We start from the raw sequence: 144179 nt of genomic DNA on the forward strand, positions 1-144179 counted from the left end.
CCTTCTATGTCTAACCCCATGCCTTGCTGGAGACTCTTGCCTTCTTGGCACAGGATTCTAAAGGGGAGAGCTTAATTCTCAGAGATAGGACAGATGTCCTATCCCTGACTTTGTGCTCTGCTTGCTCCAGATCTTTCCCCACCTCCCTCTTCTTTTCAGTGTGGGCCTGTAGCACATGGTTATTCCCACTCTCTAGGCTTTGGGTTACAGATTCTCTTTATTCTCTAGATCTAATGTGCAAGTATGCTTAATGGCTGAATTGCTGCCCCCATACCAGCAAGTTCGCAGTCTGAAGCAGCCTCCATTTACGCCTTCTCCAATTCATGTAATAAACCAATGCTTCATTTCTTGCGTGTGAACTTCTGTATCAGGCATAAGGTGAAGGGCAAACCTCTGTACATAAAAGACACATGTACAGACACCACACAAGACGTTCTGGCTCTTTCTGAGCTGTAGGCTGAATACTCGGGCAGTGTACATGCATGTAGGTTCAAATAAAAAAAGGTCACAGGTTCAATTCCTAGCATCTTTTAGAGGTGGTGGGGACCTGTGGCTCTCCAGCTGTCAAGACCCCAATTCCCATCATCCCCAGTCAGCATAGCCAATTGTCAGGGATGGCAGGAGTTGTAGTCCATCAACCTCAGGATCTCCTACCCCCCCCCCCCCGTTAAAAAGGTGAAGGACAGGTGATAAGAGAGCTGCTTCAGACCAAACAGCAGTCTTTCCTGTCTGGGTACCCTCCAGCTGTTTTGGACTACAACATCCATCAGCCCCAACCAGCACAGCCATGTTGGTTGGGGCTGCTGGGAGTTGTAGTTCAAAGCACTTGGGAAGGTACCAGAGTTGGGGAAGCCATAAAGAACCGTTGCAGGTCAAGTACTAAATATGGCGTTAGGTAGGTAAATGGTCTGAGCTCACCATAAATCAGGTTTCTATGACTGAGGCTGGTACATCTATGGAATCATAGAACAGAATCACAGATTAGAGTTGGAAGGGACCACAAGGGTCATCCACTCCAGCTGCCTGCAAATGCAGGCATCTTTTTGCCCAATGTGGTGCTAGAACTCATGTCTTAGCAATGCTGTGTTGCCCATCTGTTAGGATCATTGTTGGTTGTTTGCCTGGCAAAACCTTCCTCTGCAAGGCTGACACTCATTAAGGATTGCTTGGAAAGCATTTTAGAGCATGTTGTGGTCTTGAAAGGCAGGGTGCTGGTGATGTCATGATGATGTACAAGAGCATGCACACTGCAAAAACATGGTAGTCGGGGCAAAATTCAGGCTGAGAATATTTCATTTTTTAAAAATAAGAGAGACTGGCTTTCTGGTCCTTACGGTTGCCAAGTTATGCTTGAAAGTGTCTTGAGAAGTCTCAGAAGCCAGAGACTCTTGTAAGCAGTTTTGGAGATGATTTCACTGCTTCTCCACAATGCCTTGTTTTGCCCCTCCTGTCTAATGAAAATCATGCAAAATAAGAAAGTTAAAATGAGAAAGAACTTTGCTTGGTGTTGACTTGACACACCTTTATGCAGAATTCTGAGCAGGCTTCTTTCAAAAGTAAGAACCCTACTGCTGGACCAAGGCCAAACATCCAACTCGCATCCAGAATCCTGTTCTCACAGGGACCACCAGATGATGCCTACGGGAAGCAGCTGTGCAGGACCTGAGACGGACAGCAGCCCTCTTCCTCCTAGTGCTCCTCATCAGCTGACAGCCAGAGGCATACGACCTCCAATGGTGGAGGCAGTACTGAGTTTTAACCTCCACATACATGCAGCCGGTTAGCAACTGAGAGCTGTGGGATCGTTAAGAGGGGGCCATTTAGAACACACACAAGCACCTTGGGGGAGAGACAGAACCAAGTTAGCATAAATTTCGTTTGCTCTTTCTACTCCTTTTCTTTCAGAGGGAAATCTCACTCCCCCATCTTCTCAAAATATCCCATTTTCCCTACATCCTTTAAGCTTAAAAGCTGTAATCAGGTAATCGTCTTCTAGACTCCACTCCTTGAACAAAGTCCACATTGAATTGGCTCATCAACTGCTCTTTAGGAACATGGATTCTAATAAATTTTGAGATCAAACCTGTAAATGAGTTGTTTTAGCTCTCTCTCACACACATTCCTTCTCACATGAATTTAGCCTAGTAAAGTACGAACTTAAATCCAGGAATCCTGCCATACTGCACTTGCCTTTTAGGGTTGAAAGTAGAAGAAAGCAATAGGTTTGGGAAGAGCAGAAATGTCAGGGGACTCTCTAATCAGCAACATCCCATGATGTCACCTTGATTGGTAGAAGTCAGTTTCCATGTGTTTCAACTTAAGCTTCCAACTTTTAATCCCTGAAGCTTTTTAGCTTAGACAGTTGACATCCTACAAATATTGTAAAGGGCACAGAGTGGGCAACAGCCAGTTTGAAATGGAAACTGCATTTTACAAAATTTAGAATAAAGTGCAGCTCAAAAAATCTGGTGCTAGAAGAATCCAATTTTCACCCACAACCGGGCTGCAGGTGGACTCTGCATTGTGTAGGTCCAGCTCACCTCCTGCTTTACCTTCTTGCCCTTAACCTGAGACCACTTTCCAGTTCAGCCACCCCCAACCTGGTACCCTCTAGGTCTTTTGGACTACAATCCTCAGCAGTCCCAGTAAGCATAGCCATAATACAGCTGTGCTGGCTAGGAGATGTAGCCCAAACATCTGGAAGGCTCTTCTTGTTGCTTAGCTTTCATTTCAGGAGGCTTTGAAAGTGTCTTGAGAAGTCTCAGAAGCCAGAGACTCTTGTAAGCAGTTTTGGAGATGATTTCACTGCTTCTCCACAATGCCTTGTTTTACCCCTCCTGTCTAATGTTCTTGAACAAGCAACCTCACAATGACAGAGCTCAAGTCCCGTCCCCCGTCCCGCCTCCTAACACAGAGGATAGTTGGAAAATTTCTGATTAGACTTTGTAGATACCAGTCCAGGGGCTTAACCCATCCATGGAAGACTTCTATTTTGATGCCCAATCTAAAGTACTCCCCGCCCCCAATATTAGCTAACCAAGACATGAACACATAGGCTCAGTCAAGCCTCATCCCCACATGCCTCAGCGGCTCACTGCAATTTATTGCATGAACTTTAGTATAAGTGGAGGACTCTACCAAGTTGGTGCTTTGAGGGGAACAGTTAGGCCACATTCACACAGTACATTTAAATTACTAGGATCCCAACTTTAGAAAGTCATGGCTTCCCCCAAAGAATTCTGGGAGCTGCAGTTTGTTGTATGTGCTAAGAGTGGATAGGAGATCCCTATTCCCCTCCCCACTCATGGAACTACAATTCCCAGAGTGGCTCACCAACCATTCTCTCTTCACAGGTCAGAAAGGAGAAACATTAAGCTTTGGCGCTGTTCGTTGCCGGCTGAGCATTTGGGGTGTGTGTGACAGCATGTCTAGAGTTTTTTGCACTGATAAACTTCACACACACACACAGCGTCCATCCTGCATGCAAAGTATCCCAAGAGACCCCTTGGCCCCCTTGCTGGCTTTGGCTCTCCAACGTTTCAGAGGAAGAAAAATTTGATATGCAAAACCAGACATCCAAAATGGCTCAACATAATTTATTTTTTTATGTTAAAATGTACAGAGTTCTTTTGAAAGTACTTGCTAGAAAGGGGGGAGGGAAAAAGTGATATTACATACAAGGAGAGGAAGGGAGGCCGGCCGGCCAGGAGCGCATGACATGGAGAATTACAAAGGGTTTATCATCCAGGCACCCCTTCCCCTTTTTAAGCTTACAAGTCACCAAGAACGAAGTACAAAGAAGTTACAAAACAGGAAAAGCAAATATAAACAGACAGGAATAGACGCGGCTTCATTTTGTACATGCGGCTTTAGAGGCATCTGGAACTCTAGTTACACACTCTAGAGATCTCTTTAAAGAGAATTTTCATCTTTCTTAAAATAGTCTTTAATATTCTACAACAAAGATAAAAAATTTTAAAGATGGAATGAAATGAAAAAGCTCTTTTTTTTAAAAGGCATCAAAGTCACTAACAGTGAGTTTTTTTTAAATTTCTTTTAGAAGATTACCAAGTTTATTTTGCTAAAAATACATTATTATTATTATTATCATTATCATTATTATCATTATTATTTCTTAAACAGAAGTGGGGGGGATGACAGGTACCAATATTACTGTGTCGGATTTTTTTTTTATAATATAGAAAAGAACATTGGGTTCTCTACAATAGTTCTACAGTCACAAAGGTTTGTGGAAAAGAGGGAGCTGCCCAATTGATTTTTAAAAACCATACAAAAAACCCAAAACCGAAAAAGGTTAACAGCAGACAAAAAATAATAATAATAATAAAATTACATGGCCCTTGTGCCAACAGCTTTGCTTTTGACACCCCAATAACGCCCCGCCCCCCTGCAACCAGGAAGCAATGCCAGCTCAGATGACCAGGGAAGGGAGGAGAGGGGAGCCCGAGACGTCTTTCGACACAGATGAGGTGAGCCTGGATTCATAGATATATACAGGGACAAGGATCCTACACAGCCTTGTACACATGCTGAAGAACTAAGAGAAAATGAGGGCTGGAAGCCCCTGGGATTCTGCTTTTATACTCAACAGTATAGAGGAAGTCCGTTTTAGTGCAGTTGAACCCCCCTCCCCCCCTCCACAACTGCCTTTCAGGTTTCTTTGAAAAAAAAAATTCTTTACACATCTAAGTCAATCTAAGTGCGTCTGTAGCTCTACAGGAATATACAGAGAACTTTACATTAGAAGGATAAGCTACATGTCCCCCTCCTTATCGTTAGTTGATGATGTGCCCACAGGCCTGGCATCTCTTCACAGGATGACAGGATGATTGCACTGCACGGACTCGCCCTGCCCTCCTGTCTCCCTCGCCTTCCCTCCTCTGGCCCCCCAGGCGCACACAGCTGAAGGAACACCCAAGAGTGACCCTCTGCAAGCTGCTAGAGCCCTACGATGTGCCTTGGGGCAGGGGGAGCAAAGAGGCAGCAGTGCCAGCAACAGGCCCGCCAGGGAAGAAGGTGACAGGCTCTTGACAGCCATTGAAATGTGCGCCCCAACTTTCAAGGGGGTGCAAGAACCTTTGGTAACTCAGTCCGTAAGCAGAGTTGTGTCCAAGTTTCACATTCCAGATTTCCAGCTGCAGGGCTTACTGAGCATCCCATCTCCCTCACTCCACCCCCAAGCGCCCCGCTTTCCGGCTGCACTTAGCTTGTTCTCAAATGCTGCTGCTAGGCAAAGAAGTCTTGGATGAAGGCAACGGGCACACTTTTGAAGTTACATTTAAACTGTATTTTAGTTCAGAGAGAGAAAGGTGGGGACAGAGGAGAATAAACCATTCAGAGTTCCTATTTCTGGAGGGATGGCAGAAGAAGACCAGAAAGTTTGCCTTGGGCTCTATTATCCCATCCTTAAGTCACCACCTCAAAGCCTGCTGTTGGGCCTGAAGTAGGAAAGAGAAGCTAGGGGAGGGTGGGAAGGATCTGACCTTTAGAGATGGTGCCATCTTAGGAGCTGTGCACAAGGGACAAATGGAGGAGAAAGAATATGGCGGCTGAAAATGAGATAATATGACAGTTTTAAACACTCTGCCCAGATGGTCAGCAAAGTAAGACTCTTTGTTAAATTACGGAACGGTTTTGTGCACATTTTCAATTCCCTCCCTGAAAAAAATAAAAGTAAACCCAAACCCCATTTTAAAAATGGATTTGAACTGTGAAGTGTTTCAGGATCATGAAGGGAAAACAAAGACCCAAACCAAAAGAACCCCACAAAACGTGAAAAGAATAAAGACCAGGCCCCCTAAAAATAAAATAAAACAAACCCAAAGGGAACAAAACCCCATCTAAGATCTACAGCAATATTTAACTGGAAAAAGGTCCATTGTCTCTGGTTTGTCAGTATAAAAGGTTCCTTTATTTATAGAGAGATTTCAGTTAGTTCTTTAAAGACAGCAAGTTTATCTTGCTCATCTTCTCATGTAGGGTCCGTTGAGAGACTGCTTGGGGACCCCAGCAGCATTCATGTAGCTGTGATGAGAGGGCCCAGTGTACATCATGTTCCCGTGAGGGTTTGGCTGCATAGGCTGCTGGGGATAGGCCTGGCTCCCCATCATTCCCATTTGCATCTGCATAGGATACTGGGCTGTCTGGTTCATGTAGGCAGGGTTGCTATGGTAGCTGCTGTTCATCATGGGCTGGGTCATCCGGTAGCTGTTCATAGCATTCAGGGTATTCATATTCATGGAGTTGACGTTGTAAGGGGCGGTTGGCATCAGGTTCACCCCCATGTTCATGCCGCGCTGCACAGCCAGCGCTCGGGGGCCGGCCTGCATGGCAACCGCCGGGGGGCTGCGCCCGTAGAGCTGCTGCTGGTGAGCAGCTGCTGAGGGCAGGGGTGCCGACTTGGAGCGGATGGAAATGTGCCCCTTGACGGGCATCTGCCCCTGCAGCCTTTGGGTGTGGGGGATGCCGATGTTGGTGGTGGACATGTTGCACTGGAGGAGGGGCGAGGCGAGGTTCATGGTGGTGGACGCCAAGTTGGGAGGGGGTGTCATGGTGGCTTGTGCTTGGGGCGTCCCGGCCAACGGATGAGACGGAGCCAGCTGCGCCAGGCCGGTGTTGGACAAAGACACGCTGGTTGCATAGGAAGTCACAGCGGGGGAATGGCTGTAAGGCATGGCATGAGGGTCCATTATGGTGTTGGTCAGCTGCTGCAGCTTGGCTAGGCTGAAGGTGGCTGATGGCTGGGAGTAGCCACCGGCACCAAAATCCCCAGGAATCCTCTCATAGATGCTTATGTTGCCCGTGCTGCCAGATTCCGGGATTTCCATTATCATGGGTGCTGGAGTGAAGCTATTGTTCATGCTACACTGGGACAGGGAAGGCTGCTGTTGCTGCGCTGGAGGAGGGGGCTGGGGCTGCTGGGGCTGCTGGGGCTGCTGGGGCTGGGGGGGCTGTGCCGCCGGCTGCTGGTTACTCGGAGGCCTTTCAACCACGCAGCTCTGGGGGGACTTGATATTGCAGTTTGTGGCGGGCTGGACGCTGCCCTGGGGCATCATGCTGCAGCTGTTGCCCATGCTGGCTATTTGCTGGGTGACGACGCAACTGTTCTGGGTGAGGCTGCTGGAGGACGACAGGCCACCATAGGAACAGCTGCTCTGAGACGAGTTGTTACCGCAGATGCTGCCACCCATGGTCGAGTCGTAGCTGCTGGGGTTCTCGTAGTTCTCTGTTGTGCTCTCGATGCTGCCGAGGTCGCTGAAGCCACTGTCCACCACCTGCTGAGAATGGTCCGATACAGAAGGCACATCCATCATGGGGCTGGTCTCCATGTTCTGCATAGAAGGTGCGGAGAGAGAGCCTTGCTCAGGGCTTATCTGGGTGTAGCCGCTCTCCAGGGCACTGGGCACGCTGGGGCTGCTGACGGAGCGCACCGACTGGCTAGGGTGAGACTGGACAGAGGAGATGGGGCTGTTATGTTCCGAGGCCTGGCAGTCCTCAACCATAGACATCTGAGGATCCTCTTCAGCTTGGGTGTAGCTCTGCAGGTTCTGACAAGCCGCTAGGGTCTCCTCGCAATCCTGGTAGGCTACGTCGTGCTCATTGTTCTCCTCCTCCTGCGTCAAGGATTGCACTGCTTGGACGGTTTCAAGATCCAGTTCACTGTGAGGGATTGGCTCCTCTTCCTTCAGCTCAATTAATCCTTCCTTAGCATGCTGCTCTTCCTCTTGGTCATCTTCGGAACCAGGAACGGGATCTGATCCCACCGATGTCTCATGGGAGGCTTGCTCCTCCTCAGAATCTGCCTCTCCCTCACTCTTGTTCTTGACATCCTCTTCTCTGCTGTCCTGTGTGCTTGTTTCTAAAAAAGGCTCCTGAGCGTCAGGCTCTTCCTTCAGCCCCTCTGTTGCTGCCTGCTCTTCCAGTTCATTCTTCTTGGCAGGCTCCACTTGCCCATCGTCTTCTTCGTCATCCGCATCGTGGTCTTCATTCTGGTTTGCCACAGCTACCACTTCCTCCTCCTCCTCCTCCTCCTCTTCGCGCTCAGGTTCTTCCATCTCCGGCTGCTCTTCTTCCGACTGCCTCTGCTCTCCGAGGCTCTGGGGCTTCTCCACCTCTTCCTCCATGTCAGGTTCCTTGACTTCTGCTACTGGGCTGCTGCTGCTACTGCCTAAAGGAGAAGCCCCTCTTGCTTCACTGGCAGCTGCACCTTCCTCTTCCTCTCCCAGGTCCCCAACTTCTGGAGGCCCTTCTTCTTCTTCTTCTTCTTCTTCTTCTTCTTCTTCTTTCCTTTCCTCTACAACATGCAGAAGCTCTTCCTTCTGCTCAACAGGCTCTTCCTTCTCCTGCACTTTTGGTTTGCGACCTGGTTTCAAAGCGGCTTCCGTGGGGTCACTTGCCTCTTCGGTGGCAGCTGCCAAGACCTTCCCTCTCTTCAGCTTGAAGCCTGGCTTGCGGCCAGGCCTCTTCTTCCAGTGGATGGGCTTGCGGCTTTTGCCTTTGGGCCAGCCCTTCTTCTTCTTCATGGGGGTGGAAGTGTCTGGCTGGAGTGGGGAATCTTTCGCTTCACATTTTCTCAGCACCGAGACTGGTTTCAAGGTAGGAGAGCCTAAAGAGGAGGGGAAAGGAGGAGGGAAAGGTTAAGCAGCTGGACCTCTCGTCCCAATTCCTCACTAGGCTTGCAGCTGAAATATCTGCAGTTGATTAACCACCTGCCTGTTAATATTACATACTGCCAAAAGCTCCATAGAGCAGCTTCTCTAAGATGTTACAGCAAGCTCAAGTTAATGTGCAATTTAGCAAGTTACCACTCCTTATCCGAAATAAATACTGTATTTAAAGCTGCCCTTTTCACTCAATTGTTGCCCCCACAGTTGACTGACTGAAGATTTAGTCTGCTATAGTCTACTAATTAAACCTTGTAGCCCTACCTAAAGAACAAACTGCCCATCTACTATTAGAGGGTGGGGCTGGTGTGTTAGAGGAAGGAGATTCAGCTGGGTCTCCTGTCCTGAAACTGCTTTCTCTCTCTCCCACCTTCCCAGGTATTGCATTTACACCTCAAGCCTCGAAAGGGCACAAGCCCAAAGAGCTCTCAACCAAGGTAAGCAGACAGAGCAAGAGATGCTGGCCAGTGAGGTGTCAATCAAGTGGGAGATGAAGCAAGCCAACGGACTGGTGGAGAAGGAGCACATGGTCACTGGTTGGCTGCAACTATTATCTCCTAAAATAATATTACATGCTGGAATCTAAGAACTATTTCTGCTGCTCAGCTTTCCATGGGAAGAGCCTGCTACTACAAGGACAGGCAGAAAATCACTCCTTGAGTTTGTAGATATAAAATCAATGCCTTTTAATGATGTCAAGAAATGAACAAATGAAACTGCATTGACAGAAGGAATTTTCTCCATTCAGGCCACTACTGTCACTGACTCTTCAGAGCTGTGGGTCACTATGTCTTTTCTTTGCAGCACTTGTAGCAGCCTATAGGCACCATTTCAGTATTTCTGCTTTAATGTTTTGCTTAATGTTCTACTGGATTGTTATGGTGTTTAAATATCATGTACAGACATTTGGTTTGTGATTTTATTATTACAATTTGTGTGATCCACTTGGAGACTTTGTTGTATTAAGCCATGTATATATAATTTAATGAAATTAACATATTCACAGCCACCAACTGCAGCTTCTGCCATGGCATTTGCAAAGACTGAGCAACCTTTCCCAGCTTTGAGATGTACGACTTCCCAGCTCTGTGGCACAGGGGTGTAATAACAACTGTAATAGAAGCAGCCGGAGCCTGTGGCACTCTTAGACAGCAGTAGGGGTGTCTGGGAGCCAGGTTGAGGCTGCACTCCTGGGGGCCTCTTGCACAGCTGTGCTGTGACTGGGACTAGAAGTGAGCTGCAAAACTACACAAAGGCACAGGGCACTGCAGGAACACACAGTGTGTGCAAGGCAGAAAGGCCTATTCATACTTTAGAGCTCAAATTGTCTAACCCTCACTGATACAGCCCATTTCCAATGTTCACAGTGCATTAACTAGTACTATTTATAGCAGCCCAGGGAGGCAAGTATGGCTATCCAATTTGGGGGGTGGAGAAGAACTGAAAGAATAATTCATAGCTTTGCACAAGAGGATCGTTTCCTTGTGGATTGTGGAAGCCTCTGCAAGGTAGGAACTTCCACACATCTCAATCCTCCTAATTCAATCCACAGCATCTAGCTTGCCAACAGCTGCTCCCATCTGGCATACTAGCCTCTCTCAACCTTGGGTGCCCAGATACTGTTGGACTACAACTCCCATCATCCATAGCAAGCAGAAGCAACAGCCAGGAATGAGGGAAGCGGTAGCCCAACAACACCTAGGAACCCAAGGCTGAAAAAGGCTGCTCTACTGGAAGGAGGAGGAATCAGTGGAAGCAGATTAAAATGTTTGGAAAAAGGGCAGTGGAGCATTATAGCCAAGTATCTCACAGTAACTGACTCGTTCACATGCAGAGAGCATAAGCATCTGCCTAACAGGTTACTACAAAACTACACTTAACAGGGCCATCTGGGCTTAGTGACTGTCGTTTAACCTCTTAAAGGTTAAATGCAGCTTAATAGTCTAAATTCAAGACTAGATGCAAAAGCACTTTGGAGAGGGTTAAGAAGCTACAGCCTAGCATGAACTTTGACAAAGGGAGAGTGGCAGGGGGGTGAAGAATGAACCAATTCCAGTTTTTATGGAACTGAACAAATGCAATTTGAAGGTAACAGCCTATTAGATGAAGAAATGTGGACTGCTACTGTCTTATAATGGCTTGGTAACAGATGAGTGGAGGGTTGCAGAGCTAAAACAGATAAACGATCGACACACAGGTAGACACAGAACATCCTCAATGATATTGCTTTCTATTAAGTAATTTAGTTTTATGATCTTATATTCTGTTCTCTGAGGAATGCTTTTACAGCTGATTCCAGAACAGGTATTCCGCTAATCTAGAAAGAAGGTACTTAAAGAGATTCCTGTAAATCTACTCTTGTGGAATCTAAAGCCAATGCAGAGGACATTGCACTTTATGCACTGTGCAGTCCATTCTGTGTACCCCTTAGGAGTAAGCTTTTGACTGAAATACAGGAAAGGATTGCTATAAAGAATGATTCTGATAAAATGCCTTGGATATAAACAAAACATAAAAACAGCTTTTATACGCAGCACCTGCACAAAAACTAGGCCAGTCAGAGATGGTATCCGGTTGCTGAGAGCCTCTGGTTCATGCAGCATATACTTGCTGACTACAGGACTCAAAATGCCTGTGCTTCTACTTTGCAGTGACAGACTGATGTAACTAAATGAACCACACTGAAACTAATGGGCTATTTGATGGAAGTGGGTGCTTCACCTTCCACTTTCTTACCACCAGGTGAAAGGAGGGATAACAGATGCCTGCACTGGTAAGATTGCTTCTTGTTGTTGTTGAATTCCCCCACCCCACCCCTACCAGTAAGCCATGGAGTTCATCCCAGTTCCTTAAGCGGGTTGTATGTCACCAGCTGACCCCCTGGAGCTTGGCCTTGGCCCTCATCTCTTTCAATAGAAGTTTCATTGCCATCCATGGCAGGAACAGGGAACTTGTGGCCATCTGGATGTTTTAGCCTGCCATAACGGGAGGCGGAAACCCAAGAACCCGAGCGGGGGGGGGGGGGGTAGTGTCACAGGTTGCCCTTGGTCCAAGGGCTCTGGCAGCCCTTGTTGTCCTTTGTCTTTTCCCACATCCATGCTCTCCCCACCTTTTCTTCCCTAGTTGTCGCAGCTCATGTATTCCTGGGACTGGGCATCGAGTGCAGGGAGGGAGCAGTTAGCGACCTTTCTTATGGCAAGTTACACTGCACTGAAGCACCCACTGACAACTGTTCTTGAGAAACCTACCAGTGGCTTCGTCGGACTCCTCTCCACCCTGAGATCCTCTCTTGGAGGAGGGCCTGTGCCTGAGGGAGCCTTGGGGAGAGAGGCGACGAAGATATCCTCTTGGGAACAGTTCACTTTCTTCCTCATCCTCCTCGTCCTCCATCTCAAAGGTGGGCTCCAGTTGAGGCATGGGCCTTTCAGAATCAGAGTCCTCAAAAGGCTCATCCAGGACCTCAGTCGTTTCAGAGATGGTTTCTGTCACAACACTGCTGTTGTGATATTTGCGCTTGCGGACCCGCCTCTTCCGGGGAATGGGCTTCTGCACAAACAACCACAACCAAGTGACAGGTGGTTACATACAGCACAACTCAGTGAGGCAAGAGAGAGAAGCCCTATAGCATGCAGAGAGGAGACATCCGGGGAGGGCCACTGTCATTTCCTATGGCCACCAGCTGGGCTCACATTGGCCAGGACAGGAGGAGGGGAGGCGACTGGAGAACATGTCAGTACTCCAGTTTCAGGACTGGCATATTCCACCCCCTCCAGTGTCAAGGGTATGCCAGACCCCCCTCTGCACCTACCATCAAAATATGGATAGTAGAGAACTAACTGTAGCTGCAACGAAGAGGCCTTTGGAGACATTCTCTGCCCATAGAGAGAGGTCCTCAATATCCTAGGTTCCCCTAGGGCCCCCTTTCAAAGTCTAAACCTACTGCCTTTCCCTGGCACAAAGATAAACCTTTAAAAATGGATGGGGAATCTGGGGCCCACCTGATGTTGTGGGCCTACAACTCCCGTCATCCCTGATAACTGACTGGGCTGGCTGGGGCTGACAGGAATTGGAGTCCACCAACATCTGGAGGGCCACAGGCTTCCCACCCTTTCTCTAGAATATGCATCTCACAAATATGTAAGCAGCAATATGTGCATGCTGCAACAGCTGAGCAGAATAAACAAATGGAGTGCAGCAATGGGCTGAGATTTTGCTTCCTGAAAGCCTCTGCATTTGTTTAGAAAAAAGAAAAAGCAGCAAAGTTTCTGGCACTGTCTGATTTAACATGTGTTTGGAAGTATAGGCAATGGCTGCTAAAATCTCAGAAGCCAGAAGACCTGCTGGATAAGAGTCCCAATGGTTGTGAGTGGGATGTCAGTGCCCTGCATGTCTCTCCCTTAACTAGCAAAATGGGGGGGGGGGGTTTGAAAGTTCCCCCCCAGAACTGCTACTTGTAAAACAGTAAATTTGCAAAAAGCTAAATTACAAAATTAAGTTTTTCTGGGCTTATTATTATTAAAAGCATACACAGTCCTGAATATGATCACCTTCTTACACATGCACATAAAGCCTACAGACGCAATAGCTTTTCAGGAACCTATCCAGGGAATGAGAGAGGCTCAACAGGCAAGCAGAAGCTAACACAAGGAGAAAGCTCAAGGTTGTGTGCAGCTGCGGAGCAGACAGAAAGGGAGAAAGACATACCTTTCGCTTCAAGGTGGGTTTGGTGAGAACTGGTGGGGAAGTGGAGCAGGGGCTGACAGGCTCCTCCCCCTCCTCTTCGCTGCTCTCACTGAAATGCCTTGGCAGTGTCCTCTCACCCTCGCGGTGTGGCCGGGGTATTCGGTCGCACTCCTTGGAGAGTCTGCCTTTCAGGGGCTCGTGGGTCTTCAGCTGCCCTCTCCACACTTCGCTGTATCTCTGAGCCACTGAGGGCTTCTCCCCTTTGCCATACTGCCCATGGGAGATGGGGGACTTTTCCTCATCTTTGCCAAAGTGCCCCCGGGGAGCCGGGGACTTTTCCTCACATTTGCCACACTGTCCCTGGGAGGAAGTGGTTCTCTCTTCAGTCTCCCCAAATCTCTCTCGGGAAGCGGCCGCAGCTGCAGCCGCCGCAGCAGCCGCCGCCGCCTTTTCCTGACACTCCCCACAGCGACCTCCCCTGGCCATGGCTGACTTCTCCTCTAAAAGCAGTTTCAAATCCTTCTCTGCAAAGGACTCCCGCGGCTGTTTGTTCTTCCGACGGCCCCTCCGTGGCATCTGGTTGTTTGCAGGAAGACCAGCAAGGGGAAGACTTTGTTTGTTTGGCCGCACAGAATTGGCTGGAGAAACAATGTCTGGCTTTTTTTCACTCTCCAGAGGAAAGTAAGACTCTCTCTCTTTTTTCTCCCAGGATACAGATTTGATCACCTGGTATAAAGAAAAAAAGCAAGCTATTTTATTTAAGACTTTCTTGCAACTGTTACTTCCTACAGACATAAGGTTGCTGGGAAAGTTGGTTCTGCATTTAAAGTACCAGCTTGCAGCCAAAGATTGGAACAATCTTGATCTTTCCTTGATTCCACAACTCCTGGTCATAAAATCCATTTGAGTCTGATTTCATGCCCATTTTTAGCATCAAAACAGCCTCAGTTGCCCTGACTGATTGCCTTTATCAGAAGAGAGAGACCAAGAGGTGGGAACAACCCTTGATCTTTCAATGGCTTTTGCCATCACTGACCATAGTCTCATTTTGAAACAAATCAGGGGGTTGGGAGCTAGAGGCACTGTATTGCAGCAAATCTGCTTCTGCCTGCAGGGTCATTACCAGAAGGTAACACTAGAGGAATGTTGCTCAGCCCCATGAGTTCTGAGCTGTGGGGTCCCACAGGGTCCATTGTGTCTCATATGCTAATTCAACATTTATATGTTAATATCACACTGCTCTCTTCCTCTCCCTCCTTCCATCTAAATCAGCAAAAGCTGTGGGGTTGGACTGGTGCCTGGCTGAAGTGATAAGCTAGATATACTGAGACTAAACAGTGGGTGATTCTCGAGTCCAGAAATAAGGTAGACAGCTTGCACTGTCCCTTGAAGGAACAGGTTTGCAGTCCGAGAGCATTCCTGGATTCCAGCCAGGTGGCTTCTGCAGCTAGGAGTGATTGCACCCAAATTAGGCTGGTTTGTCAGCTATTAGCCTGACCTCAGTTGCCCATGCTCTAGTGACTGAATACAATCCAGAAGCTGCAGCTACAGCAGAAAAAGGTTGCTAGGTTGGTGAGTGGGGCAATTTGATAGGACCATGTGTCACTGGTCCAGAAAGTGCTTCACTGGCTGCCAGTCTGAATTTGTACCAGTAAACAAACCCTAAAGGGCTTGGGACCCAAGACAGCCTCCCTCAAAACCAACCACCTCAGGCCAGAAAACCATCAAAGCAGGCCCTTTCGGCAGTGCCACCCCTTCTGGGGACTTCCTGATTGATGTTGACCCACGGCAGGGCCTTCTCAGTACTGAAGTGATGGCCAAACTTGGCCCTCCAGCTGTTTTGGGACTACAACTCCCATTCATCCCTAGGTAACAGGACCAGTGGTCAAAGATGATGGGAATTGTAGTTCCAAAACAGCTGGAGGGCCAAATTTGGACATCACTGCAGTATTGGTTCCTCACTTATGGAACACCTTCCAAAGTATTCAGAAGGTTTTTAAAAAACCTATTTGACCAGGTATTTAATGGCTACAACATACTAATTTAATTTTCTAGCCTAATGTGTTTATATCCCACCCTTTGTCCAAGGAGCTCAAGGTGGTGTCCATGGTTCTCCCCCTAATATAATCTCCACAACAACCCTGTGAGGTAGATTACGCTGAGAGGCAAGGACTGGTCCAAGGTCATCCAGTGAGCTACATGGTGGGGGGTGGGGGGTGGGGTCTTGAACCTTGGTCTCCTGGGTCCTAGTCCAACACTCTAATCATTGCACCACTCTCTTCCTATTTCTAGCAACCTGGAAATTATTAGGTGTGAGGATACATGGCTGTTTTTAAACGTTCTCAGATGTTTTTAACATCTAAATATTTTGTTAGTTTTTGTGTTTTCTTGTTTGCCTCCCTGCACTCCTTTGGGAGGACGTACATTATCTATTTAAACAATAGATAATGGTTTGGGCTTAGGATAACAAAGTTTCATGTTTATTTGTTCCTACCCCACCTTTTCAAATAAAATTCCTCCCAATGTGGCATATGTAGAGGTAGGGCAAATTAATACAGGCTTGATGGAAAGATGAAGGGGATCCAATTTTCCCATTACATTCCTTAGCAACTCCAGCTGGCTTTTAGCCATCCGCACTTTTAAGCTACCATTCCATCCCTCTGCCATACGGGGCACACATGTGGCTGCTTTGCTAATTACTCCACAATTGCATGCATATATAAATATCTATTCCACACTGACCTCTACCTCTCTTTCCCTTTGCTGCTGCTGCTGCTCTTCATTTTCCCCATCTTCAGCTTCTTCTTCTTCATCCTCTGAAACCACTGAGTTTGAGACAATGACAGGAGTCCAGCGTAGGCATTCTGGATCTACAACTACAGGCCGGAGATTCAGTTTCAGCTTTGCCATGTGGTCTTGGATAAGCTTCTCCCGCCGGACAATCACAAATCTGAGAATGAGGAAAAAATGATTCAGCCAAATTTTGACGTTTAAGTACAGGTAACAAACGTACGGATACAGGGAGGAACAGTGACCAGCAGGAGGATGCGCAAAAGACTGTCACATTACTAAGCAGCTGCCATAGTCTGTTGCATCAAGAAGCAAACAGATCAAAACAGCATTTGAGGTGCACAAATAGGTTAAAGTCAGCTCCAAAATTCCTATAGTGACTCGTGTTACAGGTAGGTAGCCACGTTTGTCTGCTGTAGTCGAAACAAAATAAAAGAATTTCTTCCAGCAGCACCTTAGAGACCAATTAAGCTCATACCAATAGCAAACTTAGTTGGTCTCCAAAGTGCTGCTGGAAGAAATTCTTTTATTTTGTTTCGACTACGGTGACTCGTGAAGTTTTGAAAAAAAGTTGTGTAGGACATTTCTTTCTCACTTCCGTTTTAAACTTGCAGCCCAGAATCAAACTGAGATGACACTAGAACTGATGCAGAGTGCAAGGTAGTGAAGAATCATTAAAGGCAGCTAAGCATCTGTTGCAGGAAAAGAAAATATATCTACCAGTTTTTCTGGCTTCTTGTGCCTCAGGCTGAAGGCATTGGAAGGCTCTTAGTGCCTTGGCTGAAACTGCAACAATCTCAAAACCCAAAATCCTGCAATGCAATGATTGTGTTTTAGCAATAAAAATAAGCTCCAAAGCCAAAAAGCTTGAGCTGAGCTTCCGAATCTCAGGTTTGATTTAATAAAATGCACATTTCTATCCCTATTGTTTGAAAATGCGCTGATGTCTCAGAAATCAAAGTAAATCAGCATATTAATCACATGGTAGTGTTTATATCCCCTTGCAATGCTAAAATTATAGTAAATAAAAGAAACATGCAAATTTGATTGATCTGCAGGATTTAGAACAATTACAGAATTCAGCTGCTTTTGGTGGAGAATTCTGATTGCCTGAGTACAGAATTACTTTTTAGTTAGCCTTAATTATGAGAATAAGCAATTGCGTTTTCAGCAGAAGTGACAGATTTAGTTTGCTTCAGTGGGGCTTGTACTCTTCTGTTCAATGTACTCAACACAAGGTCTGTACATGTTATGAAAATGCTCCCTGTTGTCATTAGCTATGCTGGAGGGTGGAGGGAGCAGTTGGACAAGGCACTGAATGCCTGCACTGTGACTACTAGAAATTTTGGGACAGACAGATGAAGAAAATACTAGAGAATGTTTCAGCTATATGGGATCACTGGTCTTACCTGAAAGGAATTTCTCTATGCATGTAAATATAGTCTCAGTTGAGATGTGAGCTGCCCCTAGTGTTTTATGGCATAAACACAAATTGTTTCAAAAGCAGTTAAATTCTCTCTTTCCCTCTGTAGCACTAGTTTTTGTTCATGACAAAGCTTAAGAGCAGAAATGTTACACAAAAGAAACAAAAACACAGACAAGCATTCAACTGCACAAACGACATTGATCCCATGACAAACTCACACCCCAGTAGGCACTGTAAAATATAGAGTGCAGCCCAGAGAGACCATCATTACATGCACAGATATTTTTTTCAGTTAAGACCAGCAGTCCCTTCTCTTGTGCATGTAAGATGGTCTCAGATGGAGTGTCCAAAACTGTACCCATGTAGGGAAGGCTTTAGCTGCCTATTGGTCTAGGAGTCCGTGCTGCAGCACTTTTCTCCCCAAAGCTGCCTCAGCCAAGGCATATAAATCCATTTTGTAGTGCTTTGTAAATGTGTAGCAACCTCCTGAAGAGGTCTGCTCATTTGGCCCCTGCCCAGTAGCTGAGTGTGCAGTAATTTTAGATGGTGGCATCAAGTGCAACACATTATATGGCATATTTATTCAGACCCTAACTCACTAAGACCAAGTGGAATTTGAAACTCTCTTTCCTAATCTATTTGCATGAGAAGATGCAAATAATGACTGTCTAAATGGCTTTGTACATGCAATGTGAATCTTCAAAGATCTTCTCACATCCAGAGAGTGTCATGCCTTCTCTGTAGGATGTTCAGGTGAAGGACAAAAAGTTGAAAGAATGAGCTCTTACAGTCCATGAAAATGTGTATTGATTTTCAGACTAAAAGAAGAATCAGTCTGTAATACTACTTGGTCTTGATACAGTACATAAAGGTGTTTGGCTACCGATAGTGTATTCAGTTGAGAAACTTGCCTTGCTGAAGTAACAGTGTTAAGAAATACAACCTTAATTGGTAACAAACGTAGAGACTGATTTTAAATGTTTAAATGCTGGTCATTGCAGAGTCTTTAGCTCTGTATGCAATTCCACCTGGGGTACAGGTGGATTTATTATTGTAGCCTCTTTAAGAAACTAAGGAAAGGAAGAGCACCTAAAGAAACCTCCTGAATGTCAGACAAGACAGACCACGATGCTGATGACAATCTTCACAATGTGTTGGGGTGTAAGTCCTTTTGGGGGGGGGGGAGAGACAGAAAATCTCTAATGCTAGCCCTATCCTGCTGCACTCGATTCTGCTTGCACCTGTGCAGAAATGCTGACGATGCTGAACGATAAACACAAAGGCTAGAATGGTATTCACCAAATCTGAAAGCAGGCACTTGTGTTCACTTCATAGAATCACAGAATCATAGAGTTGGAAGAGACCACAAGGGCCATCAAGTCCAACCCCCTGCCAAGCAGGAAACACCATCAGAGCACTCCTGACATATGGTTGTCAAGCCTCTGCTTAAAGACCTCCAAAGAAGGAGACTCCACCACACTCCTTGGCAGCAAATTCCACTGTCAAACAGCTCTTACTGTCAGGAAGTTCTTCCTAATGTTTAGGTGGAATCTTCTTTCTTGTAGTTTGGAACCATTACTCCGTGTCCGCTTCTCTGGAGCAGCAGAAAACAACCTTTCTCCCTCCTCTATGTGACATCCTTTTATATATTTGAACATGGCTATCATATCACCCCTTAACCTCCTCTTCTCCAGGCTAAACATGCCCAGCTCCCTTAGCCGTTCCTTATAAGGCATCGTTTCCAGGCCTTTGACCATTTTGGTTGCCCTCGTCTGGACACGTTCCAGTTTATCAGTGTCCTTCTTGAACTGTGGTGCCCAGAACTGGACACAGTACTCCAGGTGAGGTCTGACCAGAGCAGAATACAGTGGCACTATTACTTCCCTTGATCTAGATGCTATACTCCTATTGATGCAGCCCAGAATTGCATTGGCTTTTTTAGCTGCCGCGTCACACTGTTGGCTCATGTCAAGTTTGTGGTCAACCAAGACTCCTAGATCCTTTTCACATGTACTGCTCTCAAGCCAGGTGTCACCCATCTTGTATTTGTGCCTCTCATTTTTTTTGCCCAAGTGCAATACTTTACATTTCTCCCTGTTAAAATTCATCTTTGTTTTGGCCCAGTTCTCTAATCTGTCAAGGTCGTTCTGAAGTGTGATCCTGTCCTCTGGGGTGTTAGCCACCCCTCCCAGTTTGGTGTCATCTGCAGATTTGATCAGGATGCCCTTGAAACCATCATCCAAGTCGTTGATAAAGATGCTGAATAAGACCGGGCCCAAGACAGAACCCTGTGGCACCCCACTAGTCACTCTTCTCCAGGATGAAGAGGAACCATTGATGAGCACCCTTTGGGTTCGGTCAGTCAGCCAGTTACAAATCCACTGAGTGGTAGCATAGTCAAGACCGCATTTTACCAGCTTCTTTACAAGAATATCATGGGGCACCTTGTCAAATGCCTTGCTGAAATCAAGGTAGGCTACATCCACTGCGTTCCCTTCATCTACCAGGCTTGTAATTCTGTCAAAAAACGAGATCAGGTTAGTCTGACATGACTTATTTTTCAGAAATCCATGCTGACTATTGGTGATCACAGCATTCCTTTCTAGGTGCTCACAGACTGTTTGCTTAATGATCTGCGCCAGAATCTTCCCTGGTATTGATGTCAGACTGACTGGGCGGTAATTATTTGGGTCCTCTCTTTTCCCCTTTTGGAAATATTTTGAAATATTTTGAAAACAACATTTGCCCTCCTCCAGTCTGCCGGGACTTCGCCTGTTCTCCAGGAATTCTCAAAGATGACTGCCAGTGGTTCTGAGATCACATCTGCCAGTTCTTTTAATACTCTTGGATGCAGTTCATCTGGCCCTGGAGACTTGAATACATCTAAACTAGCCAAGTATTCTTGTACTATCTCCTTAGTTATTCTGGGCTGTGTTTCCTCTGCTGAATCATTTGCTCCAAATTCTTCAGGTCGGGCATTGTTTTCTTTATCGGAGAAAACTGAGGCAAAGAAGGCATTGAGGAGTTCAGCCCTTTCTGTGTCCCCTGTTTGCATTTCACCATCTTCTCCTCTGAGTGACCCCACTGTTTCTTTGTTCTTCCTTTTGCTACGAACATACCCATAAAAGCCTTTTTTGTTGCTTTTAACCTCTCTAGCAAGCCTGAGTTCATTCTGTGCTTTAGCTTTTCTGACTTTGTGTCTACACGTGCTGGCTATTTGTTTGAATTCCTCTTTGGTGGTTTCCCCCCTTTTCCATTTTTTGTACACATCCTTTTTTAATCTTAACTCAGTTAAAAGTTCTTTAGATAGCCACCCTGGCTTCTTTAGGCACCTTCCATGTTTCCATCTCATTGGTATTGCCTGAAGTTGTGCTTTTACTATCTCCCTCTTAACAAACTCCCAGCCATCATGAACTCCCTTTCCTTTTAGTAATTACTGTCCATGGGATCTCACCCACCACTTCCCTAAGTTTTATGAAGTCGGCTTTCTTAAAGTCAAGAAATTGAGTCCTAGTATGCTTGGCTGTTCCTTTCCACTGTATAGTAAACTTCAGAAGAGCATGATCACTCGCGCCTAATGATCCTTCCACTTCTACCCCACTAACCAGGTCATCAACATTGGTTAGGACCAGATCTAAAATGGCTGTTCCTCTTGTTGCTTCTCCCACTTTCTGGACAACGAAGTTGTCTGCAAGGCCAGTGAGGAATCTGTTTGACCTTATGCTCTTGGCTGAGTTTGACATCCAAAAAATATCCGGGTAATTGAAGTCCCCATTACTACTATCTCCCTTCCTTTTGCATGCTTGGCCATCTGTTCTAGGAAGGCATCATCTATGTCCTCCGTTTGGCTTGGGGATCTATAGTAAACTCCCACAATGAGGTCTCTGTTATGCTCCTCTCCCTTAATTTTGACCCAAATGCTCTCACTTTGGCTTTGAGGTTCTAAATCTTGGATCTCTTCACAGGTATACACATCCCTGACATATAACACCACTCCTCCTCCTTTCTTGTCTGGTCTGTTTCTCTGAAATAGATTGTATCCATCCATTATTACATTCCAATCGTGGGACTTATCCCACCAGGTTTCAGTGATGCCTATTATGTCATATTTAGTTTGCTGTACCAAGAGCTCAAGCTCATCTTGTTTATTTCCCATGCTTTGCGCATTAGTGTACAGATATTGAAGTCCATTAATCATTCCCCTGTGTCTCTTATTTAAGGATTTTTCCTCCCACCACTAGGTCTGCGTGCTGTTTGCTCCATTTGGTCTATGACATTTGGATGATCATCTTCATCAATTGATAGACTCCTACCTTCAGGAGCACTGTCTCCCTCCCCCACATTAGTCAGTTTAAAGCCCTCCTGATGAGCTTTCTGAGATATTTGGCAAAAACATTCCTCCCAACCGTTGTGAGGTACAGCCCATCGCTTGCCAGAAGTCCATCTTCAAGAAACTGCAGTCCGTGATCTAAGAATCCAAACCATTCCTGTTTACACCATTTGCGAAGCCAGCTGTTCACTTCCACTATTTTTCCCTCTCTCCCTGGGCCACGTCGTTCAACTGGGAGGACAGATGAGATGACAATTTGTGCATTTAATTGCTTCAATTTGCTGCCCAGAGCCTCGTAGTCTCTTTTGATCTTCTGGAGGCTATTGCTTGCAGTGTCATTGGTTCCCACATGAACCAAGAGGAAGGGGTATTTGTCAGTGGGTTTTATGATTCCTTGCAGTCGTTCAGTTACATCTTGGATCTTAGCCCCGGGGAGACAGCACACTTCCCGAGACATCTTGTCAGGCCCACAGATCACTGCTTCTGTTCCCCTCAGTAGGGAATCCCCTATCACCACTACACGCCTCCTCTTAGGTTTGGTCGGGGTTCTTCCGTGAGCTGTCCGTTCCAAGGTCGCCTGCACATTCCCTGAGGACTGACTTTGCTGCTCGTCTTCGTATACCTGATCAACTGCAATGAGGGAGAGATCCTCAAATGGAGTCTGCTCTTCGTCTTCCATGGTAGGGGAGAGGACCTCAAAGCGATTGTGTATTTCTAAACAATCAGAGTGAACTTCTTTGAGTCACGTTTCTCCATATATCTGGCTCCTGTGTTGGTGAACTAGCCACCTTCTCAGGGGAGTCCCCTGTCTCCTCCTTGGTGGAGACGGTGTGCTCTGTTGCTTCCAAGAAGAGCTCCAGCTCTCTAATTCTTTGGAGCGTAGCTACACATTCCTCCAGTTGCTGGACTTTGTCTTTTAAGAGGGCAATCAACATGCAATTGCTGCAGGTAAAGCTGCCTGCAACCTTTGGCAAGATGGCAAACATTGCGCAGGAATGGGTTCACTTCGTCAGGTTCAACCACAAAAGGTGTTGAGGAAGCAATGACCCTTGTGACAGAACGTTGCATCTTCCTGGAAGATGCCAGGTGGTCACAGCCAGTGGGACAACCTCTGAGAAACAAGGTCTCCTTCGCCAATTCCCTTTGAAGAACTGTCTGACATTGCCTTCTCAGCGGCTCATCCTCTGACAAAGCCTCATCAAGGATTGTGAAAACTGCTGTGCCCTCTCAATGCCACCACTGGACAAGGATTGAGACTGGGGCTTCTGCAGGGGCTTCCCTGCCATTACTTCTCTGCCTTTACACACCGACTGCTCCCACAAAAGGCAGTGGCAGCTGACCTGGGGTGAGCTAGCTAAGCCCTGATAAGTTCACAAACAGTGGCTACTGCCTACCTAGGAAGCACCAGAACTGCAGTTGCTGCCGACATGAAGCCTTTCATGCTCGGTCCCCTCAGGGATCCACATAATGGCAGCAGTTAAATTAGATGTTATGCTTGCTGCCACAGATGCTTCCAGGTCTCTTGTGTGCTGGTGCTTCCTTATTAACTTCCATGCTGCTACTGCAGGCAGTGACAGTCTCTAATTATCCCCCCCCCCCAAGCCAGAAAAGATATGGGGCAAAAATAACCGCAACATGGGAGACAGGATTGTAGGGAGACAGACTGTTAAAAAACCAGGAAGAACTGAACAGACACAAAATAGTGGGGTGGGTTTTTGTTTTTTTGTATTTAAGCAGCACATGGGGAGGAAAATGGGATGGGCCTAAACTTAAACAGAACATGTGCAGAAGGCGGCAACCAAGATGATCAAGGGTCTGGAAACCAAGCCTTCTGAGGAGTGGTTGAAGGAGCTGGGTATGTTTAGCATGGAAAAGAAGAGACTGAGAAGAGATATGAGAGCCCTCTTCAAATATCTCAAGGGCTGCCACGTGGAAGATGGAGCAAGCTTGTTTTCTCCTGCTCAAGAGGAGCAATGGCTTCAAGTTACAAGAAAGGAGATTCCATCAAGAAGAACTTTCTAACAGTAAGAGCTGTTTGACAGTGGAACATACTCCCTCAGGAGGTTGCAGACCCTCTTTCCTTGGAGGTTTTTAAGCAGAGGTTGGATGGCCATCTGACATGGATTCTTTAGCAGATATTCCTGCATTGCAGGAGGTTGGACTTGATGACACTCGGGTCCCTGCCAACACAATTCTATGATTCTATGGAAAAGGTAAAAAACAGACTGTTATAGAAGAGTGGCAGATGAAAATGATGGACTTTGCGGAACTGGTGAAGCTGACGGGGGAAATCCAAAACTAGCATGACCAAGTATTTTATTTTTAAATGGAAAATAAAAATTATTTTTTTAAAAAATGGACTGTTAAATCACACACACAAACAGTTCACACTGAGTGAGCCCAACACACACCAGGGGAAAACTATTTCCTTAATAGGCAAGTCACACATACTCCAAGGGGCCCAGCCCACCATAAACTCCTCAACACCACAATCACAGCAGGCAATGCCAACAAGTAAGAGAAAAGAGGAGCTTCAGAGTCAGCAAAAAAGACACGAGGGACTGGCTTCAGCAGTGGCTTGAGTCAGGGAAGAATTAAAACTGGCGCTTCAGAGGAAGAGAAACTGTTTAACTGCCTTTAAGCAAGTCAGTGTTTGCACCATCAAGCACTAGGCACTAGGCTGAGTTCATGCCCCACCTGAGACCATCTTGCTTGCATGGGAGAATGTCCCCATCCCTCTACAGAGGGCTGTGATTTTCATTAGCCTGCTTTGATATTACTTTTGATCCACCTTGAAAAGATCCATATCCTGAAATGCAGAATATGACTATACAGTGGTGCCCCGCAAGACGAACGCCTCGCAAGACGGAAAACCCGCTAGACGAAAGGGTTTTCCGTTTTGGAGGCGCTTCGCAAAACGAATTTCCCTATGGGCTTGCTTCGCAAGACGAAAATGTATTGCGAGTTCCTGCGGGGTTTTTTCCCTCCCCCCCCCTTTTTCTAAGCAGCTAAGCCGCTTATCAGCTGATCCGCTAAGCTGATAAGCTGCTAAAAGCCGCTAAAGCGCTAATAGTGCTAATCCGCTAAGCTGTCAATGGGCTTGCTTCACAAGACGAAAAAAACGCTATACGAAGAGACTCACGGAACGGATTAATTTCGTCTTGCGAGGCACCACTGTAGTAAATAAATTATGCAATCCCTCTGCTTCCCACATTCTAAAATTGCCCTCACTTTAAAAGCAGTGTACCAGAACAATAAGGGTTAGAAATTTGGATGATTTGGGTTTCTGTCCCCCTTAAGAGGAAGCAGAGTTTTACACCCAAAACTACTGCACTTTTGCAGTGCTTCCACAGAAATCTACCATTGGGCACAGCCATGTCTTTAATTATGACCCTGCCATTTCTGGCCCTCCAATTCTACGATGCTCACTGATCATTTCGGAAATCAAGCATTCGCAGGTGATGCAGGGTGGAAGTGATGTCTTGAGGGCAGATGCCAGTCAGCTTGCTTAGCTTCTTGATGCTGAGCTGCTTGTCATTTTGGTGATAAAGGCACTCCAAGATTACGCTTTTCCAATAAGCCATGTAAGAGAGACGACCCAAATCTGACAGCGGCTTCTCTGGGGATCCTGCTTGGCCTTCACGCTTTGATAGGAGATAACCTGAGAGAAAGCAGAAAACACTTAGGACTGGGCTCTGTAGGGAAGCCAGCCTGCCCTGTGTGAGTGTCTGCTCCTAATTCAGCTATAGGGTCAGGCACTCTGACCGGAATTTAAGTCAACAAAAACAGCCGTGGCTCTCAGACAGGACCCAGAAGCTCTTCTCTCCAGAGGTCACCAGCATTTCCCGCCCCCTTCCACACAGAGGTAGCCACCTGTACAAGGAGATACATGATTCTAATCTGTGCTGAAGGCATTTTGAATTTTTCAGAAACATGGACAGAAATGTAGAACACCCTCCAATTAAGACCTTTGATTTCGGAAAAGGTCAACCAATCCCCCCCAGCCACCAAGAAGTGTTTCAGCACCAATTCCCATGGGATCATGGAAGCAAACGCTGGTAAATCAGTGGGAAAGGTCTTGCAGGCTTCACTACTTCTGACTGTAATTGGTTATAAACAGTGCCACTAGGTGGCAGATTTTTTCTATTACAGTGAAAAAAGTGAAACTTGCAAAAAAATCTTGCAGAGCAGAGCTCCTGCTGTTCAGGGTTGTGGTCAAGAAATCATGGCCTTTCCCCCTGCTCCCCCCCCCCAATGGCCACAGTTGCCACTAAGCCTTCTCATTCTTCACCCAGTTGTTTGGGGAATTTCCCTCCTCCTTTTTGTTCCCCACCCTCTATTGATTGTTTGCCTTTCTGCAAACCTTAAGGTTTCCTCCCTCTTCCTAAAGCATACCTCTCTCTTGTTTTTTAGCAGCTCCATTTTGGCCATCATCCCGTTGGCACTTGCCAGCTGAGCTTGCTATGAGAGGCAAGGACAGATAGGTGGGGCCTCCAAACGGCCACAACCAATGACATGACCAAACCACTTTAGACCATCCTAATGAAGCAGTTGCTAATAGAGGATGTGCGTGAACTCTATCATTGTTAATTAGGGAAATTAGATGTTCCAAGAATTATTTCAAACATAAATGGCACCTTGTATTATTAGGTGCCCAAATAATGGGCACTGTAACTCTGAACAGGGGAACACATTATGTATTACTGGAAATTAAGAGCAATTTTACAGGACAAGAAATGTATATTCTGTATAGGTATGCTCAAAACAACAACGCATACCTCTGTGGACAGGGAATCCAAACATATTTTGATCCCATTTTCTGGCAAACTCCCTCTAGGTCAACACAAGATGGTTTTGGAACTGGAAATCCAGGCACGTCTTTATCTCAATGCTTAATTTATCCAGAGTATTTTGGTCAAATTACGTTTTCTTGGCCCTCTTACTATTTTTAGTACTTCCCACAGTACTTCTCTCTTTCACTCCTGCTGTGTGAACACAGGGCTGACTCTGTGAATTCACTCATTCTTGCTAGATCCAGAATACAACTATTAACAACTGACTCACTTTTTAATCAGACATGTTATTTTTACCTTTGCTACCTCTACATATGCCTTCATCTCCTTCTCTTCCCTTACTTTCCAGAGAATGATCCAAAAGCCACTGATGTGAGCGACTTTATAGCAGATCTCATGTGGACCCTAGTTCACAAAAGTATATGCCAAAATGTATTTGTAATGTATTTATCATGCCACAAGGCTGCTGTCACGTAACAGGGTGATCTAGCCAAGCCTACTGGTTTGAAGCAAGTTGTCTAACAGTTACTCGTGAAATATATAGGTGATATGAAGCTTCTGTTGGCCATGGAAAACCCATTCAGTTCACACTCCCTATGACTTGTCCTCATCAGCAGGCAAGTTTCAGGGTTACATTCTAGCTGCTACTTTCAAAAACAGGCCTGGAGGAACCTCCTGCTCCTGTTCTACAGGTGTTGCTGGACTACAACGACATTTTTGGCCCCTGGCCATGTGGCTGATGGGAATGTCAGCCCAGAGACATCTGGAGAGACACAGGGTTTCTCTGTAGGTGAACCCAAGGACGCTACATTACGTTAGTCAAGCTTTGAAGTTATGAAGTCCAAGGGCTGCTACAAGATACCACTGTGAGGACTAAAAGGCAGATGCAACTTGATTTTCCAGGTGCAGAATTCACCAAAGATGCTCTTCCGCCCAGGTAGCAGGGCTCACCATTCACCTGTCTGTTTAAAAATTCTGTTTGAATCAACTTCCTCCACTCTTCATTTGTAAGTTCAAATACAAAACCAACCAACCTTCATAATCCGCTGACTTTTCACAAACCTTCAACTTGCACATCAGTCTCAACAATGTGATAGTAAAGCAAATGAAGGAGCTACTGTCTCAAGCACTTATATAAACTAAGCATTAAAGCAGACTGTACATGGGCAAACTTTTGCATTAAAAGAATGCTAATGAAAGGGTTTTGCTGCTGGAAGTTCTTTAGCAGGGATGGGGAACCTATGGCTCTGCCGATGACCTCTGACTCCCATCAGCCCCAGTCAGCATGACCAATGGTCAGAGCCAGAGGTCCCCTCGTCCGGTTCTACAGTACATGTGTTTTTTCCTGACGATGAGTGAGTGAGCATCAGCATTCCTATAAGAGTGAATAATGTGGGCCTCACTCCTCACCAAATGGGAAGATGCCCATCAGAAGTGATGGTCAGTGATAAAAATAGAATATAAAAGATAGAAGGACTTGGCGAAAGGCGGTTAGCTTAGCTTTGGAACTGGCTCTTTGCTTTCCCTCCAGAAAGCAACGTGCTGTATTCCCTTTGCGTTTGATGCCACTGCCATTGAGCACTCCAGAAAATGCACCTTGCTTCTTTGTTTTCCTTTATGCGACGATCCTATAAGCTTTAAGGATATATATGCCTTTGTTCCTTTGTAATATTAATATTTTTTCTTGAATTTTTAGTACAAAACTAATTTGAACAGAAAAATGGAAATTCTATATTTAATGCCTACATTTCCACAAGTTATAGAACTCAAATTAGCCATGTATACTGAGATACGTTCATTTTCCAGACAAACCTTTATAATGGGAAATTAAACAGCAGCAGCTGCACAGATATGTCATAACCACCAGTAAAGGTAAAGGGACCCCTGACAATTAAGTCCAGTCACGAAGGACTCTGGGGTTGCGGCGCTCATTTTGCTTTACTGGCCGAGGGAGCTGGTGTTTGTCCACAGACAGCTTCCGGGTCATGTGGCCAGCATGACTAAACCGCTTCTGGTGAACCAGAGCAGTGCACAGAAACGACGTTTACCTTCCCACAGGAGCGGTACCTATTTATCTACTTGCACTTCGTGCTTACGAATTGCTAGGTGGGCAGGAGCAGGGACCAAGCAACGGGAGCTCACCCCGCCGTGGGGATTTGAAACTGCCAACCTTCCGATTGGTAAGCCCAAGGCTCAGTGGTTTACGCCACAGCATCAGTAGTGCCCTGGGACGCGGGTGGCGCTGTGGGTAAAACCTCAGCGCCTAGGGCTTGCCAATCACATGGTCGGCGGTTTGAATCCCCGTGGTGGGGTGAGTTCCCGTCTTTCGGTCCCAGCTCCTGCCCACCTAGAAGTTCGAAAGCACCCCTAAGTGCAAGTAGATAAATAGGTACCGCTTTATAGCGGGAAGGTAAACAGTGTTTCCGTGTGCTGCGCTGGTGCTGGCTCGCCAGAGCAGCTTCGTCATGCTGGCCACGTGACCCGGAAGTGTCTTCGGACAGCGCTGGCCCCCGGCCTCCTAAGTGAGATGGGCGCACAACCCTAGAGTCGGACACGACTGGCCCGTACGGGCAGGGGTACCTATCAGTAGTGCCAGCTAAAAATGTTTTGCTGTCTGCAGTAAAAGGCAAGATGGTGCCCACCTCCACTGAACACACAAAAGCCAGCCTGACTGGCAGCTCAAACTTATTTCCGCACCTAGCAACAGCACAGCAACCTCTACCACATCAGAAAGCTTTGGGGTGCAAGGCAGGCTTTAAGGCACACACAGCTCCCTCCTCTAATAGGGCCAAGTGGTCAGGGGGCTCAGAAGAAATGGGTGCCCTCACCAGACCCACCATCTGCTGCTTGAGGCAGCTGCCTTGTTCAGGGCTGGCCCTGATGGTCCGCTTTACTCTCTTCTGAAAGAAGAAACCCATCTACTGATGTAGTAGATTTGCAAACTGGTCACTTTCCCTAATCAGGTTGTATTTCAGCCAAAACGCATAATAACTTTATGCTACTGTTTGTCAATAAATTCACACAAATATATGGTCAAAAAAATAAGAAGTGGGTTTTCAAATGCTACAGGTGAGTCCCAGGAGTGAAAAGGGTAAAGACTACTGGTAAATGAATTGATGTGTTTGTTAGCCACTTTGCACGATATAGTGGAAAAGACAGGATATAAATAGCCTTTTAAACATACAAATAAAATTTCTGCCTCTCCACATGGCTAGGAAAGCAGGGAAGAAGAGCAAGTTCTGAAGTGCCACCTTAGATGTCCTTGTGGGCTGAACTGTGATGAGGGGAGGGGGGGCTTGTGTGCAAGCATCTGGGGTGCAAGAAAGCAGTTGGGAAAAGGATGCTGGCCAGAATCCCAAAAAGTAGCATTTCAGATAATTAATGCTCTTGAAATAAAGTGCTGGAGAATTGCATGGTTTCATAAACTTTAATCTGAAGCTGAAGAGAAAGGCAGAAAAATGAGAATATGCTTACTGAAATCAATGAGGAACCTGCCATAGCCCTTGCGCTGGTACTGGGGAAGAATCATTATGCAGGAAACATTGTATTTCTGCTGGCAATGCTTCTCCTAGTAAGAGAGAGACACACACACACAAACACAGAAGATTAGCAAGATGGAAAATAACTTCTTCTCAATAATAATAATAATAATAATAATAATAATAATAATAATAAATTTTATTTATATCCCGCCCTCCCCAGCCGAAGCCGGGCTCAGGGCGGCTAACAACACTAATGGGGAATTAATTGGCGGCTAACAACAATGGGGAATTAATTGGGGTCAATCACAATCACCCCAAAAGCAAGTCTCCAAGGAAAGAACACAAGGCATTATCAAGCCACTGAACCTCTGTGATCACAGCCAGGAAGGAAAAGAAAGAACTGTCACTGAGCACACAAAGTTGCTTTCTGTAAACCTGTATCATTCATGTACCTAGTGCAGTAATGTCTACCAAGTGACAGTGGTTCTCCGGGGTCTCAGTCACATAAGCCCTCCCAGTCCTGCTACCTGTGATCCTTTTTAGTTAAAGATGCTCAAGAATGAACCTGCACCACCACCAATTATGGCCCCTCCCCGTAATACATCATTTCAGGACCTTGTACTTACAGCAAACTTCTCTCCCTACTTCTCTACAAAGGGCTTTTCAAATCCTCAGAGATTTCCAAAGCAATAAAGAACCTTTGTGGGGGGGTGGGGGTAAGACAAAATAAAAGTCCATCTGCAGGTGGGCTTGTGGGGGGGGGGATAGGATGGCCATAGATTAAGGCTACATTATTTCCTTTTCTGAAAGTGTTGAAGTAAAAAACAACTTCTATTTTTTTTGGGGGGGGGGTGTTAAGACGGGCCTTTCAAAGTAACTCTCTGTCCCTGTGTGAGGAATACTAAAGCCACATTCAGCCTCCATGGTCTCTTTCCCAAAATGCAAACAAAAGCTCTGAAATGAGATCAGCATCTGATTTGAGAAGTAAGCTCATTGGAGGTAACAATTAATGTTTACTTCACCAACTAACTCTCCTCCTCACCACCCGAGGGACTAGGAAGTCATTTAAAACCCTCTCCCCTCAGAGCTGCCAGGCTGGAATTCATGCTCCCTAGAGAATGCACTCTGTTCAACAGCATAAAAAAGAAAGCTGCTTTGATTAACTGCTTCAATTCCCTGGATTCTGCTTATGCAGAACTTTAAAGGCTGTTTGGAACCCATAAAATGATACCCATCACTTCAGAAGTGTTACTGGACACTAGTTTGGTTAGATCCACTACACTAAGGAGGGAGAAAATTTAGATCTGCTGAAAAATGACTTTCAGTTTACGCACATTTCAAATCCAATTATATTTTCTTGGATACGAGTCATACCAGTGTGAATAGACTTTTCCAGAGGTATAGCCAGTCTTATCACACACAAGACTTGACAGGAAGAGCAAAAGAAAGTTTATAGCCTTTTTGCATACACTAGGTATTTGGCCATAGTCAGGGTTGTGTGTATGAAGCAAATCTACACAAGCACAAAAAAGTGTGGAATGCAATATTGGGTGCAGAATTCAGTTTATTGAGAGTTTCAGTCTCAAAAAGACATTCCCAGCCTTTTTTCTTTTAAGTGCAAGCATAGGCATGGGAAAGTGTCTGGCCAAAGCTCCTGCACATGTCAGCAGGAAAAGTTCCAGGAGTTAAGCAAGGGCCTGTAGTGCCTTATGCCTCTCCTCATGATTAGCAAAAACAGAGCAATCAATTAAGCAAAAGCTTAAGAATCCAACTTTTCACCACCCAATATTTGGATTAACTTGGTGCAGATTTTTTTAAAAGCACATGATAGATATGCTTCTGGTTTATAGTTCCCTTAGGTATTGTCAGGACACCAACAGAACACCAACAAGTGGAAATCCCCCCACTGCTCACCTTGGAGAAATAGCCAACCAGGTGGCAACCCTTCATGTCATTTTGCGTCAGCACATAGAAGAGAAATGGCTCCACATCATAATAGAGCGTCTTGTGATCCAGGAAGAGTTTTGCTAATAGACACAGGTTCTGGCAGTAAATGGTACTGACGTTGCCATCCACCTTAGAAAAATGGAGAACAGGTCAAGACACTATCCCTCATGAACTGCTAGCAGGGCACAACACAAAGTGATTTGCTTAAATCAAGTAGGATTATACCAAACAGATACAAACCATCTAAGGACTTGTAGCTTCAAGAACTAAAGGATGCAGCCTGAGGTAAGTAGTCACTTTGAGGAGAAGCCCAAAGCGGCCAGCGCTCCTCACACTACCAACCTTTTCCTAAGAGGGATGCACAACATAAAATGCCAATATACTTCTGTTTTGCAGCCAATCATTAGTGAATGGAAAGAGACACTCATTAAATATTACAAAAGTAAGACAGTTCTGGGTTATTGTTTTTTAAAAGTGGGCTGCCCTCAGCCTCCCAAAGAGGGGATTCTAGCCATGATTAGAGCCCATTACAAGGGAATTAGGTTCCTACAACAGTTCTTCTCTGGGAAGCTCACAGCAGATTATGCCCCAGAGATTCAGGCAGGGACATAAACAGCAGCTAATAATCTTTGACACTTACCTCAAAGACTGAAACATTGCTCTTCCTGTAAATTTCATTGGCTGGGGGATGAAACCAGCCACACTTCTTCATGTGTTGCTGAAGGATAGTTCTGCTTTTCATATACTTAAGACAGAATTCACAAATGTACAGCTTAGGCAGCCTGCAAGATTAAAGGCATGGATGCATTGAGCAGTTTTGCAAGGTTACAACTTGAGGCAATCAGTACTGTTATCTCTACTGTGGCAATTCCCATAAAGGTCCATTGTCTTAAAGCTGGGTATACAGGAGGCAATATAGAAACAAAAAAAGCATAAGAGCAGGTTAAAATGTGTATTTGGTTGGATTCAGTTACTGAGACTGAGGGTCTTAACAAAGACCTCTTAGGATTACTTCTAGCCTAAAGTTTACCAAGGGTGTCCATCACTGGATATGAAGGGACCCCGTAGGCCCCTTTCCAGTACTGTCCCTCCACCCCTTAATTTATGCAACTGGCAACTGGAACATACATAGGAAGCTGCCTATTATCAAGTCAGACCTATTGGCCCATCTAGCTCAGTATTACTTCCACAGGCTGGCAGCGCTCCCCTGGGTTTCAAACAAGGGGCCTTCCTAAATCTACCTGGAGATGCTGGTGATGAAACCTGGAACCTCTTGTATGCAAAGCAGATGCTGTACCACTGAGCTATGACCCTCCCCATCATACAAATTTCAATAAAACAGAAATTCCGCTCTTCTGTTTCTTTGCTGCATGGCACAGAAAATAAAGAACACTTACATCTACAAAATGTTTAATAAATCAAAGTCTTTCAGTATGTCAATCCCAAAGATAGGAGGAAGCTCAGCTCTGATTATTCTGAATACTTCTTTCAGTTATCACTAAATATTGTCTGGTTTTCCTTGTTTATAAGTAGAGCAGATCTGTACCTATACTGTATGTGAAGATGATCAGAGAAACGAGGAACCCAACACTATTTGACATGCTGACATTTCTGTGCTTGTGTTTGTTTAAAAACAAGTTGCCAGCTCTCACAGTTGCAAATGCAATGCCTTTACTTCAAGAAGAAAATCAGTGGCAGAAGGATTTGAGGGGGGCCGGGCAGTTTCAAAATCCTGTGTCTCCAATCCTTGCTACTATTTTTGCACACCAGCCACTACACTCAAATTTCCATGCTCTTTGCTCTTTCCTCCCCCCCCCCCCATGTCACAGTACTTACTAAAATATATTAATTCTTTGATAGCTTCAACCTTAAAAAAAAATGCTATACAAGCAAATACCTATATACATAATATATACATTGCATGATTTAACTTGGTTACACATTTGGTTTGTTCAGAGGACATCCAGCCCTAATTTTAAAAAAGAGCATTTCTTTACAGTATGAGCTTGTCAGGCTTAACACATAGTTACACTTTATTTCCTACTCTTGCTAAACATTCAGCTGCATAATGTAAACTGTATAATAGAGAGGAGGCCTGTGTTGTACCTGGAATACTCTTGTGGGTATGGAGAGGAATACCAGGTGTGGATTTCATATTTCCCAAACTCAATGACTGATGGACAGCGGACTTGTGGATCAGGGGCTCCTGTTACTCCTACTTTCTGTAAAAGAAACAAATATCTCTCCAAGTTAACAACAACAAAAGCACTACTTAACAGATCCAGCAATCCAGGAAAGAAGGAAAACCTTTGGGATAGCACAGTTTTCTTCCACTGAACTACAGTGGTACCTCGGGGTTAAGAACTTAATTCGCTCCAGAGGTCCATTCTTAACCTGAAACTGTTCTTAACCTGAGGTACCACTTTAGCTAATGGGGCCTCCTGCTGCCGCCGTAGCACAATTTCTATTCTCATCCTGAAGCAAAGTTCTTAACCCGAGGTACTATTTCTGGGTTAGCGGAGTCTGTAACCTGAAGCGTATGTAACCCGAGGTACCACTGTAATTCACAAAGCAAGAAAAATATAAAGCCAGGTGTGCTAGTAAAAATGCTAGTCCAATCCGTCTTAGCATTATGCTTGCCTGTTAAGAGTAATCTAAAGGAATTACCATATTTTTCGCTGTATAGGACGCACCCGACCATAGGAGGCACCTTGTTTTAGAGGGTCTATAGGACGCACCCTTCCATTTCTCCTGCCGCTTCGCTGAAGGGGCGCTGCGCAGAGAGGGGGAGAATTTTTTTTTTCTTGTTCTCCCCCTCTAAAACAAGGTGCGTTCTGCGCATTCAAGGTGTGTTCACCTGAAGCCTCCGTTCCCGCTGCACTCTGGAGGCTTCAGGCAGCTACCTTAGAAGCCTGGCGAGCGAGAGGGGTCGGTGCGCACTGCCCCCCTCTCTCTCCAGGCTTCAGTGAAGGCAACCCGAAGCCTCAGGAGCGCGGCGGGAGTTCCCGCTGGGCTCCGGAGGCTTTGGGTTCCTTTTGACCTGCTCTTTGGGGCTGGTGGGCGGAAGCGCTGCTTTCCCCCACCGCCAGCCTCAAAGACCAGGTCGGGGAGCAGCGCAAAGGCTGCATGCAGCCTTACCACTGCCCCCCAGCTTGTGGGGCTGGCAGTGGGGTGAAGCACTGCTTCCCCCCACTGCCAGCCTCAAAGATTCCTGAAGCCTTCGGAGCGCAGAGCGAGTTCCCATTGTGCTCCGCAGGCTTTGGGTTCCTTTTGCTGAAGCCGGGAGAGCAAGACTCTCCTGGCTTCAGCGAAAGGACCCTGAAGCCTCCAGAACGCAGAGGGAACTCACGCTGCGCTCCGAAGGCTTCAAGCGGCTATCCCTGAAGCCTGGAGAGCAAGAGGGGTTGGTGCGCACTGATGCCTCTCGCTCTCCAGGCTTCAGCGAAAGCAACGCGAAGCCTCCGGAGCGCGGAGGGAGCGCTCCCTCTGCGTGTCGGAGGCTTCGCGTTGCTATCGCTGAAGCCAGGGAGCCTGCATTCACTCCATAGGACGCACACACATTTCTCCTTAATTTTTGGAGAGGGAAAAGTGCGTCCTATAGAGCGAAAAATACGGTAATAGCCACTTAATAAATCCAAGGAAATAAGTGATTCCTGAAAAAGCAAAAGGGAGGGAAGGAAGCAGGGGCAGGCAGGCGTGTATCCCAAGTGCACCTGCAATAGACAGCACAGAACCTGGTTAGGAACTGCAACAAAAGGCAATGGGTGACCTACAAACCTACAAACAGGGTTTTGTTTTGTGTAAGTTTTCAAAACTCAAGATGCAACACCTCTCTCTCAAGAATATTTACATCAAACCAGAAAAGTGTCACCAAAAGAAATATATAGAAATACCGCAAACTGTATCCTTAAATTTTTCAGAGCACAAGGGGGCTTTTTCGTCCCCGCGGCTCTAAAATTATACAAGGCCAAAACGTTGGCACAGCTCCTTTATGGATCCTTTCTGGGCCCACCTTCCTCTGCTTTCTCCCCCCTTGAGAGAGTTCAATCCAAACTCCTTAGAGCTCTCCTACAAGTCCCCAGATGCATTTCAAACGCATGGGTTAGACTAGAAACGGGGATGATGAGAGTGGAGGCTTCTATCTGCCTAACATCAATCTACAAATGGCTGACACTGAATCTGCTCCCCCGAGGAATAGCCCCACTGATCTTCTGCGACCAGTTCCAGTCAGGCTGGCAGACTGCAGTCCTGAACACCCTTCAGAAACTGGGTTTTGCCCCTCAAGCCCTTCTGAGCCTGGGGTTGGGCCAGGCAAAAGCAATGGTTAGGCAAAGAATTATAGACACTGAGAGACAACAGGAGTGCTCAAGGTGCCCCGACTATAAAATTGGAGAAATCGAGAGAGATATAGCCGCACTGGCAGCATATCTCATCTTTCTCATATCTAAAAATGCAAGAAGAGCTTTTACACTCGCCAGAAGCTCGGCTCTGCCCTCACCAGTCCTGGAAGGAGCCTTTTAAAAAGTCCCATATTCTCAGAGACCTTGCGCCTGTTCACTGGGGGAGATAGGAAGCCCAGAACACTTGTTCTTTAGATGTCTCTCTTATGAAGAGGCACGTAGTAAGACCATTGATCCCCTACTGGTGAGGCTCGCTAACCTCACAAAAATTTGACCTTTTTAACCTCGCAAAAATTTTAACCTCGCAAAAATCTGACCTTTTCCTATTAGGCAAAGATCAGAAGACGACCCGGATGGTCGCCAGATTCTGTGTACAGGTCTGCAGGTGCAGACCATCTCCCAACTCAAACTAGTTCGTTAAGAAAATCCCCAAACTCGGTTTCATGGGTGACTCTGGGTCAACTCCCTGTGGTAGTTTATTGTTGTACATTGTTTTAATTGTTTGCTTTCCTTCTGTGACTGTACCCCCAAGTGTGTTTTATAAGCTGGTCTCTGACCATAATAAATTATCTATCTATCTAGAAATACCTAGATAATGGGGAGCTATCCAGTGGAAGATGCGATGAAATCAAGTATTTCATGTCCACTTATTTCAATGGGTCTATTTTGTGCACAACATAGTTGGGTATCATTCATTAAAAAAAAAAAATGGCAAAGGTGTTTTGCAAGAAGAATCATGGCCATCAACCCTTAAGGAAATTATCTTCCTTTGGGGCAATCTGCACACCTCTGGCCTCCATTGTTATTTTTCATGCATGTATAAGGTAAAATATAGCTTTCCCTTTCTACACACCCCCTCCCCAGACACATTTTCTTCCTTATATACACTATGAAGAATTGAGGATGCTTTGCAAATTACATCTACAAGCAAAGGCTCAGGAGTGAATGGAAGAGAGAAAATGCTGGTTAGACTTCCAACACTCTTTTCTCTCAGTTTACATTGTGTATTGAGAAAAATAAACTATACATTAAAAAGACTTGCTTAGTGGTGATATTACTATTATGTCTTGCATCCTAATACACCTGTAAGTTCTGTAGTGTGTGTTCACATTGAGCTCCTAGTGCTGTTTTTAGTGACAGAAGTATTTCAAATCCCAGGACATTTGGAAACATCAAGTTCTAAACAAGTGCTAAAAGCATTTTATCTACTATGGAAGGTCCATCTCTTACCTTCCCTCCCTTTGCACACACCCACATTTCTTCAGCACTACAAAGTCAGTGCAGATAGTCCCTCAGTGGGGGCCAGTTAGCTCAGCTTAGCCAACACAGAAACGCTTTCTTAAAGCAATTTCTTTTCCCCTTTGTTTTCCTATAAACTGCAGGGCACTTTTCAATGCTCAGATGCAGGAAGTGGCAACTGAGTCTCCTCCTTTCTCTCACTCACAGCTCAGTTTAAGTGCAATCCCACACTATACTTAGGTGGTTCAACAAGCCTCACACACCTGCCTCTACCCCTCACTGTAATCCAATTCTTCAATTGGAAAACTATGGACTGTGCTTGCCCTACCAAGCAGGACTTTAACTCAGTCTGCATGCCTGGTTTGGAGGGCAACTAGAGTTAAAGTCTGCCTCTGTTTGGCTGGAACTGCAAGGTAACCCCATGCAGTGCAGCATTGTGGGATTGGAGGGAGGGCAGGAGCACCCAACTACATGTTTTGCTCATAACACTCCAAAATGAGGTTTGGTGATGCGAGCACCAGTCCTATAATTTAATTACAACATGGGGTGCCATCAGTTCATAAATATTTATACCTGTGGCCCCCAAAAACCATGATTTATTCAACTGAGAAAAACCATTGTGCCCATGTGTTTCCACCTCGTTCAGACTGCATTTTCAGACTTTGTTTGTAGTCTAAGATTTAACCAGTTTCCCAGTTTGGAAGTAACAGTAAACAATGGTTTTAACAAACGCTGAAAGCATTTCACTGCTGTGCAAGAGAAAAAAGAGCATGCAGGTATAACACTCATTCTCAGTCTTATAAACCATAGCATATTTGATTGGAATTCTTTCATCTGTCGGAGAGCCTTGGGGGTAGAATGGAGCAGATAACGTATCCAAATAAATGGCCTCAGTGACCAAAAATGCACCCTTAACACAGACTGCAATGACAGAGAACTTATCCCTGTAACTGTGCAGAAAAGACTTCTAATTTAATTTCAGAATATAAAAGTGCTAAACAGGAACTGGTGACCCGCTTATGTCTTGAAATAATATTCATACTGATTTACTCTTTACCCAAACTGTGCTAAAAGCACTTTGGAATTCTCTATCATGAGAGATACTGATGGGATTTTTAAAGGACAGCGGTCTCCATCCTGGTCCCTTCCAGATGTTTAGAACTCAAACTCTCTTTATGGTAGTTGTAGTTCAAACATGTAGTGGTGATCAAGATGGGAAGGGCTGGATTAGGATAAGAGCTGGGTCTAAACCACTGAGCCTAGGGCTTGCCAATCAGAAGGTCAGTGGTTCAAATCCCCAAGACGGAGTGAGCTCCCGTTGTTCGGTCCCTGCTCCTGCCAACCTAGCAGTTCGTAAGCACGTCAAAGTGCAAGTAGATAAATAGGTACCGCTCCGGTGGGAAACTGAATGGTGTTTCCGTGTGCTGCTCTGGTTCACCAGAAGTAGCTTAGTCATACTGGACACATGACCTGGAAGCTGTCTGCGGACAAACGCCGGCTCCCTTGGACAGTAAAGCGAGATGAGTGCCGCAGCCCGAGTCGTCCACGACTGGACTTAACGGTCAGGGTCCCTTTCCCTATGTCTGACTACCAGGAGAAGGCTCCTCCCATGAATAATAGAGACCCCTGGCTGGCCAGTGCTAGAAACAGGATGCTGCACTATGATGGACCTTTGGTACAATTCAACAAGGAAATCCTTCTGTTTTCATACAAAAGTTAAGGCAGAACCATTTTTTCTCAAAAAGTTTGTAGACATTTCTTGTTTTGCCATTTTTCTTCCACCTTTACATTTGAATAATCTCAAAGCAGCTATATTCACCAAATCTCTTTGTTCTTCCCTCATATCTTGCCATGCCAGAAAACAACCTGATGTACCTTTCCACAGCAATACACAAATAAAATCTCTCAGTTACTTAATAGTGTGCACAATAGCAAGTTCAACTGCTCTAAACATCACCTCTTCGCCACTGATTGAGTCCCAGGGCTCTTTCTTCCCCTTTTCTTTTTTAAGGAAAAAAACCTGAGGGATTGGATGGGTTTTCCTAAGGGAAAGGCTGCAACAGCCAATTTACTTTCCCTAAGATACAAAATATCCTCAGTCAAAAGAGAAAAAAGCACACAATAGCCAAATCAAAATCATGTTTGATGCTAGAAACTGTCTTGCAATTGGCTCCTCAAATATAATGGGTAGCACAAGTTCAATCACCCAAACTGAAACTCAAGAATTCTACCACCTGATAGAAGCCAATTTAAGAACACATCATTCCATGGAAGAATGAGACACACACAATACAGTATCTATGAAAATCCACAATTCAAAAAGCATAGTTTAGAATTGCTAATCCCAGACAGGACAGCGTTGAAATTACTCAGCTCACACACAGTCTGTTGCCAACAGAACCACACTGGTTTACATGGAGATGCTTCAAGGATGCTCTCAGACTGCACCTGTGGCACTGCCTTGCATGTTTGTGCCTTCTGGATGGCCACTGAATTCTCCTCCAAATAGATGCCTGAGATAAAGGTGGAGTCCCAGTTCCAGTACAACTGCTTGCACATCATAACAGCTCAAAGTCCCATCAAAGCAGACGTCCAACTCCCACAACGGGGGCACCCAGCCACAGACCACTCCCTCCAGCAGACGGTCTCTCTCCAACAACTCAGCCAGCCATCCTTGCACCTCTGCTCAGCGTATTCCAATTTGCTCAGGTGTGGCACTCTGCTCTACCTGGATACGCACTGCGTCAGCAGCTCAGCTGAGTTTAACCCAATCCCTGCCAAACTCACACTCACAAGTCTTTGCAAAGTTACGGTATATACAATATCAGCAAGAAAAGAGAACAGTAATATTTATCAGAAGTTGCAAAGAGATGTAGGGCTGCTTAGTAACTCATGAGCAATTACTCTGGATTTTACACCATGCTATATATGCTAAGCAATTACTTTCAAATATCAGAAGTCTACATTGATCAGAGATTAACTAGTTTGTGCTGTCTGAAAGGCCTGAAGCTGGCTGACCAAAAAAAACCTGTTACAAAAATAATATATTTGCACCAGCCATTCTAATTTGTGCACAGAGTGCACCTATATAAACACAACTAAATATAAAAACGTCAATTTCAGAGGACATCGTTGTGGTCCTTGCTTTAATGGCGGAAGCTAAAATATTTGTGGTCTTTGCTGTCACCAGCTTATCTTGGTCTATAAGAGAAGACTCATGTAATAATCAAGTAAACCTCCTGGATGAGATAATGAAGAGCAGTGTTAGAAACTCATATATAAAAGCCAGGTGCCAAGTGACACCTTAAACCTTGGTTATGGCCACCACAACGGAATGTCTATTCACCGGGGGGTGGACTAGATTACCCTAAGGATCCCTTCCAACAATTCTACGCTTCTATGATCTCAACTACATTTCTTGACTGTCCCAATATGTAAGAAGGAGAAATGCAGCAGAAATGGAAAAGATGTAAACTATGGACTAAGGCAGAGGTTTTTAAACTGTGGTTTGTGAGTTCCATTTGGGTGGCCTGTGGAGAGGCTGTAGCACAGTCAAATAGATCTGTATTCAGCCCTGCGCTTACTTTCCTTGATGTGATGATGGAGGACTAAGGTGCCCAGCAAGGGGTCCATGATTTGGATAGCCGCGCAAATGCACAAGACTCACAACTTTTACTGCACATGAGTCATCTGGCTCGATTGAGAAGTCAGTCACCAACCTGGCGCCCAGAAATCTCCATGTAGTTGCAACTGGACCCTTGCCAATAGCAAACGTGCATGGTGCACAGTGAATTCCGAACACTGGTGATGAGGTGATTACCTCTTTAAGCAAGTATTTGTAAAAAGAGCATACTAGCAATACATGAGCCTTTGTTTCTGTATTCCCATCAACACATGGATATATATGACCTTGGAATCTTCCTGTTACAGAAATACCAACAAGCTTTCTTTTCAATTTCTTCATCTGCTTACTCCAAAGGTTCTGCTGGCTTTTGTATTTCTCTTCTTCCAGGCAGAGGGTCATCAACACCTCCCAAGAAACAGAACCTATAAGCCTCCTTTCCCCTGCAGTTTTGAAACAGGACATACCATATCTGTACCAATACAGCCATGCAGGAGCTGAAGGGCCATGCTTAGACAGATGTGCACAAACATGGAATATTGAACAATCTACCATGCCTCTGCATTAAGCCAGTGTCCTTTATACAGAACACTGAACAACAAGCAAACTCCCCTCACAAATGCCAGGCAAGCCCTTGCAGAATTCAATGTGCACTAAAACAGGGAGGAAGAAATGTCCAATACGGGAAGGTACAGACTTACTCTGATTCACTTTTGAAGCAAGCAAAGCTATTGTATAGCTTTGGCATGGAAGTCTTACAATCTTGGACAATCCTCGATCCCCACTCGTCAGCCCCATGTTTCTGGGCTATAATATTTTAAGTTTGCCTCAGAGCTGCCTGCTTATCTCTCATCAGCATCACACCTCATCACTTCTTATCAACTGGCTGGTTCCCAGAAAATCCTCAGTAAACTACCTGTCTCAATCTTCTCAGTGCTACGCATCTGAGGACTAATATACCCCTGTAAAAAGGTAAAGGAACCCTGACAGTTAAGTCCAGTCACAAACGACTCTGGGGTTGCGGCACTCATCTGGCTTTACTGGCCGAGGGAGCCGGCAGCATTGGTCCTCAGACAGTTTTTCCAGTCATGTGGCCAGCATGACTAAGCTGCTTCTGGCGCAATGGAACACCAAAACCAGAGCAGCACATGGAAACACCGTTTACCTTCCTGCCAGAGCGTTACCTATTATCTACTTGCACTCTGACGTGCTTTCGAACTGCTAGGTGGGCAGGAACCGGGACAAAGCAAAAGGAGCTCACCCTGTCGCGGGGATTCAAACTGCCGACCTTCCGATCGACAAGCCCCAGGCTCAGTGGTTTAGACCACAGCGCCACCCGCACCTCTGTAGGAGTCTACTAACCATACCTTTGCAAGCAAGCTTCATTCAATTTTACCTGCAGTGCTTGCTCCTGAATATCTCTGAACAACTCCATATCTTTCTCAGTCATGACATCTGGACCTCCAAGAAGCCATTCTTCATTTTCCTGTTTTCCATCCCAGCCATCCTGATTGTCTGAAAATGAACACACAACGACAAATGGAATTTCCTGAAATTAAGCAGCTGAATATGTAAGGTGGTCACAGGATAAATAACTATCTAAAAGGGGTTATTGCACTTATTGCACTAAGAAGTTTTGAAGTTCATGGCAGGCTACCCCTTTAGACTAAACTGTGACATACCAACATAGACCCTTCCACCCCAAAACCTGGCAGCTTCAGTTCTTCCAGTGGTATAACCATTCCACTCTCACCCATCAATACTTAGAATAGAATCATAGAATCATAGAGTTGGAAGAGACCACAAGGGCCATCGAGTCCAACCCCCTGCCAAGCAGGAAACACCATCAGAGCACTCCTGACATATGGTTGTCAAGCCTGTGCTTAAAGACCTCCAAAGAAGGAGACTCCACCACACTCCTTGGCAGCAAATTCCACTGTCGAACAGCTCTTACTGTCAGGAAGTTCTTCCTAATGTTTAGGTGGAATCTTCTTTTAAGTTTGCCTTGGCTTTGGGAGAAGGCATAGTCCCCTGGACTGTGGAAATGTGCTCTCAGTCTAAACCAACCTCACATGGCTGTTGTGCCAGGAAAATGGGGAGGAGAACTATATATGCCACCTTGAGCTCCTTGGAGGAAAGGTGCAATGTAAGTCTAATAAAATAAATAAATATTCTTACAATCTTAACAAACACAAAATAATACACACTAACCTCCACTGCTTGGACTGTTGTCCACAAATGAAAAGATATATTATGATGATTTTAGCATATACACTTTGCCAAGGTTCTGTGGTGTATTTGAAGATGACCCTTTAATTGTACGTGGTTATATATATATATATACTGCTTCCACCCATGAACCTTCCACCCAAGAACCTTCAGCAGAATGTATTGTGCCCCAACAACATTTATGATAATGTAAAAAAAACACCACAAAGTGTTGAAGTTTCTTCAGAATCTGTTCTCAAATTGAAAATTAGAAGTCCAAAAAGTAAGAAGAGATAATACCCTCTACCAATTAGCTACCTGTAGGCCAGTCTGAAGTGCTTGATTTCCTATTGTCTTTTCTCCTGATCCTATACTGCTGAGAGTAATCCACCACTTCTCCTCGAGCTTTACGCCCATCAGGGGATGGGGTGAAGAATTTGGTAAGGCCATCAATGAGCCCTTTGGTTTTCTTGTTGAATTTCAAGGTGGTGCTTGCATCTCTGCAGAATTCCAAGCTGTCGATTTGCTCCAAATAGCCCCCTTCTGACGAACAAGTTGACTGGCTGGATAGGGGAGTCTTGCGCTTACGACCTCGACCAGGTCCCGTCTGAACTTTGCTGAAGGGGGCTTTTGATCTAAACAAATAGTAAAGTGGGTAATAGAGACTTAGAATCATAGAATCATAGAGTTGGAAGAGACCACAAGGGCCATCGAGTCCAACTCCCTGCCAGAAAGAGAAGCTATGCAGGGTATTAGCCAGCTGATAATTTCAAATTCTTCCTTGGGCAATAAAAATACCTGCAGTGCAATTTAATGGAAATTTACTCAGAAGCAAATCCAACTCTGTTCAATGAAGCTTACTGTATGGTTAACTGTACACAGAACTGGAGCCTTCCCAAATTTCTCAGGAATCTGGTATTCTGAATAAAAATTAAGTGTATAGGAGTTACGTACTTAATCCCCACCACCACCAAAAAAATGCCACGAGAACTCAAGTGTTTAAGAGCAGTGTATAATGATCCTAATGGCAAGGCTTGTTTGACCCTTCAGATAGTTTCCCTCCCACACCTTTCTGACATGGAACTCTAGAGCAAAATTGGAAGCCATCTAAATATTCAAAAGCAGCAGTGACATGGATCATGTCCTGTGTTCTGTAAAGCAACAATCCAAGCACCCTCCAGATTTCATGGGTGTGGAAAAATCTTGAAAAGCAAGTGAGACAGAGTACTCCACTAATGGCAGCAGAACATTCTGCCAGTCTAACTTGAGAGGCTAGAAGGGTTTGTAGTGCAAGAAACATAGTTATATATTGCCTCAAGCTAAAAGAGCAAAGTGGATGCTCAAACTTATTTTATTGAAGGAGGGAAGCTCATCGCTTACTTTAGATTCAGTGGGAATGCAAGCTAAGAATGGCCATTGTTGTTATCTATCATAGAGATCTACCTCCTAAGTAGAAGCTTGGGCTGCTTGAAATCAGCACCGGAAGTTTTTTTTACTGAGGACTAACTGCCTACACTGAAAGGTGTAAACAGACTTCTTCTACAAATAAAAAAAAAGTGAAAACCAAAACAAATGCTGAGTTTTAGGAAGCTGGGAAATTAATGAATCCAACAAAGTAAAAGATATGCCTTGTGTCACATTCAGAAACAAAAAGCATTAAAAATTTGGACAGAAGTACTCATAATCTTTCCAGAACACGTACCAAAATATTTAACCCAACAAAGAAGATGGAACATCTCTAACAACAGAACTGCACAGGTATCCATATTCACGCTGTACCCACTGCCACCAAGTTTTGGAAAAACTTACATTGCATTTTGGTTCTTTAATCGGTTTTTGGGACGTCCTATTGGGTTGGCATAACGCCGCTTTATCTGTGCTGCCTTCTTGTGTAGAAGTTTTCTTCCTTTTTTACGTGGCCGACATATCTGACATATCCACATGCCTGTAAAGTGAACAGACTCATCATAATGTATGTCAACATCTGTTAGTCCCAGAGAACAACACCGTATTATTTATATAACCTAAGAATAGCCCTGCTGGGCACGCAAGTGGCCCATCTAGTCCAGCTTCCTGTTCTCACAGTGCCCAACCAGATGCTCTTGGGAAGCCCATGAGCAGGACAGGAACACAACAGCAATGCTCTCCCTGGGACTGTATATAGTACTGCTTGAGTGTTCAAACACTTCAAATACATTCTCTGCAATCACAGAATCATAGAGTTCCCTACGCCAACTTTTAACATATGGTAGTAGTATTATGACCCTGTACTGCAGATTTTTGAGGGGTGGGGGTGAGGAGGAGGAGCTGAGGCTGACAGACTTGTGTTTCCCTAAGGAAACCTAGTAAGCTCATGGAAAAGGCCAGATGCAAGCCATGGTCTTCTTCATGTCCCGCAGCTCACACTCTTATTCACTACAACACTATCTGTAAAGTTATTCAGAACTCTTAATCAAGCCTATGCTACTATTCTGTTCTGCCTGTTAAAGACATCTATAATTTGAAGGCTAAAAGGGTTGTTTGTGTGAGTTTCTCCCCCTGCAGCATCTTTTAACTCTTTCTTACCTTTTGGCATTCTGGTCAGAGGGGGGTCACAACATTCCATGTGAAAGCCACGATCACATGAGTCACAAAATAGCATATTATCCTGCAAAGCACAGAAATTTCAAGTTACTGCAATTCAAGCACACTCTTTTCTGTTATCATCAAATATAACCACTATGATTCTAGGCTGAGAGGGGGTATTCCAGCTGCAGACTGGTATCTTCCTGCCTGTGCAAGGATGAGGAAGGGAAACTGCAAGAAATATATAATCAGAAGCTGCAATTACGCTGTGGCCCTCACACTGCAGAGGGACCGTGTGGGCAGGCGGCTTCTTTAAACTGCTCTGTTGAGGGGTAAGCGGCTGCCCATGCCTCAGCAGAGCAGTCTAACAAAGCTTCGACTCTGGCTCACATGTATGGGTATGTAGGCAAAGAGGCAATCCTGGTCTCAAACTGTATAGGGCAGGCATGTCCAAAGTCCACTGGGGGAGCCCTAATCTGGCCCGCCAGTCGGTTTAATCCAGCCCCTGTGGCAGTTTATTTCTTGGGGTAAAATTGTAAAAAAAAAAACCTCAACAACTGAAAACCTAAAAGCAGCTCAACAACTTCAATCCCAAAAAAAGGTCAACAACCTTGGTTGGCCCTTTGGTCGGCCCCCACGGCCCTTCATTTCATCAAATCTGCCCTACTTTGAAAAAAGTTTGGACACCACTGGTATAAGGCTTTGTACACCAAAACACAGCACGGTAGCTAATTGTCAGCCAGTTAGAGTAGCAGTTACTACTTGCAAGTGCTGTTTCAAACTGTTTTCACTGCTTTATTTGTTTCTATTAATAGAATACTATAATTTCCCGCTATGGTAATAATTTATTGAAAGGTTGGTTAAATATTTTCTAGATAAATATTTGCCTATAACCGTTATGCAATCAAAGGAATAAACACTGAATTAATGAGGCAGAAAGAATATTTTGTTTATTCTATTTACAAAACTTTTCTTCCTACATTCCTTTAAAATATTTGTACCCTACTTTTCTGCTTAAAAATCATCTGAATTAGCATAAATGAGCACAAATGCAACCAATATAGATTATTTTTAAAAACAATAGCTTGCAGAGAAAATTGCAGTAGAAACAAATAAACTCAAATCTTAAGTAGGAAGAATAACCAAGACCTCTCCACTAAACACTTCTGGAATAGGAAGTTTTAACCTGTTAGTAAAATGCAAGAACACAGCCTAGGTGCAATGGCCATAAAGGTCCTGTCATGCATACTAACCCACCTAACCTCAGAAAGTGGAGAGAGACAGAGCAGCACCAGCAGACTCTTTGGGGAGAAGGCAGAACCCCCTAAGATCTCAGGCTGTTCAGGGCTTTGAAGGCTGACGGCCAGAACTGGGCTCAGAAGCAAATAGGGAACCAACACAACAGATACAACAAATGCTCTCAGCAGAACCACCACAATTTGTAGCAATTAAAACTTCAACATACTTTTCCAGCACAGCATGCTGTAGTAGTCCAGCCTGGACGTTTGCACTGTGCACATGTCTATGGCAAGGTCAAATCTCACTGCCAACTGCAGAATCTCATGCAATTAGTTAGAATATGAACATGATCCAGAAGGTGAATGTCCAGGTACTCACAGCATTCTTGCCCTGATCTCGACAGGAACTGCATGTTTTGCACTCAATGCACTGCCATCGTAAGGCCTTCACACGAACTGTTAACTCTGGGGAGAACTTCAGGCAGGATGGATGACCTACACCAAGGTGAAAACAATTTCAGTTAAACTAAGTAGGAACAGCCTGTGCTCAGGAAGAGCAGAAGTTACAGGTTCTATTGCAGTTAACATCTGACATCTTTAAAAGACTCCAGTTCTGCCAGAGCAGTTCCGTGTGTGCTTGGCACTCTGGGATGAACCCACAATATGTGTTTTTGGAAGGGAAGTTGGTTTCTTGCCCAAACACTCAATATTCAGAGGAAAGAGGAAACAAAACCCTTAAGGAATTGCATGAATGGTTCTAACCGAAGATGATTCCAATATGTACTTAAGTACTTGCAGAAATTATGATGTGCCCAAATAATGCCAAAGAAGCCGTTCATGAGGTGAGCTTTGTAGATTAGCCCCGCCCCCCCAGCCTGCCAACACACCTTTATATTCAAAAGTGGAGCTTACTGGGTTTCTATGTTGGACACGCAGGAGGCAGAACCCTGTCCAGTTCATCCAACATAGTAGGTGGCAGCCAAGGCACAGATAGGTCTCTGCTTTCTTAGTGAGTCTCCTGCACTTCAGTGCTGGACATACAAAAGGAAAAGTTCCTTCCTGTGTATCCAGCATACAATTAAAGAAACCTGGTTCAATAACAGAGACACAGACTGTCATCAGCTCACCATGTTTCTGTTAAATGCAAAAAAGATTCATTGGCTGTGAGTCTAGCACAGAGCTTTCCAAACTTTTAATGTTGGTGACACACTTTTTTGACATGCATCATTTCATGACACAGTAATTCAGTTTTACTAGCAAACCGGAGGTTAAACTAACCCCTTTCCAGCGTTCACGCAACATACCTACACACTGCAGCCGACAGACATGTGCTGTGACACACAGTTTGAAAAGCTCTGGTCTAACACATTAACATGGTGGGCTAATGGTGAAAGGGTAGAGCCCTTCTTGACTCCATTTCCAACCTCTTGGTTTCTATGGTAGGCAGGGAGCTTTACCTCCTATGCATCCACTGCACTGCCAGAGGATGCGTGAAATGCTCTATGCCTATGCTAGAAAGCCACATAGTTTCTATGCTGGATGGGAAGGGGGGCTTCCATTTCTCCTTGACCAGCATAGGAACCATGTGGGCTGTCAGGAGATGTGAAGAGCACTGTTTCTGCAATGGGTAGAGAGGAGGCAAAGCACCAACTTTCATGCACAATATATAAATGCGGTGGGTTGCCAGAGGACAGCCTGAGCATTCTGTTTCTCTTGTAGTAGCTCACTCAGTTGTCTGAATGAAATTCCACCTACGCTCACCAGGCAAGCAGCTAAAAACAAAGCTGCATCAGGCTAAAGGGCACATCTGCAGGGGACATTTTTACAAATTGTATTCCCTGCACATTGCATTCATTTTTTAATAGAGCTGTTGGTGGTATCTGTGTGACAAAGAGTCTTCCCAGCCTACAATGAACCTTCTTTCCAAGCAACTTCTCTTTTACTTCTCTTTCAGCAGCAAAACTCTAGAGCAAGAAATACTTTACCACACTGTACCACACAACTTTTCAGCCCCAACATGAACTCTGGTCATATTAAGTTTTGCAAGTTTCTGCACTGCTCCAAGCATTACCTCAGAAAACATAAAGCTAATCCCTAGCAGCATAGCCAAGCATAAGGAGAAGTATAACTACAAGCAGTCTTGAAGCAATTCTCCAGCTGGGTTAAAAAGGTGTTATTTTTTTAAGTTAGCTTGTTAAATGTGCACAATGAATGCATTTGCAGGTCACCAATTCAATAGATCTCATTGCCCAAAATGCAGGCAACCACCTACCACTATTGCCGCAATCAGCACAAGAAATGAGCTCTTCAGGTTTCTTTTCTCGGTTTTGTTCTTTTGTACCAAGGCAGAAGCTGCAGATTGGGATTGGTTCAGCAACTGGCTGTGGGGGAAGGAGACAAATAATAGAGATTTTCATTAATTATATCATATTTGCAAAACATATACTGAATGAAGACATTAGAGCAGAGAAGAAGAAGAAGAAGAAGAAGAAGAAGAAGAAGAAGAAGAGTTTGGATTTGATATCCCGCCTTTCACTCCCTTTAAGGAGTCTCAAAGCGGCTAACATTCTCCTTTCCCTTCCTCCCCCACAACAAACACTCTGTGAGGTGAGTGGGGCTGAGAGACTTCAGAGAAGTGTGACTGGCCCAAGGTCACCCAGCAGCTGCATGTGGAGGAGCGGAGACGCGAACCCGGTTCCCCAGATTAGGAGACTACCGCTCTTAACCACTACACCACACTGGCTCCCAGAGATAGCTAACTCAGGTCAAAAGTATTGAGACATAAGCAATTCATTTCCTAGGGCAGTGTTAGAAAATCAGATATATAAGCAAGGAGCCAAATGGCTCCTTAAACCAAGGTTACAGTCACCAAAACAGAATGTTTAGTTGCCATTTTGGGGTAAAATAGCTCAGAAGTCTTGTTTTTCAAATGATGGATTGACTGTGATTGATTCTCAGTTAAACATCTGGCTAACTCAGACGACTACCTTGAGTCAGGTTAACTTTGAGAACTTAAAAGTCACTTGATTCAGGAACATGCCCACCTAGACAGTACATTGGCCTATTCCAACCTCTCTTTCTTAATGGTGACATAATAACGTAAGAATATTCTTCACCACCATGAGAAGGACAGTGGGGTGGGGTAAGTGAAGACAAGCTACAACTAATAACTATAACTATTAACTATAATGTTGTTTACTGCTACTGCTCAGGCTGCACACAGAAAAAGCATATTGGTTCCAGAAATACATTCTGATTATGCAGATAAAATATAACTGATAGAATTCTACAGGATGTGGTATGAGTGAGTGGAAAGAGTCAAGACCCAAGGATGATCAGAAATGCACCTCCAAATGGTGGTGATGTCAGGTGCCATCCTGGTGCCCAGGCATCTTCACTTGGTTGCAAGTGGTCGATAGCCAGGTGCAAAATGCAACTGGCACCTGGCTAATTTCAAACACTGTCCTAGGGTGTTAGACAACTACACTTTATTCAGAGAGAAACTAATGGGTCTAACTTAATCATGGTCATTAATTTCAATGGGTCTGCTCTGAGTAAAACTTAATTGAATACCACTCCTAGTCCCTGTCCCTACCTCAAAAATTCACAGAGCACTGCAGTGAAGATATATATACAAAGGAAGCCAGTTCCAAGTGATTGCAATGAGAGCAGACTGCAGGTGCTGGGCCTGTATTGGTCACGGAGACAATCTTAAGTGGTACTCAGGACCTGATGTAAGTGTTGTGGTACAGACTGGAAAACAGTGACTACAATGCTATCAAATTCAACTTATAGGCAAGTGGGCAACTGCCAAGGAAGTCAAACAGTCACACAGAACTTCAAAGGAGAAAACTGAGGGGATTGGCAGAAAGGAAATAGAAAGGCAAAGTTAAATTTCTCCAGACTGCCATGAGGTTATTCAAAAGCATAATGAATGTTAAATTATATAATATATACCACAGATCAGGAAAGGTGCCACAAAGGTCTACATGATGTGTGGCTAACAAGCAAAGTCAATAACATAGAGGCAAGAATGTGTTTTTCACAAAATAGATGAGATGACAACAAAAAGCAACAAAACATTGGCAAAATAAAGGAAAGCTGACAACAAAAAATACAAAAAAGAATTTCAAGGAGTTCATCACTAAAACATTATGCCTAGTAATAAAACATTATTTAACAAATTAGAAGCAAGAAAAATGCTTAGGGATGATATTGGACATTTGGATGACATTTGGTCAAATGTGTGCTAAGGGAGGAAAAGGAGACTGATGGGGAAATGAACGAATCCTTTCAACAGTATTCACGGCAGACGGGCAGAGCCCTGTGCCTGAGCTAATCGGAGGAACCGGGGCAAAGAGTAGAGAGAAGGCATAAAGTCCTAGGCCTTAGTGACGAAACAAACCAACAAACAGGAACTTGAGAGTAGGAAAAAGTGGGCAGCTCCCACATTGGAGAAATATATAGTAAGTGGGGGTCAACCATGGATCTGTATTGGGACAAGCTGGAGTTGGGCTGGAAAGTGAGAAAGTCAAACCTGGAGGTAGCAACAAATTGATCAGGGTTCTAGAAACAAGAGCTCCCAAAGGAGCTCTCCAAACTGGATGAATAGGAGCTAAAAAAAGCAAATGCAGTTAAATGTCAGGAAGTGCAAAGTTATGCACATGGGGACAAAAAATCCTAACATACACAGCAATGGGTTCTGAATTGGTGATGGCTGGCCAAGAATGAGATCCTGGAGTTGTAGTGAAGGTATCAACCCAGTGTGCAACAGCTGAGAAAACGGCAAATTCCATTTTAGGGATCATTAGGAAAAGGAGTGAGAATAAAACCACCCAAATCTTAATGCTGTTATATAACTCTATGGTCCACAGTTCTGATCAATGATCCCCAAAGAAGATACTGTAGAACTCAAAAAAAGTGCAGAAGAGGATATCCAAAATAATAAAGAGGCTGGAACAACCTCCTCATGAGGCAGATTTACAACATTTGGGATTTTTTTAGTTTAGAGAAAAGAGAAGTGAAAAGGAGTAAATTACAGAAATGTATAAGATTATCACACGGTGGAGAAAGTGGACAGAGAAAAGCTCTTCCCCCTCTCTCATAATACTAGAAGCCTGTGGGGTCATCAAAAGAAGGTAATATTGGAAGATTCAGGACATACAAAAGGAAGTACTTCTTCACAACTATGGGAATCTGTAGGCACAAGGCATGGCGATGGTTACTGACTTGGACAGCTTTTAAAAGGGATTAGACAAATTCATGAAGGTAGGGCTATCAATGGCTACTAGTGGTAACAATTATATATGATTTTTAGTATCAGAGAAAGTAGGGAGTGTCTACTCATGTCCCATTTGTGTGCCTCTGACACACATCCACTTGGCCACTATGAGAACAGGATGCTAGACTAGATGGCCTGATCCAGCAAGGCTCTTCTTGTGTTTTTCTTTTTCATGTGGAAAAGGTAATAGCAGTTAATTCCACAGTTAATTTGTTCTGGAGTTCCGTTCTTAACCTGAAACTGTTCATAACCTGAGGTACCACTTTAGCTAATGGGGCCTCCTGCTGCCGCCGTAGCACAAATTCTATTCTCATCCTGAAGCAAATTTCTTAACCCGAGGTACTATTTCTGGTTTAGCGGAGTCTGTAACCTCAAGCCTCTGTAACCTGAAACCTCTGTTACCCGAGGTACCACTGTACCACTCTATTCTGCCTTGGTCAGACCACACCCGGAATACCGTTTCCAATTCTGGGCAACACAATTTAAGAGGGTGTTGACAAGCTGGAACATATGCAGAGGAGGGTGACCAAGACAATCAAGGTCTGGAAACCAAGACTTACGAGGAGCACTTGAAGGAGCTGGGTAGGTTTAGCCTGGAAAAGAGAAGGCTGAGGAGAAAATGATAACCATCTTCAAATATCTCAAGGGCTGTTACATGGAGGAAGGAACAAGCTTGTTTTCTCCTGCTCTGGATGGTAGAAATCAAAACTAATGGCTTCAAGTAACAAGAAAGGAGATTCCAACTAAACAGCAGGAGAAATTTCCTGATAGTAAGAGCAGTTCAACAGTGGAATGGTCTCCTTTGGGAGGTTGTGAACTCTCATTTCTCATGACAGGCTTTTAAGCAGGGGTTGGATGGCCATCTGTCATGGATACTGTAGTTGAGATTCTTACATTGCAGGGGGTTGGACTAGATGACCCTTGGGGTACCTTCCACCTCTACAATTCTATGATGTGATGATTCTATGATTCTACTGCACAGGGTTTGTCAGAGAAAAAAATGTATCACTTAATGCATTCCACCTGGAGCTCCTTGGAGAGAAATGGGAAGCAAATGTGATTAGTACTAACATTATTTATATATGTACAATGCAGGCCTTGAATACTAATTGACTATGGGGAATGAAAGCTCTCAGTCACCCCAACATACTCAGTCAGAGAAAATTCAATAGTAAAAAAGTTCCCACCTCCATAGATTAAATGCATTGCTTATTTTCGCACCAACTGATGGTTCATTTGTCTTTCCAATGTCCTTTAAAAATATATGAGAAAACTACCCTCTTTCTTTCTTCTCTCCCACTATAGCTTTATCTTTTTTTACTTTCACCAATGTGAATGTGATCAAGAATCCTAGTTTTCTTTTCAAAAGAGCCATCTAGCCTTTTTAGTTGCATAGACAACTTTTGAGCATGTACAAGCAAGCATGTCAGTGACAATGTTTAGCCCCTAATAAGCTCTTCTCTGCTCTTAAGAAATGGTTTTTCTTCTCTTAAGAAATCAACTCCGGCCCTCCAGATGTTTGGGACTACAATTCCCATCATCCCTAGCTAACAGGACCAGTGGTCAGGGATGATGGGAATTGTAGTCCCAAACACCTGGGACTATGCCTATGCCTATGCCTGGATGCCTTCCAAACCATAAAAACTTTCATGAGCTGTAGTAAAGAACAAAAGCACGTACATTCCCATCATATAATCTTGATAGACACTCATATAATCTTGATAGACACTCATCTACATAATCACAGTTGCCCTGAGAATTCAACAAAGGGAAGGGATAACTCTTTGGCCCCTGCCATCAGTTTCACCACTTCTACCACACCAAAACCACCAGCAAGGGAAGAATGGCTTCATCAGCTGGATATAAATGTTTGTTTATTCTGGGTTGTTAAACTGATTGTTCTCCCCCTTTCCATAGTGTTTGGCCTGTAGGATCTGTGTCTCATTGTTTGGTTGATGTGAGCCTACTTTGGAAGGCAAAATTCATCTGTAGTGAGATAAAAATATAAAATGAACAAAACATCATCTCTAATTTCTCTCAGAACTGCAGCTGCCTACCGTGTTATTCCCATCTTGTGTTCTGCTGGCTGCCATGAGTATTTTTCTCCTCAGTCTGCACTGCTGAGAGCAATAGAAACCTTCCATCCATGGGACTGTTGCATCTGCTCTGCGCTATCAAGAGCTCTCAGATTTTGCCTCCCAACCATATATATCACCACACTATTAACCAATGCTCGTCAAATGTGACAGGGCTTCATAAGTAGATGCTCACTGAGTATGCCACCTAAACATGATTACACAACACTAGAAAGAAAACTCTAGAGCAAATTACTGTGCTAGGAATCTGCCCATTAAAAAGAAATTTCGAAACAACTACACATCTATTTTCATTGAAATCCTTTTGCCCAAACAACTACTGTGAGTGCTGAATTGAAGCTAAGCATCATTTTGTTAGTCTTTCAAGAATCAAATAACTGCAGTTTATCATGACTGCTTTGGCCTTGCTTTGCTGGACCTATCAACTTCCTCATTCTTTCCGAAAATCACAGAGATAGATGTATGTTCTCATTTTGATGAAGTTTAAGGACAATCAAATTCATAAAGTTGGCTGCATCTTCACTAGTAGGTATATAAATCATTAGCCAAACAGGTGAAAAAACAGACCTTGGTAGGGGGCTCTCTTGCTTGTGAATAAGACAAAGACACAGCTGCCAAATTTATTTTGCCACAAAACTGATGTAAGGGATTTTGCAATACCAGTGCAGTTACAAATGAAACTGTAAATGTATACATGGAGTGAAGAGCAACAAGCTCTTAGTCACAGCTCCATATCACTTCCCTGAACAGATTTTCCTGGTAGGTTTCCCAAACATTCGAGAGGGCAATTTAAAGTCAAAGAAAAGGAATGTCAGTTCTCCAATTCAATAAGCACCAGAAATTTGTTCTCAGAAAAACTGGTTCTTGATATAGGTAATCGTCTCCAAGAGTCTGCTCAAAATTCACAATACTTTTGACTTCCGGTTTGGATCGCAAGCAGCAGGGAGCGCGGAGAAGCCGCGGAAGGGCTTTTCCGAGCTACACAGGGGCTTGGGGGCTACGCAAAGGCACTGCAACCCCCAAAATCTCAAGGGGGACACCCTTGAGGGATAAGCTATCCAGCAGCGTTGGAGTGGTTCCAGCGTTTTTTCGGGTTTTTTTTTAAGGGACTCGAGAGCGACGGGACTGAGAAACGTGAATGGTAAGCACCGCTGACCCCGTGTAGCGATGCCTCTAGCTCCCACTGGAAAAGCGACAAACCTCCGTAACTTTAAGAACAGAACCCTTAGTGTTTCAGGATTATATTTTGGCTAAAAAATTGGATAATACACTAAGTGAGCTCTGGATGCAGAAGGATTTAAGAAAGGAGCCCGACCCGATTTTCGGAGTGAAAATGGCGCAGGATACAAAATCGCTAGAAAAGAAAGGAAGTGATCGCTCACCCGCTGTAGGAACAGAAAAGTGAAAGTCCTCAGCAACTTCTAAGCGAGGCAAAGGAAACTAAATAAAACAAAAGTAATGGAAAAGACCTTTAGAGACTTTGTTTTCTTTTTGGGGAGAGTATGAAAAAATAATAGAAAGAACTGAATAGAGTGGTTATAAAGAGAGAAATACTTTGAAGCCTTAAACTTTAAATTGGAATACAAGGGAGAAGGAGGGGAGAAGAGAAAAGACGAAATAATAACATAAAGGCTTTAGAGCAAGCATTAAATTACAATCTCTCCTCACCATCCTCTATTTAAATCCTGAACCTCTTATATCACAACTTAGGCAACGGAATAAGTAAGAACTTAAATTTTTGTGTGTTTTTTTAAACCCTAACGTCAGACCTCAACTTCTCCCTTCAGAAGACTTTGGATTATAAATTTCTTCTTCTCTTCTTTCTTTTTGGAGTTGTTTAGAATCCCGTATGAGTTGAGCTTACAGGGATACACATATATTTGGACATTTAATTCTTCCTATTCGACTGATTGGATCTAATTTTGTATATTCTGGATTTTGATATTTCTGGAGCTTTTTGGAATCATACATGAACTGAGTTATAGAGGTTTGTACTTATGATTACTGGGGTATATATTCCCCTCCATTTGATGAACTGGATTTAATCTGGGATCTCTGGATCTTCTCTCAACCCAACCCAATTATGGATTAAGCCAGCAAGTGGCTGAAGACTATAGAGTTTAAAATAAATAAATAAAAACTGGGACCCTTTTTTTTCTTTTTTTGGTTCACGGTGGACGCTGGAGGATTAGCTGTTTAGAATTTATCTGACTGTGTATTAGAGACTGTTTATTGTTTTGTTTTGTTCTCATTGACGGCCTTAGTGCTTTTTTGGACATAGAAGTAACTTAGATTTCTAAATACCTGTCACCTTATCCTGACGAAATATTTAAGTTGGATTAAGCTAACCAAGTGGCTGAAGATCGGACAGAAGGAAAAGAAAGAAAGAACCGGGAACTCCTATTCATAACAAAAGTTGGATTTATGTTAAACTTATGATCTCTCTGATGGTTTTCTCACATAAAGGCTTTCTTGTAAGGTTATTATTTCATTTATGGCTTTTTTTATAAGGCCATTATTTTTACATAATTAACGATTTTTTCACACGGTTATTATTGTATTAAGTTGAACTAATTTGAGCTAATTGTAAACCAATTTCGGACTTTAATTTAATTTTGAGTTTATTGACTGTAAGTTTATTAATTGAGATTTTGAATTGGGAAATTAACTGATATCTGGGGATTTGGTTTTGGATTTGGAAATCCCTCAAGTTAAATTTGAATGAAGAACATTTTAGTATTTCTGGAAAAACTTATAGAGATTGGGAATAATTTGATCTGTTACATTTGTTACAAAAATATTCCATATGTGTATTGACTTTATTTGGTGAGAAACCTGGAATTAGACTGCACAAGAAAGGGAGAACTTAAGCGCTATTGAATATACTGATTGATAATTGATCAAAATTGGTCAAGATTGTGTGCCCTTTTGGGGAGAGAATAAATATCACAAGTTGAAATTTAAAAAAAAAAGAGTGGAAAGGGAGAAAATGTATGGGGAAAATGGAAAAAAGATAGGAGGAACACCATCAGATAGGAAAGCATCCAGACAAGAAGAAATTAAGGACCTAGATGTTTTATGGTTAAAAATAAAGGAGGAATTCAAGCAGAGTGAAATACATATGGAGAAAAAGCTAGGAGAGATGCATGAGTCGATAGATAAGAAAAAAGAGGGAGTAGTAGGAGAACTCTCTAGTAAGATTAAAGATTTAGCAGTTCGATCAAAGACTATGGAAGAATCATAGAATCATAGAATCATAGAGTTGGAAGAGACCACAAGGGCCATCGAGTCCAACCCCCTGCCAAGCAGGAAACACCATCAGAGCACTCCTGACATATGGTTGTCAAGCCTCTGCTTAAAGACCTCCAAAGAAGGAGACTCCACCACACTCCTTGGCAGCAAATTCCACTGTCGAACAGCTCTCACGGTCAGGAAGTTCCTCCTAATGTTTAGGTGGAATCTTTTTTCTTGTAGTTTGGAACCATTGCTCCGTGTCCGCTTCTCTGGAGCAGCAGAAAACAACCTTTCTCCCTCCTCTATGTGACATCCTTTTATATATTTGAACATGGCTATCATATCACCCCTTAACCTCCTCTTCTCCAGGCTAAACATGCCCAGCTCCCTTAGCCGTTCCTCATAAGGCATCGTTTCCAGGCCTTTGACCATTTTGGTTGCCCTCGTCTGGACACGTTCCAGTTTGTCAGTGTCCTTCTTGAACTGTGGTGCCCAGAACTGGACACAGTACTCCAGGTGAGGTCTGACCAGAGCAGAATACAGTGACACTATTACTTCCCTTGATCTAGATGCTATACTCCTATTGATGCAGCCCAGAATTGCATTGGCTTTTTTAGCTGCCGCGTCACACTGTTGGCTCATGTCAAGTTTGTGGTCAACCAAGACTCCTAGATCCTTTTCACATGTACTGCTCTCAAGCCAGGTGTCACCCATCTTGTATTTGTGCCTCTCATTTTTTTTTGCCCAAGTGCAATACTTTACATTTCTCCCTATTAAAATTCATCTTGTTTGTTTTGGCCCAGTTCTCTAATCTGTCAAGGTCGTTTTGAAGTGTGATCCTGTCCTCTGGGGTGTTAGCCACCCCTCCCAGTTTGGTGTCATCTGCAAATTTGATCAGGATGCCCTTGAGTCCATCATCCAAGTCGTTGATAAAGATGTTGAATAAGACCAAGCCCAAGACAGAACCCTGTGGCACCCCACTATTCACTCTTCTCCAGGATGAAGAGGAACCATTGATGAGCACCCTTTGGGTTCGGTCAGTCAGCCAGTTACAAATCCACTGAGTGGTAGCATAGTCAAGTCCGCATTTTACCAGCTTCTTTACAAGAATATCATGGGGCACCTTGTCAAATGCCTTGCTGAAATCAAGGTAGGCTACATCCACTGCGTTCCCTTCATCTACCAGGCTTGTAATTCTGTCAAAAAACGAGATCAGGTTAGTCTGACATGACTTATTTTTCAGAAATCCATGCTGACTATTGGTGATCACAGCATTCCTTTCTAGGTGCTCACAGACTGTTTGCTTAATGATCTGCTCCAGAATCTTCCCTGGTATTGATGTCAGACTGACTGGGCGGTAATTATTTGGGTCCTTTCTTTTCCCCTTTTTGAAAATAGGGACAACATTTGCCCTCCTCCAGTCTGCCGGGACTTCGCCTGTTCTCCAGGAATTCTCAAAGATGACTGCCAGTGGTTCTGAGATCACATCTGCCAGTTCTTTTAATACTCTTGGATGCAGTTCATCTGGCCCTGGAGACTTGAATACATCTAAACTAGCCAAGTATTCTTGTACTATCTCCTTAGTTATTCTGGGCCGTGTTACCTCTGCTGAATCATTTGCTCCAAATTCTTCAGGTCGGGCATTGTTTTCTTTATCAGAGAAGACTGAGGCAAAGAAGGCATTGAGGAGTTCAGCCCTTTCTGTGTCCCCTGTTTGCATTTCACCATCTTCTCCTCTGAGTGACCCCACTGTTTCTTTGTTCCTCCTTTTGCTACGAACATACCCATAAAAGCCTTTTTTGTTGCTTTTAACCTCTCTAGCAAGCCTGAGTTCATTCTGTGCTTTAGCTTTTCTGACTTTGTGTCTACACGTGCTGGCTATTTGTTTGAATTCCTCTTTGGTGGTTTCCCCCCTTTTCCATTTTTTGTACACATCCTTTTTTAATCTTAACTCAGTTAAAAGTTCTTTAGATAGCCACCCTGGCTTCTTTAGGCACCTTCCATGTTTCCATCTCATTGGTATTGCCTGAAGTTGTGCTTTTACTATCTCCCTCTTAACAAACTCCCAGCCTTCATGAACTCCCTTTCCTTTTAGTATTACTGTCCATGGGATCTCACCCAGCACTTCCCTAAGTTTTATGAAGTCGGCTTTCTTAAAGTCAAGAAATTGAGCCCTAGTATGCTTGACTGCTCCTTTCCACTGTATAGTAAACTTCAGAAGAGCATGATCACTCGCGCCTAATGATCCTTCCACTTCTACCCCACTAACCAGGTCATCAACATTGGTTAGGACCAGATCTAAAATGGCTGTTCCTCTTGTTGCTTCTCCCACTTTCTGGACAACGAAGTTGTCTGCAAGGCCAGTGAGGAATCTGTTTGACCTTATGCTCTTGGCTGAGTTTGACATCCAGCAAATATCCGGGTAATTGAAGTCCCCCATTACTACTATCTCCCTTCCTTTTGCATGCTTGGCCATCTGTTCCAGGAAGGCATCATCTATGTCCTCCGTTTGGCTTGGGGATCTATAGTAAACTCCCACAATGAGGTCCCTGTTATTCATCTCTCCCTTAATTTTGACCCAAATGCTCTCACTTTGGCTTTGAGGTTCTAAATCTTGGATCTCTTCACAGGTATACACATCCCTGACATATAACGCCACTCCTCCTCCTTTCTTGTCTGGTCTGTTTCTCTGAAATAGATTGTAACCCTCCATTACTACATTCCAGTCGTGGGACTTATCCCACCAGGTTTCAGTGATGCCTATTATGTCATATTTAGTTTGCTGTACCAAGAGCTCAAGCTCATCTTGTTTATTTCCCATGCTTTGCGCATTAGTGTACAGACACTGAAGTCCATTAATCATTCCCCCGTGTCTCTTATTTAAGGATTTTTTCCTCCCATCACTAGGTCTGCGTGCTGTTTGCTCCATTCGGTCTATGACATTTGGATGATCATCTTCATCAATTGATAGACTCCTACCTTCAGGAGCACTGTCTTCCTCCCCCACATTAGTCAGTTTAAAGCCCTCCTGATGAGCTTTCTGAGATTTTTGGCAAAAACATTCCTCCCAACCGTTGTGAGGTGCAGCCCATCTCTTGCCAGAAGTCCATCTTCAAGAAACTGCAGTCCGTGATCTAAGAATCCAAACCATTCCTGTTTACACCATTTGCGAAGCCAGCTGTTCACTTCCACTATTTTTCTCTCTCTCCCTGGGCCACGTCGTTCAACTGGGAGGACAGATGAGATGACAATTTGTGCATTTAATTGCTTCAATTTCCTGCCCAGAGCCTCATAGTCTCTTTTGATCTTCTGGAGGCTATTGCTTGCAGTGTCATTGGTTCCCACATGAACCAAGAGGAAGGGGTATTTGTCAGTGGGTTTTATGATTCCTTGCAGTCGTTCAGTTACATCTTGGATCTTAGCCCCGGGGAGACAGCACACTTCCCGAGACATCTTGTCAGGCCCACAGATCACTGCTTCTGTTCCCCTCAGTAGGGAATCCCCTATCACCACTACACGCCTCCTCTTAGGTTTGGTCGGGGTTCTTCCATGAGCTGTCCGTTCCAAGGTCGCCTGCACGTTCCCTGAGGACTGACTTTGCTGCTCGTCTTCATATACCTGATCAACTGTAACGAGGGAGAGATCCTCAAATGGAGTCTGCTCTTCGTCTTCCATGCTAGGGGAGAGGACCTCAAAGCGATTGTGTATTTCTAAACAATCAGAGCGAACCCTGGGCTTCCTACTTCTTTGAGTCACGTTTCTCCATATATCTGGCTCCTGTGTTTGTGAACTAGCCTCCTTCTCAGGGGAGTCCCCTGTCTCCTCCTTGGTGGAGACGGTGTGCTCTGTTGCTTCCAAGAAGAGCTCCAGCTCTCTAATTCTTTGGAGCGTAAGAAGAAACAAACAAAAGAATACAGAAATGAAAGAACAAAGGAAGGAGAAAGAAAAGATAAGAGATGAAATAGGAGAATTGAATAAAACTCAAGATCAAGTTTTGGACAATTTAGCAATGATTGAAATGAAACAGAAACAGCTAAACCTAAAGTTTAGAGGTGTAGGAGAAGCAGCAAACGAGAATATTAAAGAACAAATGATTAAAGAATTAGCGAAATGGTTGGAATTGAAAGAAGAGGTCGCCCATACAATTGAAAATGCTTTTAGAATAAAAGTGAAGTCTCAACAAGTAAAATAAAAAAAAGTTCCAGGAGATTGTTTGGTAATATTTAATTCGATAGAGATGGAAAATATAATATTAAAAACAAGTTATCAAAAAAAAAAAATTAGTAATTGAAGGTAGACCAATCATCATTTTTAAAGAAATACCAACCAGACTCCTACGCAAAAGAGAAGGCTATAAACAGTTAGTAAGCGTTCTGAAAAGAAACGGCATACAACACAGATGGGAGTTCCCAGAAGGAATATCCTTTTTTTATAAAGATAAAAGATTCAGGATTACCGAGACCCAAGAAGTGAAGAAATTTCTGCAGAGATATGAGAAAGATCTTGGAAAAGTAGAGGAGAGATATGGAGGAAGAAATGGAGACTTAGAGGAGAGAAGAGGGAGAGAGAAAGAAAAAGAACAAGAAACTAAAAGAAAAGAAGTAGAAGTAGAAGAAGAGGAAGAAGAAGAAGGAGTAGTGGGAGGAGAAGAAGAGGAGGAGGAGGAAGAGGATACAGAAAACAAAACCACTCGAATTTAAACTATTAGTTTGTTGTAGATTGGAAAGTAGACATAACAATGAATCTGAAAAATTTGTCATGGAATATGAACGGTTTAAATGAAAAAAACGAAAGGAATAAAATTGAGAATGTTTTCAAAAGAAAGAATTTTGATTTAATCTGTATACAGGAGACACATGTGACTAAAAAGCATAAACATATTCTGATAAACAAAAAAAAGGAAAAAAGAGGGGTAGTGATATAAGCCAAAGAAAATTGGGAACCTAGAGAAGACTTCCGGGTTAGCGCGATCGGTTAATGGCGGATTCCCTCCAAGCTCCGGAGGGAATCGGCTCTGCTGAAGACGGGTCTTACCGCGCCGGCAATGCGGGGACCCTTAGAAACCGCAGGCACAGAAGCCTGAGGACTTGGTGACTCGGCGGGCACCTTTAAGCGCCTTCCCCGACCCACGAAGAGCCTTTTTAAAGGCTACGGAGAGGGTACGGAGAGCGGCGTGGTGCTGGGAGTAGACCGCTACTTCAGTGGAGCGAAGCCACGAGCGCTGACTTTTTTCCCAAAATTTGGACTGGAAAACAAACAACCCGTGAGTAGAATGGAATTTGGACTTTAAAATTTTTACCTTTGAATTCGGCACGACCGGGGGATGTGCTAAAGGGAAGTCCGCACCCCCCCTACCTACAAATGATCTAAAGCAAGAATCGGAGAACTAAGGTGGAGAGATTACTGTCTTTTTGGTGCTAGATAAAATATATTTCCATGAATTTGACAGAAGAAGTCTTTGTGCTGGAGAGAAAGGGAGGAATTTTGGAAGTTTTTGTGTAACCCCCCCCCCCCGAACCCGGGAGCGTCCTGTGCGTGTGCCGGAGGAAAAAGAATAAGGAGTTTGACAGCTGTCAAAGGAGCTGTCAAACGGGCGGTTAAAGTCAAGAACTTTGCTATTTAATAACTCTCTGAACTAAAGGTGTTACATTTGAATTGAGGTGGTTGGAAACAAAGTGGTAATAAACAACAAAGTAACGGATTGTTGGAAAAGGACTATTAAGCAATTGGAATCCCCCTAGGGGGAACTAGAGACATTACAATGGCTGCAGAGGGAAAATTACTGGCAGAGATAGAAAAAATGTTTTTTCTCGTGGGAATCTTGCAAGAGCAGAGTACGGCTATGAACAAAGAACTTATGACCTTGAATTCTAAAACAAACAACTCTGCTGAATGCATAAAGGATTCGACTGATAAAAAATCTGCAGCTGAACCAGAAGAGACATCTTTGGAATTGGCGGAGAGGAAAGAAGGAGTGGAGAAAGTACAGGTGGAAAATACCAACCAGAAGCCTATATCGTCAGAAAATAAAGAAGATCTTTGGATTACAAATCTGCGAAAGATGAGAAAGATGAGGAAGGAAGTCCCTGGAGTACTTGGAATACTGGAATTTAAAAGAATAAAGAAACATGATTGGGACTTCCTCTTTGAGTATGGGAGAGCAGCTGACCTTTTGCAGCAATTGCTTTTAAACATTTTGGATGGAAGAAAATTTGATGTGACTGTGACAGAACTCCTTCGAGACCTGAGGACCAACAAAAAGGATTACCAAAAAAATCGGCAGAGAGAGACTGACAGAGAATTGAAGGCCTCGGATGTGAGGAATCCGGGCTAGGAACTGTTTTTGTGGACATTTGCTTGGGAAGGGATGGAAACCGGGATAGGGAGGGAGGGGAGAATAGAATTTCAAAATTTTATGATTTTTGTATTTGGCCATTGTGACCTATAATTAATATAATAAAGGGAGAAATTCGTGGAAGGGAAGTTAGGTCGACCTTAGAAAAAGGATTTAATGTTTATAAGAGAATTGGATAAATTAAATGTGGACAAGTAAAAAGAGCTAAGTTTTAAAAATAATAATAATATGTTTAAGATTATAGATAAGAACTTGCTGAACTAATTATCGGAATTGGGATGTATGAAGAGGGGGTGGGGGGAAGTCAGGGAAAGAGGGTAAAGAAAGTAAGGGTATGAAATTGTATATGTGTTGTCTTTGTCTTTTTGTGTGTGTGTGTCTTTATAAAATGTAAAAACCCAATAAAAAAATTTTTTTTTTAAAAAAAAGAAAATTGGGAACCTAAATTAATCTGTAAAGACGATGAAGGAAGGATTTTGGGGGTACAAATTAACTTCCAGGGTGAAAAACTTAATGTGATAAACATCTATGCCCCAAACTTGAATAAAATGGAATTTTTTAAGAAGTTGGAACAAATACTGTCAGAACTAGAGGGTAACAAGACGATATTACTGGGAGACTTTAATGGAGTGCTGGCACCAGAAATAGACAGACAGTCAGAAAAGAAAAAACGTAACCAAGGGAAACTGCCAAGATCCTTTAACAACCTGGAAGAAAATTTAGGTCTAATAGACATCTGGAGACATAAACATCCAATAGAGAAACAATTCACCTTTTTTTCAGAACCACATAAGAGTTGGGGCAGAATCGATCAAATCTGGGTCTCAAGAGAATTAACATTAAGAACCTTGAAATGTGAAATCCAACCTAGAACTCTTTCCGACCACAATTCGATAGTTTTAGAAATAAAAGGTGTATCACAAGGTGGGTTCAGGTGGAGAATGAATGAATATTTATTGGATAATGAAGAGGTTATTGAAAAGGCCAAAGTTACCTTAAAAGACTATTTCAGTTTGAATCTTAATAAAGAAACAAGTATAGATGTAGTCTGGGATGCCAGTAAGGCGGTTCTAAGAGGTTTTCTTATTCAACAAAACAGCTATAAGAGGAAAGTAAGAGAACAAAAGAAAGAGGAAATCCTCATTCAGTTAAGAGAATGCGAGAAAAAATTAATAGTAAATCCAAAAGATGAACAAAACACACAAGTAATAAAAATATTACAAACACAGTACTCAATGCTAACAAGTCAAGAAGTTGAATGGAAAATTAAGTCAATGAAACAAAAATACTTTGAATCAGCTAACAAAACAGGAAAACTATTAGCTTGGCAATTACGAAGAAGGCAAAAACAAAATGTGATAAATAAGATAAAAACAGAAGAGAAATTGATAGAAGACCCAAAAGAAATAAAGGAAAACTTCCTCAAATTTTATGAAAAATTATTTTAAAAAGAAGATGAAGAGATAATTAAAAGAGAAAAATACCTAGAAGACTATAGTGGGAAAACTATAACAGAGGAAGAAAGAAAGCAATTAAATAGACCCATAAAGATAGAAGAGATCCAAGATGCGATAAAGAAGATGAAACCAGGAAAAGCCCCAGGACCGGATGGATTGTCAGCTAAATACTATAAAACCAACTAACGCCAGTGCTTTGTGATATTATGAATAACATAAGATACCAGTGACATGGAAGAAAGCCCACATTACGATGATACCTAAACCTGATACTGACAAATTAAACATAAAAAATTATAGGCCCATATCATTATTAAATAACAATTACAAAATCTTTGCAGAGGTGATGGCAAGTAGACTTTAAAAATGTCTAACAAATTTAATACATAAAGATCAAGCAGGATTCCTTCCGAATAGGTTATTCAAAGATAATGTAAGGCACATTATAAATATCATTGAATATCTGGAGTGTAAGAATGAAATACCTGCGGCGCTAATCTTTATCAATGCTGAGAAGGCATTCGATAATGTTTCATGGCAGTTCCTATTGAAAAGTATGGAGAAAGCAGGGCTAGAGGGCGAATTTATGGAAGGAATAAGAGCGATTTATTCGAACCAATCGGCAAAACTGATTATTAATAATAACTTAACAAATTCATTTAAAATTGAAAAAGGAACAAGACAGGGTTGCCCTCTATCCCCTCTTTTATTCATTATGGTTTTGGAGGTAATCACGAACAAAATAAGAGCGACACCAAAGATACGAAGGAATACAAACTAAAAGCGTACGCGGATGATTTGATGTTATCTTTAGAAGAGCCGCAAGAAAGTGTTAATAAGGATTTGTAAATATTAGAAGAGTATGGTAAACTATCCGGTTTTAAGTTAAATAAATTAAAGACAAAAATGTTGACCAAAAATTTGGAAAAAGATGTAATAGGAAAATTAGAGACACAGAATGGAATCAAGGTGGCTAAAAAAATAAAATATTTTGGAATTTGATTAACCACGAAAAATATAAATTTAATCCAGGACAACTACTCTACAACATGGAAGGAAATTTAAAAAGATTTAGACACGTGGAATAGAGTAAAACTTTCGTGGTCGGGAAGGATGGCGGCAATAAAAATGAATATACTTCCAAAAATGTTATTCTTATTCCAGAATATTCCAGTGATCAGAGGATCTTCAATGTTTAAAGTTTGGCAAAAAACTCTTTCGAAATTCATATGGCAGGGGATAAGACCGAGAATCAAATTTAAATTACTCACAGATCGGAAAGAAAGGGGGGGATTCTCGGTGCCAAACCTGAAACTATACTTCGAAGCCTCCTGCCTTTGCTGGATCAAGGATTGGATTAATTTGAAAAACACGGACTTGTTAGACCTAGAAGGTTTCAACAACAGATTCGGATGGAACTCTTATTTGTGGCTAAATAAAGAAAAAGTGCATAAAGGTTTCTCAAACCATATTATCAGAGGGCCATTATATGAAGTCTGGGAGAAAAATAAAAAAACTTTTGGAATGGAAAACACCCTGGTGGTTATCACCAACTGATATCTTAACAACCAAAAAAGCAAACATGGAAGGAGAAAGACTGACCTATGAAGACCTACTGATAAGAACGGAAAGTGGTTGGAAATTGAGAACATATGAAGAATTGAAAGATAAATTAACAGGCTGGCTGCAATTCCATCAAATAAATGCAGTATGGAAGGAAGATAAAAAAATAGGGATAAATGAGAAAACATCTAAATTTCAGATAGAAATAATAGAAGGTAAAACCAAGTTATTATCTAAAATGTATAGTATATTGTTAGAATGGGACACTAAAGATGAAGAAATAAAGGAGGTTATGACAAAGTGGGCAATGGACTTGGGATACAATATAGAATATGATAATTGGGTGAAATTATGGAGCAGAGGTATGAAATTCACGGCCTGTGTTACGCTTAGAGAAAATTTGGAAAAGATGATGTATAGGTGGTACATTACACCGGCAAAATTAGAAAAAATGTACAAAACAGGAAATAAGGCTTGCTGGAAGTGCAAAATCAAAGAAGGCAATTTCTACCAATTTCTACTTGCGAAGAAATGAAGAAGTTCTGGGAACTTGTTTATAATGAATTTTTAAAAATATTTAAACACACCTTTCCTAAAAAACTGGAAGCCTTCCTATTAGGAATAATTGGGGATGAAATTAAAAAAGAAGATTATACACTATTCCAATACGCAACAGTAGCGGCTAGAATATTAATAGCACAAAACTGGAAAAACCCAAACATCCCAACTATTAGAGATTGGCAAACAAAATTAGTCGAATATGCTGAACTAGCAAAAATGACGCAAAAAAATCAGAAACCAAAAAGACGCAAAGTTTATTAGTGATTGGAATAAATTTATAGTATACATTGAAATAAATTATAGAAACTTAAGGACCACGGCAGGTTTGACATAAATCTTACGATGCGCAAACAATTAACAATGAAGCTGCAGAAAAAAGAAAGAAATTTTGTTAAGAAGCCCGAAATCGGGAGGGAAGGAGGTCAATAAGTATGTAGAGGAAAGATTTAAAGAAAGAGACAGAGAATTGTAATGAAAATTTATTTTATTTTTATGTCGGGTATGGATGTTTTTTGATATTGTTGATTTGTTGTTTTTTTTGGCTATTTAAATGAAAATTAATAAAAAGAATTTAAAAAAAAATCACAATACTTTTGTTTAAAGTAGCCTTATGGCCCCATGATTCAGTGAGACAATCAGGACAACCACTCACAGATATTAACCTCTCCCCCATCTAGACCAGGTTGAATTCACAACTTGATGAGAAAACCTCCATTTTTAATATCACCCAATATGCCTTCTGGACACAGAACTGTTAAGACTCTAGTCTGTCAACTTTAAACAAACAGTACCATGTTTACTCGAATGCAATGCGCACCTTTTTTGCACAAATTGCCATATTTTTCCGTGTATAAGATGATGCTTCTTGCTAAAAAAAAAAAAAAAAAAAAAACAGGCAAAAATTGGATGTCGTCTTATACAGCAGCAAGCAGGAGATTGGCAGCAGAGATTGGGCAGGTGACTGGTGGCTGTGGCGAGGCAGGCAGGGAATTGGCAGCTACAGCAAGTGGGCTATTGGTGGCGGCGAGCAAGCAGACAATTGGCAGCTGTGGTGAGGTGTGCAATCAGCAGTGGCTGTGGCAAGCGATTGGCAGTGGCAGGCAGGTGGGTGAGTGACTGGCGGAAGTGACTTCCCCCACCCCCCAAAAAAGCTAAACAACTTAATTTCAGTTTTAAAAAATTGGGGTCATCAAATACCGTATTTTTCGCCCCATAGAGCGCACCGGCCCATAGAACTCACCTAGTTTTTTGGGGGGGAGGGGAAAAATGTATTTCCCCCCCAGGCGCGGGGCTGGGGCGGGGGATGCCCGAGCTTCCCCCGACCCCAGCCCCCAGAACAGGCTACTATCCGCAAGCCTAGGGAGCCCGGCGGGAAGTTGCGACAGTCTCCCCAGGCTTGCGGATATCTGTCCCCCGAGCTTGTGGGGCTGCCAGCCTCCAAACCAGGTCAGGGAACAGCGGGAACCCCAGAGCTTGTGGGGTTGCGATGGGGAGAAGCAAGCTTCTCCCCGCCTCCAGGCTCCAAACCAGGTCAGGAAATAGCAGGATGGTGGTGCTCTGCCTCCCCGCTGTCCCCCGAGCTTGTGGGGCTACCCGATATCTGCCCAAAGCCCGGGGTGTGCTCTGGAGCATGCCCCGTGCTTCGGGCTGCAGGCTGCCGCCCGCAAGCCTTGCGAGCCCGGCGGGAACTCCTGCCGGGCTCGCAAGGCTTGCGGATAGCTTCCTGAAGCCTGGAGAGCGAGATGGGTCAGTGCGCACCGACCCCTCTCGCTCTCCAGGCTTCAGCGAAAGCCTGCATTCTCTCCATAGGACGCACACACATTTCCCCTTCATTTTTGGAGGGGGGAAAGTGCGTCCTATAGGGCAACAACTACGGTACTTGGGGGTGTCTTATACACAGAAAAATACAGTACATCGTGGAAATTAGGGTGCATATTAGATTTGATTGCAAACTTGAAAAACACCACTGACATAGCAAATACCGTATTTTTCGCTCTAGAAGACGCATTTCCCCCCTCCAAAAAATGAAGGGGAAATGTGTGTGCGTCCTATGGAGAGAATGCAGGCTTTCGCTGAAGCCTCTTGCTCTCCAGGCTTCAGGAAGCTATCCGGAAGCCTTCGGAGCGCGGCAGGAGTTCCCGCCACGCTCCGAAGGCTTGCGGATAGCAGCCTGCAGCCTGGGGAACACAGTGTCAACTCCCGCTGTGCTCCCCGAGCTTCATGCAGCTATCCGCAAACCTTCGGAGCACTTTTTGGCTTCTGCCAAAGCCCCGTGCACCCTCTCCCGAAGCCATAGCCCCGGGCTTCCCCAGCAGCCTCGAGAAGCTCGCAGAGCAGCGGGAAGGCTTCGCGCCTTTCCGCTGCTCCCCGACCTGCTCTTTGGGGCTGGCGGTGGGCTTCCCCCCGCCAGCCCCAAAGAGCAGGTCGAAAGGAACCTGAAGTCTGGAGAGCGAGAGGAGTCAGTGCGCGGGACCCCTCTCGCTCTCCAGGCTTCCAAGGTAGCCACCTGAAGGCGACTGAAAGCACCTTGAATGACACCTTGTTTTAGAGGGGGAGAACAAGGGGGGGAAATTCTCCCCTCTCTGCGCAGCGCCTCCTGCCGCTTCGCTGAAGGGGCGCTGGGCAGAGAGGGGGAGAATATTTTTTTCTTGTTCTCCCCCTCTAAAACAAGGTGCGTCCTATGGTCCGGTTCATCCTATAGAGTGAAAAATACTGCACTTTTTTTTGGTTTCAAGGTTTTGAAAACTGAGGTGCGCATTAGATTCAATGGTGCATTAGATTCACATAAATACGGCATATTTTGAACTGAACTAGCAACTTGGGTACTGCCCACCAACTCACTCTCAGATGAACCAAGTATTGAGCTTCTTTAACAGTAACTACAATTTTGAGAAAGCTTCCCCCTTGTGCATCTCAGCAGCTCACAACCATTTGCTTCTATATGGACCCCCAGAAGGGAGTGAGCAATTGTGGTACATAAAGTGAGCAAAGCCTCTGCTAATAAAAGTGAGCAAAGCCTCTGCTAATGCTCAAACTAGCAAAGGGAGAGATCAAACGCCCCTTGCCTGTGCCTTAGCCACAAAGAAAATGGACCTCATAGAATCATAGAATCATAGAGTTGGAAGAGACCACAAGGGCCATCGAGTCCAACCCCCTGCCAAGCAGGAAACACCATCAGAGCACTCCTGACATATGGTTGTCAAGCCTCTGCTTAAAGACCTCCAAAGAAGGAGACTCCACCACACTCCTTGGCAGCAAATTCCACTGTCAAACAGCTCTTACTGTCAGGAAGTTCTTCCTAATGTTTAGGTGGAATCTTCTTTCTTGTAGTTTGGAACCATTGCTCCGTGTCCACTTCTCTGGAGCAGCACCTCGTAATAAGCGCTAAGCTGAGGGACAGATAGGAAGTGAGCTCAGACACTAACTCCAATTCAGGCCATAGTAGCCCTGAGTCACTGACACACACAAAAATGACATATTGGAAGTTTCATCTTTCAGCCCATTCCTTGCCAAAGGAAGAGCATGCAGAGCCTAGACTGAGGGAATTGGCAATTATCCTATTTTTCAATCATAAGCACTGCCAAATGGGCCACTGCCACCGGCCTCAAAATGGCAACAGTCTTTTCACAACTGTTTGCAAGCAGATTCTCAATTAATATCCATTTAATTTCTACCCTACAATTTTAGGCTCCTACTCTCTCTCTCTCTCTCTCTCTCTCTCTCTCTCTCTCTCTCTCACACACACACACACACACACACACACACACTGTATTACAATTGTAAGTTTATTAAAGTGCATCTACTGAGGGCTGATCCAGTCATTTTCGGAGTTTATTCTAACCATGGTAGAGACTTGTGCTATTAACATCAACTTAGGTTAATGAAGAAACAAACATTGTTTATTTCTAGAAAATGTATTTATTACTGGTTCACTGAATATGTCCCATCATTATTTTTTAAAATCCAAAACAACCCTAACAAGCTTAAGTTTCCTTTAGCAATGACAAAGAAAGAAAAGTTAGACTTCTAAACTTGGAAGAAAAACTGATCAGACAAAAAAATACTCACAGTGACAACAATACCACAGAGTAGTGGTATAGTTCAGTAGTGAAGCACATTATTTACATGCAGCAGGTCCAGGCATTTCCAGTTAAAAGAGAAAAATGGATGTGCCTTACAACTTGGAAAGTCACTGCCAGTCCCAAGTAGATTTTACTGAACCATGTGAATCAATAAATAGCCTGACTCAGTACAATAAACTGTTCTAGAATCATATCAATATATGGTTATCATGAGTTTTAATCATGCAAATATTTACTATTTATGATTAAGTAAATAGAAGCTTGCATTATTAAATAATGGTGGCAATGAGTCAGTCATATTTCTAGTTTCCTCATATGCTCCTTTCCAATAGACCCCCCCAACTCTTCCAAATTACTCATTCAATCTCATATCTGGTCTCTGCCCTTTGCAGTCAACTGCCCCACACTGGCTACAGCCCTGCCCTCCTTTTGCCAATCCACTGCATAGCATTACTGTAAGTATATATTATCAAACTTTAAGTGGCCAAGCAGATTTGCCCAGTTTTGATAATTTGTGCATACATGTCTCAAACTTCAGCTTTCCTTGACAAATAATTTTTTTAAGTATGCATACTCTTTTACACACAGATTCCTGGCTACAATATGAAAAGGAAGCAGTAGCTCTTTAAGGCCTGAAATAAATGAATTGCTGAGCAACACAATAATAGTTGGAAAGGAAGGAAGACAGGCAGCCCACAAAAGTAGCCACAATGTGGAACTTGACAGGACCATTTTGAGTTCACGGAGAAAGAAAGGAACAGGGCTGGCAAACAGCTCTGTCCCTGGTGCTAAGTTCAGCACTTCTACTCTGTTTTATTTTGCCAATTCCTTGAAGAACGAATGTTTTTCGTTTTTGTTTTTTAAGTGCAAGCTATCTTGAACCTTTTTTTAATTGAAAGGTGAATACACTATTAAGATCCTCCCTCTCACAAAATGGACAACGTTTCTAACAAGCATCTTGAACAGGGTTAACCATTTGCTACCAACTACTCAGCACCAACATTCAGGTTAAGTTACAGAAAGAGGGGGGGGGATCTCTTCAGTGGGAGTGAGAAAAGGATACCTTATTGTTCCTCTGTAAGTTGTTCTTATTTGCAAATCCTAGCAAATAAATCCAGAAAAGAGTTACTAGACCACAGAAATTATAGTAGTCACCTTCTCCACATATATCTATGGCTGTTATTTGTGATACACTGACGGCTTGAATGGATCACTCACCAGATGTACCTTGTCTCACTGGCCTGAACAAAATTCTTAACAAACACACATGAGAAACCATGCACACTGGCTGACTTAATCCAGTCTAGCAACATTACTGTAAATGCTTCTGTTGACAATAAATGGTTCATGTACCACAGCCTCTTGAGGATGGCTTGTTCTGTGATCACCAAGAGTCACATTAATAGAGTGCTAAGCAATAGGATTTTATACAGCATACTGGCCCAGATTAATTTGCAACTCTTTGTGTTTAGCTCCCACTAAACTTGTCCCTAAACCCAACACTTTTTTCTTTTTTCAAATATACCTCCACTGCCACACCAGCTTCTACATTTTTGCAACATAGTTTGGCCTTTCAGACTAAATGCTAATGTGCTGCCATCTCCTTTGTTTAAAATTCCATCCAGGCCATACTTGTTGCTTTGCTTCTTGTCACTATTATGGAAACTCGTGAAAGGATGCCACTTACACAATATGCTAGGTTATTAGGAACCATTTCACCTGTTCAAAAATCCAGTGAAACAAATTCAGACTAATTTTCTGGCACTGGGGTTTCCAGAGTTGCACACAGATGGTGGCCATCTGTTCAGAGCCATGACTCCCCTTGTCAGATAAAGGAGATGAAATACAGCAACTCCCCTAATCCTGCTCCAGCTGCGACAGCCCATGCTTACATGGGCGAGGTCTCTCCTACTCTCATTACACTATACTAGCCACCACAAATCATTTCTATACCGGCTCCACCCAAAATAAACCATTCCATAAACATGTCTACTTTCTATTAGATAGCTTTTGGCTCCAAAGTTTGTTTATGAAGTCTCTGTAGACGAAAAGCAGCATTAATCATATGGACAAAGGCTGAAGAGACTATTATATTTATGTATCTCCAATAAGTCAACTTTCCAGGGCATGGGGGAAGCATGTTTTTCAAAGCATGTTTCAGCTGTGTTGGGGGGAACAATACAAGGCCTTTGTATGAGTTTTAAGGGTATTTTCCATCCCAAAAAAGTGGTATACAACACAGCAAAGTTAAAATAAATGAAAAGAGGAGGAACAACTTCATTAAAAAAATTATTACAAAAACAAGACAGCAGCAAAAACAGCAGCAGTGGGATAAAGCAACAGTTAGTAGATTGTGGTTACAGGAGATACTCAAGACATACTTCAAGCAGGAGGATATTCCACAATATTGGTGCTGTGATAGGCCTTGCTTCACATTTGGAGGCCCATCCAAGCCTTCACAAAAGAAAGAGTCTGAACAACTCCCTAACCTGCAAAGTTTAAGTGTGATGATCTTCACACAGGAGTAATCATTTCCTGAAATAACCAGGACCCAGGCTACTTAGGACTTTAAAGGCAAAACTAAAAACCTGAATTGGGCATGAAAGCAAACAGGCAGGCAAGTGCAGCTGTTTCAGAGTAACTGATATGACTGTGCTAAAGAGGCAAACAACATTCTGCACCAGCTGAATTTCTCAAGCCATTTTCAATGGCAGTTGCACATAGATTGCGTTGCCAAAATCTAGCTGGCAAGGCATAGGTTTCTATCTTTCAGTAGCAGGTATAGCTGGTAAAATTAGCTAAAGATGATAAATGGCACTCATGGTGATAACCACAAGTTGGAGATTTAACAGTATCCCCAAACAGACAGTTTCGAACTCATCAACCCACCAACAACTGCATGCAAAGTTTAAAGACATCATACTGCATATGGAGCCAATATAAAGGAAAAAAAGGGGGAAAAAAAGATTTGAATATTATCAAGTTTACTGATAACACTGAAGCTCATCTCACCCAGAGATTTCATGTGGACAGCTACTGAGGGGGAGGAATAAAAGGAACAACAAAATCTGGACTCCATCTTCTGAAAAAGTACAGAACCACTATAATCCAATGGCCCCAATCTCCAGTTTAGAAGAGTATCGGGATTAATTATATCTAATTGTTGAAGAGATTTAGCAAGGTCAAACTTCTGTCCTGCCTGCACAGGTTGTCAGTAAGCATTATTGAGACAGCTTTGTTCCCAAGTATAAGTCACTCTTTCATTACCACTTAAGAATTATTATCAAGCTTTGGAAAAACCCGTGAGAGACTAATCTACACACATTTTTACTGTTACAGATAGGTAGCCGTGTTGGTCTGCCATAGTCAAAACAAAACAAATTCCTTCCAGTAGCACCTTAAAGACCAACTGAGTCAGTTCTTGGTATGAGCTTTCGTGTGCATGCACACTTCTTCAGATACACTCCATTTTTACTGGTTATTTAAGTACATTTTCTGGTTATTTAAGTACATAACATTTTTACTGGTTATTTAAGTACACTTTCAGCCTGAAAAAGGGTGGGGATCCACTTATTCATTTCATCGTACCAACTGTCCAAGTCAACAAACTCAGTGTTGTGTAGGGCTATTGCCTGCCATTCCTCCACAGACCACCTACCCAACAACAGAATCCCACCAGGAAAGACACAGGGCTCCTTTTCCTCACAGTCCCCACTCAAATGGTGATTGGCTGCTACCATCTTGTTTAACACAGAAAAGCAAACTTTCATGCCTTTGATAAAGTTCTTGAGAGATTAATGCAAAAATGTTAAAATGTACTCAAGCTCAGATTTCATTTAGATTTATAAGAGATTGATTCCCATCCACCCAGCATCTGATTTAAATACTGGTAAGTCAGATACACAACCCACCCAGGGTAGATGCTCAGTACCAGAGTCAATTTAATTTCCTTTTCCTTTTCCTTTTGCTTTTGCCTTGAGGAAGGCCTCCAAGCTTGATCAGGAACCTCCAAGTCTGCTGTAGGCCTTCCGCTTAGATCTGCTTTGTCTAGAGTTAGAGAAGCAATCTGAGTTTGTTTTGTCTTAGTTTAAATGGGAAAACTCAGCTTATCTCAAAAGTCAGTTCAAGTGAATTAAACTGGGCTTACTCACAAGTGGGGATAGGATTGCAGCTCTGTGCCATGATCTCTCCTGGCATATCCCCTATATCACGGAGCCAATCCCCAGCATTATAAATGAAGATATAAATAGCTTGTTTACTTCCTGTGCTAAGCAGCATTAAACTATACTCCTTTTGCCAAAAGGAACTGCTGCTGTAGTCCAACAGAATAATGTTTAGTTTAACTCAAGCCTCCTAATTGACCCACCCAAAACTACCAGTAAAGCCAAATAAAGAATTTAAGAATATTGTTACTGTTCAATATTAATATTAATTAATAAAACTGTAATTTTATTTTTAAATGAATGCCTTTATATATGAAGTATCTTTTTAAAATAATCTAGTCTGAATTTAATACAAAGATCTTAAAATGTACACACTCTCCTAAAACCCTTTTATCACAAAATACTGTTAAAGCCTACTTTTCTATTTTAGAACAAAGAAGACAACAACAGGCTGTGCCTTGTGCAGGTGCTCTGCTGACGAATGCCAAGCATGGGCCAATGTCAGCAGTGGTCATTCACCAACAGCACACCTACAGTGGTAACTCGGGTTACATACGCTTCAGGTTACAAACTCCGCTAACCCAGAAATAGTACCTTGGGTTAAGAACTTAGCTTCAGGATAAGAACAGAAATCGTGCAGCGGCGGCGTGGCAGCAGCGGGAGGCCCCATTAGCTAAAGTGGTACCTCAGGTTAAGAACAGTTTCAGGTTAAGAACGGACCTCCGGAACGAATTAAGTACGTAACCAGAGGTACCACTGTACTGTGCAAATCACCCTGTGCACCAGCTGCCTCCCAAAGGAGCCAACCAGTCAAGGCCTCCCTGCATCTCAGTCGCTAACTGCCCTACGATTGACCTCACCAAGGACAATAGCACCTGGTGTTGGAGATCTGAGGTCTAACACTGTAACTAGTTCCAGTTACAGATAGGTAGCCGTGTTGGTCTGCCATGGTCAAAACAAAATAAAAAAATTCCTTCCAGTAGCACCTTAAAGACCAACTGAGTTAGTTCTAGGTATGAGCTTTCGTGTGCATGCACACTTCTTCAGATACACTGAAACAGAAGAAAGGTCCGGTGACTTCTGTTTCAGTGTATCTGAAGAAGTGTGCATGCACACGAAAGCTCATACCTAGAACTAACTCAGTTGGTCTTTAAGGTGCTACTGGAAGGAATTTTTTTATTTTGTTTTGACTGTAACTAGTGTTGGATCCAGGGATGCCAACTTGAATAAAACATTGGGGGGGGGGCAGATAAGCCCCGTCCCCAATCATAGCAATGAGGTACCTAGTGCTGGTGAAGGTTTATTCCTCCTTCACCCCCTTTTTATACCCAAAACAGCTCTGTGAGATTGACTGGTTTCAGAAACAGCAACTGGTCCAGGGTTACCCTCAATTCTTAAAGGTGAAAATGGACTTGAACCCAACTCTCCCCAAACCCAACTTTCTAGGCATCTGGTTGCACCTCCCCCTCCAAAAAAAACCCTGAGGGCTGGCTGTAAAATTATGCATATGCCTGCTGGGGCATCTTTTTAAAACCCACCTTAATTCTGTGACAGTAAGTAGTTTTAATTTGCTTTTAAATATTGTGTTTTAATTTTAAATATTGTGTTTTAATTCATGAACCACTCTGCGGAGCAAGCAGTTTGCATTATCTCTCTTATCTCTCACACTCTCTCTGCTCCAAAATGTCAAGAGGTTTTTGTCCAATCCCAGCTCTCTTGCTATCCAGCAACCCTTTTACAAGTTCACTTACAGTGCTTGTTGGGAAACGGAAGTCCAAAAGTGGAAAAGAAAGAAAGGCAGCAATGCCCATCAATTTGGAGGTGGGGGGGCTGGCCCCCTCAAATATTTTAGGGAGAGGACAAAGGGACCTGAGCCCCTAGGAGTTGATGCCTGTGGTTGGATCTATTGGGTTGTATCTGACACTGCAGCTCATGCAACAGACCAGCCTGCACAATAGAACTTCCCTCTCCCCTACAACCTCAACTGCCACACCTTCTAAATCTGTTCCAGTGGATTGGGAGACCCTTTGGAGAAGGCTGGGGGGGGGTAAGCAGGGGATGAGAGGAAGAGGAATTCCCATTGTATGAGCAGAATACCACACCTGCAGCATCGGATACAACGTATTATATTTATGAAATTATGAATTGTCAATAGCAGAGCATGATATTTAATATCCAACTCATGAAGAAACACTGATGGGCCAGGTTAACTACTAGCTCTGGTTCTGAAAGTTTCGGACACTTGAAAACAAAGGAATTAGTTTTGCTTAGTGTAATTTAAAGCTGGAAAAATAATAAACACAAATACTTCATTTCACAGTTGCCCCACTCTATGATATATAAATTACACAGTGCAGGGAGGCATGGAGGATGCATGACTATAGGTTTTGGATTATACTACCTAAGAGTTCTATTTCATTACAAACACATCTTTATTACAGTGACCAATTTATACAGTATATATGCTTATTCAGGAAATACACCAATTAAAAAAGTTGGAAACTTGCTTATGTCAGTGATTTAAATTGCTTTTACTTATTTTTATATCATTCAAAACAATCTGTTACTAATCCAGCCACTTCTGTCCTAAAACCCCTAGTCCTGCTGCGGCTGCCACACTACCCAGAGCAAAGCCATGATTTGGCTTAGTGTTATGCAGGAACCCAAGCTCATGGTTGTCTCCTGTGGACAAAGCCTAAGTGACAAGTCAAGAACAAACCCTGGCTACAGTTCATGATTTGTCTGGAGTGAGGCAAACCATCAGCCCAGTTTTGAATGTTAACACTAAGCCTAACCATGGTTTAGCCCCAAAGAAATGAGTGTGCCAGACTACCTTATCTGTCTCCTGAGAAATCTCTGTATGAGACAAGAAGCAACAGTTAGAACTGGGTATGGAACAACTGATTGGTTCAAAAATGGGAGAGGAGTACAACAAGGCTGTATATTATCTCCCTGCTTATTCAACTTATATGCAGAATACATCATGCGAAAGGCTGGACTGGATGAATCCCAAACCGGAATTAAGATTGCCAGAAGAAATATCAACAACCTCAGATATGCAGATGACACAACTTTGATGGCAAAAAGTGAGAAGGAATTAAAGAACCTCTTAATGAGGGTGAAAGACGAGAGTGCAAAATATGGTCTGAAGCTCAACATCAAAAAAACTAAAATCATGGCCACAGGTCCCATCACCTCCTGGCAAAAAGAAGGGGAAGAAATGGAAGCAGTAACAGATTTTACCTTCTTGGGCTCCATGATCACAGCAGATGGTGACAGCAGTCACGAAATTAAAAAACGCCTGCTTCTTGGGAGAAAAGCAATGATAAACCTAGACAGCATCTCACCTTGCAGACAAAGGTCCGTATAGTTAAAGCTATGGCATTCCCAGTAGTGATGTATGGAAGTGAGAGCTGGACCACAAAGAAGGCTAATGGCCAGAGAATTGATGCTTTTGAATTGTGGTGCTGGAGGAGACTCTTGAGAGTCCCATGGACTGCAAAAAGATCAAACCTATCCATTCTAATGGAAATCAACCCTGAGTGCTCACTGGAAGGACAGATTCTGAAGCTGAGGCTCAAATACTTTGGCCACCTCATGAGAAGAGAAGACTCTCTGGGGAAAAACTCTGATGTTGGGTAAGATTGAGGGCACAAGGAGAAGGGGACGAGAGAGGAGAAGATTGCTGGACAGGGTTATAGAAGCGACCAACATGAATTTGACGAAACTCCGAGAGGCAGTGGAAGACAGGAGTGCCTGGCATGTTCTGGTCCACGGGGTCACAAAGAGTCGGATACGACTAAATGACAACAAACCAGCAGGGAAGCAGTGAAGCAACCAAGATTTGCGCTGTGAGTACCTGCACATTCATACTGGGCCATGGTTTGCCTGAGTGTTACATGTGAAAACTAGTGTTAGAAAAGCTATTTGCCACATGGCTTCTGAAACCTGGGTTATGAGAGCAAAAAATAGAATGGCTAGTCACCATCCCCCCCTGATGCAGCAGCACTTCCTATTTATTTTTTCATAGAGAATTCATTTGGTTCTTTTTGCAATTTGTGGTATTCGGAGGGTTGTAACCAGCCATAGCAAAACAGGTCCTACACAGAGCACATTGAGATTTAAGTTTAGGCAGTAACACTCGGTGAACTTTATGGCTGAGTGTGGATTTGAACCCGGGTCTCCTACGTTCTAGTCCTACAGGCACTCTAACCACTACACTATACTGGCTCTCACTGGGGTGAACTATTTTCTTTCAAAATAAAAAAAATCATTCCAGTAGCACCTTAGAGACCAACTATGGTAAGTTTGTTATTGGTATGAGCTTTCATGTGCGTGCATACTTCTTCAGATACACTGAAACAGAAGTCACCAGACCCTTATACGGTGGTACCTCGGGTTAAGTACTTAATTCGTTCCAGAGGTCCGTTCTTAACCTGAAACTGTTCTTAACCTGAAGCACCACTTTAGCTAATGGGGCCTCCAGCTGCTGCTGCCACACCGCCGGAGCACGATCTCTGTTCTCATCCTGAAGCAAAGTTCTTAACCTGAAGCACTATTTCTGGGTTAGCAGAGTCTGTAACCTGAAGCATCTGTAACCTGAGGTACCACTGTATATAGTGAGAGGGTGGGGAGGGGTATTGATCAGAAGGGTGGTGGGAATGAGTGACTGGCTGATAGGTGTGGTAAACCTGTTGACCACTGTTAACGACTGCAATTGGTCTTACAGGAAAAAGCCTACCTGTAACTATTTTCTTTCAAAACAAAACAAATTCCTTCCAGTAGCACCTTAAAGACCAACTAAGTCAGTTCTTGGTATGAGCTTTCGTGTGCATGCACACTTCTTCAGATACACTGAAACAGAAGTTTCCAGACCCTTCTATATAGTGAGAAGGTGGGGAGGGGTATTACTCAGAAGGGTGGTGGGAATGGGTGATTGGCAGATAGCTGTGATGAAAAAGCAAGGGGTGAAAAGGTGAAAAATGGCTTTGTCATGTATAATGAGATAAGAATCCAAGGTCTTTGTTCAGACCAGGTTTTTCCATGGTTTTGAGTTTGGTGATAAGTTGTAATTCAGCAGCTTCTCTTTCCAGTCTATTTCTGAAATTCCTTTGTAGTAAAACAGCTACTTTGAGATCTTGTATAGAATGTCCTGGGAGATTGAAATGTTCTCCTACTGGTTTCTCTGTCTTGTGATTCCTGATGTCCGATTTATGTCCGTTTATTCTTTGGCGTAAGGTCTGGCCTGTTTGTCCAATATAGAGAGCTGAAGGACACTTTTCTTTCAGTTTGCAAAGTCACAGCTTCTGTGATAAGTGGAGCTGCCAGTGAGGGATATTGTCTCACTCTGTCTATTCGTGCCCACATAATGTGATTATTTTCAAAGTTCTAATGTTTTTATTACTGTAAGCAAAGCACTTCCTTGTGTAAATGGTAAAGGAGCACCTGTGCAAAAAAGTCCATTTCAAGAGCCTTGGTATCTTTTAAGGTTTGGCCCCACTGCAAATTACTATAGCAGCTGCAGTGACTTAACTCCATGAGTGTAGATGAGAGGAAGTCTATGGGAAATGTTTGCACTTAAAAAAAGCTACCCTTCTTTATAAACATCTAGGATTTAGCATGAAAACCGTCATACATTTATACAAACCCTAAATTGTCATTTCTTCTGACATAAAAAAATGGGATTTCCCTAAGAAAAACACTTTATTCACTTCCAGTAAAAAAAAAAAAAAACCAGTGCAAGTAATACTGACCTCTTGCAGTTTGAATTATAGATGTTGATAGGTCATTCTGAATCCCTTGCACTTAAACGATCATACAATTCCACACACACCTATTTCTTCTATTTCTAAAAGATTATATTTTATAGAATATGCACCAGTTTAAAAGGTGTTCCCCACACAGCTGTTCCGTTTCTCCAAAGCTACTATCTTCCTCCCTGCCCCCCCCCCCAGCTTCTTCACAGTTCATTTAGCACATTAAAAGGCTTCCTGGGGAGCAGGCAGAAAGGGAAGGCTTCAGTCCAAGGACAGTCACAAACCACAAGACTGGAAATATCAACTTGGTCACTAGGTAGTGCTCCAGAGTTACAAAAACAACAACTGGCAACCGGTTAATTTTGAACACTGGTGAAAAAAACGGTCCACTGTGCCTGATATCTGACAAATTTTACAAAAATACTAAGGAGAAGACCTATTTGAAGCAAGTTACAGCTACTCTCTACTAACTTGAACTATTACTTTAAATAATAGTTTAACTGTATTCCTGATGGCAAATTTTAAAATCAAAGTGTAGCATTAAGTTAAAACCTCTTATCAGTTTCATCATGATCAAAAACTATTTACCTAATGGTTCTGAAGACGTTAAATGGAAACTGCCTTACCACAATCCTAAAGCTGGCCAAAGTCTGGCTGAGCATCCTCAGGGCACATTGCACCCCACTGGCACCCAAGCACTTTTGCACTCAGAGGCCTAAAGTTCTATGGGTGCAGTTTTACTACCAGAATTATGCCATCAGAAATAATAGGGAGTACCATATTGGCCTGAATATAAGCCGCACCTTTTTTCCAAATTCCAACGGTGAAAAGTGTGGCATAAATTTGCGACCTTACAAAACCTGGCTTTTACGATATAGATATCGCTCCCCTCCCGTCCTGTCAGCAGCTCCTCCAGCCTCCCCCAAAGCTGGGTAGGAAAGAACACAGGGGAGGGGGAAGACCACTGGCACCGTGACACGGCTCCCCCTCAGCCTGTAATGCTGCCAGGAATGGGGGAAGTGGCCCCCGCCAAGACAAACACGGGGAAGCGGCACCCACTCCACGCGTAGTCCCCCATCCTCCCCCCAAGGCCAGGAAGGGAGGAAGCGGAAAGGCAACCAACAATGCAGCAAGGCTCCCCCCCCCCCAGCCCAGTGTGCAGCCAAGAGCATGGGGCAAGCAGCGCCAGGAGTCCTCTCTAGTACCTGTAGAATTTTCTTCTACATTTGCCATCTACGGGGTGTGAGTGCCTGTGGAAATTTAAGGGAGTGGCTTATATTTGGTTATTGTCTCTCCCCCCCCCCCCCCGAATTTTAAAGGTGCGGCTTATTTGCGGGTACAGCTTATATTCGGGTCAATACAGTATGTCAAGGGTGTATGACAGGAGATCCAGATTCAAAGGCACAAAGTTCCCACACTCCAAAAGGATTTTAAAAAAACAAGCCCTGGAGCTGGTTTGGTGATTTTTTCTCACTGATGGCAAAAGGAGAGGAGAAATTAAAAAATTAAATCAGGAGAAAGGAAAATGGGCAGCCCCTCCACCACCCCTGGGCCCAAGCAAGCTGAAGGGCTTTGGAATTAACAGTTCTCCTTCAAATTATTTGCTAGCCACGGAACTTTCTCTGCTCACCTAGATGGTCACTTGGCACCTCCATCGTTTGCCTCCATCACCCCCCACTTTCTATCACAAAATGAAGCCAGCAGACTTCTCTCCGACATCATTGCCTTCAGAATCTCCTCTGGCTCCCAGCAAAAAGAAAAGAAAAAGAAAGGCAAGCCACCAGCTGCATAGGTCGGCAGTAGTGAATTTGGAGTTTCACTCTACCTCTGGCACTGCAGGTATAGGAGGCAGAGATAAACAATATATGCAATTTGCACCTAGTCATAAGACTTTCACAAATCAAGAGTTTTGTATAAAATAAGGTATCTGCCAAAATAAAGTCAAAACTAGGCACAACACATTAACATTAAAATTTAAAAATTCTGAATTTTGCAAGCAGATCACATTACCCTTTAGAAATTTTGACCTTAAAAGTATATGCAACCTTGAATAGTGTTCTCTCAAGAATACCCCCTATAATCAGCTGAAAGCAAAGAGGAAAAAAATACTTGATATTTGTTATTCCTCCTCACCCCCACCCCAAACTTCAGATTCCCATGGACAGTGGGTGCTATTGTTTCCAACTGATATGAGATAAATGGCTATGGGTAGACCACGAAGGAGCCCAAACACATCTGGCCACATGGTTCTTCTCTGAGAATGGTCACAGCATCATCTCAAATGAGGTCACTGGGGAGACCCAGCCAGATGGACAGGGCACAAATTATAAAATTATGATGAGGATGATGATGATGATTATGATGGTGATGATGTCTTTTACAGGGATCACAAATTCAGATCCTGGGCAGCTCCTCCAGCAGTTTCTGTTGAGATCAATAGTCAAACTTGACTTATTTAAAGTCCCACTTGTTCAACCAGCTCTATGACAGGGAACGTTAGAAACACTGCTGACTTGATGTATCATTCATCTTTTTGCATTCGACACTTCTAGAGTGGTGGAGAAAGAATGAAATTGAAAGGCATAGGATAAAGAATTGTACCCTTAAAATGTCAGACGGCAAAAAAGCAAACTACTGAGAAGACTGCATCACAGAAAACACAAGCCCAAACCTCTGCACAATTTTCCACTGTTTCAAAACAGACTGCAACACTCAGGATACTACATAAACAGCATCCAAAATTAATTGGTCGCCAGTCAGTTTTTGCGACTCAAGAACTCCACCTAGTGATCAAGGTGTCCTGTGCAATTTGTCTAAATGTATTAGGGTAAATGTATTTACCCTAAGTTTTCAGTGCCAAGGAAATCCCTTACTATGATAAACAGGAGCAGAACTTGAGGAATCTCTCTAAAGCATAAGCATCTACAAAATAATTTCCTCCAAAGAATCCATGAATCAATAGCCATGGTTTTAAATAAAATAATACTTTCCTTGTATGAGAGCTATTCAATATTCAAAGTTGTCACAATATACCATAACTTCAGGTATTGCCCTATCCAAAGGTATCCAACAGCTATCAAGGTTTATCATGATTAAAATAATTCAGCTATATCCAAACAGGAATGTCAGGTGGGATTCTGTGGAACTAGAAAAACTGTGAGCTGGTAATTACATCACCCAACACAGACACAAGAAGTTTCACACAAATAACTTCCAAGTTCTTTTCTACACAACCAACACCCTAATCGAGCCACACCTAAAACTTGCAGTATGTACTTACTGTTGTACATAGAGTTTTACTTGCAATTATGCAAAATAGGTTCCTCTGCCATTTATTTTCATAAAGTACAAAGTATTTAAAAAGCCATCCTTTCCTTTAACTAGGCATTTTAACCAAGTCGTTAGATTAAAAAGACAAGAGTGGTTTCAGCCTTCAAGGCTACAGTGTGAACAAGTGCTTAAAATGTCAGAAGAAGTTAGACACCATATGAATGAACAAGGTTGTTATTCAAATATATCCCTCGAAAACATTCAAGAACCACTACAGACAACATGTTCTCTGAAATGCTTAAGAGTATGGGGATTAGCATTACTGTACATCACTGGGAGACCATTGCTACAACATTTGTGAAGCCAGGGTTAAATCTTTGGGTCTTGGTATTGAAAAGACTAGGAAAACAATTTATACAACTAGGGGGGAGGGAGGTATTATATACTTTACAACTTATCAATAAGTCACCATAAGGATGTTATTTGCCCGAGACCAGCCAGTGAATTGCAGGGCTCAGCACAGAGAGTTAAGCAAAGACCATGTCCCACTCTATCTTGATGACTTCAACTTTTAGATTACCTTATTTTGGAGGGAATGTCTGTGTCTCTCAAAGCAATACCTTTTTGCTAACATATGCTGGATTGCCAAATGTTTTTATCCCTTTATATCAGGCAATCCTTTTAAGCACTGACATGGTGCACCTACAACAGCATAGTGAGAATTTAGAAATAAAGCTGGCAAGAATGTACAAAAACGTATTTCACTGTTGAAGTGGAAGTTAAATACCAGACAGCATGAAATATAATTTACTTAAATCTATGGCACCACCTTGTTGAGAAAAAAAAAAAAATCAATAAAGGGTTAGCATGCAGATTTGAAACTTAGAAGGGATTTAGACATAGTCAGTTGGAAAGCTTTAGAGACTCAGTTTGAAAGCTTTGCCAAATGCTCAAAAGAACTTTTGTGTGTGTGAATTTGTTCCCATGTTCAAAACCTAACCCCAGACAAGACATGTGATCTATTCTAGGTAAGCGCTATGCTCTCAACAGCCCCCTCCAAAGCATTTCTACTCAGAATTATTTCAGAACAGAATTCAATGGAATTTTTTATTTCTAGTAAGATGGCTTGAGAAGTTCAGCATACCTACCCACCCTTCAGCTACCTCCCCTACATTAGTCACAACACTGCTATGTTAAACATGCAGCAACGTCAGGGTTTCCCATCAAGCAGTGACTCTCTCATTTCTCTCCATGGAATATCCAGCAGCTGTATTCCAGATATTTCAGGGGTGGGGGTGGGCGGAGTGGACTCCAAGTGACTCCCTCTGTGCCAGAGGGAGCCTTGCAATCTTAGTACCTTGGAAGTCAAACAGAATCCGTTCTGGAAGTCCATTTGACTTCCAAAACATTCGAAAACCAAATTGCAGCTTCTGGTTGGCTGAAAGAAGCATCAGAAGCTGTGGAAGCCCCATCAGACGTTCAGGTTCCAAAAAAAATTGTTTGCAAAGAGGAACAATAACTTCCGGGTTTGTGGTGTTTGGGAGCCAAAACGTCCAAGTTCCAGGGCGTTAGGGATCCAAAGTATGACTGTAGTTACAAACAGAGAATCAACAACAAACAGAGGATCCAGCAACAGGGGCATCATTGTATCAGATCCTTTAATAGAAGGGACCAGCGTTCGAAACCAACCAGGCACCAGACGCGTTTTGCTACTGGTGTGGGTCCAATTGCAACTACATGGAGATTTCTGGGCGCCAGGTTGGCAACCAGTTTAAAAACCTCTGCCTTAGTTCATAGTTAATACCATTTCCATTTCCCCTGTGTGCTTTTTTCCTTTTGAATACTGGGACAAGTGAATTGTAAGGGCAAGCTACAGTCAAGTTGAGATCACAGAATCATAGAGTTGGAAGGGACTCTGAGGGTCATCTAGTCCAACCCCCTGGTGAACAGACATTCCATGGTGGCAACCACAACCTAGATTTAAGGTGCCATTTGGAACCTAGCCTATATATCTGAGCTTCTAACACCAGAAGGGATGTGTGTAAACAGGACATCAACCAAAAAGAGATTGCTAGAAGAGAATGCCTGATGAAATTCTCACATGCACCTTTAAGAAATTAATGTTTTCTTAACCATTAATCTTCGCATAAGTTGCCATAGGAAATGGAAATGGCCAACAGAAAAGGAATAGCGGATTCAAAATGCTGCTCAACCTTGAAGCATACTGGGTAGACCTTGTATCACTCATTATTTCTCAGCCTCAGCTACCAGACAATATTACAGTGGTACCTCTGGTTACGTACTTAATTCGTTCTGGAGGTCCGTTCTTAACCTGAAACTGTTCTTAACCTGAGGTACCACTTTAGCTAATGGGGCCTCCCGCTACCACCGCACCACTGCTGCGCGATTTCTGTTCTCATCCTGAAGCAAAGTTCTTAACCCGAGGTACTATTTCTGGATTAGCAGAGTCTGTAACCTGAAGCATCTGTAACTCGAGGTACCACTGTATTATGGATGTAAAACTAGATAATCCCCTTCTACACCATTTCCTGCCAACCTAGCAGTTCGAAAGCACGTCAAAATGCACGTAGATAAATAGGTACCGCTCCGGCAGGAAGGTAAACGGCATTTCCATGCACTGCTCTGGTTCGCCAGAAGCGGTTTAGTCATGCTGGCCACATGTACGCTGGCTCCCTTGGCCATTAAAGCGAGATGAGCGCCACAATCCCAGAGTTGTCCGCAACTGGACCTAACAGTCAGGGGTCCCTTTACCTTTACCTTACACCACCTTTACTCCAAAAGGAATGGGTGCATTCATGAGAGTGGACAACTCATTACCACTGTAAGAACAGTCAGGAAGAATGCTCTCATGTCAAAAGCAACCCAAACTACTACAAATGAGATCAATAGGGAGAACAGCTACTATGACAAACTTTATAGACTTCCTCTGGCCTTCACCAATGCTACTTGTCTCACTGGATCATGTAGTATCTTTTTCCTGTATCCCAATATTTAAGATTTCCAAGATGACAAGTTTGTAGCATTATTGACTAACAGTGTTTACTCTATGTATCAACTGAGTTAGACAATGGTCACCGTTGCTACCTTAGTAACGTATTCACATCACAACCACAGATTTCAAACTTTTATCTACCAAGACCAAATGAGGTTGGCAGACTATCTGAAACAGTCAACAAAATTAAGATTGACAGGACATCGTTTAAAAGTTATTGGTGCTACACTTTACTTTTCATTTGCAAATAACCAATGTCTGCTTCATTTCTAATGAAGTATCTCTTAATCCGAAGTACCATTGTATTTCTATACTTAAGATATATATAATATCTAAATCTTGTATAACTGCAATGTTCAACATGATTTTCCAAAGCCCACAAAAGCTAGGAACAGGGGCTACTTTAAAGACAGAAACTTCCTGTCTTAGAAGAATGACAATATGTGATATCAACAATAAATTATATGGTCACAGACCTGGCAATATAACTGAGTCACAAAATCCCCAGCTTTTTCCTCATCCTATGTGCTAAGTTCACTACAGTAAGTTACACACGGCAATCAAAGCTCTTAATCACATCACTGTCAAATAGGCAGGCCAATGCTATTCTCACTCTATAGAAGGTGAACCAAGGCCAACAGCCAAATACTTGTCATCCAACCAGCTTGTGGCTTAGCAAGAATGTGAACTCTAGTCTGCCAGCTCTCTTCACTAGACATGTCACTGTCTGCCTTGTCATCCAAGATCAATTGGAATTACATTTATGGGCCCTTAGGTATCTCTAGACTTTCTCGTGTATACCAGCACTTAAAACTTTCAGCTGTTACTACCACATTGCATTCCCAGTAATCTAATCTTCCTCCCAATTAGGAGAAATGGTAGCTCAGGACTAGTTGATAGAATAAAGTACCTACCAGGTTTTTACTAGCAATAACAAATTTTGAGGAAGGAGGGAAAACAGTGCAACATAAAACTTGGTACACCATAGAAGAAAATAGTCAATTCATAGAATCATAGAGTTGGAAGAGACCACAAGGGCCATCGAGTCCAACCCCCTGCCAAGCAGGAAACACCATCAGAGCACTCCTGACATATGGTTGTCAATTCAGAAAGTAAAACTACAACTTTGAAATTTGCTATGCTGGCAAGTGACCTGTTTCATCCAGCAGTCCAGAGACATGGTAATAGGAATGTAAGAAGGGCCTGCTGGATCAGGCCAATGGCTCCTCTAACCCAGCAACCTGCTCTCACAGTAACCAACCAGGGGAGCTGAGCATAAGAGCACTCTCAATAACAGGCATTGAGAAGCTTACTGCCTCTGAATCTATTTGAATCTATTGATCTATTTAGTGGCAAAGCAAGAAAGTAGAGCCCATTCTGAAGGAGCGAGTTGTAATATTAACTGAAAAGTCAGATGATACAGCATAAACAAATTAATTTCTAATGTTAGTTATCTTTTGGCTTTCCCAAACTTAGTATCAGGACAAGTGTCGATTTTAATGTAACAAATAAGAGGTCTCTATGATTATCACATTCATTACATCAACAGCTACTCATTCTTTAACATACAAACCCCACCTTCCCATTTCCAAAGTTGCTTAAAAGCAGCTTCCCTCACTCTTTCCAAGTGAGGACAAAACTTGAGAGGACATGGAAGGTCTTAACAATAAATTCAATACTGTGTATTTGGGAAAGAAAGTATACTGAAGTTATGAGGTTTAGGATCCTAAACCTCATGTACATTATCTGGGAGAAGTTAAGATGAAGCATATCAACTCCACCCCAACTTAGCTGGCCTTACATGAGTGTGAATAGCTTACCCAGCTCATGGACTTACACTGGCTGAAGAAAAGCCCTGCTGGGGAAAGTAACACCAGTGTACAGGGCAAAAGGGGGCATGTCAAGGGTGGGGAAAGCAGCTCATGGAGGAGGAGGAGGAAGAGGAGGAGGAGGAGGAGGAGGAGGAGGTATAAACTATGGTTTGCTGCATCCTCACTATCTTCATTCACTGGCCCTACACCCAGAGCTCAGTGTAACTTACACTGCCAAAAATGCAAGTGTAAATTTAATTCACCCACTGGAAGAGGATAAAAGCCCCCCACCAACCAGGAGCAGTTAACATGCAGCTTAAGGAGAGACACCACATATCTGCCTCCCTGCGAATCTGCCTGTTTAAAATTGATCTGCTCTCCTCCAAACAAAATACCCAATGCTTGGAAAGAATAATCAATGCACCATAAAATGCACAAGGCATATCTGTAGTGCTTTTAATAATGCTGCTTAAAACTGACAGAGCAAAACTGCCTTCTCTTAGTAATCCTTACAATAGACCTATGAGGTAAACTGGCATTACCCCCCCGCCAACACACACATATTGCAAATTGAAAGATGAGGGATAAGGCCTTGCCTAAAGCCACTTGGGAGTTCAGAGCTGAGCTGAGAGTCCTCAGCTCACGCTCTTAGTTAACAAACCAACACATTTACAAGTTACTTTTGTAAAAGTAATGTGGAGCACTGAATCTCCCATTCAGCACCCAAGAGCTGGTTAGCAAGTGGTTCTTACCTTATCTTTTTCATGTGGAAGGAGAGATACTGGAGGAAGACAAGAAAGAGATTCACAGCTCTCTTTCCCATCTGCATTTGTGGCTGCTTTAGTATTGAGTTGGTACAGAGGTCCATCTTTAAGGAGTCGCCCATGGCCAATTGCCCGCTTGACAGCCAATCGCAATTGCTGGTGAAAGGTGGAAGGGGCACTGCTTGCAAATAGAGCTGACACATCCTTCTGCCCTTTCAAAAAGCGTTCAATGTTCTTCAAGGATGAGCCACTGGACTCTGCCAAGCCCTCAACTGCCCGTTTAATCAGTTTATTCCAGTCCACGTTTGGTTTACCATCCAACTTTCCATGGTTTCGTGGTTTGGGAAGTGCTATTCGCCCAGGGTTATCAGGATCCTTATAGGAATTAAGTCCCTTATTGGAAACCTTTAATATGGTCCCATCTTTAACGCTCAGTTCCAATTGCTCCAGAACCGTTTTTCGATCCAAACCATGGGACGAAGACACAGCATTGCATATCCTCTCTTCTGAAGGGCGCTGTTTTTGCTTCTTGACCTTTTTAATTGCCTCCAAAATCCACTCCGTGTACAGCGGGTTAGCGAGTTTTACCATGATGAAGACTTCTGTATATCCATAGAGTCGTTATCCCTTATCCCTATACTGAAGGAGTTTCACAGAATGGGAAAACAGATGATCGGAGGATAGGGACCAGTTAACCATAGCATACACGTTGTTTGCCCCAAATTCCTTTTTCAAACATAAGATTTCCTATTTTCCATTTAAAAATATATATCCTGTTAGGAACCAATTCATATTTTCCAATGCCCCCCCTCCAAAAAAAGCAGCAGGTGTATCATACAGGTGAGACGAATTCAGCACATCTCATTCCAGCTCTTTACATTCCCAATCTGGTACACAAGTAAATAAAATGGTAAGCCTGAAAGAAAGAAAAAAGAGAAAACAGAGTTATTTGACTTTTTAACAAGCAGCTCCTAACTGTAAAGTTTTGCTAGCCCCTCAGCACAACAGCGTCAGCATAGCTGTGTTAAAAAAGGGAAATTTGTCCAAGAATATTTGGTCTAAAAAAAAATCTGAAAGCAATTAAAGATTTGGCATTTAAAATGGCAATGCATTGGGCCAATTCTTCAACAAGTCTGGACTTGAAGCAAAACACCATTTAGAAGGCACTAACCACCAAAAGAACTGAGGCAAAATCCTCCAAAGGTAGAGAAGAAAATCGCATAGAAAAGCCAGCTCATTCCATCTCCTCACCCAGGAAAGAGACTTGCAGGATTACTACAAGAAAACAAGCTGGTTGGACAAGTCACCACCATTTGGGGGAAAAAGAAGGTAAGTTGGGAGGGGCAAAGGCAACTGCCTAACAAGAAAGCTGCAGAAGCCCATCTAGCCCAACCTTTCACAGCAGTCGGGCCAACCCAACACCTACATGAAGGTTGCAGCTAGGCTACTTTCTGAAGGTATACGACCCTACCACCTGCTCAAGCGGAGCATGGTTGGGGTCTGGTCAGGGCCTGAGTGGCAATCACATGTATCCCACCTCAGGCTCCAAGATGCAAGGGAACAAACTTTAAAACTCCCTAAACTTGCAAGGGATGTACAGAAGAACTATGGCGTAATGCACTGCACGCCTTGAGCCCAAAAATAAGCCAGAATGCCGCCTACCCTAACTTTACGGGATAAAGTTTTTACCCTCTTTAGAGTCCCTTTTTTGTTTTTAAGTTTGCAAGGGGCGCTCAGGTCTGAACACCGCAAGATCTGGGCGGCCGCGAAGCCTACGGAAGCGCCGCGCATCTTCCGAAGTCGGGAAAAGGAAAAGTCGCTCGCATCCGCGCCTGTGTTTCCAAAAAGCAACAACAAACAACGGGCCGCCAGAGCGAGCGAGAAAAGGCGTTATGTAAGGAGAAGCAGCGGCGGCGGCGCCAGTTGGTCCGGAGGCGGCGGGCCGTGGCCGTCCTTCGGCCGCTTCTCTCCTCTCGCCCCTTCAGGCCCCGGGCGGCAAGGAGGAGACAGCGGGCCCAGCCGCCTCGCCCGCGGCGGGGTCCCCGACGGCGAAGCGCGGCCCAAGCCGAGGAGGCCTCGCCCGAGGCGGCCCGGATGCCAAGCGGCGGCGCTCCGGCCCCGCCGGCTAGGCCCGCCTGCTCGCTCGGGCGCCGCCGAGGCCGACTTGGCCTGCACCTGCCGCCGGCCGGCCGGGCGGGCGCCGAGGGAGGCGGCCAGGCAGGCAGGCAGGCAGGCAGGCGAGGCCGCGGCCGGGCCTGGCGCGGCGAGCCTGGGCCGGGCGGGAGCAGGCCGCGGCCGGGCCTGGCGCGAGGAGCCCGCCCGATGCCCGCCCGCCCGCCCGATGCCCGCCCGCCCGCGCGCCGCCTCCTCCTCTCGCTGCCTCGGCTTCTCCCCGCCTCCGCCTCCTCCTGCTTCGCCTCTCGCCTCTCGCCGCCGCCGCCGCCCGGCTGGGAGCCGCCCCTCCGCCCGCCCGCCCTCGCCCTCCGCCCGCCGCTGCTTACCGGGGCCTACGCGAGGCGGAGCCCAGGAGCCTGAGGCCGGACGGCGGCGAAGACCCAAACTGACACGGCGGCCATCTTGGGTCCGGAGCTGGGCGGAGGGCGGCGCGGCGCGCAGCGGAAGAGCCGAGGGGGCGGGGCCGCGGCGGCGGCGGCGCCGGGAGGGGAGCCGGGCCGCGGAAGGGCCGCCGAGCCCGGGAGACGCAGGGCGCGTGCGCCGGGGGGCGGGCGGGCGGGGGAAAGGGAAGGTGCGCGGAGGCGGGGCGCCGGGAAAGCCGAGCCAGGTTCTCGGGGGCTGAAGCCGCGCTCGGGGGGAGACGCAGATCCCTAAACATGTTTGAAGCAGCAGGAAACCGAGAGCGGCCCTCAACGGGGCCTGAAGGCAGCTCCCGCCCGGCCTTCCTGGGAAACGGCGCTGGCCGTGCAGGATCCATCCGCCCAGCCAGCCCTGCCCCGCCAAGCGGACTTGGGAAGAAGGCCTCTCGGAGCGCGTGCAGAGTGCATCTCCTCCTCTCTCCCCAGGCCCCCGAAAAGACGGAGCTGCTCATGCAAGCTTCTAGCCCTCACTGCTGATTTTAGAAACTGAGCACTGGGAATAATCATCACCTCTTGTTTTGTACTACTAAGGTATTCTTAGTAACTGCATAAATATGCCATGAAAGGGATACAGGCAAAGAAGCCACAGTTTTTGCTTGACTGTACAGTTTAAACAAAAAGAGCATTGAGAGGTAATAACTGACCTGTTTGTGTTTGTTAGCTGACCCAAGACAGCACTTTCAATTTGGGGATTGGGAGATGAGATCCATGGTGAAGCTCAAAGGAAAGGTCATGAATACATTTAAACTGAATTATGAGCAGGGAGGGGGGAGAACAAGAACATTTGCTGTGGTCATTTTCCATATCACCCCTTCATAATAAGTACTGAAATATTTTCAGCACACTTCAAAATCAACTTCTTTTGATGTAATGGGATTTTTGGAGCCCTAAGTGTAGTGTGGTAATTAGCATGTTGGACTGGGGCCTGGGAGACCAGGGTTCAAATCCCCCTCTCACCCATGAACCCCACTGGGCATGACCGTGGATCAGGCCCCGTCTCTCAGCCTGATCCACCTCTCAGGGTTGTTGTGAGAATAACATGGAGAAGGGGAGAAGTGTGTACAACACCCCAAGCTCCTCAGGAGAGCCAGTGTGGTGTAGTGGTTAAGAGCGATAGACTTGTAATCTGGGGAACCGGGTTCCCGTCTCCGCTCCTCCACATGCAGCTGCTGGGTGACCTTGGGCCAGTCACATTTCTTTCTTTTTTCTTTTTTAAAATAATTTTTATTAACAGACCAATCAAATCAAATCAAATCACATAAATTCCGAATTACAGATCCTAATTTTAAATTTTTGTTGGGGGTACCCATATTTCAAGTTCCGAAAGGGATCCAATCCTCTTGTTGCTGCTGCTTTAAAAGTCCACAAATATTCTGTCCAAATAATGTTCACAATTCTGTCCAATCCTTTCTTGCTGTTTTCCACATCTCTTCTAGTTGTTTTCATATATTTTTCCTTTCTCTTTGTCTTTGTGGCCTCTGATAGTCTCCATAAGCGGGTTGAAACAAATTTGTATTCCTGTGTGGATTTTTCCGTTCGTCCAAGGGTCATATTTCAGACAGCTACCGTATTTCATCGCTTCCATAAAGAAAAACATTATTGCTGTCTACTCGTTAACTTTTCACAGGTCTGTCCCCTCTTTCTCAGTCCTCGAGGAGGTTCTATCAGTAATCCAATATGAAAACAAAGATTCCTCCTCCCAATCATGAATCTTTCGACAGGACCTGTCAAAATGGTGACTCCCTTTTTGTTGCTGCGCCATCAAAAGCCCTTGTTCTTTTTCTCGATCTCACAAGCCAAACTTTTGGTAGTAAATCATTTCCACACAGTTTTTAATCATCCTGCTTAGGTCGGTTATGCGACGGTTCTTTTTGGAGAGGGGTTATTGATTAATCACATAGAAGAAAAGAAGAAAAGTTTCCCCCCCCCCATCCAGTCTCGCTCCGGCATACTAAACCTGGTGTATTTTCTTCATGTTGTAGTCCATTAAATCATTTCACAGAGGTCACTTCAGTTAGCAGTCTTCACTCCCGTTCTTCACTTGAAATATGTGCATTTGCTTATTTTCCAATTATATATTTCGAGCTGATGCAAACCAGTGACAAATCAGAAAAATCAGAGACAGCGTCCGGGAGAGCCGTACCCACCCGAGGGCTTTGTGCCTAGTGCCCTCACCCCCTTCTTTCGAATCTGGGGGTGAATTATGGACACAGCAGGCAAGGCAGCGTTCCCCATTCCCTTGGGGCAACGAAGGGAGGCTGCATACTCCCGTATCAGCCTCTTAATTACCTCGTGTGGGTCGGAAAGATGTTATTGTCGGCCATCTTCCAATGCGCCCCCGGTGCCCCCCCCCCGGGCCAGTCACATTTCTTTGAAGTCTCTCAGCCCCTCTCACCTCACAGAGTGTTAGTTGTTTGGGAGGAAGGGAAAGGAGAATGTTAGCTGCTTTGAGACTCCTTCTGGTAGTGATAAAGAGGGATATCAAATCCAAACTCTCGGACGAGGAGTGGGATATAAATTTAATAATAATAATAATAATAATAATAATAATAATAATACTGAATGCACAGTAGTGTGTATGTGACCCAGTGACTTGCCCAGATTACAGGAGCCGCTGAATAAATGAGAATCAAGAGAGATGGTGCATGATGGACACAGGAAAAGCAAAGGACTTCATGGGGAGCAGCTTTGCAGCAGACGTTAAATTTCTGAAAGCAGAGAAAACAGCACATTTAACATTAATGCTCTAACCTTAAGCATAATTTCTCTAAAGTACAGTAGGTCCTACTGGTTTTGATGGTGTTAGCTTTCTTCTAAGTATGCGCAGGATTGCAGCATTGTACAATTTTCAGTTTATGGTTCAATTAAAACTTGCATGTGAAAGTGCCTTTCTTTCAAGTAGCCACAGGAATCCAGCAATGAGGGTGCAAGCGGCTTATCTTGGGAGGGTGGGATTTCTCCCTCCTCACCCACTCCTCTGCCACCCCTAATGCAACCTCCGAGTGATCCTGTGTAGGGTTGGGCTATACAGATGTATCCCCTAACCACTGGAAACCAGTATCCATTTGTTTCAAGACAAGTAATGATTTGCATTCAGCCCATTGCCTTTTTTTGTGTTCAGGAAGCCTATAAAGTCCTTTCAGCAATCACTGAGAAATCAGAAGAGGGGAGGAGGGGTCATAGTGGGAAAAATAGTTATAGCCTTGTTTCCCATTACAGTATCAGCAAATTCAGCTGCTGTGAATAGCAGGATGGCAGCCAAAACAGAATTATAGAGAAGTAAGCGGGAGGAATTGGCTTGCTCAAAAATATTTAGGGGAAAGAACTCTAAAGGGACACAAACACACAAAAGCAGCCCTGTGAGGAATGATTGTGCCAGCCTTTGCTAACCTGGTGCCGCCCCCCCCCCCCCCGATGTCCTGGCTGTGGCTTATCAGAGTTGTAGTCCAAAACATCTGGAGGGCACCAGGTTGGTAAAGGCTGCAATGAGCTCATTGACTACAGAATGCTGATTGTCAGCATGGAGGACAGAGAAAAAAGGGGAAGGGGGATCAATAGAGTATCCTGGAAAAAGGCGAGTCGGGCCAGTTAGAACCTTGAACAGGGAACACCCCACCTTGCTACAGAGTCCACTTTTTGAGACCTAAATTTGAACTAGGGAGTATCCAGCTGAAAGGTGAGTTTGGTACTTTGCATGCAGAAGATCCCAGGTTCATGCTTCAGCCAAAATGGAAGCCAGGTAGCAAGGATTAGCAAGGATTGTCTTCCCAAGACACGGAAGAGCCAGTGCCTGCCAGAGGAGTAGGCCAGGCTGAGCCAGATGGAGCTGTGGTCTGACTCCCAAGTTCCTTGTTTGGCACAAAGGATATACCCATAATTTTTCACTAAAAGTGTGGTTTGTTTGTTTATTTATACTATTTATTATAATTAAACCATCACTTCCACCTGAAGTTAACCCCAAACAATCTGTTTCACCTCATTTAGTGTCTAATTGGATGCATGTTTATGATGCCTGTTGACACGCATGCCAGCCTGTTCTCCGCCTCTCTCGTCATCTCTCAACCTCGCCTCCCTCACTGGGTTGTTCTGTGCATAAAAAATGAAGGAGAGAACCATGAATTCAGCCTTGAGCTCCTTGGAGGAAAGGCAGGATATAAATGTAATAGATAAGCATCTGTTCTCCCAAATATGTATGTGCGCAACTGAAGCCTCAAATTGGGGGCAGGGTCATTGGGTGTTTCTGCAGCTCAGCCAACTTACCTATTCTTATAAGCATAGCTTAAGCAAACATTCCTAGCTGCAAAGGACAGCTATAAAATGGGGAGTTATCATGTCTCTGCCTCCGGGCCATACAAGAGAGTGTCTATAGCTATGGATGGGCAAATCTAACAATTTTGGTTTTGCTCAGTTTCTCACTTTTTCAATCTTAAATTCAGTTCTCCATATTTTTGCATCAGTTTGCTAATGTTTTTTTTTTTTAAAAAAAAAAAACCTCTCATGAAAATTAATCAGCATTTCAGTGCAAATTTCCCCTAATTTTTGCATGCTGTTTTCACTAATATATGCATTTTCTATAGTGTGTGCATTTTTTTAAACTCAAGACTAGTAAACAGCATGGCAAAATTCGGAGAAATAAAAAATTTGAAAGATTGTGGTGTTTTGGTTTGTGTATCACTGAGGAGAGTGCAAATTAGTTAAGTTCACCTTTAAATGGAAAATTAACCAATAAACTGAAACTGACACGGGGACAAACAGAAAAAGACGCTCCCCTTTATCACATACACAGCCCAACAAGACAATGACAATCATCCACCAACAGCATACAAATCAATATGGCTAACCTGATCCAAAACACCCACCAACCCCACTCACACACGAAAACAAAGTCCACCACAGCCAACCACAAATGAACAACCACACCCTGGGCCAACCCCAACCTCTCTCACCACCAAAGGAACACAAGTGAACAGCAGAGAACCTGCACAAGCAATGCTGACACCAAACCCTACATACATTAAGCAAAATATTCAACATCTTATCTTATTCAACATCTTTATCAATGACTTGGATGATGGACTCAAGGGCATCCTGATCAAATTTGCAGGTGACACCAAACTGGGAGGGGTGGCTAACACCCCAGAGGACAGGATCACACTTCAAAACGACCTGGACAGATTAGAGAACTGGGCCAAAACAAACAAGATGAATTTTAATAGGGAGAAATGTAAAGTATTGCACTTGGGCAAAAAAAATGAGAGGCACAAATACAAGATGGGTGACACCTGGCTTGAGAGCAGTACATGTGAAAAGGATCTAGGAGTCTTGGTTGACCACAAACTTGACATGAGCCAACAGTGTGACGCGGCAGCTAAAAAAGCCAATGCAATTCTGGGCTGCATCAATAGGAGTATAGCATCTAGATCAAGGGAAGTAATAGTGCCACTGTATTCTGCTCTGGTCAGACCTCACCTGGAGTACTGTGTCCAGTTCTGGGCACCACAGTTCAAGAAGGACACTGACAAACTGGAACGTGTCCAGAGGAGGGCAACCAAAATGGTCAAAGGCCTGGAAACGATGCCTTATGAGGAACGGCTAAGGGAGCTGGGCATGTTTAGCCTGGAGAAGAGGAGGTTAAGGGGTGATATGATAGCCATGTTCAAATATATAAAAGGATGTCACATAGAGGAGGGAGAAAGATTGTTTTCTGCTGCTCCAGAGAAGCGGACACGGAGCAATGGATCCAAACTACAAGAAAAAAGATTCCACCTAAACATTAGGAAGAACTTCCTGACAGTAAGAGCTGTTTGACAGTGGAATTTGCTGCCAAGGAGTGTGGTGGAGTCTCCTTCTTTGGAGGTCTTTAAGCAGAGGCTTGACAACTATATGTCAGGAGTGCTCTGATGGTGTTTCCTGCTTGGCAGGGGGTTGGACTCGATGGCCCTTGTGGTCTCTTCCAACTCTATGATTCTATGATTCTATGAAATAGAAACGTTGCCACCCGACCCCCCCCATCTCTCCCCCCCCCCCCATGTCTCAACAAATGAAACTGATTTGTAAAAATGTTACATGGAAAAAATACAAGAGACATTACACATACTTCTGTAAAACAAGAAAATATTTTTTTTTAAAAAAAGTTCACCTTTAAATGTGAACTCAATTGAAATTTTCCCCTATATGAATATTGTAAACCTTATCACTACAATCTACGGCATTGAGTCTTGTGAATCAGGTTTGCGTCTGGGGTGCCACAAAGGCCTGTGAAGGAGCTGTGGTCTCCTTGCTTGATTTCTTTGTGGAAGCAAAAAACAAACTCATATGTTTACCAGTAAGTATGTAGGGTAGCAGAGAAGGTTGCAATGCAATTAAAAGGACATTTATTTGTAGGAAGTCCGATCAGTCGGCATTTCAATATGAAAAAAGCATTCAAAAAAAATAGCACTGTACCACTTGGGAGTAGGGTTCAGAGTTCTAAACAGTAGAAATCTGTGCTGATATGGAAAGCCCTTGGGCAAGGTCACCTCAGTGAATCCTCACTACAGTCTTTCCACACATTTACTCATCTTCCTCTGGGCACAGTCCTCACCAACATGCAGAGCAGGAGGTGGGCAGCTATTCCTCCTGTTCTTCTCCACTGCCAGCTCTGGTACCCCTGCAACCACCTCTGAGCTACAGCGTCTCTGTTATCCATTCTCAGAGAGCTTGTCGCTTTCTCCACCAAGCCCATGGCTGCTCTTCTAATTGACCAGAGATGGCCATTTCTGTGCAGCATGCAAACTCCTAACCTGATTCTATGCATATTTACTCAAAAGTAATCTCCACAGACTTTCAAGCAGGGAGGGGGTGCCTTTGCCACTCCAGATGTTGTTGGACTCACATCAGCTCCAGACAGCCTATGGCCAGGGAGGAGGATGGAGGTGGTTCTCCAGCACCATCTAGAAGGTGTGTACAAGGCGGGGCACTTAAAAACTCTTTCTGAGGCAGGAAATCCCAGCATGGAGAAAACTTTTAAGCTCTCTGCCTTCCTTACTGGGCTCTGGGAAGGTCCTGCATGGGTCCTGGAGGCCTTCACGAGATCCTGTGATATCTTGCACAGCCCCACAATATCTTGTGAAAGCCTCCAGAGCCCATGCAAGAACTCCCCAGAGCCCAGGAAGCAGCACAGAGAGCTTGAAAGTGCTTTCCATGCTGGGTTTTCCTGCCATGGAAAGAACATTTTAGTTCTCCACCTTGTGCAATTGCATGCTGGCCAGCTGCCAAGCATGTAAAACTGTCACACAAGTTAAATGCATGCAAGTCAACTGTACCAACAGGGCAGGTGTGCAGATAGCTGAATGTGCATGCCTTGTTTCTTAAAAGAATTCCCCTTCCAGTGACATCAGCAAATTATTTTTAAACAAAAAACACACCCTTTTGCTGTTTTCTGGATTTGTGCAAAGCATTCCGGGGCATGCCAGAAGTAGAAGCATAGCTGGAAAAGAAATGAAAGCAGTTTTGAATTCTCAGCACACACCTTTCAGATTGCTGTGCAATGTCTGGTGTAGGAATTTTTAAAGCAGCTTGCTTGTACAGTTTTAAAGTTTTGTGCAAATCTGAGGGATCAAAAGTTATAGCAGGGGAATATAATAGTTATGACCGTGGCAAGGGTCGGGGAATGAAAGCACTGAGGAAGTTGTAGCTGTGGAAAGGGGAGAAGTAGAAAGTGATTATTGATTCACCCATCCAAAAATCAAAAACAAATCATTGGCAATCCCAAGAGGGGTAGTTTGGAGCCTGATTTCCTGAAATTTATCAGATTACAGGTGAATCTGAATTTACAGGGGGAAAGCATCAAGACTGGTGTTGTTTGAGGGTATGGACTACAAAAATCAAATAGGACTGCAAATAGCTGAACACAGAGAGCAAACTCTGGTTTGCAGAAGTGCTGAGGCTCTTCCACAAGATTCCCCTTCACCTGAAGCACAGAGACTCCTTTCAGTGGTGGTCTCCAACCATGGGATGTTCTCCCTAGCGAGGCTCACCTGGGCCCTTCAGTGACATCTTTCTTGTTTCACCTAGGCCCTTTTTTATAACTTCTAAGAGTTTTAATATCTTAAAGCTGACATTATTGTTTTAGATTTAGGTAGCTGTGTTGGTCCGACACAGTTGAAATAAATAAAAATAAATAAAAATTGTCCAGTAGCACCTTAGAGACCAACTAAGTTTGTTCTGGGTATAAGCTTTCGTGTGCATGCACACTTCTCTATTGCGGCAGCATTTTAGACCTTTTATCCATTTTATCCCATTTGATCTTCTCTAGTATTATTTAAGTTGTGTTGTATGTTTCCTGGAGAGGCACTTTATAAATTTATTAAGGCACTTTATAAATGTCAAATTCATGCAGTTGTCTTGTCTCCAACTCTGAAATCACGGTGGGTATATAAGGAAGGGGCTTCTTGTTGTGTCACTCGTGTTATTAATTAATTAATATATTAATAAATGTCCTGCTGATATGCTAATATGACTTCTAAGCAGGTGACAACTATAACATCAATTGCCGTAGTCATACATAATTAAAACACAGAATAACAGTTCCACTGGGGAATTAAAACATCCTTAATTAAAATATACAATAAAACAAGCAAAGAAAAGCATAACAATTTAAAAAGTTAAAGCAATAAAACCAGAAGTTCAGTTTAGGAGAACGCTTGCCTAAACTGATGCCGTTTCAGGAGCCGGTGGAATGCCAATAGTGATGGGGCCTCTCGTGTTTCAGCAGGGAGAGCATTCCACAACACTGGTGCCACCAGTGAAAAAGCCCAGCTCCATGGTAACGCAAGAGCTGGGGCAAAACTAACCAGATTTCATTTGCACTTGCAGGACAGTGGAGGGGAAGACAGTTTTTCAGGTTAGCTGGTCCAGAGTTAATTCACGCTTTGTAAGTTACAGAACCTTAAAACTGGCTTGGTGGCTGATGGGCACGTGCCTGAGAGGCAGCACTATTCCCCACTTGGGCTGAGGAGTTCTGCACCAACAGCAGCCTCTGAACCAAATGCACAGGAAGCCCCACGTAGAGCAGAATACAATAGTCCAGATGTGGGGTCACCAACACACAGGGTGCCAAGTTGAATAAAATGTGGGGGGCGGGTAAACCTTGCCCCACAGAACTGATCACAAGATGCCGTGCTCACACCCCATTTGAATGGCAATGCCCATCAAGTTTGGACAGGGGCAGTGTGACAAAAAAGTTGGTTTTGCTGGACCAGTTGGATTAAAAAAAGTCTTTTTTTCTTTCTTTCCCTGCCAGCAAATGGTTAATGAACTGCAGCCTCTGATTGGCCGTGGTTCCAGGAGGGAGAGTTTAAAAGGAGAGGATTTGAGAGACTTGGTTGAGCAGGTTGGTTAAGAGGGTTGGAATAGAAGTTGGAGAGGTTGGGAGATAGGTAGGGAGACAGGTTGAGGTAGAAAGAGTGAATGCGAGAAAGAGTTGTTTCTGGGAAACGAAAAAACAACTTCCACTCTGAGTGCATTGTGAAGGACAGAGTGTGGTGTCCTGTAGGAGGAATAGACCAGAAATTTTACTGGGAGGCAGAGGCTGAGCCAGGAGAAGTAGGAGCTGGAAAGGAACAGCCTCCTTGGGACTCAAACCGAGTCCAGAGGGGAGAGCATCTTCTAAGGAAAAGAAGAAACTCTCAAACCCATTGAAAGGAGGGGTGTGTGGAGAGCCCTTGGGTCTATTGCTTAAGGTACTCAGGAGCAGGATTGTTAAAGGGGGTGGGTAACTGAAAGAAAGTTATAGGAACCAAACCTATAACGCAAAAACAACTGAGGACAAATTAAAGTGTAATCGTACTGTATGCTTGAAGTAACCTAAGTTTAATCAATTTGAGTTATATGCTATCTTGCCTTAAATAAATCTTTATTGTTTATTTAAAGAAAACCTGTCTGAGACTCCAACTTACTAAATATCCCCTCACAAAGGTCCCCCACAGGATACTCTGGGCTAGCATTTTAAGAGGAAAGGAAAAGAAACCTTCAGTTAAAGGGTTGTTCAGTGGGTTAGGGGCAATTTATCTAAGTGAGAGCGGGCCCAACAGCGTGAGAGGGGAAAATGCCGCCGCGCCCGCCACAGGCAGCCCCCCCAAGTATTTTATGGGGGCAGAAGGGACCTCGGTCCCTAAGAGTTGACTGCTATGCCAACACGCCTGCCACAATGGCCAAATTATCCCTGTCTAGGAAAGGGCACAGTTGGCGCATCAGCTGAAGTTGATGACAGTCACATCACAGAGGCCCCCTTGGTCTCCATTATCCAATGTCACCACTAAACTACACACCTGTTATGTGAGAAGGAGGGCAATCCCATCTGGAACAGGAAGACTTTCCACCTCTTTGCCCGGGAAAATTTGGTTGGTTCAGACACCCAGATAAAGCAGAACTACAGTATCTTGTAATGCTCTTGTCAAGAGCTTGAATGCAGCTCTGCTCTTTTTCTTTCTTTCTTTTTAAATAATTTTTATTTATTTTATTTTCTCATAACAAATATCCAGTATCATTACTTAACATTCATTTTCCAATTTCTCCCCTCCCTGTGACTTCCCCCAACTTCCATTTCTGGATTATTACATCAAATGCTACATTCTGCTGTTTGTACATAATACTATGTTATCACCAGTTATATTTCTTGTTCTCTGTAAATAAAATTGTATATGTTTATTTAAATCTTGCCAACGAGCCCATGTTTTTTTGTCTTTTTGTATCTGCAAATAAGTTGTAAAAGGTTCCCATTCTTTTCCAAAGTCACTATTGTCCTTTTCTTTTCTTTTTTTCCAAATAATATTTATTCAAATTTTCAAAAAAAAAAAAATTACAAAAAGGAACACAGAATACAGAAACACAACATATCCAAAAGAAAAGTAAAATAAAGAGATAAAAAAGCAAAAAACAGCCAAAAAGAAAAAAGAAAAAAAAATACAATTAAAAAACCAACCTTAATATAGTTCCCTTTCTTAACTTATTTCCTTGACCTCCTCACACCTCCCCTCTTTGTATTCTACTTCAAATAGATATTTAAGCAAATCCTTCATCCTTGTTTTTATCCTTATAACTTATCTTAATATACTGTAATTTTCCATTCTCTCTTTTACCAATTAGCCATCCACTTTTACTTTATTTAATCTTATTTCTCATTTAAAATTTATATATCTGAACTTATTCTCTTAAGACGTTTCCCCTGAGATCATAGAAATTCCATTCCACGATTTTCCCATCTCTCATTAAAAGAAAAAAAAAAGAAAAAAGATATATACTTTAGATTCCCAATTTTTCTTTTACCAACTCCCCTCCCCGGTCTCGGCCCCTACCAACAGTTCCATCAATAAAAGTCCATCAACCCGGAGATCTTAAGTCCGAGGCTCTTAGCTCTCTTTCATGTCCCCTCTGCTGATCTTTTTGATAGTCTTTGGTGTTAAAAGACGAATCTTGGGGGAGCTCCAACCCAAGAGTAGTCATATTCCTTCTTAGCAAGTCTGCCAGGCTTCCATAGTTGAAGGTAGGGCCCATAGAATATTCCAAATCTTGTTTCACACTCCTTCCAAATCCAAAGGCCCCAAAGACTCCAATCTCCACCTGGCTCAGATTCACATCCCAAAAGTTACCCGATCCCCACATAGGGTGGTTGATTGAGCGAGTGGTTGCTGAACAACTCCAGGCACGCCTGGAAGAAGCGGACCATTTGGATCCCTTCCAGTCGGGATTCAGGCCTCATCATGGGACTGAAACTGCCTTGGTCGCACTGGTTGATGATCTCCGGCGGGCTAGGGACAAAGGTGAGAGCTGTTTCCTAGTTCTGCTGGATCTCTCAGCGGCGTTTGATACCATCGACCATGACATCCTTCTGGACCGTCTTGAGGGGCTGGGAGCTGGGGGCACTGTCATACAGTGGTTCCGCTCCTTCCTCCTGGGCCGTGTTCAGAAAGTGGTGGTGGGGGATGAGTGTTCAGACCCCTGGCCGCTCACTTGTGGGGTGCCTCAGGGTTCTGTCCTCTCCCCCATGCTTTTCAACATCTACATGCAGCCGCTGGGAGCGATCATCAGGAGGTTTGGGCTGGGTGTTCATCAGTATGCAGATGATACCCAGCTCTACCTCTCTTTTAAATCAGAACCAGTGAAGGCGGTAAAGGTCCTGTGTGAGTGTCTGGAGGCGGTTGGAGGATGGATGGCGGCTAACAGATTGAGGTTGAATCCTGACAAGACAGAAGTACTGTTTTTGGGGGACAGGAGGCGGGCAGGTGTGGAGGATTCCCTGGTCCTGAATGGGGTAACTGTGCCCCTGAAGGACCAGGTGCGCAGCCTGGGAGTCATTTTGGACTCACAGCTGTCCATGGAGGCACAGGTCAAATCTGTATCCAGGGCAGCTGTTTACCAGCTCCATCTGGTACGTAGGCTGAGACCCTATCTGCCTGCGGACTGTCTCGCCAGAGTGGTACATGCTCTGGTTATCTCCCGCTTGGACTACTGCAATGCGCTCTACGTGGGGCTACCTTTGAAGGTGACCCGGAAACTACAACTAATACAGAATGCGGCAGCTAGACTGGTGACTGGGAGCGGCCGCCGAGACCATATAACACCGGTCTTGAAAGACCTACATTGGCTCCCAGTACGTTTCCGAGCACAATTCAAAGTGTTGGTGCTGACCTTTAAAGCCCTAAATGGCCTCGGTCCAGTATATCTGAAGGAGCGTCTCCTCCCCCATCGTTCTGCCCGGACACTGAGGTCCAGCTCCGAGGGCCTTCTGGCGGTTCCCTCACTGCGAGAGGCCAAGTTGCAGGGAACCAGGCAGAGGGCCTTCTCGGTGGTGGCGCCCGCCCTGTGGAATGCCCTCCCATCGGATGTCAAGGCGATGGACAACTACCTGACATTCAGAAGACATCTGAAGGCAGCCCTGTTCAGGGAAGTTTTTAATATGTGACATTTTAGTGTATTTTTTATCTCTGTTGGAAGCCGCCCAGAGTGGCTGGGGAAACCCAGCCAGATGGGCGGGGTACAAATAATAAATTATTATTATTATTATTATTATTATTATAGGGTGATCTCTCCATCCCTCATTTTCTACCCCAAGCCAGGCTCTCACCTCCAAAGACTGGCTTCTCCTAGTAGCAATCATATAGGGCCTCAAGTTATAATCCAACATTTGCCTCTGTAGGGTTACAGCTCCCCCTTGCATCACTTTCACAGCAGCAACTTTCTCCTTCTCTGGTTCTCCAATTTGTTCAATTAAGATAGACTCCTGTGCCGGGTTCCTGTCAACCTCTTTGCCGATGCCCACTTTTGTTCCCAGAGTTTCAACATTAGTAGCCATAACATTTATCTGTTCTTGCAGCTTTCCCAGCAGATAAAATGTCCTGTTCAATTCAGACGCAACTTCCTTCTCAACCGCCATCCTTAAAAATATCCAAGGTCAAAGCTGATTTCTCAGAGCCTTTATCTTTAGCCCAGCTGCATTCTTGCAACAATATCCAAAAGCTCCCTCTAGAGGGACACAGTTTCCATTCGCTCCTTCCAGCACGGTCCCAAAAGTCCCAGACGTAAAATTGTAGCAATTCAAATTACCTTCCTTCTTTTTGTACACAGAAACGGACAATAGCAACAAAGTCCTTCTTTTATATCTTGACAGGTAGCTGTCAGATTTATCAATTCACCGTCAACGGGCTCTCGCAGACCGCTCCCGGGTTTAGGGAAGTGGCGCTTCAGTTCCTAAATTTTAACCTTCTCCTGCAGGTTTCCCTGCTTCCGAAAAGAGTATTGATAGTAGTTTCAATCAGTGGAGTTTTAATCCTTTAGGTAAGACTCTTCACGACCTTAGTTAACATATTCTTTGCTTCAGTTTATTTACAGAAAGGGGAGGTGGACTTCCTGTTTAGACCTTCCCCGATCGGTGCCAATTTAAAAATATTTTAAAAGCCCAATTTCCGTTCTACTCACGGGTTGTTGTTTAAAATCCAATTGTCCACAAGAAAAAGTCAGCGCTCTCCAGCAACGGCTATGCGGCTTCGCTCCGTGAAAAGAGCAGTTGACTCACAGCACCGCGCCACTCACCCCATTCCGCTCCGAAGCCCGTAAACGGGTTTCCTTGCGATTTGGGGGGGCGCAAAGGGTGCCCGCCGAGTCCCATGTTCACAGGCTTCACCCGCCTGTGATTCCTGTAGGGTCCCCGCTTCGCCGTAGCGGTGCAGACCCGATTTTCACGGAGCTGGTCCCTCCGAATCAGAGGGAATCCGCCATTAGCTGATGGCGCTAACCCGGAAGTCCACTATTGTTCTTTTCACACAGTTTATCCATTAACTTTGATAACTCTGCATAGTTCATCAGCTTTCCTTGCCATTGTTCTTTTGATGGTATTTCTCCAGTCTTCCAATTCTGTGCTATTAAAATTCTTGCTGCTGTTGTAGCATACATAAATAATGTCCGATTTTCTTTTGGCAATTCTTGTCCTAAAATACCCAACAGAAAGGCTTCTGGTTTTTTAACAAAGGTTATTTTGAACATTTTTTTTCAGTTCATTGTATATCATTCCCCCCCCCAAAAAATGTATGATCTTGCAATCCCACCACATATGGTAAAATGTACCTTCCCCTTCTTTACATCTCCAACAATTCTTTTGTTCTATTTTATATATTTTTGCAAGTTTTAATGGTGCAATATACCACCTATAAATCATTTTCATGTAATTCTCTTTCAACAATATGCAATCCATAAATTTCAAGTTCACTTTCCAAAGCCTTATCCAATCCTCAAATTGTATGTTGTGACCTAAATCCTGTGCCCACTTAATCATTACTGATTTGACTTCCTGATCTTTAGTTTCCCATTCCAACAGAATATTATACGCCTTCTTTAATAATTTGGAATTATCATCTATGATATCCTTTTGGAATTTGGAAAGTGTGTAAGTGAATCCTCTTATTATCTTCTTTGAAGATTTAATTTAATGGCCTGTAGTGCAACCAGCTCTCAAAATGTTCCTTTATCTCATCATAATCTTTCCATTTCAACTTTCCTTCTTGTTCTATTAGTAAATCTCTATACGTTGGCCATGTTCCTTTCATTGTTGACATTTTAAATGATAATGCTTCAATGGGTGATAGCCACCACGAGGTTTTGGATTCCAGGAATTCTTTGTATTTTTCCCATACCTTTATTAAGGACTTTCTAATTTTTATATGATTGTGGAATCCTTTGTGTACTTTTGCTTTCCCATACCACAAATATGTGTGCCAACCAAATCTGTTATCATGTCCTTCTAACTCTATTGTCTCTTCTTTTTCCAATTTGATCCAATCCCGAATCCAAGTAAGGAATGCTGCTTCATAATACTGTAAATTTTAAAATCTGGAAGAGAAAAGCCTACTTTTTCTTTTAGATCTGTAAGTATTTTATGCTTTATTCTTGGCCTTTTCCCACTCGAGATAAATTTTGAAATATATTTTTTGCCATTTTTTGAAGCAGGCATTGTTACAGTGGTACCTCAGGTTACATACGCTTCAGGTTACAGACTTCGCTAACCCAGAAATAGTGCTTCAGGTTAAGAACTTTGCTTCAGGATGAGAACAGAAATCGTGCTCTGGTGGCGCAGCGGCAGCAGGAGGCCCCATTAGCTAAAATGGTGCTTCAGGTTAAGAACAGTTTCAGGTTAAGAACAGACCTCCAGAACGAATTAAGTACTTAACCCGAGGTACCACTGTACCTATTATCGGTATTGTCTGAAAGAGGAACAACATTGTGGGCAATACATTCATTTTAATTGCTGCAATTCTTCCTAAAAGGGAAAAGTTCATCCTGTTCCATATTTCTAAATTCCTTTTTCTTTCATTCCAAATTTTTTCATAATTATCTTTGTAGATATTAAGATTCTTTGTCGTGAACCATATTCTGAAGTATTTTACCTTTTTATGAATTTCTATGTCTATAAGTTCGGATAACTCTTTTCTGATTCTTTAAGATTTTTGACTAACAATTTAGTTTTGTTTTTATTGAGTTTAAACCCTGCCACCTGTCTGAACTTTTGAAATTTTTCAATTACTCTAGGAAGAGAATTCTTGTCTGCAAAGGCTTTCAATTTATGCTCATTTTTCTTTATTTTTATTCCTGCCACATCTATGTCAGCTCTAATATTTCTTGCTAAAACCTCCAGGACCAGAATAAACAAAAGTGGTGATAACAATCTCTGCTCTCTTTCTAACTTGCTTGTTAGCTGCCCAATTGGAGCATAAATATTTTTAATAAATAAATAAAGCAAAACCTTTTCCTTGATCAAATGAATGGAGAATCCTTTCCACACTCGAGAGCTTTGAGTATTGGAATTTATTCTCATCTAAGTCTGGATTAGCCTGACTGCTGCAAATAACAACCTACACTAAGAATTCTGTTTTACCCAGCATTGTTCCAGAATTCTGAGAAATAAAAAAATCAGTGCCGTTTTGAAATTCAGTGGTTAAATTCAGTGCAGTTTGAAAGATTCAGTCTGCCATCTTGATTCAAAATGGCATCTAATTGGATCCAAACTATGGCTGCATATATTTCAAACACATCTGTAGGAGTGTTGTTGGCTGATCCCTAAGTTGGGGAGGTTCATTTGACAAGAAACCAATCCTTTCGTGTCATTGGCCCAATAGTGTTGGCTGCTCTGCCAACAGAGATTCTGATGAAAAGGCTTATGCAGGCAATTAAGAATACATCATCATCATTATTAATTTTATTTCTATACCACTTTATATTTCTAAGAAAAATCTCAAAGCAGTTTACAGCATATTAAAACATCACTAAAACAATCCAGAATTAAACATTTCTGAAGAAAGTCAAATATAGAGTATACAGTCAAAGCCACATAATTAACAGAAAACTAAAATACTATCTTAAAGATGTCAAAATAAAACATTACAAAGGAGGTCAAGTACAGAATACATATTTAAAACAAAGTTAGCCCAAAAAAACTTAAACATTTCAAAAAGAAAAAAACATTGCTAAACGAAGACAAATATAAAATGCACATTTAAAACAGCATAGTTAACAAAAGAATAAAATATTATCATAAGCATGACACGGCTGTTTGGCAGGCACAAAAAGGTGGGGCAGAAGAATCCAGTAATTAGGATTGGTTGCCAGGCACAGTGCTGCTCCTCCGGCCTCATGAGGAGCCTCTTCAGTGGGGCTGGTGAGTCTGGGCCCCACCCCCAGGCCAGGTGGAAAGGGCCTTGCAGGGAGCAGCCGGGCGATCACCCTTTCACAATACTGCAGCTGATTCCTGATTTTGTCCTTTCTCCATGTTTTTATTGTATGGTTTTATGCACAATTGTTGCAAACTGCTCTGATATTATTTTTTATGAACAGCAGTGTATAGAGATTTTTATAAATAATTAAAATAATATTTCTAAAATATATAGTAGAAATATCTATAATACCAAGGGCTCTAATCACTTCCCACTAACCTGAGAGGGAGGAGAAAGTGCAGTTGCTTAAGAAATGAAAGCAGCTTGCTTGGTCTCCACCTGCAAACAGAAGATGTCAGTGCAGCACAGCAAGAGTTAATGTAAATGACAGGCCACAACTTCAGGGCAGCAGCTGCTTTTGCATCAGATTCACAATCCCCTGGGGTCTCTTAACTACTTCATAAACCTGGTCTTTGTGGATGCAGTGCCTTGCACCATTAGCATTTTGGGGATGTGCTGGTGTTATATGTGCCCCAGCAGACATACAAACAAAAAGGGCTGGGGGGGGGGCTTTCTAGTGGGGTGCCACAGGGTTCTGTCTTGGGCCCGGTCTTATTCAACATCTTTATCAACGACTTGGATGATGGACTCAAGGGCATCCTGATCAAATTTGCAGATGGCACCAAACTGGGAGGGGTGGCTAACACCCCAGAGGACAGGATCACACTTCAAAACGACCTTGACAGATTAGAGAACTGGGCCAAAACAAACAAGATGAATTTTAATAGGGAGAAATGTAAAGTATTGCACTTGTTTGACAGTGGAATTTGCTGCCAAGGAGTGTGGTGGAGTCTCCTTCTTTGGAGGTCTTTAAGCAGAGGCTTGACAACCATATGTCAGGAGTGCTCTGATGGTGTTTCCTGCTTGGCAGGGGGTTGGACTCGATGGCCCTTGTGGTCTCTTCCAACTCTATGATTCTAAGATTCTATGTTGCTTTCCTCTCCCATTTTGTCCCACAACCTGTCAGAAATGAAGGAAAGGTCATCCCCACAACACCATTCAGGAATTACTTAGGGGTAGAGGTATGCAACCAGACTTGACTGATTATTTGGGGCTTTCCGGACTGGGGGTAGGAAAGGCAGTAATTGGGGGTGGGGGTGGGGAGAGACATGACAGACATAATTAAAATTATGTATGCTATGGAGAAAGTGAGTTTTTCTCCCTCTCTGATAAAACCAGAACTCTCAGTCAGTGAGTGAAGCTCAACACCAGATGATTCTTGCACAGAGTGACTTCAGTTTACGTGCCACGGCTAAGCTGTGGAATAGGCTGCTGTAACATGTGGCGATGACCATCGTCGTGGGTGTCCTCAAAGCTAGGAACCTTTGGCTCTTCTGATGTTGCTGAACTACAACTCAGGATGGTGGGAGTTGCAGTTCAGCAACATCAGGAGGGCCAAAGGTTCCCCAAAATCATTTTAAACAAATCCTGATGAGATGGAAGTGCTGGCGGGTGGGGTTTCCTGTGCCCAGGCATTGACAAAATTACTTGTTCTTAATGGGGTTTAAGGAGCAGCTCCATGCATTGGCGCTTGTCCTGGATCTATCATCGCTTGAGGCAAGGGCTGCCAGGTCAGAAGCACTCCAGACCCAGAGGAGACCTCAAGGCAGCTCAGGGATATCACAGGGGACTTTTTCTCCTCAGCCACCATGTCCTTTTTGTGACATCACAGACAGTTTGCAGTCAATGGCTACAGCTGGAGAGACATCAGCACCATCTCCTCAGCACTGATTTATTGTTTATTTCTCACCCAGCCCACTCCCCAGGCGTACTGATACTGGGGGTGCTGTGGGGGACACACACTATAAAACTCAGGTATTTGATTTTCCGTAAGATGGAATTTACACTACTGTACAGCCAGATGTATTGAGAAAGCCATTCATTTATAAATGTAAGTTGGTTTGCTTAAGCACTGCAGTTCTCTTCATTGCTTTCAGAGGTGGTCTTGAGAAAACCTCACTGAGTTCAGACATCTTTGGAAAAAGCAAACTGAGACAATGAAGGGCACGGCTACCATTCAAGAGCATCACCAGGCAGCTCAACTGACTCCAGCCTGGCAACTTCATCCATTAAGTTCATCCTTCCAACTTCCAGGGGCTTCATCTATTCATGAATATACACCAGTTTCCTGTCACACATTGCATTCATTCACCACAACCACATCTGAAACCCCCATTCACACACAAAAGAATGCGCCAGCTGACAGCCATGAATAATGCCAATGGACACGTTCATTCATTCTTCATTCTCCATTCACATACCCACAGATATCCACTGGCTTCTCCAGACCAGCTTCCAAAGATGAATTGCACACTTGGGGGTGGGGGACAGCAGCTGCCCACCTGGATGCTGCAGAATTTTGAGGGGGCTCAACCCCCTCTTTGAATTTTTTTTGGGGGGCTAGGCCCCCTGAGCCACCCTAGATGGTGCCCTGTGTAGCACTTAGCAGTATCTGAATACAAACTTCACTGACTTCAATATCTGCCAGCTTCTGCTAGAGATTAGCTGCTCTCCCTGTGCAAAGGTCAGAGGGGGCAGGGTTTCTGTTGAGGTAGGTGATTAGCTGTGGGAGGAGCTTATCAGAGCTTGCAGGGCAGCTGCAGGGCAGTTTGATCCATCTTTAGATTTAGGGGAGCCAGTCTCAAACGTTTGTTGGGGGAGACCTAGGGTTTTTTTTGGGGGGGGGGTATTTGTCCTGTCTGCACGCTTCTTATGATGGAGGACCACTGTAGCCACCCCCAACGACACGTTCTCAAGATGGAGGGTGAGGGAACAGCTGCAGTCGCCTGCGGTTCCTGCACAATGTTTGCCATCTTGCCAAAGGTTGCAGGCAGCTTTACCTGCAGCAATTGCATGTTGATTGCCCTCTTAAAAGACAAAGTCCAGCAACTGGAGGAACGTGTGGCTACGCTCCAAAGAATTAGAGAGCTGGAGCTCTTCTTGGAAGCAACAGAGCACACCGTCTCCACCAAGGAGGAGACAGGGGACTCCCCTGAGAAGGAGGCTAGTTCACCAACACAGGAGCCAGATATATGGAGAAACGTGACTCAAAGAAGTAGGAGGCCCAGGGTTCGCTCTGATTGTTTAGAAATATACAATCGCTTTGAGGTCCTCTCCCCTAGAATGGAAGACAAAGAGCAGACTCCATTTGAGGATCTCTCCCTCGTTACAGTCGATCAGGTATATGAAGACGAGCAGCAAAGTCAGTCCTCAGGGAATGTGCAGGCGACCTTGGAACGGACAGATCACAGAAGAACCCCGACCAAACCTAAGAGGAGGCGTGTAGTGGTGATAGGGGATTCCCTACTGAGGGGAACAGAAGCAGTGATCTGTGGGCCTGACAAGATGTCTCGGGAAGTGTGCTGTCTCCCCGGGACTAAGATCCAAGATGTAACTGAACGACTGCAAGGAATCATAAAACCCACTGACAAATACCCCTTCCTCTTGGTTCATGTGGGAACCAATGACACTGCAAGCAATAGCCTCCAGAAGATCAAAAGAGACTATGAGGCTCTGGGCAGGAAATTGAAGCAATTAAATGCACAAATTGTCATCTCATCTGTCCTCCCAGTTGAACGACATGGCCCAGGGAGAGAGAGAAAAATAGTGGAAGTGAACAGCTGGCTTCGCAAATGGTGTAAACAGGAACGGTTTGGATTCTTAGATCAAGGACTGCAGTTTCTTGAAGATGGACTTCTGGCAAGAGATGGGCTGCACCTCTCAACGGTTGGGAGGAATGTTTTTGCCAAAAATCTCAGAAACCTCATCAGGAGGGCTTTAAACTGTCTAATGTGGGGGAGGAAGACAGTGCTCCTGAAGGTAGGAGTCTATCAATTGATGAAGATGATCATCCAAATGTCATAGACCAAATGGAGCAAACAGCACACAGACCTAGTGGTGGGAGGAAAAAATCCTTAAATAAGAGACACGGGGGAATGATTAATGGACTTCAATGTCTGTACACTAATGCGCAAAGCATGGGTAATAAACAAGATGAGCTTGAGCTCTTGGTACAGCAAACTAAATATGACATAATAGGCATCACTGAAACCTGGTGGGATAAGTCCCACGAATGGAATGTAATAATGGAGGGATACAATCTATTTCAGAGAAACAGACCAGACAAGAAAGGAGGAGGAGTGGCGTTATATGTCAGGGATGTGTATACCTGTGAAGAGATCCAAGATTTAGAACCTCAAAGCCAAAGTGAGAGCATTTGGGTCAAAATTAAGGGAGAGATGAATAACAGGGACCTCATTGTGGGAGTTTACTATAGATCCCCAAGCCAAACGGAGGACATAGATGATGCCTTCCTGGAACAGATGGCCAAGCATGCAAAAGGAAGGGAGATAGTAGTAATGGGGGACTTCAATTACCCGGATATTTGCTGGATGTCAAACTCAGCCAAGAGCATAAGGTCAAACAGATTCCTCACTGGCCTTGCAGACAACTTCGTTGTCCAGAAAGTGGGAGAAGCAACAAGAGGAACAGCCATTTTAGATCTGGTCCTAACCAATGTTGATGACCTGGTTAGTGGGGTAGAAGTGGAAGGATCATTAGGCGCGAGTGATCATGCTCTTCTGAAGTTTACTATATAGCGGAAAGGAGCAACCAAGCATACTAGGACTCAATTTCTTGACTTTAAGAAAGCCGACTTCATAAAACTTAGGGAAGTGGTGGGTGAGATCCCATGGACAGTAATACTAAAAGGAAAGGGAGTTCATGAAGGCTGGGAGTTTGTTAAGAGGGAGATAGTAAAAGCACAACTTCAGGCAATACCAATAAGACGGAAACATGGAAGGTGCCTAAAGAAGCCAGGGTGGCTATCTAAAGAACTTTTAACTGAGTTAAGATTAAAAAAGGATGTGTACAAAAAATGGAAAAGGGGGGAAACCACCAAAGAGGAATTCAAACAAATAGCCAGCACGTGTAGACACAAAGTCAGAAAAGCTAAAGCACAGAATGAACTCAGGCTTGCTAGAGAGGTTAAAAGCAACAAGAAAGGCTATTATGGGTATGTTCGTAGCAAAAGGAGGAACAAAGAAACAGTGGGGTCACTCAGAGGAGAAGATGGTGAAATGCAAACAGGGGACACAGAAAGCGCTGAACTCCTCAATGCCTTCTTTGCCTCAGTCTTCTCTGATAAAGAAAACAATGCCCGACCTGAAGAATTTGGAGCAAATGATTCAGCAGAGGTAACACGGCCCAGAATAACTAAGGAGATAGTACAAGAATACTTGGCTAGTTTAGATGTATTCAAGTCTCTAGGGCCAGATGAACTGCATCCAAGAGTATTAAAAGAACTGGCAGATGTGATCTCAGAACCACTGGCAGTCATCTTTGAGAATTCCTGGAGAACAGGCGAAGTCCCGGCAGACTGGAGGAGGGCAAATGTTGTCCCTATTTTCAAAAAGGGGAAAAGAGAGGACCCAAATAATTACCGCCCAGTCAGTCTGACATCAATACCAGGGAAGATTCTGGAGCAGATCATTAAGCAAACAGTCTGTGAGCACCTAGAAAGGAATACTGTGATCACCAATAGTCAGCATGGATTTCTGAAAAATAAGTCATGTCAGACTAACCTGATCTCGTTTTTTGACAGAATTACAAGCCTGGTAGATGAAGGGAACGCAGTGGATGTAGCCTACCTTGATTTCAGCAAGGCATTTGACAAGGTGCCCCATGATATTCTTGTAAAGAAGCTGGTAAAATGCGGACTTGACTATGCTACCACTCAGTGGATTTGTAACTGGCTGACTGACCGAACCCAAAGGGTGCTCATCAATGGTTCCCCTTCATCCTGGAGAAGAGTGACTAGTGGGGTGCCACAGGGTTCTGTCTTGGGCCCGGTCTTATTCAACATCTTTATCAACGACTTGGATGATGGACTCAAGGGCATCCTGATCAAATTTGCAGATGACACCAAACTGGGAGGGGTGGCTAACACCCCAGAGGACAGGATCACACTTCAAAACGACCTTGACAGATTAGAGAACTGGGCCAAAACAAACAAGATGAATTTTAATAGGGAGAAATGTAAAGTATTGCACTTGGGCAAAAAAAATGAGAGGCACAAATACAAGATGGGTGACACCTGGCTTGAGAGCAGTACATGTGAAAAGGATCTAGGAGTCTTGGTTGACCACAAACTTGACATGAGCCAACAGTGTGACGCGGCAGCTAAAAAAGCCAATGCAATTCTGGGCTGCATCAATAGGAGTATTGCATCTAGATCAAGGGAAGTAATAGTGCCACTGTATTCTGCTCTGGTCAGACCTCACCTGGAGTACTGTGTACAGTTCTGGGCACCACAGTTCAAGAAGGACACTGACAAACTGGAACGTGTCCAGAGGAGGGCAACCAAAATGGTCAAAGGCCTGGAAACGATGCCTTATGAAGAACGGCTAAGGGAGCTGGGCATGTTTAGCCTGGAGAAGAGGAGGTTAAGGGGTGATATGATAGCCATGTTCAAATATATAAAAGGATGTCACATAGAGGAGGGAGAAAGGTTGTTTTCTGCTGCTCCAGAGAAGCGGACACGGAGCAATGGTTCCAAACTACAAGAAAAAAGATTCCACCTAAACATTAGGAAGAACTTCCTGACAGTAAGAGCTGTTCGACAGTGGAATTTGCTGCCAAGGAGTGTGGTGGAGTCTCCTTCTTTGGAGGTCTTTAAGCAGAGGCTTGACAACCATATGTCAGGAGTGCTCTGATGGTGTTTCCTGCTTGGCAGGGGGTTGGACTCGATGGCCCTTGTGGTCTCTTCCAACTCTATGATTCTATGATTCTATGATTCTACCACTAGGTATCAGTCAGCTTCCAGCTTATTTGTGAGCCCCTTTATTACTAAAAATATTCATTTGAGCCCACCTTTCATCTATACTGATACTTTGGGGGGGGGGCACACACCATAAAGTTGTGGCAGGGGACTTTTTTTAGCACAATCTCTTGCAGGCAACCTTTCAGGGGCTGTAGGCCAGAGTTGGACAGGATCAGAGGCAAAAGGGAGTGGAACAAATGAGGTGACTCCTCTTTGTACAAGGGGCTTCATTCCAGCTGTGCAAAAGCCACACTTTCTATGCCAACACCCCCACCCTGCTAATCTCTCAGTCCAGTTAAGCAAGAAGCATCATCCCAGTTCAAGGGAACTAGGGAAAAACTCTTGAGGAGGGTGCAGAGCAAGGCTGGTCAGGGGCCATGAAATAAATAAAGAAATAAACAACTATCTGACTTTTAGAAGACATCTGAAGGCAGCCCTGTTTAGGGAAGCTTTTAATATTGGATGAATTATTGTATTTTAATATTTTGCTGGAAGCCACCCAGGGTGGCTGGGGAAACCCAGCCAGATGGGCAAGGTATAAATTGTTTTGCTGCTGTTGTTGTTGTTGTTGTTGTTGTTGTTGTTGTAGCCTCTTGAGAAGATTTGGCTTACAGACTAAGGCTCTCTAATAGAGCAGCCAAGTGAGATTTCATGGCCCAAAATGGAGACCTGAAGCAGCCCCAGTGATGTTATTAAGCATGAACCACAGTCACCAAGAGCATGTCGTTCACATAAAAAAACCACAACATTTAACAAATGAGCAAATATGTCACTGGTTAGAAAGATAACGATAGAAAACTTAGCCAAAAGGTGTTTTCCCAGGTCCAGCTAAAACACTGTGCTTAAGGCACAGGATGGAATGGGAGTTGTAGTCCACCAAAGTAAAAATTGCAAGGATCCTCTTTTCACACTAAGAACAGATGTTTCTAAACTTCTGCTTTACACATCAGCACAATTTATTTCCAAAGCTCTTTGGTGGGATGAGGGAGAATCAAAAAGACCACTGGACTAGCAGAAGCTAGAGAACATTACACCCTTTTTAAAAGCCCCACATCACCCTTCAGTTGCCAGGTTATAGGCCCATTCTTAATCATTGAGACAGTGAAAATGTGTAACAGCATTTAATCAAAGACATTCTGTCATGGAACAGTTCGTTTTTCAGCTGGGCTAATACAACCACAGGTACATGTCAAACCTTTGTGTTTCTCTTTTCCTAGGCACCTTTCACAGGCATAAGCAACTGGATCACCCTTTACTTATGTCCCAAATTTGTTTCCTTATTTGTTGGCCTTCATGAAACACTGCAGTACTTAGATTTTTTAGATGATTTATGATGGGTGTTGTCTCTGCACTTTTTTTAGCAGCAGTCTGGTTTGCGGGTAAGTTCCCACAGGCTTTTGTGCAGGCATTTGACATATCAGTTTAGCACTACTGCAAGAGATGAGAAGCATGATTGCACTGTCTAGCTAGCAGTGCTGTAGGTATCCAGGTTGTACAATGATCTGTCTTGGCCTGTCAAACCTGCACCCTCTCAAAAGGTTATGATAAAAGGACTAGCATTTATATTTTGAAGCATTCCTACCAATTGCATATATTCCTATTTGATTCTAACTTCACCCATCCTGACCATTGTATATGGTCCTAGAGATACTTGCAATCTCATGACTGTAACTAGGCAAAAACAGGGATGTTGCAAGATTGGGCCTCTGGAATTCTGCAGGCTACTTTCCTAGGGGGCACGTCTGCAATGTATGTCATTTGCATAATAAAATTATTGCCTGAGAAACCACTGGGAGTGAATCAAATCATTTTTAGCTGTCTCCTACCAAACAAAAAAAATGTAAACTTTAAAGGTGCCTTGCACATAGACCCATATTGGTTTGCCATTTGGTCAGGCTTGTTTGCGTGTTTGTTTAACTAGGGGTGCCTCCCATGTGTACAATTATCAGATTTATTGTTCACAAAACATTAAAGGAGATTAAGTGGTTCATTTTTAGCTCACCTTAACACTATAAAGGCTGCCCTTGTAGCTATCCTTCCACAAGCTGACAGGACAGGCCTGATATCTTCAGAAGGGTATGCTATGTTTGCAAATTTCATCAATTTCTATCAAGAAATTTAAAAAGTTTATGAGTATTTGAAGAGTGTATGTGATGAGCAAACAACGCTAGTGGGTTTTAAAGAAGCTTTGTGAAAGAATAAGGAATATTGCAAGAATGCAAATATGTTGGTAAAGGTATCTTAAAAGGCGATATTAATTTTGGGAATGCGTAGATAATAAATTTAAATATGGATGATTGTCAGAGAAGCTGAGGGAAGTCCAAAAGAGAAAAATATGTTAATTGGGAATTGTTAATTGGAGATATTTGTGTAAAACTTAATAAAAATTTATTTTTTTAAAAAAAGAAATTTTAAAAGTGGTAGATGTTTCCCTTTAAAAATAAGCAAACTTTAAGCACATCCAGCATAAACAAATAAACCAAAACTGGTTCTATTCACCTGTAATTAGGACTGCTATATGAACTGTGCAGTGGTTACAATGCCTGCAAATTCCATTCACTTCTGCCCATAGAGGGAAAATGTTATATCCATTTTTTAGTCCTCATAATAGAAGAAGAGGAGTTTGGATTTGATATCCCGCTTTATCACTACTCTAAGGAGTCTCAAAGTGGCTCACATTCTCCTTTCCTTTCCTCCCCCACAACAAACACTCTGTGAGGTGAGTGAGGCTGAGAGACTTCAGAGAAGTCCAAGGTCACCCAGCAGCTGCATGTGGACGAGCGGAGTCGCAAACCCGGTTCACCAGATTACGAGTCCACCGCTCTTAACCATTACACCACACTGAGGAAGTAGCTTCATTTTTTTCCAGAACTGGATTTGGACCCTGAGGTGAATCAAGCAACCTCAGAAGTGCTTCAGACAAAAGTGAACTATTTCCCAAACAGCTGAATCAGGATCTACCAAATACTGTGGTGGGTTCACACTTCTAACATTGTAAGCAGCACTTAAAATGCACAAGTCTGGCTAATTAAAAAGGAAGATTTATTGCAAAGAACAAACAGAAAGTCCGGCAGGTCGCTCCTGAACAGCCTCCATTACAGCCGCCAATGACTCAACTGGACTTTGGTTTCCCTTTCTCTTACTACGGAAGAAGCAATGGCAGTACGTCTTTTTCCTGCGCTGCTTCTCCCTCTATGTTGTAAGCCTCCCCTCCAGTGACGTCTGTGACTGATGGGCTCCGATTCCCTTTTTGACAAGCTGTCACTCTGTGTAGGCTCCCGCTCTACCACTTGACCCGTCACCTAGATCCTGCCTGCTTGTTTCCTTGGCAACTTGAAGTCCATTCTCTCCTTGCCCCCTCTCTTCAGACTCTGCTAGCATGTGCTCTCCAGACAGCAGCAAATTCTTATGAGGGTTCTTCCATCTTGACAAACATGTCAAGATGACCCCTGAGACTGGAATTCCAGGTGTGGAATCCCTAGTCTGTCATTCCAGTCCCAGAAACCCAACATTCCAGTCCCAGGCCTGTCATTCTATCCTCATGGGTCTTCATCTCACTCAAAGCAGTCCCAGGTCTATAATTCCAGTGCCAGAGGCTGGAGAACCCATAATCCAAACAAGTTAGTCACAAGTCATCTATCCAAGCTAGCCTCACTTGGTCAATGGAGTCAGCAGAGCCTTCTCCCAACAAAACAGGTTTATTTTCATCCATCCCGGACAACCTGTGATGGAGAGGCATAGCAGTCCACAGTCCTTCCGGGTTAGCGCCACCGGCAATGGCGGAATTCCTCTGACCGGGAGGAATTTGCTTAATGGAAATCTGTGTCTGGCCGCCACGGCGAAGGCGGAGACCCACTATAAATCACAGGCGGGTGAAGCCTGTGAACGTGGGATTTGGCTGGCATCTTTTGTGCCTCCCCTACTCGCGGGGAAACCCGGTTTCGGGGATCCGGAGTGACGTAGGGTGAGCAGCGTGGTGCTTCGAATCGACTGCTTTTTTCACGGAGCGAAGCCACATGGCTGTTGCCGGAGAGCGCTGACTTTTTCCTCTGGACAATTCGATTTCAAAGCAACTACCCGTGAGTACAGTGAAGAATTGGATTTTTAAACGTCTTAATTTGGCATCAAACGGGGGAGGTTCAAAACAGGAAGTCCGCCTTCCCCTTTTGTAAATAGACTGAAGCAAAGAGGCTGCAAGCTAAAGTCTTGGAAAGTCTACTGTAAAGGACTAAATTTCCATCAGTAAAAAAATATCAAACCCCCCTTGGAAGCAGGAGAAGAGGGGGGAAGTGTTGGATTGTACATGCCTGCAGGAGAGAGTGAAGGAAGTTAAAATACCACCGCTCCGAACCTGGAAACGGGCTGCCAGTAAGATTGACGTGCTTTGAAATGTTTATTCACTGTGAATAGAACGTTCATTGATAGCTTGCCAAATAAGAGAGATACATTGTTTTGATTGTCTCCGTCTGACTTTAAAAAGTAACTGAAAATTGAAACTAACTTTACTGTTTGAACTGCATTTTAAAAGGGGACATTACGGACTGTTACAAATAGCAACTGTTTCCCTCTAGAGGAAGTTTTTGAAACTGTCACAAGAGCTGGATCAGGGAATTCCCAGCTGCAAGATAAAAACTGTGTGACTGTAGGACTGACCTTGAATTTTTTAAGTGTTATGGCAGATGGAAAGGGAAAAATAGACCAGTCAATCCCAGAAAAAACAACAAGGTCTGGGAAGACCTGGCAGCAACCTAGGAGAGCTTCAACATCAGGTTCTTCCGCTTCCTCAGCGGCTGTACCAGTACATTCTAAATCAAGAGGAATGTCAACAGAAGAAGCTTTAGCGGCTGCATTGGGTAAGATAAATGACGCATTGGAACAGCTTAACAAGAAAGCAGACGTGACATATGCGAAAGTGGATGCTGCAACTATTAAAATTGATTTAAATACAGAAAGTATAAATAATTTGGGACAAAAGGTGAATACTAACATAGAAACTATCCAGAAATTGATACAGGAATCTACTTTGATTCGACAGACCACAGAGGAAGCCAGGGAAAAAGTTGCTGCTGTGGAAGGCAAAGTAACACAACTGGAGGCAGAGAGAGTCCCAGATCTACAGAGGCAACTTGATGACCACAAGCTGACGCTTTCTATGATTGAGCTCAAAGGAAAACAGACAAATCTGAGGATTAGAGCGGTACCTGAACTGGAGAAGGATAGTTTGATAGATTTTCTCACGCAGGAATTTGCTGATTTTTGGGACTTGGACTTGGAGCAAGAGGAGTTCAGAATTGTGAGTGCCTTCAGACTTGGAAGAGGGGGGAAAAAAGAGAAGAATAGAATAAGAGACTGTTTGATCACCCTCCGAACTAAAGAAGAGAGAGACAGAATTTTGGGTTGGCACTATCAGAAGACTTTGGAAGTACAACAGTCAAGAGTGGAATTTTTTTTTTTTTTTTAATAATATTTATTATCATTTTTGAAAAATACAAATAACAAAGGTGCATACATAATGAGGAATTAAAGAAAAAGAGGAAAGAAAAGAAAAAGAAAAGAGAAAGAAGAAAGAAAAGATAAAAATTCCACCTTTTAAATCCCATTTTCAGTAACTTCTTTTCTGGACTTCCCCACGCCTCCCCTTCTTGTATTCCATTTCCCATATTTGTTCAGCAAGTTTTAACCTTAATATCATCACTTGTTTTAACCATTATTTCAATATTGTATTTGCTTTAATCTAATCAAAGACACTTAAACTATATATCTTGTTCATATATAAACAGGATAGAAGAGCAGAGAGAATAGAAAATAAAAATAAAAATATTTTTCCTAAGGTTGTCCCTGGTTCCCGTCCACGAATTCCCCATTTTATTACTAAAGAGTGAAATAAAAAAAAAGAAAAAAGGATTTTTACACTGCATAGTGAAAATCAGGTCCCCTTCGGGCTCCCAAACCCTCCTTTTCCATCCCCAGTTTCCACCCCAAACCTAGGTCCATGAGTCTATCTTTTTAACCCGGTGCCCTAACGTCCGAGGCTCTCAAGTCCCCTTCAGTCCCTCTCAGCCGGCTTTTTTGGAAATCTTTTATATTAAATACCCAAACTCGAAAAAGTACTTTCCCAATACTGTCAATGATTTTTTCAACCAAGTCAAGTTGTTTAAATGTGAAACTCTGTCTTTGTTTCTTAAGTTCATACATCCCAGCTAGTCCAGCTTTCACTCTGGTCGGGTTTGAAGTCATCTTGATAGGTCCTCGGCTCTCATTTGTCTTCGGTATCACTTCGGCCGTCCCTTGTTTGACAAATGTCTTTTCCTCCTCTTCTTTCTTTAGTTTCCTTTCTTGTCCAGCTGCCGGTGTTTTGAGTATCAGGCCCTTTTCCATCTCAGTGATTATATTTTCTTTTGGTTTCAGCTTTGAAGGGCTTGTAGACCAAACATGACCTTGCTTGTATGTCTCTTGCAGCTTTCTCATGAGAACAACCAGCTCTTGCAGCTCTGCTCGTATTTCCCGACATATTTCCATCTTGTAATGTCCATGGATCCCCTCTAGAGGGATTCTTGTTACTTAGTATTCCTTTCACTTCCGACCCAAAAGTCAATGTTATTTGTATCAATTTTCCTTTGCTTTAAATTACTTTATATCCAGATAATCGGCTAAAAGTTAAAACTTTCAGTTATTTCCAGACCTTGACAGCTAATCTGACAGCTGTCAAAGGCTTGTAAGTCCACCGCAGGCTCTTTCACAAGTTACTCCCGGTCTTTAGAAAAGTGGTACTTAATCCAAATATCTAAGCTCTTGCCCTCCAGCACGATAACTTAATCTTTTAAAATCCGTGGAGTTAATATCTTTTATCCGATCACTAAAAAATAAGCAACGACTCTTCTCACAACCTTAGTTGACAGATCCTTGCTGTTAAGCTGTTTACAATGGGGGTGAGGCGGACTTCCTCTTTTCACCTACCCCCGCTCGTACCAAATCTATATGTAAATAATTTCAAAAGTTCGGTTCCAGATTACTCACGGGTTGTTGCTCTTAAATTTAAGTCCGAATTTTAGACGGAAGAAGAGTAATCTGGGACGCAAGTAAAGCGGTTATGAGAGGATTCCTGATACAACAGAATGCAATTAAGAAGAGAATTCAAAATGAAAAAAAGGATAAAATCCTGGAGAAAATAAAGGAAGGAGAGAAGAAACTGAGAGCAAAACCAAAATCACAGGAGATCCTGAGAGAGATAAAGCTATATCAAGTACAATATATGAAATTGATGAATCAGGAAATAGAATGGAAGATCAAACAGATGAGACAAAAGACATTTGAATCGGCAAATAAGTGCGGCAAATTGCTGGCTTGGCAAATGAAAAAAAGGCAAAAACTTAACACTATAACGAATTTGGAAGTGGAAGGAAAAAATATACAGAGGGACTTCCGGGTTAGCGCCTCCGGCAATGGCTGAATTCCTCTGATCGGGAGGAACTTGCTCCATGGATTTTAGGGTCTGACCGCCACGGCGAAGGCGGAGACCCACTAAAAACCACAGGTGGGAGAAGCCTGTGGACGTGGGATTCAGCTGGCACCTTTTGCGCCTCCCCTACTCGTGGGGAAACCCGGTTTCGGAGATCCGGAGCGACATGGGGTGAGTGGCACGGTGCTTTGAATCGACTGCTTCTTTCACGGAGTGAAGCCGCATTGCTGTTGCTGGAGAGCGCTGACTTTTTCCTGTGGACAATTGGATTTTAAACAACTACCCGTGAGTAGAACGGAAAATTGGATCTTTAAGTACCTTAATTTGGTGCCGAAGCAGGAAGGTCATAAACAGGAAGTCCGCCTTCCGCTTTTGTAAATAGACTGAAGCAAAGACGTTACAAGCTAAAGTCTTTGAAAGCTTTTGACAAAGGATTAAATATCCATCGGTTAAAAATACAACCCCCCCCCTTGGAAGCAGGTGAAGAGGGGGGAAATTTTGAGCTTAGTAAGCCTGCAGGAGTGAGGGGAAAATCAAATTACCACAGCTCTGAACCTGGGAACGGGCTGCCAGATGACGCTTGGGGAAAGTTTATTGACAGAACGGATTTGACAGATAGCTAAAATAAGAGTAAAATACTGTTTCCATTGTCCTCTTCTACATTTAAAATGGAGGAAAAAGTAACTGAAAATCGAAACTATGTTTATTGCTTGAGTTGTGCTTGAAAGAACTGATACAAGTGGAGACTGTTTCCCTCTAGAGGGAGCCTTTGAAATTGTTATAGGAGTGTAACTGGGAGGTCCCCAGCTGCAAGATAAGGATTCTGAGAACCAGAGATTGACCTTGGACCATTCAAAATGTTGATAGGAGAAGTTATTGTGACTGCATTATGTTTTGTTTTTTCCCCCCAGCATTATGATAATATTTATTCAAATTTTTTAAAGATTACAAAAAGAACATTAAAAAAACAAAAAACAAAAAATACACAATACACAATACAACACAAAACAGAAAAATACACAGAAAAAATACAATCACTAAAAAAGAAAAAAGAAAAAAGCAATTAAAATCCTTTGCATGACAGCTTCCCTTTTACTTATTTTCTTGACCTCTCCACACCTCCCCTTTCTGTATTCAAATTCAAATTTTTATTTCAGCAAGTCCTTTCCCTTATTTTTTAACTTAATAATTTATTTTAATATGTTATTATTTTACTTTCTCTCTTTCATCCATTTCCTCGATTCATTTTTGCTTAATCTTCTATATCTAATCATTTTCCCTTTATATCCTTCCAACCTTATTTTCATTTAATTTAATTCATCTTAAAAACCACTTTTACTTTATTCAATCTTAACTCTCATCCAAACTTATACATCAATACTTATTCTTAAACCATTTCTCTAAGGTCGACCAAAGTTCCCTTCCACGAATTTTCCCAATTTTCATACAGATAACATAACAAAAAGAAAAACAAATTATAATTATATACCCTTTGAGTTCCCAATTTCTATTCCACCCATACCCCCTTCCCGGTTCCAGTCCCCAACATGTGTCCATCAGTCTCAGTCTACAATCAGCCTGGAGATCTCAAGTCCGAGGCTCTTAATTCTCTCTCACTTCCTCTCTGCCGGTCTTTTTGATAGTCCTTAATATTGAAAACCAAATCTCGGGGAAGCTCCGGCCCAACAGGATCCACTTTTCTTCCATCCAGGCCTTCATACTTAAAGGTGAAGCCTATGGGGTATTCCAGATCCTGTTTCATACTCCTTTCAAATCCAAATGTCCCCAAAGCTCCAACTTCCACCTTGATCAAGTTTGTAATCCTTAGGTCTTCAGATCTCCACATAAGGAGATCCCTCCATTTTTCACTCTCCAATTCAGGCCAGGCTTTCCACATCAGGTTTTTATTTTCCTTTATTGCCATCATGTCAGGCCTCAAATTACAGCTCTCCTTTAACATCTGCAAAATTACAGCTCCCCCTTCCTTTTCTTCAGGAACAACATATATCTCCTTCTCCAAATTCTCAAGGCTCTCAGATTTCTCTATTTGTCCAGTTAAGTAGGCTTCCTGCGTCAGATCCTTGTCCTTGTCAAATTCAATGAAGGTATTCACTGTTAAATCCAAAGCAATAGCATTTGTAGCCAAAACATCAATTTGACCTTGCAACTTTCCCAAGAGAACAAATGCTCTGTTCAGTTCAGCTTGTATTTTTCCTCCTCCAGCCATTCTTTGTAATGTCCCAAAACCCCCTCTAGGGGAGTTTTAGTTCCTTGATGTTCCTTTTTTAAAAAAAAAAGCTCAGAGGGAATCCGCCATTAGTCGTTGGCGCTAACCCGGAAGTCATTGTGACTGCATTATGTAAGATAAACTATTTGTTGGAAGAGCTTCATAAAAAGACGCCGCACTTCTTGCCAGAACCCTTATTGGACTGAGGAGAATGTTGCAAGCTCTACAGGAATACTGTGTTCAGCATGAGCTCCAACCCAACTATGCTAAGACGAAGATCATGGTCTTCTCTGCCCGACCAAGACTCCATCGATGGTCGATGAACGGGATTCCCCTAGAGCAGGTTAACTGCTTTAAATATCTGGGACAAGTAATACGGTCAAATAGGTATTTTCTGGCCCATAGAGACTACATAACAACTAATGCATCTAAAGCAGCCATCCAGATTAGATCTCTATATGCTAAGAATCAGGCTCAATCAGTGAAGTTAGCTTTGAGACTCTTCCAAATGAAAATCCTCCCCCTTCTTTTGGTGGGCATCTCTTTAGGCTCCCGTAGGGATTTTTTGAAACTGGATTCTATTCAAACGCGATTCCTTAGAGCCATCCTTAGGATTCCCCCCTCGGTAGCGGGTGTGGTCATGAGGTTAGAGGTCGGCTGGCAAGCTCTACGGTACGTGGCCTTGAAGACGAAGCTCTGGCTATGGCTATGGCTCAAGCTCTGTTTTAAACCAGTGGGTGTTGCCCCCTTGATATTGAGGGATGATTTCCAATCATCGTGGGAAAGGGAGGTCATTAACGAGGTTCAATCCTGCGGATTGTCTCACCTTTACTATGACGTACAATCAAGCTAGAGATGTGATCTCCCGGAGACTGATGAGCAAGGAAGATATTTGGCAATTGAAATTCAATTTCAAGAAGAGAAATTTTTGATAGTAGGAATTTATGCACCAAACGAGGGGAAATCTGAATTCTTTAAGAAGTTGCATGAGACCCTACTGGACCATTTAGATTACAATCTGATTTTGATGGGGGACATGAATGGAGTAGTATCTACAAACATGGACAAGGCACAAAGACAGGTAGTCACCAAAGATGGTAGACTACCAAAAACTTTTTTTGAAATGACTGACAATATGGATTTGGTGGACATTTGGAGAATAAGGAACCCTTTTGGAGAGGGAACATTTGGAGAGGGAACCTTCTTTTCTGAAGCCAAGATGACATGGACTAGAATTGACCAGATATGGGTAACTAGAGGAATGGCACCAAAGATAAAGAAAGTGGAAATCTGCCCCAAAACTTGCTCCGACCATAATGCTGTAAGGATGGAGATGAAACAAATATCAACTGGCTCCTTTAGATGGAGGATGAATGACACCTTACTTAGAGATGAAGAAGTCTACAAAAAGGCCCAAAAAACTTTGAGAGACTATTTTGAAATAAATATGAACACTGAGGTTGAAAAAAGAGTAATCTGGGACGCAAGCAAAGCCGTTATGAGAGGGTTCTTGATACAACAGAATGCAATAAAGAAGAGAAGTCAAAATGAGAAAAAAGACAACATTTTGGAGAAAATAAAAGAAGGGGAAAAGAAATTGAGAGTAAAACCAAAGTCGCAGGAGATTTTGAGAGAAATAAAACCATATCAAACACAATATATGGAATTGATGAATCAAGAAATAGAATGGAAAATTAAACAAATGAGACAAAAGACATTTGAATCAGCGAATAAATGCGGGAAACTTTTGGCTTGGCAAATGAGAAAAAGACAAAAATTAAATACTATTACAAATCTAGAAGTGGAAGGGAAACACATACATAACCCAACAGAGATCAGAAATTGTTTCCAGAAGTACTTTAAACAACTATACACACAAGGGCCACAGAAACAAATGGACATAGAACGATTCTTAAAGGCAAATGGATTACAAAAAATTTCCCAAGAAAGTAAATTGATGTTGAATTATAAAATATCAGAACAGGAAGTAGAAGGTGCCATTCAAAATATGCAATTGGGCAAGTCTCCAGGACCGGATGGGCTGACTTCCAGGTACTACAAATCTTTGAAGGAGTGCTTACTACAGCCTTTGAAGGAAGTCTGCAATGAAATTTTGGAAGGGAAAAGGGCGCCAGAGTCGTGGAAAGAGACATATATCACACTTATACCGAAAACAGAGACTGAAAAAACTCAACTTAAGAACTACCGCCCCATATCGTTATTAAACGTGGATTACAAAATTTTTGCTGATATCTTGGCTAAAAGATTGAAAAAAGTATTGTGGAAGAGATTCATAAAGACCAAGCGGGCTTTCTCCTGGGAAGATATTTGTCTGATAATTTGAGGAATATAATTGACATTTTGGAAAAACTAGAAGTGAATATAAACACTAAAGCAGTTTTGATATTTGTGGACGCGGAGAAAGCCTTTGACAACATTTCTTGGAGTTTTATGAAAAAGAACCTACAGGGGATGGGGGTAGGGCAAGGTTTTGAAAATGGTATAGGTGCAATATATTCTGAACAGAAAGCTAAATTAATTGTAAATAATGTGGTTACGGAAGAATTTAAGATAGAAAAAGGGACACGACAGGGGTGCCCAATTTTCCCATTGCTTTTTATATCGGTTCCGGAGGTCCTGCTGAATATGATTAGAAGAGACCAGTTGGTTAAAGGTATACAGGTTGGAGCTAAACAGTACAAATTGAGAGCATTTGCAGATGATTTAGTTTTGACGTTACAGGAGCCAGAATCTAGTACTAAAAGGGTCTTAGACTTAATTCAAGAATTTGGGCAAGTGGCAGGATTTAAATTGAACAAGTTAAAAACTAAGGTTTTAGAGAAAAATTTAACACAAATTTAACACAAATTGAAAAAGAAAGGTTTCAGAGTGAGACTGGTCTGACCGTGGTTAAGAAAGTGAAATATTTAGGAATTAATATGACAGCAAAAAATGTGAACTTATTTAAAGATAATTATGAAAAATGTTGGATGGAAGTGAAAAAAGATTTAGAAATTTGGTCAAAATTGAAGCTCTCCTTGTTGGGTCGAATTGCAGTTATAAAGATGAATGTATTGCCTAGAATGTTGTTTTTGTTTCAAACATTGCAAATTGTGGACAAGATGGACTGTTTCAAGAAGTGGCAGAAAGATATCTCTAGATTTGTCTGGCAGGGCAAGAAGCCCAGAATAAAATTTAAGATAATAACTGATGTAAAGGAAAGGGGGGGGGATTTGCCCTGCCAGACTTTAAACTCTACTATGAATCAGCAGCATTTTGCTGGTTAAAAGACTGGCTGCTTCTTGAGAACACAGACATTTTGGATTTAGAAGGATTATAAAATTTTTGCAGATATTTTGGCTAAAAGATTAAAAAAGGTGCTAGTAGAAGAAATCCATAAAGATCAAGCTGGCTTTCTCCCGGGCAGACATCTGTCTGACAATATGAGGAACATAATTAACATTTTAGAAAAACTACAAGTGAATATTAATACTAAGGCAGTTCTGATATTTGTGGATGCGGAGAAAGCTTTCGATAATATTTCTTGGAGTTTTATGAAGAAGAATTTACAGGATATGGGGGTAGGTCAACGTTTTGAAAATGGTATAGGTGCAATTTATTCAGAACAAAGGGCAAAATTAATTGTGAACAATGTAGTGACAGAAGAGTTTAAGATTGAGAAAGGAACACGACAAGGCTGCCCAATCTCTCCATTGCTTTTTATATCAGTCCTGGAGGTTCTGCTAAATATGATTAGAAAGGACCAATTGGTTAAAGGTATACAAGTGGGAGCTAAACAGTACAAACTGAAAGCATTTGCTGATGACTTAGTATTGACTTTACAGGAGCCAGAATCTAGTACCAAAAGGGTACTGGAACTGATTCAAGAATTTGGACAGGTAGCAGGTTTTAAGTTGAATAAAATGAAAACTAAGGTCTTAGAGAAAAAATTAACTGTGAATGAGAGAGAGAAGTTCCAGGAGGAGACAGGATTAATATTGGTTAAGAAAGTGAGATATTTAGGGGTTAACATGACTGCTAAGAATGTGAACTTGTTTAAGGATAACTATGAAAAATGTTGGATGGAAGTGAAAAAGGACTTAGAAATATGGTCAAATTTGAAGTTATCATTGCTAGGTCGAATTGCTGCTATAAAAATGAATGTATTGCCAAGGATGTTGTTTTTGTTTCAAACTTTGCAAATTTTGGACAAGATGGACTGTTTCAAGAAGTGGCAGAGAGATATTTCCAGATTTGTCTGACAGGGCAAGAAGCCTTGAATAAAATTTAAGATATTAACTGATGCTAAAGAAAGAGGTGGATTTGCCCTGCCAGACCTTAAACTTTACTATGAATCAGCTGCTTTTTGCTGGCTGAGAGAATGGCTGCTTCTTGAAAACACTGACGTGCTAGACTTAGAAGGTTTCAACAATGTATTCGGTTGGCATGCATATTTGTGGTATGATAAGGTAAAAGCACATAAAGCGTTTAAAAACCATATTGTTAGAAAAGCACTGTTCAATGTTTGGATAAGATATAAGGATTTGTTAGAAAATAAAACCCCAAGATGGTTGTCACCAATGGAAGCGAAGGCACAGAAAAAACTTAATATGGAGGCCAAATGGCCGAAATATTGGGAAATTTTGGAACAAGATGGAGACAGAGTAAAACTGCAGAGCTTTGAAAAATTAAAAAACAAAGTGCGAGATTGGCTCCATTATTACCAAATAATGGAGGCATATAACTTGGATAAAAAAGTTGGCTTCCAGGTGGAAAAATCAAAATTGGAAACAGAATTGTTAGATCCCAAAATTAAGAATTTGTCAAGAATGTATAACTTGCTGTTGAAATGGAACACTCAGGATGAAACGGTAAAATCTGGTATGATTAAATGGGCACAAGATGTTGGACATAATATTATGATGGCTGACTGGGAACAGTTATGGACCACATGTGGAGGCCAATTCTGGATCCACACGTCCTTCCACAGTGGGGACATTGGTTTCCAGGTGGGAACTGATCACGGTGTGGATTTTTTAAGCGTGCCTTCCTCTTAGCACCTTTCTCCCTTGCATCCTGAGTTTGAGTGCCAATGACACCTTTGGTCAAGGCTGTTCTCCAACTGCAGCACTCGCAGGCCAGTGTTTCCCAGTTGTCAGTGTTTATACTACAGTACATTTTTCTAGATTTCACTTGAGACAGTCTTTAAACATATTTTGTTGACCACCAGCATTACGCTTTCCATTTTTAAGTTCGGAATAGAGTAGTTGCTTTGGAAGACAATCGCTAGGCATCCGCACAACATGACCAGTCCAACGAAGCTGATGTTGAAGAATCATCGCTTCAACACGGGTGATCTTTGCTAATTCCAGTCCACTGGTATCAGTTCGCTTGTCTTCCCAAGTGATGTATCCAATTTTCATAGACTCCGTTGATGGAATCTTTCGAGGAGCTGGAGATGGCGTTTATCAGTGGCCCATGTTTCACAAGCGTACAGTAAGGTTGGTAGTACAATAGCTTTGTAAACAAGCATTTTGGTTTCCCTGCGAATGTCCCGGCCCTCAAACACTCTGCACTGCGAGCGGGAGAAAGCTCCCCGGGGAAAGAGAACAGGCCAGGCCAGGCCAGGCCTCGCCTCGCCTCGCCTCGCCCCCCGCCCCCCGCCCCCCGCCGTGTTTTCAGCTCTTCAGGCGCCCAGAAAAGAGCCAGAATGACGCGCCCGCTGCGGCTGCTCCTCGATGACGTCACTGCCCTCCCGCCCTCTTTTCCGCGCGAGGCCCACCTGAGCGTCACGCGCCGCGCGTGCGTGGGCGGACGAGGCGCGGCTTCGGGCGCCGGCCCGTTGCTAAGGCGCCTCGCCCGCGGCCGCGGAAAGAGCCCCCCTGCTGCCGACCAATCGCCAGCCCCGCTCTCCGCGGCGGTCGAGGCTCACGGGCCGCCGCCGCTGCCACTCGGACAGGTCGCCCCGCTATTGCCCCTTCGCTCCAGCCTATCAGCGGCCGACGTGGAGGAGCTCCGCCCCCTTCTCAGCTGGTGCTGCCGGCGGGAGGGAGGGCGAGGGGGCTGTCTGCCGCGAACCAATCAGCGGAGACCGCCGGGGTAAGGGGCGTGGCCAAGGCTCTGGCGAGGAGAGGAAGCGTCCGGTGAGCCGGGGCGGGGGGCTGGGAGGGTCGCAGGCCGAGACCCCCGGGCGGGAAGGCGGGGCTGCGGCCCCCTGGGGGTTCCGAGCCGCAGTCTCGCGGGATTCCGCCAGTGGGGAACGCTTCGCAACCTTGGCCAAGGTGGTGCCAATATTTCCCAAGCGTGGGCTGCCAGCTGCTTTGGGACTCCAGTTCCCATCATCTCTCACTGCTGGTATTGCTAGCTGGGGATGGTGGGAGTTGTAGTCCAGAAATAGCTGGAGCCCCAGGTTTGGGAAACACTCTTCTGGATGATGTTCCACTACAACTCGCCTCTGCCCCAGCTGATGGCCATGCAGAGGGCACCACCTTTGGCAAAGGCTGCTTGAGCCAGTATGTGCAGCAGCGAGACCGAATCCTGACACAGACATGAAGCCCCTTTGGGCCAATCACTGTCTCGGCTTAATCTCCCTGGCAAGACGGCTATGGGGATTCAATGAGGTCATGTGGGTGAAATCTATGGGGTTGCAATGTGCATACTTATGGAGAACAGGGAGCTGAAAAGGTACATAAGATATAGGGCTCTGCGTTCCGGAGGTGTGGAGGGTTGTATGAAAGGGAGTGTTTGCGTAAGTGGGAGGGGGGCTCAGGCTCATGTGCTGGTATGTTAGGTATGAAGGTGTCCCAGTGGGGATGCTTAGGAGCTCCATTAGGGTCTTCAGCTTAGCATCCTAGAACAGTGTTTCCCAAACTTGGGTCTCCTGCTGTTTTTGAACTACAGTTCCCATCAACCCTGACCACTGGTCTGGCTAGCTAAGGGTGATGGGAGTTGTAGTCCAAAATCAGCTGGGGACCCAGGTTTGGGAAACACTGTCCTAGAAGACAGTAGGGCAGTAATAGTGATGTTGAGTTGAAAACATTCCACATTTTCCAGCTCTTTATTTTTCTATGAAAATGCTTCCATTTTAAAAGTTAAATGGATACCAAGTGCAATAATTCAATATTAGGCTACTTTGGAGTTTTAATTTTTTAATCTATTTGCTAAATGCAAGTAAAACAAATGTGCTAAATTAGATTACTCCAATGCATCACAATATCTTCTGATGGAAACAGAAAACTATTCAGTGCAAATTTCCCTAAGTTGTATGGGGGAGGGGGAATTCATTTATTTTATTAACCCACATCACTAAGTAATAGTCGAGTTAGCAGAAATCCTCCCTGTGCTCTGGGGCAATTGTAATAGGAATTCTTAGAAATAACACAGGCTCTAATGTGGGGGTAGAGCTCTTGGTTCCTAAAAAAAACAACCCTGTGGATGTCTAGCTGTGAGCTATGCAGTTGTAATGAGGATTTTAGGAATGACAAGCAACATCCATAGACGGGCTTTTTATTCTGGAGAACTGAGAGACTGCAGCTGGGGTTGCTTGCAGATTTACAACCTGTGTTGTGTAGGGGGTTGACTTACAGCATGGGTAGGGAAACTAAGGCCCAGGGGCCGGATGCGGCCCAATCGCCTTCTCAATCCGGCCCATGGATGGTCCAGGAATCAGCGGGGGGCCTGCCTGGTGTTTTTACACAAGTAGAATGTGTGCTTTTATTTAAAATGCAAGGGGTGAGAATACCTTGACATCTTCCCCAACTTTGAGGTGGGAAGGGGGGGGGTGTTGTCTTTGTTGCCCTGAACCTCAGAGCCATTGGAAAATGATGAGAAGTCTACTTGCTGAGTGCCTCTTAGGTGCAATGTGGCCCCTCCACTCCGCCCAAGCAGAGAAGGTCAGAGGCTGTCCCTAATGCTATCCTTGCTTTTTCTAGGGGAAGACTGGCAAGTGCAATTGTGGATCCCTGAATAGAAGAACAGGAATGTGGATGCTGGAGACCCTGGTGATTACTAAGGGAAAGCCTGGGAGAAATTCACAGCAGAGCTTTGGGGTCACATAGTATATTATTATATGGTACCACATTAATTTGTAATACTAGCATTTTATTATAAGCAGCAAAGAAAGGAAACATTCTTGTAAATTTAAATAAAGTCTGCAATCCCAGCTGTCAAACAACTGCACAAATAAAAGAAGTTTTATTCTGCTCTTGAAACGCATTGAGGTTTGGGTTCTGGCAAACCCTAAGCGAGAATCTGATCCATAAATGCAGCATTGTCAGAAATGCCCCTGTGCATTCCCTTGATATTTGACATTGGTGCATGGATGTCATTGTAGAGAGAGTGCTTGTTGGTCAGGCTCAAGCCTCACAAGGTATGTGACCCTGTGGAGAAAGCCTAACTGGAACTGATCAGTACATGCAGGAAACACACCACCATTTCTGCAAATACTGTCGCTGTTACTTTCCATCCATGCGATTGCATCGTAATCACATCACGTTTCCTGCCATGGTCCCACACCTGAAATTCTCACTCCAACTCTCTCTTGGTTGTGACTGCAAGTGTGAACCATCTCTCAGTTTGCTGTAGTCTTCAAAGCTTAACACAGGATGAGCTAATTGGATGAAGGCTAGGAATGAAAGGAAGGTATCTTACTTGTAATGGGGCACCTGGAAGTGAAGGGACAAGACTGGCTCAAGCTTAATAGATGATTGATAAAGTGAGCACTCTGAAATTTGAGGAGGTGGGGGCTGAAGTAGAGGGACATGAGAGGGTATGTGAATGGAGACTGGCCAAGGGTTGCGGGGGATGGTGGGGTGTGTGTTGTTTTTTGTTTTGAAGATCTGTTCTGCAAGGTGTCATTGACACAGTAATGGGGCATTAGTGGTGGGCGTATCTCTTCACATCACACATCATTCCCCCTCCTTGGTTATTCTGGGATGCCTCCTCAGCATTATTGCCGCCTGGAGGGGCCCCTCATTGCAGCAGGAAGAGATACAGGGTTTCAGCAGGAAGTTAAACATGGAAACAAAGCTGTAGGTCTGTCCTTAAACTTCTGAAGGCACAAACAGTATTAAAACTGAGATTGCATATAACCACCCCAACACCATCATGAGCTGCTGCTGCTGCTGCTGCTTCTTTGGCGATCACTTGTAGCCAAGTGAGATTGTCTTCCATAAACACTGTTTTAACAGTGAACCATCTTGAGCAGCTGGATGGGAGCTGCTGTGGCTGCTGGGCAATAAGGACTGGGGGCGGGGGGTGAAATGACTTTGGTCCTGAGATTTATTTGTTCTGATTACTCCTTTTATATCCCATCTTTTTATCCTTACAGCAACCCGGTGAGGTAGGTTAGGCAGAGAGACAGTGAGCTTCATGCTTGAGCTGGGATCTGAATCCTGGTCTCCCAGGTGCTAGTACAACACTTGTGACCTGGCCTTCCTCAATAACACTCAATGAAGTAATATATATTTTGTCACTGTTGATTTTTTAAAGATCTGAAGTAGCACAGTCCAACTTCCTTTGGACTTGGCAAGGCATCTCCAGCGTTGGGCTTCCCTGTTGGACCAGCCATGATTCACAGCCTCTTCCTGATCAACTCTTCTGGGGACATCTTCCTTGAGAAACACTGGAAAAGTGTGGTTAGCCGCTCGGTTTGTGACTACTTCTTTGAGGCACAGGAAAGAGCCTCAGAGGCAGAAAATGTGCCCCCTGTGATCCCCACCCCTCACCACTATCTCTTGAGTGTCTATCGGCACAAGATCTTCTTTGTGGCAGTGATCCAGACAGAGGTACCCCCGCTTTTTGTCATTGAATTTCTTCATCGGGTTGTGGATACTTTTCAGGTACGTAAAATGGCAACGAGGACTAGAAACTGGTGTAGGATTCTGTGTTTTGTCACAGGGTACCTCATGATCAGGAACATACGAAGCTGCCTTATACAGAGTCAGACCACTGCTCCATCTAGTTTTCCATGGTCTACACTGCCGGGGGGGGGGGTCAAAACCCTCCAGATGGTGGACTATTTGTTTGTTTGTTTGTTTGATTGATTGATAGGTTGTCATTTATTTGTTAAGCTTTCAGACCGCTTTTCAGGAGATGTTTGCAGCTCATGCAATCTCTTGCCATTGGGCATGGTGACTGGGGAGGATGGAAGTTTGAGTCCATCGACATCTGGAGGGCCACAGGTTGCCTGCCACCAGTCCCACTGACTGGCAGCAGCTCTAAAGGGCTTCTGGAAGGAGTCTTTTGCCACCCCACCTGGAGATGCGTTCAGAGCAGGTGCTCCACCACTGAAGAACCACCCTTCTTTCGGGCTCTTGGCCATGCAGACTCCTAGACCCCCATTTAAAAGGCCACCTCAGAGATGCTCCAGTTCTCTTTCCTAATTTTTTACCCTTCCTTACAGAAAAATGGCTTTCACCTCCTTTCTTACTTTGGGCATGCTCAGACTGCACACCCACCACAATTTTCTAACTACCTGTCAGCACATGAGAACAAGTGATGGAATCTGAGTTGTAATCTGATGAGCTGAGCATCAGGGATGCTTCTCTGCACTCCTTCATTATTTATGTGCCTCATTTTCTCCTCCTCCAGTTACCACTGTAGCTTCCTGGTGACTGTAAGAAAAGGGTCGGGGAAGACGGAGAAGGAGAGCCCACCCTCCCAGATTTGGGAAACTCCAAACCAACTTGGGTCACAATCCAGGGTGATGTTCTGAAATGAACAGGGCCAGATGCTTCCTTCTAATAGTTTTATACTTCAATTCTTCCAAGTAACTTGTGGTGACAAGCATGGGTCTCTCCCCCCCTGCCCTGCCCCTGCCCCCCACCACACAAAATATTCCCACTTTATCCTCACAAGACCCTGTAGGAGTAAGGTCAGTAAATAGTCACTGGCCCCAAGGTGCCTTGTGAGCCTCTTGGCTGGGTGACATTGAAATGCTTGTCTCCTTGGCCCTATTCCAGCATTCTCTCCACAATTACAGAGTGCTCTGGTTCACTTCCAGGTGGACCAGCATTGTTCCCCAATTATTTTACTTTACTGTGTTTTTTTTTAATACTGAAATGCTATTCTTCATTTATACATTTTATAAATCTCAAAGTGGTTCACAGTATACATAAAATCAATAAATAACACCAGTTAAAACATCAACAAGCAATATACAGTACTTTTCAACAGCAGCAGCAGCAACCAAGAGAGCAAAATTCTGTCTGAATCCCAGTTGCTGGAAACCACAGTGGGTGAGACTGCTCTTGTGCTCGAGTGCTGCTTTTGGGATTCCCACAGACCTCTGGTTGGCCACAGGTTCTTGGACTAGATGGGCTGCCTGATCCAGCAGGTTCTTAAAATGTTCTTAAAGGAGTTCTATAACAATAGTCAAGGAATCCCAGAAAGGTCTTCAGTTGTCTGCAAAAGGCCTCCATTGTCTATGCTCACCTGATCTCTATAGGGAGCTTGTTCCACAAAATGGGCTCCCCAATGGAAAAGGCCCTCCTTTGAACCCATGCCAAATGGACTTTGGTATGGGTAGCAGTGCCCCCCCCCCATAGATGGACTGTGGATGGAAAAGGCTGACCTAATCTGGTCCCAAATGGTCCCATTTGTTCCTTGTGATCTTGTCAAGAGAACATCTCCCAGGATTGTATCCCATGGGCCAGGACTTTCCATCTCTCACTCTGCTGCTCCCAGTGATACCTCAAAACTCCTGCTTGAAGTGGCTTCCTCACCTTGCTACACAGGAAAACCACCTCTGGCTTTTCTTTTCATGGGGAATAAGCGGAGCTCTCCCTCTTTGGCCTGTTTCAGCAGATACCCTGAGGAGGCTTGTTAACCTTGTTTCCACACACAGGATTATTTTGGAGTCTGCTCCGAGATTGTCATCAAGGACAATGTCGTGGTGGTCTATGAGGTGCTGGAGGAGATGCTGGACAATGGATTCCCATTGGCTACTGAGTCCAACATTCTGAAGGAGCTGATCAAGCCCCCGACCATCCTACGGACAGTTGTCAACACCATTACAGGTCTGTGATTTTGTGTATGTGTGTGTGTTGTCTCCAAATAACCTATTTATTGAGTGTTCACACTGATTTGTTCGCAGGGAGATTGGATGGCGTTAACTGATGAGCACGCATTCTCATTTGTTGGTGGGGTGGTTAGATGATGATGCAGTGCAGCTAGAGTTATCTCACACTTTTCACTGGATTTTCCCATCCCTGGTAGTGGGCGAGGGCTGAGCCTTAACAGGTGAACTAGTGGAGAACTGGTGTAAGAGCTTTGAAGTAAAAAGGTTTCACAGCTGCATTTTGCAACTGGAAGTTTGTCCCCACTGAGACAAGTAGGATTTGCTTGCAAGTAAATTTTATGCAGGGTTGCATCAATGAGAGATGCATTTGATGAGAGATGCATCAGACTCTGGTGGTGTTCATAACTTCCTGAAGAATCTTCACTGCATGTGCTAGATGGATCCCATGACTTACTGTTTTCACTGGGGAAGCACATGTGGCATTGTGGACCTCCTCTTGACAAAGAGCACAGCCAGGTTTATCCTCCTGAACAGCTGGAATGAATGGAAGAGGTAGCTCTTTCAGCTCAGTTCAGATGATGTCAAGAAGACTGTCACGAACAAGTTTGACAACTGAATGGTTCTGAGACACTATTCTGCATGTAGACAACCTGACAACTGACCCATATTCAGTTCAACAACTGTTCTCCATATTTGGCTTTGACCTCTTTCTACTTCTAATTTTTGTCAATAGGTTTTCTCACACTGCAATACAGGTCAGTGAGCTGATTGTCTGCACTGAAGGCAGGGAACCTATGGCTCTCTAGATAACATTGGGCTCCAGCTCTTATCAGCCTCAGCTCACATGGTCTGTGGTCAGGAATGAGGAGATTTGGAGCCTTAACAACATCTCGAGGGCTTCCCATTCCTGGTTTGCATGCAGATTGTCTACCCCCACAGCTCCTACCTTCAGATAGTCTCATTTGGTCATCAGTGGCTGTGTTTGGATGATCAAATCTTGGCTTAATATGCCAAGTTATGAGCCAGCGTTGTTCCTCCACATGCAGCTGCTTTGCTGTTCCCTTCATAGGATGGGGAAATGAGCCAGGAAGCTACAGTTTAAAAATAGCTTCTCATTATGTACCAACCAGGAAACTATGATTAATGGCTTCTTAGCAAGCCAGAATATGGAGAGACAGCCTAAAGTTGGTTGGCTTGGAAGCAGTTAACCATAGTTTGTTGGTTTGAATGTAAGGAGAAGCTATGGTTAACCGTTGCACGTACCCATTGTAGCTTTGGGGACCTAAACAAAGCTTTCCTGAAAAAGCAACTTCTCCCATTCATCCTAGATCTCTGTGAGGATGAAGGTAGCCAAGAGGTTATGCCTCAGTTTGAGAATAATGTTCTCAGGGCTAATGGTGATGGGATCTGTCTTGCCAATGTGGAGAAGATTTTTATTATTTTATTTTATTTTATTTTATTTTATTTTATTTTATTTTATTTTATTTTATTTTATTTTATTTTATTTTATTTTATTTTATTTTATTTTATTTTATTTTATTTTATTTTATTTTATTTTATTTTATTTTATTTTATTTTATTTTATTTTATTTTATTTTATTTTATTTTATTTTATTTTATTTTATTTTATTTTATTTTATTTTATTTTATTTTATTTTATTTTATTTTATTTTATTTTATTTTATTTTATTTTATTTTATTTTATTTTATTTTATTTTATTTTATTTTATTTTATTTTATTTTATTTTATTTTATTTTATTTTATTTTATTTTATTTTATTTTATTTTATTTTATTTTATTTTATTTTATTTTATTTTATTTTATTTTATTTTATTTTATTTTATTTTATTTTATTTTATTTTATTTTATTTTATTTTATTTTATTTTATTTTATTTTATTTTATTTTATTTTATTTTATTTTATTTTATTTTATTTTATTTTATTTTATTTTATTTTATTTTATTTTATTTTATTTTATTTTATTTTATTTTATTTTATTTTATTTTATTTTATTTTATTTTATTTTATTTTATTTTATTTTATTTATAACTTGTTCTGAACCACAAATGAACAGTCAGAATCCCAGCAGGGATCTTGCCCTCCCATGTTCCCACACTGTAAGATTTATACACAGTTTCAGTGTGCATAAGACAATGTTCATGCATATGACTTCTCCTACTGTACCAGAAGTTGTCCCTGGAGGGTGAATGCCAGACAGACCTGCAAGAACATATGCAAAGAAGATTTTTCAAGAAGACACAAATACCCCCCAAGTTTGGTGCATTCCTTGCCATAAAAATGTGAGCAAATTTATGTGTGAGTAGCTCTCATTAACCTCAGTGAGACTTAGCTGCTCCCTTTGGGCTGTGGGATATTTTGCTGCAAGAGTTGCAAACTTCCATATGCATACAGCTTCTGCCCTATGAATCTGGTATGCAGAAGAAAAATATTTTGGCTCTTCCTGGTGGGAACTCCTTGCACTAAATGCAATCTGAAAATACTGCCGTTTCTGAGAGAGAGAGCAGTGTTTTGCTGTGGTACAAGAGAATGAGAAATTAGGAAATGGGTTTGGCTGTCCACTTGTCTACTGCCATCTCTTTTAACCTTTTCAGGAAGCACCAATGTGGGAGAGCAGCTCCCCACAGGACAGCTGTCTGTTGTTCCTTGGCGAAGAACCGGTGTGAAGTACACCAACAACGAGGCCTATTTTGATGTGATTGAGGAGATAGATGCCATCATTGACAAATCAGGTACATAGATCTGTATTCACATGGCATCGCCTCTAGGCAGCAGTGTCCTTGCCTCAATGAACAGAAGCAGCAGCATTTGGGGCCAAAGGAAGACACATTTCAATGCATTCCCCTCCTCTTGTTTGTTTCATTTCACTCGTCAGTGATGGTGTTTGCATGCTTCTTTTCAGATGTAACTTACAAAGTGATCTACCATTTTGAAAAGTCTCGACTACTGTTAACCATAATCAGTGTCCAAAGTGATTTCCCCGGGTTTCCTGGCCTCCTTTGTGACCCACTTGGGTTTTATTTCCCATGGCAGGTTCCACGATTACGGCTGAAATCCAAGGGGTGATTGATGCTTGCGTGAAATTAACTGGGATGCCAGACCTTACCCTCTCCTTTATGGTAAAGTTTGAGAGGAAGGACCTCTTGCTTGCTTTTTTCATGCTCTGAGTAGACCTACTTGAATTAAGGATCATCACAAGCTTATGGTACCCTCTGTATGTCCTTTCTGTTGTGCCTTCATGATTATTTGCACCCATGATGTTGATGGGGCAGTTATAGGCTATCCCACTTGCTATACTGCTTGTGCCTGCAAAACTTTTGGGGCAGACACCCTGCTTCATTTCCAATCCATGCATGTCTTGTAACTTTCTGCTGAAATCTTGTATTTTTTTATACTGTAAATATTCTGTTTGTTTTTTGTCCTTCTTTTATTGCGCTATAGTGCAATAATGGCCCACCAGGCAGCAGTGATGTGGTCGCGTTGGACAAAGATTGCAGAACAAATGAAGTGGAATGGCGTGGGTGGGTGGTCCATTAATCCCAATGGTTCCAGTTTAATTGGATACAACTCTGTGCTGCTCTTCCGTATAAAAATGTCAGGGTGGCATATGTAATATAGTAGAACAGTTGGTGTATAGAAACATTCACATGCCAGATAGTAAAAAAGCAGGAGGAGCCAAGCAGGAAAATTGCTGCCTACAGCGATGCTTAGGCAATTTTCAAAATTATTTGCCTAGCAACAGTACAGCATCAAAGTCAGCACCAGGCAAGCACCCCTAGGGAAGGCATTCCATATCTGGCTATATGGAGCCTCACAACAGAGAAAGACCTTTTTCCTGCTCTCTCTCTGCCTTCATTCAGATGTCAGGGAAGCCTGGAAGATGGCCATCAAGCCCGACGGGGCTTGTGTGGTCCTTCATCACTTGATGGCTGTTGAGGTCCAGGCATTCAAGTGGGGCTTGTCCTGCAGACCCGCCAAGGTTCCCTGGGGGAAAATGCCAGAGGAACTGGCTGGTGTGGGTGGAAGGCAGTGCAGAATGTTGTGGTGGGAAGGAGGGTTTAAACTAGGGGTGGGGGGCACTTTTTCAGCTGAAGGGCCATATTTCCTTGGGGGCCACATGACAGTGGTGCATGGAGACAGAGGCAAAAGCAAGCAGAGCAACAAACCTTTGTCTAGGAGGCTCGTGTCCACACCTGCTCATCTCTCCTCCTCCATCCAGACAAGCAAGAGTCACTACCAAAGTTCAAGGACACCTACCCAAGGAGGGTCCAATGCCTGGCCAGGGAGGGTGTGTGACCTGGGGAGAGTCCCAACGGCTCAGCCCTCAGTTAGACCTCTGAAATGGGTATTGGGAATACATCAGGAACTGTGGGGAAGAGACAGGCAGCAGAAAAGACAACCCACTGATTTCAGGAGAGAGAACAGTCTGGTTAGAAATCTCTGCTGTCTTTATCTTGCTTGCATTAGAATCCCAGGTTGCTGGACGACGTCAGCTTCCACCCATGTGTGCGTTTCAAGCGTTGGGAATCAGAACGAATCCTCTCCTTCATTCCTCCAGATGGGAACTTCCGTCTGCTGTCATATCATGTCAGCGCTCAGAAGTAAGGAGCGGGGTTGGGAGCAATCATTGGCTCCCAAGGTCCAGGATCTTTCCCTAAACACTTGGTTTGAAAAGGAATCCCTCGTGGTGACATTGTGCCTCTCCCCCACCCAGGGGAACTGCCACCCTCTTATTGGCTCCATTCCCTTTTTGATTTTAATTTTATTTCTCTTCTCTTCATTGCCCACACTTCATTCAGATTCAGATTCAGATTCAGATTCAGATAAATTTATTGTCATTGTCCGTATATACACAGTATACACAACAACGAAAATCAAACACCCAAGACCGGATTCACATACACATTTGCACGTATCTCCAACACTCTCATCCTATTCAGACATAATCTATTAAAACATACATAATCCAGAATATAACACAACCTAC

General features: G+C 43.5%; 2 protein-coding genes and 1 long non-coding RNA gene across 5 annotated transcripts in view; 1 reads left to right on the top strand and 2 right to left on the bottom strand.

Annotated features, from left to right (window-relative positions):
* Positions 1–3580: 3580 nt before the first annotated feature.
* On the bottom strand, positions 3581–93431 carry KAT6A (lysine acetyltransferase 6A). The gene is made up of 17 exons (XM_081869995.1): positions 93315–93431; positions 90802–91729; positions 49680–49788; positions 47787–47902; positions 46170–46251; positions 45414–45549; positions 43923–44239; positions 42793–42911; positions 34242–34357; positions 32776–32917; positions 32103–32264; positions 30181–30274; positions 25343–25574; positions 16110–16317; positions 13389–14093; positions 11933–12230; positions 3581–8626 (listed from the first exon to the last, which is right to left on the bottom strand). Exons 2-17 carry the CDS (start codon positions 91402–91404, stop codon positions 5985–5987), a joined length of 6081 nt encoding a protein of 2026 aa, XP_081726121.1. The 5' UTR covers positions 91405–91729; positions 93315–93431; the 3' UTR covers positions 3581–5984.
* Positions 93432–95840: 2409 nt separating this feature from the next.
* On the bottom strand, positions 95841–113139 carry LOC309346402. The gene is made up of 6 exons (XR_014158612.1): positions 112136–113139; positions 110867–110926; positions 107710–107872; positions 104053–104201; positions 97383–97493; positions 95841–96115 (listed from the first exon to the last, which is right to left on the bottom strand). It is a non-coding gene; the product is annotated as an uncharacterized lncRNA (long non-coding RNA).
* Positions 113140–133174: 20035 nt separating this feature from the next.
* AP3M2 (adaptor related protein complex 3 subunit mu 2) overlaps positions 133175–144179 on the top strand; it is a 16453-nt gene continuing 5448 nt past the window's right edge. Inside the window, exons 1-7 of one of the 3 annotated variants that reach the window (XM_081870047.1) lie at positions 133217–133296; positions 135085–135153; positions 136643–136992; positions 138999–139170; positions 141787–141924; positions 142226–142311; positions 143660–143793. In XM_081870047.1, the coding sequence (XP_081726173.1) occupies positions 136720–136992; positions 138999–139170; positions 141787–141924; positions 142226–142311; positions 143660–143793 (803 nt within the window). In that variant the 5' untranslated portion in view covers positions 133217–133296; positions 135085–135153; positions 136643–136719. Of the gene's footprint in view, positions 133297–135084; positions 135154–135203; positions 135225–136642; positions 136993–138998; positions 139171–141786; positions 141925–142225; positions 142312–143659; positions 143794–144179 lie in introns of those variants that run through there. The other 2 variants (XM_081870048.1, XM_081870049.1) reach the window with 2 other exon arrangements.

Source organism: Podarcis erhardii (assembly GCF_964252035.2).
Source record: "Podarcis erhardii genome assembly, chromosome: 7".
In the NCBI taxonomy this organism is placed as follows: domain Eukaryota; kingdom Metazoa; phylum Chordata; class Lepidosauria; order Squamata; family Lacertidae; genus Podarcis; species Podarcis erhardii.

What these genes read in the sequence shown, in the direction of transcription:
- KAT6A (XM_081869995.1), bottom strand. Translation starts at nt 91,404, where the DNA reads ATGGTAAAACTCGCTAACCCGCTGTACACGGAGTGGATTTTGGAGGCA. An exon ending in GAGATCAGGGCAAGAATGCT is followed by an intron (nt 46,252 to 47,786) that starts GTGAGTACCTGG and finishes TGTGCTTTGCAG; the next exon opens with GATAATATGCTATTTTGTGA. An exon ending in GCAATGTTTCAGTCTTTGAG is followed by an intron (nt 32,265 to 32,775) that starts GTAAGTGTCAAA and finishes CATTTTTCTAAG; the next exon opens with GTGGATGGCAACGTCAGTAC.